Source organism: Pinus tabuliformis, chromosome 1_2, assembly GCF_031772625.1.
Source record: "Pinus tabuliformis cultivar Carrire ecotype Pingquan chromosome 1_2, CPIR1, whole genome shotgun sequence".
NCBI classification, from domain to species: Eukaryota; Viridiplantae; Streptophyta; class Pinopsida; order Pinales; family Pinaceae; genus Pinus; species Pinus tabuliformis.
In genome coordinates, this window is record NC_142298.1 from 497,750,046 (window position 1) to 497,894,224 (window position 144,179).

At 37.2% G+C, this 144,179-nt stretch overlaps 1 protein-coding gene, 1 long non-coding RNA gene and 6 pseudogenes across 5 annotated transcripts; all 8 read left to right on the forward strand.

Moving 5' to 3' along the window:
• Positions 1 to 12,000: 12,000 nt before the first annotated feature.
• Positions 12,001 to 14,113, forward strand: LOC149206512 (transcription factor GTE8-like). 3 transcript variants are annotated; one of them, XM_089393734.1, is made up of 5 exons: positions 12,001 to 12,230; positions 12,515 to 12,991; positions 13,111 to 13,284; positions 13,373 to 13,503; positions 13,650 to 14,113. In XM_089393734.1, exons 2-5 carry the CDS (start codon positions 12,922 to 12,924, stop codon positions 13,944 to 13,946), a joined length of 672 nt encoding a protein of 223 aa, XP_089249860.1. In that variant the 5' UTR covers positions 12,001 to 12,230; positions 12,515 to 12,921; the 3' UTR covers positions 13,947 to 14,113. The 3 variants fall into 3 exon arrangements, with proteins under 3 accessions (XP_089249860.1, XP_089249859.1, XP_089249861.1); XM_089393733.1 differs by lacking the exon at positions 12,001 to 12,230 and having other exon boundaries at positions 12,305 to 12,991; XM_089393735.1 differs by lacking the exon at positions 12,001 to 12,230 and having other exon boundaries at positions 12,309 to 12,991; positions 13,160 to 13,284.
• Positions 14,114 to 15,008: 895 nt separating this feature from the next.
• LOC149206513 (callose synthase 10 pseudogene) lies at positions 15,009 to 49,232 on the forward strand (annotated as a pseudogene).
• Positions 49,233 to 50,301: 1,069 nt separating this feature from the next.
• LOC149206514 (callose synthase 10 pseudogene) lies at positions 50,302 to 54,571 on the forward strand (annotated as a pseudogene).
• Positions 54,572 to 54,696: 125 nt separating this feature from the next.
• Positions 54,697 to 55,629, forward strand: LOC149206515 (putative phospholipid-transporting ATPase 7 pseudogene; annotated as a pseudogene).
• A 12-nt stretch (positions 55,630 to 55,641) lies between these two features.
• Positions 55,642 to 59,784, forward strand: LOC149206516 (callose synthase 10 pseudogene; annotated as a pseudogene).
• Positions 59,785 to 60,818: 1,034 nt separating this feature from the next.
• LOC149206517 (callose synthase 10 pseudogene) lies at positions 60,819 to 65,094 on the forward strand (annotated as a pseudogene).
• Positions 65,095 to 66,139: 1,045 nt separating this feature from the next.
• Positions 66,140 to 72,388, forward strand: LOC149206518 (sister chromatid cohesion protein PDS5 homolog C pseudogene; annotated as a pseudogene).
• A 6,605-nt stretch (positions 72,389 to 78,993) lies between these two features.
• Positions 78,994 to 79,808, forward strand: LOC149206519 (uncharacterized). 2 transcript variants are annotated; one of them, XR_016251930.1, is made up of 4 exons: positions 78,994 to 79,121; positions 79,229 to 79,298; positions 79,397 to 79,428; positions 79,570 to 79,808. It is a non-coding gene; the product is annotated as an uncharacterized LOC149206519 (long non-coding RNA). The 2 variants fall into 2 exon arrangements; XR_016251929.1 differs by having other exon boundaries at positions 79,397 to 79,808.
• Positions 79,809 to 144,179: the final 64,371 nt, after the last annotated feature.

Consider the following 144,179-nt stretch of genomic DNA (forward strand, 5'->3'; position numbering starts at 1 on the left):
GTTTAATTATTAACGTTACAACATTTCTACCATACATGGGCTAGAGAATTTTGTGTTTATTTTATTTATTGTTATTATTATTTTATTTCATAAGGCTTCCTATTTAAACTTAAGGTCGATGAGGATCTGCTGACTTTTTTTTTTAAATTTGCACCCTAGATTGATTCTCAAGAGAATATGCTCAGCATATGCTATGCTTATCAACGGCTATAGAGTGTTACAAAGTTTTTATTTATTTATTAAGCTTGGTAGTACCTCTTTTTTCTATTGATTTAACAACAAGTTACTCTAAAGATAGTTAGGTGGCCTGAACTTGTCCTGTGGGAAACCAAGTTTGTTGGTCACCTAACGACATGGTATTCCATCCAAAAATGATAAGTCTTGAGTCTTTCTAACCAAGCAATATATGATTGTATGTCTATTTTCATTCCGCTATCTACTTACCTATTGGCATGGCTGTATTTACAAGCAAAAGTAAAAGTTATCTGCATCAAAAACTACAAAAAAAGACATCATTTTCACTCTTCTCCTTCCTTAGCTGAAGCAGATTCCACTCGAGCCATGTCTTTTGCATTCGACCTCGGGAGTTCAGTTGATGACAAAATGCAAGGCAAGTAATTTTCAATGCGCTGGAGGCACCCATCCTACTTCTGCATTTGGAACAGGAGCTTCTGGAAGTCCTACTTGTAGTCCAGGAATACCTGCACTATAGTGGCCATATTCAGAGCAAATTTTTCCAGGGACTTGCTGAGAATTCCTTTCATTGACCAGTAGAGGAACATCGTATGTTTGAATTGGGTCACTCAACCTCGAGTATGCCCTGGATTGGGCACTAAGACCTGCTAATCATCTGCTTCCATCTCCATGGATCCTGCATGACAGTTCAGATCTACCTCCCATTCCTCTATCAATTTCCAAATGTCTTCATCTATGCCCTCGTGATAAGCTTTTGCGACTTCATTGATGATGTTGAGAGTCGGTTTGTGGTCCCTCGGCTTGCCGCCAGGGTTGCTGAATTTCCCTTCTTCCTGTCTTCCTTTTTTTTTTTCCAGTCGTGACCATGCAGAGTAGGCCTTCGATTTTGAGTCGCTGCATGGACCATGGTGACCATGTCACTATTTGATGAGATATAACGTTGGGTGCTCGCGGGTGGTAGAGGCCCCCAGCCACTCAAATGGCGAGTTTCATTACCTTCCTGTTCACCTGTCCAGAGACCAATAGACATTCGTAAAACCAAAAAATGGTTCGTTCTGGCTTCCCGAGTTTCATAACAAATTTTAACACGATCCTGGGAAACAAACAAAGGTTCTAACCAGTGTTCAGAATTATAGGCCTAATGCCACATAGATCATTTCGATTTGGTGTGACTCAAAGGTTTTCCCTCCCAAGGCTGCCAGGAAATCACAACCAAAGCATAACCCCCCCACCCCCAATTACATTTCACCCCCTCATCCCAATTCCAATTAGGATTCCAGCAACCAACAATCCAAAACTTTCTAAACTTGCCCAGTTCCCAATTGGGTCAACCCCACTTAGATGTGAAGCCATGCGCACAGTTTTCGTGAGCAGGCCAAGCATTATGAATGCATAAGTTTTCCCAAACCCATTATCATATAGATCCATTCATATAATAGCCAGGCATGCAACATGCCTTCTAATCCCCAACCTTGCAGACCCACCTTGCCCACTTCTTGCATCTCGCAGCCTTTCTTCCTACTGGAAGAGTAAAGGTGACGGGCTATGATTATCCTTAGTTGGGACAACCAAATATCGAATTGCACTGAAGCAAAAACACTTCCAGGCCATTACCTATAATTTAACCCCGACACAACGCAAGCACTAACAGGGCAGGATCCGGACCCTGAAAACCCCAAAATTTCATACCAGGACAACCCAAATCACATGTCCAACAGACTCTCATCATGGAGAAAATGGGAAAGGAACAAAACACATACCAAATAAACAATGCTATGGGCGGACTAGTGCGCACCAATTCCTGCCTTTGTCCACGACTATTACCTCTGTCCACCACCTTCCTTTGAGCCAGGTCTAACGTTTGAGTTTCCGACTCCTGCATGCAATCACCCGATAACTTACATTAAGACTGATTTCCCCTACCGCCACCCACGTACATATTACCCACCCATCTGCCTGAGGTGACCCTGTCATCCATGCCACGCATGTGGAGGGTGGCGGGTTTCGCCTTCGAGAGGACCCCCATTAATTGCCTTGATTGCACAAAGGGTCTCGTACACACCCCAATCATGGAGTGTTACAGAATTTATTAGGTTGCATTGAATTTTAATAAATTTAAAAAATTATATTTGTTCTAGGTGGCTCCCTGCTCACCAATATCCTAGGGATTTGAGATTATTCCAATTCTAATAAGTTCATATTCTAATTAGATGGGGAAATTAAGATATAAGGAAATTTTATTTAGCAAAATGTTCCATTTTACAATAAGATGTGTAATTCCTTTTTTTCTCAACTTAAATTATATTAGTGCCACATGGATGCCCCCACCAATTTCTTAGGGATTTGAGATTATTCCAATTCTAATAAGTTGATATTCTAATTAGATGGGGAAATTAATATATAAGCAAATTTTATTTAGCAAAAATGGTCAATTCTACAATAAGATGTGTAGTTGACCCATAATTTTTGTATACATGGTTAATTAGGTAAATGTGGGCATTGATAAGGCATTCTTCATGTTGCAATAGTTTTTTTTGTTATATTTATGAAACCTTAAACATTATCGATTCAAAATGTTAAACATTACAACATCTCTACCATGATAGGGTGGAGATCATCATTTTATGCAATTATCAATAATTATAAGGCCGATGATAGGGTTTTAACCTCCATAAAATATTATAGAATTTTCATAATAGTATACACAAATCAAAACTTGAGATTTATCTTCAAAATAGTTAAGTGTTTTTTGTTGTTTTGATTCAATTAATTAATTAAAAAAAATGTGATATGAATAAGTGTCACATGAAATGACTTGTTTTTTGGGATCTATTATTGATAATCCATGGTATTAGCCCATGTACTGAGATAAAGTCTATTTACAAATTAAAAATCTTCATGGTAAAGTGAAGATAAATCTCCATGGATAAGAATTTTGCCTATGTCTTTCCAAATTTATATATGTTTAACTTTTAGATTAATTATTTTACAAGTAATAATAATAATAACAAAATTATAATTAGTTGGTTTTTTTATTTTTTTAATTTTAATAATGTGAGATGCATTATGAAATGTATTTTGACATTTTGTATGGATTAATGCTAATAAGTATTTATAGCCATTTAATTTATATTATTGCCATAGTTTTAAATAAAATTATAATTTAGAAATTTTATGATTTTTTAAATTTTAGCCACCTAAAACGTATAATAAAATAAGTGTTTTGATACTTATTATGAATTTATATATGTAAATATTTATCAACAATTAATTTATATGATATACTAATCTTAATAATTTTTACAAATAAATTATTTATCTTTATTTTAAAAATAATTATATATATATATATATATCAATTTAATTTTTAAAAATGTTATAAAATTAAACTAAATTGAAATATATAAATGTTATAAAATTAAACTAAATTGAAATATATAAAATATTGTAATTATGAAAATTTTTTTATAAAATTAAAATATATAAAAATATTTTAATTGTAAAATGAATTATAAGATTTTGAGAATGAGTTCATAACCAACTATCCTGTTTATCGACAATAGAAAATGAAATGAAATGAAATGGTTTTTAATAACGACCTTGCGGTATAAACAACCACCCACTATCACTTAGTCCATATTCAGATTTTTGTTAGGCTGATTCTGCTGTTTTGTAAAATAATGCAGGCCTCGCTTAAAAAAATTGCGCCATCACGCACTCGAGTTAACTTCCTGCCAACTGAGAACCGACCAGAAAGGAGCTACAGTACCACGTATTTGCTTTCCCAATACGATAAACCCCTGTCTAATTGCCACGTATTAAAAGAAGAAATCGCTCGCGTGTTTTCGACATGACCTGTCTCACTGCAGATATTTTATTTTTGTATATTTCCGCGTAGAGGCCACCTCCTTTACTTGCGGGCGACTCCTCTCATTTCCGTTTATGTTTTATGATGTTTGTTTATTAAAAGATCTAAATTTTAGCAGTAGCAGTTTTTGAATCAATTTTTAATGATGGAAATGGATTTAGTAATATCAAAGATTTTTGGGGCACACATGATAACATGGATGTGTTATCACGATATTCTTCAAAATTTCCAAAGGGCGTCTGGCTTTCAGATTAACAGTTCGAAGTCGGTTATTTATCACAGCGAGATTAACCAAGAAGAGCTGGACTGGTTAATAAATCTGTTTGGTTATGAAGTGCAATCCATCAGCGGGGGAATCAAGTACTTGGGTTATAGATTAAAATCAAATGGTTACTCAAAATCTGATTGGTTGTGGTTAACTGAGAGATATTTCAAGAAGATTTCAGCATGGGAGAACAGAAGCCTCTCTCTGGCCGGGAGAGTTGTTTTGGCCCAATCGGTTTTAAACCAGCTGGCGGTTTACTGGGCGCACCTGTTTTTTCTCCCAGCAAGCATCATTCAATCTATGAACAGACTCACCGCCAACTTCATCTGGGGTGGTCAGGCAGGGAAAAGAAAGTTTCACCTCTCGAAGCTTTCACATATATCTGCTCCGAAATCTATGGGTGGCTGGGGTCTGTTAGACCTGAAGTCCTTTGGAAAAGCTCTCCTTTGTAAAACGTTATGGCGGGGGATCTTCGAGAAAGGTATTTGGAGTAACATTATTCAGGAGAAGTATCTGCGCAGTAAGAGTTTATCCTTTTGGTTCAGAAGAGGTAGCATAGGCCTTTCACGCGGATCTCCAATTTGGCTGAGCCTGAGAAAAATTGAAAATATGTTCCGGAAGAATCTCTTATGGCGTTTTCAAACGGGGGAGCAGATTCTGGTGGGAAAAGACTCTTTTTTATGTGGCAGTGAGGAGATCTGCGTCCCTGTTCCCCTGTTAAAGTTCTTTCATAGGAAGGGTATCTTTTTTTGGGATGGGCTGATTGAGAGATGGCATGGCCCTATCCCAATCTGGCGGGAAGCTGAGAGTATGGATATGCCGCAAGACATTGGTGGCTTGTGGATGCAGATCTTAACAATACTCAGAAATGGTGGCATCTTCCGCTCTGATGAACAGGACTGTCTCATCTGGGGAAACTCTCATGGAATGGACAGCATCAGGGTAAAGGACATATACCGTAACATGATTAGTGGTAGACAGCATCAAAATGACTGTTCCTTCCCGAGTATTTTCTGGAAAGCAGGGTGTCAATTAAAAATGGTCTTTTTTTCATGGCTATCATTCCACAACAAAAATCTAACGTGGGACAATTTAAAAAAGCGTGGTTGGCAGGGTCCTAGTATATGCCCCATATGCAGATCGGTCGAGGAAGACAATTCTCATTTATTCCTGAATTGCAAGGGCTCCCGCCAAATTTGGACGCTCCTGGAGATCTGATATGATTTTAAATTCATGTCTCAGTTGTCGATCATGGATGCTTTTACTTGGTATAGTAAACAAAACGCCAAATGGAGATCCATCTTTATCATTAGTTTCTGGTGTATTTGGAGGTGGCGGAATAATTTCATCTTCAATGACAAAAAGTCTCCGATGCTGGAAATTTTTTCCTCCATTTGTGATCTCTATGAGGAATTTCAGCCCTCCTCACCCATGCTGGGAATGCCTCCTGTTTCAAATTTTCCTCTGGCGTCCTCATCTCTGCCTAGAGCGTTTTTTGACGGTGCTGCACAGAATGGGGTTTGTGGCTGTGGTTTCCATATTCTAGCAGATGAAGACTGTCTTTTCTTCGCTCACTGGAATGGGGGGAGGGGTTCTAATATGATGGCTGAGGCGATGGCCCTTGCTGGTCTCATGAGTTTCTGCCTTTTCCTAAATCTTCAAGACATTCCCATTTATGGTGACTCAAAAGTTCTAGTGGATTATATGGCTGGGAAAATCTCCATTTCCAGGCCTCATCTTGAGGGCTGGCTTAATCGCATCAGATTCTACTGGTCATCCTTTAAAGGTGCCTCAGTCAATTTCATTCACAGGGAACAAAATCAGACGGCAGACTCCTTATCAAAAAAAGGCCTTCAATCTGCTCCGGGAGCGTGGCATCTACAGGTTACCTCTGATGGGAAATGTTACTCCATCCAGGACTTTTACCCTCCCAATTTCTAGTTTTTTCTTGCAAGTTTCTCTATGTTTTGCTTCTGTGATTAAAGATGCTAGCTGATTCGATCAATATGCTATGGGCTTTCCGTTTTTTGAACAGGTCTACTTCAGAATGTAGTTTTGTTTTCTGTACAGGTTATTCTCTGGATGGTTTCTCCTTGCCTTCAGGCGAATTTTTGTTCCGAATCTGGTCTATGCATCGGTCCTTGTGGATGGATACCTGATATATTTTTCTTCTTCTTTGGATCTGGCCTTCTGGCCTCTTTTCACCAGCTCATGGCTTCTCTGTTGTCACAGATCATTGGAACATTTCCTTTATTGTATATTTGGACTCTTTTATATTTCTGATATAAAAATATTATGCTTTTTCTATTGAAAAAAAAAAATATGGATTTACAAAAAAATCCATACCAGATTTTGTCAAAATCATAAGGGGGTTTGAACCTCAAACCTCCTCACACATAACACTTAATTTTCACTACCATGACCAATTAAAGAGTCTATGTATGTGCCTTCCACAAGTAAGGGGTTTGAACTTCAAACCTCTTCACACATAACACTTGATTTTCACTGCCATAACCAATTAAATTAACCTTACATTTGTCATAATAATCAAATATTAGTTATCCTTTACATTAAAATATTTTTTAAAAGTAAAAAAATATTATACTTTTTATTACACTAAAATTAATAAATATTTCATTTATTTTTGTTTTTATTACTGATAATATTATTTTTTATTTAATGGATATTTCTTTTTTATTTAAAAAAAAAAAGGTCATTTCTACTTTGAACATTGAAAAATTTACGGATCTCCATAAAATACACTTCCCAATAAAGTAAAAAATATAAAAAATTAAAATATGCAAATCTTTTCAATAAATTATCATATCGCATGATTATATTTAAGCCCGTAGAAAAATATATCAATATATTACAAAATTAAAAGATATGTAATTTCTCATTCAAATAAATCATAGGCTATGTGTTCTAGTTCTAGGTTTTAGAGGGTTTTGCGATCTACAAAGAGTATTCAAGTTTCTATGATTTGGGTTTTGCGATCTACAAAGAGTATTCAAGTTTCTATGATTTGGGTTGTTTAATTATATAAGAAGATTCACATATAAAAATATTTAAAAAAATAAAATATGCAATTTTTTCTCAATAAATTATTATATAGCATTTTTATATTTAAGCCCGTTAAAAAATATGTAATTTCTCATTCAAATAAATCATCGCCTATGTATTCTAGTTCTAGATTTTAGAAGGTTTTGCGATCTACAATCGAGTATTAAGTTTCAATGATTCGGGTTGTTTAATGATATAAGAAGATTCGCGTATATGAGTTTTGTTGTAATGTTTCTCGGTTTATTGTTTATGATGATTTGGGTTGTTTAATGATTAAGAAGATTCGCATATATGAGTTTTGTTGTGATGTTTTTTATGTATTGTGCAGGGTTGTTTGTCTATATTTTTATTTGAAATTATAAATTTAAGTTGTAAATTTTTCACAATCTTAATGTTTTAGGATTTTTGGTTAGTGTGTTGAATATATATATTTAAATATCAAAAATTAAGGTTTAGCTAAAATTGGCAGAATCGAAACCAAAAAATCTAAAATGTAACTTATTTAAACAATATCATATTCATTTTATTAATTTTATTAATTAAACTTGCAGTAAAACTACCACAATTTGATATGAAACAAGTAAAACTTTTAGTAGAGTAAGATTTTAATCAAAGTAATATATCAATTTTAAAAAATGGATTAAAATTTCAAACACATCCAAATTAACTTTAGAGTAAATGTAATCAATTTAATTGACGTTATTGAATAATGAAAATTAGAGCAGTCAAATCATTTTTTTCTTAAATGAGGCACTCTCCAGCTTAATTAGGCCGATAGGCCTTTCCTTTGAAAGAGACTTTCGTCGTCCTTTTCTCTCCACGGTTGACACGTGTCATCAACATTCAGCGACAAACAGTTTTCGTATTAGGGTTCTTTTTACTATTTTCCAGCGGGCATTCAGCGTCTCCTTCAATTACTTGTGGTGGTCTCAACTGAGAATAATTGCAGCGGCGCGAGTTCTATTGCCGGGATGGCGGTCTCGAATCTTCGCCCACTACATGAAACCCGCAGAAATATCCCCAAATTTGTTACAAATTCCTGTAATCCCTGAACAAAACGTTACAAATTACTGAGAAGGCAGTTTAAAGTTAGCAGCGATTCTCCAAGTGCCTTCAATGGCGTCCACTGTGATAGAGAAGGGCACGTTGTGAGACTAGAATTTGAATGGCTCTGAGTCTGTGACCCTTTGGCCCAATAGTTCATAAATCAAATTGCAGTCCTATGGGAAAATGTGGTCTTGGTATCCGATGCACAATCTTCCAGAACTGTGTTACAGTTAGCGAGCATGTAGGAGCTGATGATAGGCATTGTTTAGAAACGTTTGACAGTTCTGTGTTCCTTTTGAGCTTATGGTTTGATCTATAATATTATTTATGTGTTGTCAGGAACATCAATTGGAGTGTCATATGATTCAAAGGACAGTACCCTGCCATCTCCTAAGAAGCTTGTAGAACTGCTGATGAAACATGATCTACTCCATGTTAGGCTCTTGGTTGCCAATCCCATTGTTTTGGAAGCTTTATCTGGGACAGGGATTGAGGTGGCTGTGACTATGAAGTATGAGCAAACGAAGGACATTGGAAAATCGAAGTCACGAGCAGCATTATGGCTGAAGAAAAACGTCATGGGTTTCATGCCTGATACCCTCATAACCAGTATCATTGTTAACCATCAAGGGATATCAGAAGAAGCAGTATCGACATTGGTATCTACTATGAAAGCCATTTATTATGCTCTTGTGGATGCAAATCTAGATAAGCGTATCAAGGTCACAACCACACTTTCATCCACTTTGATTCAAGATGCATCATGTGTGCCTCCATCCTCTTCCACCAAGGATTTGAGGTGGGTTCTTCACCCTCTGCTGGTGTTTGTCTCAAAGACAGGTTCTTTTCTGATACTGAACACTGACTTTAACAGAGATGGATTTGAGGTGGGTTCTTCACCCTCTGCTGGCGTTTGTCTCAAAGACAGGTTCTTTTCTGATACTGAACACTGACTTTAACAGAGATTTTGCACATAGTGAAGAAGATCTCATTAACTCTGTAGTCGTTGCTGCCAGAAATGCTATGGCATTTCTTCACTATCCTGATATTCCCATAGTTATTAATGATCAAGGTCTGCTTTCCGAAACAATGAAGACCTTTTTAATGACCAAAAATCTCAGGGATCAAGTTCTTTCCCAAAGCATGAATAGGGCTCGGATATGGACAATAATAGTGAAAATGAGTTCTTTGGACGTTTCTATGCTGAAGGAGTTGAGCAGAGAAGGGGAAGAACTGTTCCGCTCAAACTCTAGGGAGCTTTTGGACAATAAAGCTAACTCTACCAGGAACAAGACAAGTGAGTTGGGATCTCAGCTTGATACTTTTCCAACTACACCTATTACAACAACTCCTCCAACTCCGATCACGACCACACCCACAACACCAATAGGAATAACTCCTCCTCCAACAACAATCACACCAACAACCCCTACTACCCCTACCACCCCAACAGTTACCCCTTACACCCCTCCCTCAACACCTACCACAACAACACCGAAAACCAGCTCAAGCCAAAGTTGGTGTGTAGCAAAGCCTGGTACCCTTGATTCAAGCTTGCAGGTTGCTCTGGACTATGCTTGCGGGCTTGGAGGTGCAGACTGTACAGCAATTCAACAAAGTGGCACGTGCTATAATCCAGATACTATTTTTTTTCATGCTTGCTATGCTTTTGACAGCTACTACAAGAAGAATGGCATGGCCCCTGGTACTTGTGACTTTGCTGGCAATGCAATTGTGACTACTCAAGATCCAAGTAAGCTATATGCCCTTATGCGAAGTTTGTTTTTTGCCCCCTGTTTTTCTTTTCATTGAATTTCTCAGTTTATATGGATTCCTATGGTCCTGTGGTGACGATAAACGTTTTATCCACTTTTACATAGTTTGTTGTCTGCTTGTTTTGTTTCACTGCGTCAACTTCTTGGATACCTTCCGCTGAGTCTCATCTTTACATTGTGTTAGATGATAGTTGAGTTGCATGCTTATGATTCATCTACCCACTTCCATGCCTGGTTGAGCTCATCTGAATGCAAAGACATCCTCCGCTGATATACATTTTCCCATTGTAGGTTCCACCATGATAAGTAAGTGACATGATTATAGACCCATTTCCTGCCTGTTGTCTGTCTTAAAACTGCATGCAACCTTCAAATGTAAACACTCGTTATGGATAACTTGTATTGTTCAGGATATTTCCTTTTGGTTTAATGATGGAACTGTGTGATGTATTAAGAGAGAGTTATATTTGTAGGCAATCTGCTCTTCTGCATACAACATAACTTTCATTTATGCCTGGATATATTGCATATTATTTTTTTCTTTATTGATTTTGTTATGAGAAGCTAAGGGTATGCATACTAAGTTTCCTTTATACCCACTCTGTCTTCTGCAAATTTTACTGTTCCAGTTTATATGAATATAAAAGAGGTTTTTGTTTTTTGTGCACCGTTTTGGTTCTGCTAGATTCAAGATATTTGACTGTGATTAATATGCTTGACATTATACATTTTCGAAAATCTTCCCTTCATGGGTTAACATGATATACAAATTGAGGCTTGAAATTGTGTGAGACTGGAGAATGCATTGCACTCATGCAAATCTTCCTTTACGGATTTTGTGATGACAGGTACTGGGACATGCACATTTCCACAAAGGTATATACTAAGGAACCGCATTCCTCCTTCTATCTTTTGTTCATTTTTCTGTTCTACAATAAGTACTTTTTCAAGTTTTCATACAGAATTGAGAATCAAGATTTACTGGATTTTTGATATATTTTATGTTATATCTCAGCTTATAGTTTTGTAGCATTCTGATTTTTCCAAATTACTTGCAGCAGTAGCAGTTCATCACTTCTTAATACAAGCATACCTACATCTGGTGGCTTGGGTGGTACTAGTATTCCACCAACATCGGGCAATAATGGTGATGCAACATCCATATTCTTCTGTGTTCCTGTTTTCTTTGATTGTATCTATGATGGTCGGAAAACAGCTTTAGATGATATCGATCTCTATTGGGTGAATCGAGGAGAAACATCAAGATGTTTTAGTTGGAATAGCTAGTGTAGACAGAGAGCTAGAGGATGTACAGGAAAAACTCTCCAGAGTTCGATCCCATTTGTCCCAACATTTTTTTTGATGTAATGGGGGGAACGCTAGGAGAGACTTTGAAAATGGGTACACCAGTGCAGTTCAGGTAATTCTTTCACTTTGTAGGAAAGAGAGGTTAAATATAGTTGGTATGCAGGTTTCACTGGGACAAATTGGTGCCACATTTTTTAGTTCACTATCAAGTAAAAGCTTTACAAGAGCAAACAATTGTCCATTTTCTGCAGCGTCCTGATTTCATGCTATACTCCATAGTTTTCGGAATTAAGAATTTAATTAACAAACTTTGGCAACAGAATAGCTCTGCAGTTGTCCTGCCTCAGGAGTGTCTGAGGTGTGAGCACTATGTGGCAACAACTACTTATTTCAGTTGCATCTTCCTGTGTGTTGGAACATTGTTGGTAGAAGCAAAAATGCTAGCAACAGCCAGTTCTAAAGATCTAAATGCCTGTATCAATTAAAATCCAATAAATGATATAGTGTAGCAGATTTCTTCTAGGAGCTTCTTGGTATTCAAGCAAACAAAGTATATCATTATCACTGTTATTAAAATCCATCTTGTATTCAAAGCCATGCTCATCTTCTGGGGTCTGGATGTTGTTTTTTGGATGGATCAATCATCAAACAGTGTAATTGACAACTATGGAGATGTGGGCCTTGATAATAAAACTGTTTTAAAAGAATGGTATCTCATTCTCATCTTCTTGCTAACCTTCATTCAAATATTTATTTTAGCTGTCTTTTGCATTTTCTTGTGCGTTATTGGTGGGGATGTATTTTTCACCGGAACCAACAGCTATATCTAAATACCCAATTGCCTGGTCATATGTTGTTAACACAACATATTGGTAATAGTGCAGTAGTTTTTTCTTAATAGATATTGGCATTTAAGCAAAGAGTGTGGACTGGACACCATTTAGAAGCAGGCATGCATGCAATGGAGTGTTAATATGTAAATTGTGTGTGCAGGGGAGTGCCATTAAATTTCTGTTATGAACTCGTTGCAGTGGGAGATATTTTTATAAGAAAAATTGCAGCCTTGTTGGACAGTTCTTGCTTTATTGTTTCATTGCTTATACATGGATATTCAGCTCATACAAAAGGTTGTATCGATCTGGTTGGTATTGAGAGTACTTGGTCTCAGGTTGTATCGATCTGGTTGGTTTTCAGAGTACTGGGTCTCAGGCCTTTTGCAGTTTGGTTTGCCTTTCATAATTTTTATGATGTAGAACTTTCATTCTGTATCACGTAGAACTATCACTCTGCAAGTACAGTTTTACTATTAGCTTTGTAAATATTTTTCCTTAGCAATAGCTTATGGCTTGGACAAGAAGGGTGGAGAGGAAAATATTGTTGTTTTTGATCTTGGCGGTGGCATGTTTGATGTCAGTGTTCTGACTATTGACAACAGAGCTTTTGAGGTTTTGGCTACAAACGGTGATAGAGGTACTCTGTCTGAACTCTGTCTGGCAGTTTTACATTATGAATTTGAATATGTGCACAGTTTTACATTTTCATTCTCCTATTGACATCTGGCATGGTTTCCTATTGACATCTGTGCACAGATTTTAAGTCGCCTTTCTACTCTCCCCACTTGACATCTGTGCACACCAGTTTTATGCCGGAGTCTTTTACGTCGGAGTTCCAGGACAATCCGTTTCAATGCTCCGTGGATGACAGGGGAGATCCAGAGAAGCTGCGGCGTGAACGGGAGGAATTAGAAAGGCGTCAAAGAGAAGGTTGAAATTTAGAAGCTTTGAATTTATAAGCTTTGATTGATTTTTACCTGGCCTGGTGTTGATTTTTACATTGATTAATGTTTATCAGAGCAAGCAAGGCTTCAAGAAGAGGCAAAAGCAGCAGAATTTGCTCGTAAGCAAGCTGAAGCAGAAGCTGCGGCTGAAGCTAAACGGAAGTTGGAGATTGAGCGTGAAGCTGCACGCTTGGAATTACAGCATGTTTTGAGTCCTTTCTGTTTTATTTAGTATTCTCTCTTCTTGTTATCACAATTTTTGCCTTGCAAGCTTCAGGTAGCAAGAGCCCAATAAACAAGAGAAGTCAGTATTGATGAGTTTATTAACCTTGCATTATAAACACACGGCAGATGGAGAAAACTGTTGAGCTCGATGAAAACACTCAACTGCTCAAGGATCTGGAGATGCTGAGATCTTCTCAACCTGATCACGTTCCCAGTTCAGTGGATGAGACATGTTCTGTTCATTCTCAAGATGGACTGGCACCCCTTGCGTTGCAGGGCAGGAATTGTTTGGAGCAATTCGGTTTGTTCATGAGAAATGAAAATGAAGAGGAGGAAGAGGCTACTGCTGGTGGAATAGCTACTGGAAATGCTGGTGGAATAGCTGCTGGAAATGGTGATGCAGAGGAAGGCGAAATAGATTAGCATAGCAGGCTGTATATTATTTTATTGCTTTATTCTTTTGTGAGAGGGTGAAGTGATTTGGACCTGAAGTCCCTTGTTCTGAGGCTCAAAAATATTGTGAAAGAGTTGGCGGTGGGTACAGAGAGTGTGATATGTTCGGGTGTGAGGCCTAAACTCTGTTTTATTAACAGGTTACCTTTTCTGCTCGATTGGGGATGTAAGAGAAATGGGCATTCCACTCTTGCCTTAGATTTCCTGGGCATGAGAAGGTCATTTAGCTGAAGCCGCTCATGGTAACATCGAAATTTTGTTTAGATGGGATAGTGAAAAAGAAAAATTTCACATTCTATGGGTGAATTCATATATTTGTCTGATATTTGCCCATCAATGTTGCATTTGTACCTGTTTTTAGTGCTCATGTTCAGAATATATACACCTTGAAACCCACATTAAAGATATTTAAGCTAAAACGCAAAAATCATATATAGTCCAATTCCTTAGACACGACTAAATGCGTAAAACTTTCACCTGGCATTTTACATTGCATTCGCGTGTTTTAAAGAGAAACTGAATGATCAGGTAGGAAAGAATGCGCAAAGGAATATATGTTTTAATGAAATAAGTGGCATTAAAAATATAATAAGTTGAATAGTATTTTCTGGAATGTATGGGTCTATCAAGCAATACAGAGAGGTATGGTTTCAATGAAGAATTTCTTGAAGCCTTTGTATTCTTTGAGGATACATACCGAGAGGGTTGACATGGCTTTTAGGCCTTTGTAAGTTTAAGATCACTGTTTAAACTATTTGGGAGCGAATTATGGGGAGAAGGCATGCTCTATGTTACTGCGATTTCAGTGAGAACTAAAGAAGTGGTTATAAAATGGTATTTATAGTTTTGGGATGGCTACCTATGATGACAAGTTGGTAGATTCAGGGGAGAGAGCCAAACTTAATGAGATGTCGATAGGGCAAACAAAATGGCAACCGTCAAAGTACTCTGAGAAATGACCTTAGAAATTTATCAGGGCTAAAAAGTGGTGGTACAGAGGGTGAAACAAATACAAATACAGGAACTGATACTATGGCTCCATCTGCATCTAAAAAGGCTACTCAATTTCACGTTAAAACAAATATGGCTCCATTTGCATCTAAAAAGGCTACTCAATTTCAGGTTAAAACAAATACAGGAAGTGATGCTATGGCTCCATCTGCATCTAAAAAGGGTACTCAATTTCACGTTAAAGCTATTGAAATGATCATAGTAACAAATCTCACCCAGGAGATTAATACAAAGTATCTCCATTCCTAATTTTATATGCATATTCCACGTCACCATGCCTTGTGTTAACATGTTGAGGCATAAACCACAGTTCATGTGTATTCTCGTCTCCACTTCGGTAAACACATTCAACATATACATCTTCAATTATATAATCTAATCATTATTTTGATTGAATTTAAATAGTGGTTTTGAATCACACTTATTTTCTATTTTTAGTGTTTTATTAGAAATATATCAAATTAATCTAATCATTATTTTAATTGAATTTAAATAGTGGTTTCCAATCACAATTATTTTCTATTTTCAGTGTTTTATTAGAAATATATTACATTAATGTTTTTAGTGTTTTTAGTTTGAGCTAATCCATAAAACTAAAATATCATCTTTTACAATATCTATATAGAATTTAAATTTGCCAATACATATGACATATGGCATATATATCTACAAATGTGTTTCTCTTACTATTTTTCCAATTTAAAAAACTTATCGGCCTCTCTTTGCACCTTTTGGGGCAATTGCTAGTATGGTAGATATGTTATTGAACAATGAAAATTAGAAGCAGCGAAATCATTTCTTTTTTAAATGAGGCACTCTCCAATCTAATATGATAGATATGTTAACTAGGTCAATAAAATAAAATAAAAATAACCGTATATTAAAAAAAATAAAATTATTTTATTAATTTTATTGATTTTTGTTAGATATTTAAGATAAATTTAATCTGTTTAATCCGAAATTTGTAGTTCGAAATTTATACAGAAAATTAACTCAATCTAAATTCATCTTAATTTCATATCCGCTAAGCATTAAAATCTACATCTCAAAAAATTTGATGCATCTTGGTACTAAATCTCAAAGAAAATTTATCACTCCCAATACTAAAATTAAAATGAATACATATTGATTGTCAATATTTAGAGTTTCCATACTTTTGAACCCGTGGAGGTTTCCACATCAGAACAGCATAATCCAACCTTAGTGCAATTAAGAGGTCCGTAACCAGCTATCGTGTCTATCCTGCCGTATTCCCCGATGGAAGCGTAGAATAAAGATGCCACGCTGGCAAAATATTTGCCACGTCACGCACTCAAGTTAACTTCCCGGTAACTCAGAACCGACCAGAAAGGAACTACTCTACCGCGTCTTTGCTTTTTCCCCACTACGGTATTCTCCTGCTAATCGCCACGTGTTAAAAGAAAAAATCGCTCTCGTGTTTTCGACGTGACCTGTCTACTGCACATATTTTATTTTGTATGTTTCCAGCAGGAGGGCGGCTCCTTTCTTTGTGGGCGGCTCTCATTCGATTTCTCTTCCACTTGCATCTACATTTCTGTATGTTTGATTATATGTCAGTCTGTCACGATATTTAAATTTTAAATACGATAATGGCGATCTGTTAAATTGGGTAGTTATCAATTGTATTTTGGGGAAAGCTCCAAAAAGTTGTTAGGAATCGGTCTGCGATCGTATCTGTTCGTTGTCTCTATTAATCAGTGCGGCGTTTTTCAAATTATACTGCGCACGATGATTTCATTGCCCTGATTTGCACTTATCAAGACATACTAAATTCTTCTCTTTCTATTGGCGTGCCCACCTATAAGATAAGATCCTTGGCTTATAACAGGATTGTGAGATGTTTACTAGTTTTTTTTGGGAAAGGTTTCCATTGCTGCTATTGGTGAATCTCAGGAAGTAGCACAAGGAAAAGGTCATAATTGAACTATTCAATCATATAAATCATCTTTAAGGTTGGTAAATCCGTATAGAAGATAATTAAACATGGCTGCCAATACCATACACTACAAACCCAAGACATGAAATGCTACGACATGAGCTAAAAAAACACATCATCAATAACCTATATTGTGTAATAATAACAATATAACCTATAACCATTAACACAATTAACATTAGTTCATAACACCTACTAGTCATAGCCATTTAACTTGTATGCTTATCCCGTAATTGTGAACCCATATAACCCTTGACATATATATAATCCCCATAACATCTAATCACTATGAAAGGTAAACCAAAAGCATATAAAAGTTGATCAATATAACTCAAATTTCTAGAACTCAAAGCATTGACCTGTGACGATTGTAACACCTAATCTGTACACCCTTATTCCCTATTAACCATACCCCTTGAAAATTCTAACCTTTACAAGCACTAAAGGTTATAACCACTAATTAGTAACTCCTAATATAATACATAAATTCTATAAACCTAATCTTATAACCTATATAATCTCTTGCACCAATCAACCTAAATTCATATCCAACAAAATTTTTAGGAGGAAATTTCACCAATTAGCCATTTTTTTGGACATTTTCTAAAAAAATGAAAAAAAACATTCATTCATTTAGTTAAAAATTGCTTCTTTTTACACATAAATGATTAAATTGATAACATTCACCAAACAATTACCAATTTTAATAGTAAATTACATATTTTTTAATTAAATATTCCCCTACATTCTATATCTATAATTTTTAAAACCAAAATAATCATCTATAATACTATGCATAAGCATAATATATGAATCCTTAAAAAATTCCCTATTCCTATCATCAATAAACTCTAAGCTCTAATATTTAAGCCCTAACTATGATAGCCATAACCCACTCTGTTTAAGCCCTAACTATAATACCCATAACCCACAACCCATGTTCACAGAATCATAAAAATTGTAAACCTTAAGTGGTAACCTTTATAACCATAACAATTTTAAAACTTAACATCTTTCACTCCTAACACCTAAACCATAAAACCTAATTCCCATGAAGCCTAACCTACCTAACCCTTAATCCTAAAACTTGGACTACTATCAACATTATAACTAGTACATCTTTCTCACCCATAACTTATAATTTTATCACTCATGATCTCTATTATTCTTTGTTCAATGTAACCCTTACTCGCTAACCCCTCACACCTATAGTCCCTTACCCCTAATCCTAATTGTTGTTAGTATATCAACCTTATTCAATTAAATCTACGACCTCTATATCTCTTAACCATCAATCGCCAAAATGTCTAATCCTCTACACCCTAAATTTCCTGAATCCTTAACATGTATGACCCCTAACCCAATAATATCCTTTAATTATTATATCCCTAATCCCTTACAATTATAAAGCCTCACTTATTTAACAACCCTATTTTATTATTACCAATAACCTGAATTTCATAAATGTCTCACATATTTCATTTTTCATAAATGTGATGCAGGAGCATCAAGACCATTTTTTCATTTGTAAATATGTGATTATAGGGGGTGTGACAAAATTTTATATTTTGTTAATTAATTTGTTATTTTTAATAAAATAGGAGAAAGTGAGGATTTTGTAAATATTCTTTTAATATGAGAGAAAATAGAGTTAGATAGAAATTCTAGGAAGTGGAAATGCTATGTACGGGACTTAGTTGAGTCCACACCTAAAATCTATTTAAATTAGATTTAGTTGCAAAACTTTAGGGATAGATCTAGATTTTAGGGATGTTGAGTTATTTAAGGAGATTTGAGTCTAAATTGATTTAATTAATTTGTATAAATTATCAAGCCTCAAAAGCATGGGGAGAAGGTGAGCGTGAGGAGTGAGCAAGGGTTCTCCTTGGGAGCCTTCGGGCAGTTTGTAAAAGGGCCATAGATTTACATACCTGGCCAGGAAGAACAAGTTTGTAAGTAGTCTCTTTTGTTTTTATGTAACCAATGTTTCAGATGTACATATATATTATTGATTGCATGAGAAAGACGTGGAATTGGTATTAATTTGGAATGCTCCTTGAGTCCACTGGTTCTATATATTGATTGAGATCAGTTGAATCCGAATGAATGGCTTATTCAAGAAGCAATGAATAATTACGCTTTTGTATTCCAACGTTTATCTGTTAATCTGCCTTGCCTAGATTGAAGTTGCAGATGTGAAACCTCTGATCAATTTCAAGGAGGATGAATTGTGTTGAATAGCGCTCTGCGTTCTATTATTAATCGGACCTCTGTAATACGCACGCGCATTTACTATATATATAATGATACTTGCGGTTAGATTTTAATTGATAGCAGAGGCGTATATTAGCTCTTGCAGCGCTGCGCCCCTACCAAAGTAAATTTAGATTGCGGATGAGAGTAATTGTCGCTCGATTATTATTACAGTTGTTGTGCGAATTAAGAGCGCTGCCGTTCTATCATCAAGAGAGCCATCGATGCTTATGAGGGAGCCATCGATGCTTGATTTGAGCTACCCAAACAGCGTGACTGGCGCCTCATTTGAAGGTTGCATTTAATTGTATAGGGCCGTTGGTTGCCTGGCAATTACAATTATATATCCATTGACTGAAAGCCGCATAGGGACAGAGATATGTATGCTGGAGGTAAGCGTATGTGTATGCTGTATGCATATTGAGGGCGTATGGTTAATAACCAATTGAAGAATTGCTATTTCTATGCCTGTCGTTTATTTACTTGCGCCGGAAGGTCGATTGGTATAAAATATAATTCTGTTGATACGCTGGTATTTTACATCCTGTTATTACTATGAGTTCGGGCAAAAAGGAGAGTTCTGTAACAGGGGCCGAGGTCCGGAAAGTGGAAGCGGCCTTATAATTACCGAGACTGTATGGAGGAACAGAAGTGTATATGCGCCTATTCTATGGTAAGCCGATACCTGTAGTCCAGTGCTCCATCTTTTGTTTAAAATAAAGGCGATATAAATTTCCAAGAGATTTTGTTTAGAATAACAATAGCCAGCCTATAACCAGCACCGATAGGAAAGAAAGGGGAGGATTTGGTGTGGATGTGCGTAGTGAATACATGTATAGATATATTGAATGCGCATAGCCATTCCTAAATTGTGCGTAAGTCCATTTTCAATATGTTTTCTTTTAAGAGTTTGATGAAGAGCGCTATGAGTTAAACACGCATGGTTGTAAATCATGATATTATAACATCTTGAAACCAGATTTTATATGCATACATGGAGGATCCTGGTGGAAGCGGCCTGGGCTTCATCAATTTTTGGTATCAGAGCTATAAATTTCCAAGAGATTTTGTTTAGAATAACAATAGCCATCCTATAACCAGCACCGGTAGGAAAGAAAGGGGAGGATTTGGTGTGGATGTGCGTAGTGAATACATGTATAGATATATTGAATGCGCATAGCCATTCCTAAATTGTGCGTAAGTCCATTTTCAATATGTTTTCTTTTAAGAGTTTGATGAAGAGCGTTATGAGTTAAACACGCATGGTTGTAAATCATGAGATTATAACATCTTGAAACCAGCTTTTATATGCATACATGGAGGATCCTGGTGGAAGCGGCCTGGGCTTCATCAATTTTTGGTATCAGAGCTTGGCTCTGTTGAAATGAGGAATGTTTGTTTGAAGTCAGAAGGTTTGTTGAACTGGAATATATTTCTGAATGTGTGATGAATGATCAGATTTTAAATCTGATATGCAGCATATACAATTGCAAGTAAACAGAATGCAGGTAAAGAAGATCAGATTCTAATTGAAAGTCAAGCAACCAGAATACAGCTGAAGGAATGAAAGATCATGCAGGTATTGTGTTTGGTTAATTTTGATTTGAATTTTACTGACAAGAAATGGAATGAGAATTGATGGTTGCAGCAAAGAAGAAACTTAGCAAAGAGGGAATTGTTGCTGATAGCTGAAGTTGCCAGAAGATTGGAAGAGAGAATCAGATTTTAAAATCTGATTGACAGTAAAATTTTGTAGAGGAAGCATAAAAATTTGCTGGAAGTGGTGAGATTATGAAGGTAAATGAAGTGCAGGCGAATGGAAGGACAAGATCTTGGCGATAAGATGATATGTTTTTTAAGAATAGAGTATTGTAGTCTTTGCATTTAAATATTATTGCAACTCCCAAAAGGAAATGTGATTAGAATTGCTAACAGATAAAGGAAGCTAGTGAAAGTTTCTAGGTGAAAACATAGAGGTGGCAGAACCTTGAGGAAATCCAATAGAGATTGGATAAGGAAGATAGTTGTGAACATGCAGATGAGTTGAAGCCAGGAAGAGCAAAGAGAAGTGCTCAAAGGAGGTTCCAGAGATAGAACCAATTGCTTGCCAAAAGACTGAGTGAGCAGAGCTTGGTGAGGTAAGTGGCGGCAGGACAGGACTTGCTACTGAAGAGGCTTAGTGCAACTCATAGTAAAGTGAGTGAGGGATTCATAGAGATGGAAAGGAAGATGACTAGTGACAGTCATAACAGAGGTTCTGAAATCAACCACAGCAGAGGACAAAAGGAGAAGGATGCCAAAGCAGTTGGCATACAGAGACAGTTAAGCAAAGAGGAATATGAAAGGGAGAAGGCTGAGATAGAAGTTCAGCTTGAGGTGTTAATGGAGATGTTGCAAAGAAATGAGAAAGACCAGAAGCATGGTTATGTCATAAGAAAGAAGCTGAGGTGGCAGAGACTACAAGAGAAGTGGAATCATCAGGTAAATTTGCAGTTGATAAAGGAAATAAGGGAACTTGAACAGGTTATAGATGCCAGACAGAGGGTAGATAAGCTCGAAAGAGTTGAGCTACAACAAAATGAAGATGCTGAAGAAGATGTTGAAGTTTTGTTATGTTACCTAGAGAGTGGACCATTACTTTTTGAAAGTGATGAAGAGCTAGAGGAGTTGAATCATATGAATGATTCAAAGCAGCCCGAAGATTTGATGACTGAAGCATCAAACAAGACCGTAAGGTCTTGTGATTTTAAAACTAATGATTTGTGTATGATTGCAGGTTTGGAAGAAGTTGCAGGTGATGAGCAAAGGAATGTTGCAGAGGGAAAGGAAGATTGGGAGGCCGCAACATTCATATTGACAGCTAGAGCAACATGTGAGGCGACATTTATAGTAGCAGCAGCAGAAAAGGTGCAAAACAGCAGTAAGGATGAAAATGAAGCAATCAAAACAAGTGAAGAACAAGCAAGAATGAGAGTTCAGCAATCAAGAGATGGAAACAATCAGCAGACAGAGGACATACTGGACAGAGAAATTGAGTTGATAAGAAGGTTGATGATAAAGACATCCCAGAGAAAGACAGCTGAAAGAAAGAAAAGGAGCGACAACAAGGGAATGACAGTGAAAGATTGCAAGAGCAGAGCAAGTGGAGCATTACAGCACAAAATATGGAAACCTGGAAGACAACAGCAGATAGCAACAATAGTAAAGCAATCGACAAACATGGGAAGATTACAAAATAAAATTTGGGATCCAGGAGGAGATATCCAGACTTATGACCAGGTGGTCATGAATTTTCTTACATGGGGAGTCTGATGCAGGAGCATCAAGACCATTTTTTCATTTGTAAATATGTGATTATAGGGGGTGTGACAATTTTTTATATTTTGTTAATTAATTTGTTATTTTTAATAAAATAGGAGAAAGTGAGGATTTTGTAAATATTCTTTTAATATGAGAGAAAATAGAGTTAGATAGAAATTCTAGGAAGTGGAAATGCTATGTACGGGACTTAGTTGAGTCCACACCTAAAATCTATTTAAATTAGATTTAGTTGCAAAACTTTAGGGATAGATCTAGATTTTAGGGATGTTGAGTTATTTAAGGAGATTTGAGTCTAAATTGATTTAATTAATTTGTATAAATTATCAAGCCTCAAAAGCATGGGGAGAAGGTGAGCGTGAGGATTGAGCAAGGGTTCTCCTTGGGAGCCTTCGGGCAGTTTGTAAAAGGGCCATAGATTTACATACCTGGCCAGGAAGAACAAGTTTGTAAGTAGTCTCTTTTGTTTTTATGTAACCAATGTTTCAGATGTACATATATATTATTGATTGCATGAGAAAGATGTGGAATTGGTATTAATTTGGAATGCTCCTTGAGTCCACTGGTTCTATATATTGATTGAGATCAGTTGAATCCGAATGAATGGCTTATTCAAGAAGCAATGAATAATTACGCTTTTGTATTCCAGCGTTTATCTGTTAATCTGCCTTGCCTAGATTGAAGTTGCAGATGTGAAACCTCTGATCAATTTCAAGGAGGATGAATTGTGTTGAATAGCGCTCTGCGTTCTATTATTAATCGGACCTCTGTAATACTGATGAGCCCCAATTTTTGGTATAATTTGGGCTCATTTGGCCTACTTGCTTTGCTCAAACCATTCACTTTTTATTGCTTATGCATGCATTTCTTAGTTTATTCGTGTTGTTTGTAGGAAGAAGGGTAGACATTTTATCTACGTGACTAATGCATTATGATTTCAGGTTTTTGGCATTAAAAGGGAGAAAAAGACAACGAAAAAGGAGACAAGGAGACAATGAGGTGGCACTGCTGGTTTTTAGGAGACGATGTCCACAGTCTTGGGACCCTCCTCGTGATTCCCACCTTAGCTCCGAGCTCCAATCCATCTCCCCACTGAGCTTAGAAGCATCCAGCTGTTCTACAGGAACAACAGTTATAACTGTTCTACAGGAACAGCAATTATGACTGTCCTACAGGATCAGCAGTTTAAACTTCAGTTGGACAGCCGAGCTCCTAAAATCAAGGACACCTGTTGGATGATCGTTTTTGCATAAGTATGGAGGCCGTAGCCTTTGATAGGTTGTTGAAACTTTCGCATTACTATTGTAATTTTTGAGCACAGCTCGGTCTTTGTTCCTTTTTGTAAGCCAATTTGGCATGACATCAGATTATGAATAAAGAAGGCAGATTTTGATCTAGTTCTGAGTTTTCTCAAGGAGCTATAGCTCTCAGGTTAGGGCCCAACCTAAGAGCAATAGATCTCCTCAGTGTTGTAATGTGTTTGCATTTCGTTCCAGCACCTTAGTTCATTGATTTACCATGCAATTCGAAATTACAGGTTTGCTGAGTTAGGTTTTATGAGATTGAATGAGTTTAGCTTATGGTTGAAATGCTTTCGATTGTTTAGTTAGATTAGCAGGTTGATAATACATTGGAGCTCCAGCAAAAAAAGGTTGAGAAAGTCACCACTGCCATCTCTGTTTGGAGATTGGAGTGCAGCCTATACCAACCACAAAAATACGCAGTTCTTCACTTTATACATGCTGCAACATAGTCTCGTTTATGATAGATCTTTCCATGCACTTCACTCTTGCACCATACACCTTCATCACCGCTTCATGCACATTCCTCTACACGCTTTATCTTGTTGTTCATTGAGTTCAGGTAGCTTAGGTTAATGAATTTTCATCTTGGTGACAGTCATAAGCCATTTGTTTCATTTACACTGCTTTTCATCGTTCTATTACCTTCTTCTTCGTCTTGATCATGCATACAACCACATCCTTGACCACTGCTCCGCTCTGTTATCTCCCAAACTCCTCCACTCCTCAAGTAACTTCATTCGTTGGACATTTCGTTGTTATAACCTTCCATCCATCAACCCACTTCATACACTCTTTCTCCATCCTACTTCTCCACTCCTGAGCCATCACCAGCCTTATTCCTACCTTACACATCTCCCCCTACCATTCCATCACTCCTCCATCACTTCAAACACCCACGGTAGGTCATCCTGTAGCAATTTGTAGACTTCCTGTAGAAACCCCTGCGGTTCCTGTAGAATCCCCTGCAGACATCCTGTAGGAGGCCACTCACTCGGTTGCTGAGCCTCTGAACGTGAGGAACCTCTGTGGACTAATGCTAAGGATCTCTGGGGACCTCTCCTAGCCTCCCCAACCTTTCCCAAGCTTTCCTTCCTTCGGCATCACATCTGCACAACCAAACCCTAATAAGCACAAAATCACAATCACTCCATCCACTTAAAGAAAAAATACAAAAACATGTCTTTTAAGATGCAAGTAGATTAGATTCATGCATTTTCACTTATTAGAAGTAATGGCATCATTGGTAGAAGTTTCCTTCACATTCTTTGCATCATAGAGGTTAGACTAGTTAAATTAGGGTTTCCTAGGGTTTCCATGTTTTGATTTGCTTTCAGTTCATTCTTGCCAACTAGATTAGTCTTCTTTGAGCTAGCTTTCGTCCATCATTGATAAAGCTTCTTCTGTGAGCCTATAGAAGTTGGCTTGAGCCCTAGCGGACTTGTGCCAGCTGACCAAGTGACAGTTGCGACAAGAGCTAGTACTTGTGCATACAGCACCGTCGCTTCCAAGTTTGTACGAACTACCGGGTTGATAAAATTAAGAGACAGGAAGCCCCAGGAGTTGTAGCATTATTGCTACAATACTGGAGCTCACCATCTTTTTGGCGTCGTTGCCGGGGAAGCGGCAGAGTATTGGTGATTGTTGCTATTCTTCTATCTTCTACTACAACTTTCTTCTAAGTAGTTTATTTCATTTCCATTATGCAATTTCATTTATGCAAAAGTAGATTAGCATTTCTTGCTTTCATAGATTAGCATTTCTTGCTTTCATAGATTAGCCTTTCAATTCCGCAATTTCAATTTTGCAAGCGTAGATGAGCATTTCAATTCCGCAATTTCATTTCTGCAAGCGTAGATTAGCATTTCAATTTCGCAAGCGTAGCCTAGCATTTCATTCCTGCAATTTCATTTGAGCAAAATAGATTAGTCATTTCCTGCTTTCATTTCAATTCCGCATTTTCATTTTAGCAAGATAGTTAGTTGCAGTTCAATCTATTTTAGTTTTGCAGGTAGAAGTAGAAAAAAACAAAAAAATCAACCAAAAAGATTTCATTTCATGCTTTGTAGGAGTAGAGATAAGTTAGAAAAATGATTGCACAACACCCCCACTGCTTCACACAGCCAACGTTCTTCTTCGATGGCTGTGATGAAAGAACCCCTGGGTGGACATCAAGACATATCTGAAGAACCTCTAGGGGAGAAGAAGAAGAAACATTCCTCTGAAGCAAATGGCTACAAGCAGAGATGTTGGGAGCAGTCCCTTGTCCAAAGATGAATTTGCAAATCAGATCGAAGATTTCAAGAGTGATATGAGGTAGTTTCTTGCCATGCAACTGGATACCTTGCGGATCCAAAAGAAGCAAGAAGAAGCCAAGAGGGCTTTGGCCATTTTTTGTCCTAGGTGCACTAGAAAGCATCCTAGGAACGAATGTCCAATGCACCCTCTAGAAGTGTGTTTCATCTGTGAAGAATACCATCCTACAGATCAGTGCCCTTCCTTGCCCAGAATCAAAGCTACATATCAAAGAGCCAAGGGAACCACTGAATCACTCTGTTATATGAACCGAAGGAGGCCATATGGACCTAGATCTTACCAACAAGAACTGCAAGGGACACCCGAGACCTATTATGACCCCTATCAAGCCACTTTCATGCCTTCTTGGGGTCCCCCTGCTCATCCTTCCTGGTCTACACCTCCTTCTTGGTCATATTCTCCTTGTTCCTTCACAGATCCATATTATGCCCAACCAGTTGCTCATTCATTTCACTCTTATGCTCAGCCACAGCCTCAGTGGAATGCACCTTATCAGGAGTGGAGACCCCAGTACAACTCTCATCCCGCTCATTTTCCTCCACCACCTGCTCATCCACAACCATCGCCTCCTCCTCCACCAAGGCAACCCCAAATGCCTACCCTACCACAATGCCATCCATCTCCATCTCAATTTCATACCTCCACTCAACTACCTGTAGCACCATTTCCAAAACCATGCAATGGAGCAGCTCAACCAAATTGCAAATCTGAGGCACAACATGTGCAAATGACTCCTCTTGAGCTCAATGATGTTCACCAAAGCTCAGGAAGAGTGTTGCAAAACAAAGATTCTATTGAAGGACCAAAGGCAAAAGAAGATTCAAAAGAGGAGATCAAAGAACCATGGGTTTCACTTGATGAAGAGAAGAGATTAGAATCAGAGATCGAGAGAGTTCCCTCATGGTTACCATCAAATCCTCCATGTGTTCAAGAGAAAGATCAGCAAAAAGAGGAAGATCAGAAGGTCACAATAGAAGGTGACATGAAGAATGATCCAAATCAGCAAGATGACCAAGGATATCAAAGCTATATTGAGATATGGTTTCAGAAGGTCACTAAGTTGCAGCAGCACTCTCCTCCTCAGCTATGTTTTGTACTCTCAAAGTCAGATCATTTTGTCTCTGAAAGTTGGATAGTTGTCCAAGCATGCATTTCGAGCCTGCACATCATTTTTTCTCTAATCTCGATGTGCACATGGCTCCATTGGAAGTATTCTTATACTTGAAAATGATTTTGTCTTTCAAGTAGGGTAGGGTAGGAAAAAAGAAAAAAAAAAGAAAAAAGAGAAAAAAAAAGAAAAAGAAAAAAATGAAAAAAAGAGGAAAATAGAAATCTGAGGTGAAAACCTCCTCGGAGGCGCCTTAGATTGGCTCATTGATTGAAAACCTCCATGAGGCGGTCAATGGGTTGAAAAAAAAAAGAGAAAAGAGAATAAGATCTTTGGGTGAAAACCTCCCTTGGAGGCGCCCAAGGCAGGCAATTAGGGTGAAAACCTCCATGAGGCGCCCTAGTTGTTTTTCAAAAAAAAGAGAAAAAAGAAAAAGAACAAATAAAACTAATTTCCATTGGCTAATTGCAGGTTGCAAGAAGGACATTGTAGGTCAGGTGGATCACTCAAAACAAAGACAAAGAAGTTTTTGTGCCTTCTACAGGAAGTTTCGTATCTTCTACAAGAAGCTTACAAAAAAGCCAAATTGATCTCCGAGGAGGACCTGAAGGCTTGGAATATGTCCATGAGGCCTACCCACATCCATGTTTCCATTCCTCACCCCTTTTCCATCATTTTTTTCATGTCATTATGCTTCTTTCCTCAAAACTGTGTCTTCTACAGGAAGCTGTTGTCTTTCTACAGGAAGGCGCAGTCTTTCTACAGGAAGGCGCGGATTTTCTACAGGAAAGTGCAGACTTTCTACAGGAAGGCCGAACTTTCTACAGGAAGCTCTGTGTCTACAGGAAACTTCCTGTAGAAGTTTGGGACGGCCAAAAATTTGTTTCAAACGGAGATCTAGTGGCTGAGGAATGGGTTGGATGCATGCATGCCACTGTTGGCACCCCTGAACATTGTTGTTACCTTGCTCCACCATCCTCGTCGCCATGCAACCAAGATCCCTGCACCAGTAAACCAGATCAATGAGTTCTCGTGGTAAAGCCATTTGTCAAAGAAAAACAAGCACCGAGAGCTCATACCACATCCATGTCGAGCATCAGAAGCTCCGGGAGCGTGATCAGAAGATTCTATCCATCGTCGTGCAGCATGCACCCAAGGAGGCGAGACTGTTACAAGGCACCCCGCGGGAATCCTGTAACAGTCAAACCTGCATGAGTGGATACCATTCACAGCACCGCCCTCTGCAAGAAACACACGGGCGCAGGCAACCAGAGCATCCACTCCATCGCCAGCATCCTGTAACCATGAGCCTCCGGGACTGTGTAAGCCGCATGCAGCAGGTAGATCCGCTCCCCGTCGTCCAAAAACCGAAAAATCGTGTGCAGCCGCGCGCAGGTAAGTGTCTCAACCCTTCCTTCCACCAAATCGCATGAGTATTACTTTGATTTGTTTGCATGGCGTAGAAATGAATGGTTGAGTGGCCGTATGGCCAGTTGACTGGCCACGTCGGCTAGTTATGGTATAGTCGGATGCTTGGGTGACAGCCACGACAAAGAAAATACGCAGCACACACGTGAGGATAGTCCCATCAACCGAGAAACGAGTTTAACCGAAAAGGGCGGCGGAAGATCTGTGGGAATGAATGCGGTAGCGAGTGAATATGCAGGCGAATGATGGGTGACGTCGCCCAACGGTCCGGCGGGGACAGCTCACCCCCCGCGCCACGAGCTGCGTCGATTCAAAATCTAATCGGCTAGATTATGCGCATGTATTCATCAACCTCCACTTCAAAACTCGAGTGGCTCTTCTGATTTCCTCTGCACGTTGATACGCCGAGCTTTCGGCTACCAGAATGCCGGTGAAGCACATCTCGACCGCTGGCCAACTACAGTCCTCCCCGAAGTTTGCACACTGCTCCTACAGGAACAGTTTCTACAGGAACACAGTCCTACAGGAAGCAGTGTCTACAGGAACGCAGTTCTACAGGAAGGTGAATTCCTCACGTAAGAAAAGGTGGCAGAAAAAAAGGTAACCCTGAAACTCCTTCTGCAATTGGATTTCAAAGGTGGCAAGATCATTATTCACAGTCTGGTCATAAAAATATCGGATTGCTGTGCCTATACTATCGCTTCTACAGGATAGCAGTATAATTAGACTGTGTTTTGTGAATTGTATCCATGCTTTGCCCAAAATAGATCGAATCTCCTTTGAATTTGTCACCTTTAGTCAAAACCCCCGTGTTCATCATGCCGGGTGGGTTTATAAGACGAGAGCCCACTGATTCAATTAACTTAAGGAGAAACCCAGCAGTGGTAGAGCTCTTTACCAGAGCACAATGGATGCCTTTTTGTGATAAGCTACAGGGCTACGATGATGAAGTAGCCGAGGAATTCTTGCAGGCTTTGAAGCCTAAATCCCAGACACTGGCTACAGTAAACTTCAGAGGTCTAAGCCTCAAACTCACCCCAGAACATATCAGTCGGATCACAGAACTTCCCATGGGTCTGCCGTGGGATAAAGAAGAGAGAAAGCTGAGTCAGCAGGCAAAGAAGGAATTCTTTCCACCTGAGGAAGAATTCTCGGAGGATAAAACGGGGTGAGAAGAACGAGTTTATCACCACCTTGGAATGAAGTCAGTTTGCAAATCATGAAATATATTACTTGTGAAGGCCGGTTCAGCATCGTGTATGCATATCACTTTCGGCTACTCACTGAGTTGAGGTACCGAATTGACCTTCCTGTAGAGCAAAAACTGAGCATCCCTGATTATCTCCTGCAATCCCTAACGGAGTGTGCTACAAAGCTAAGAGAGGGCATACCTGATCGTATAGCCCACCATGGGTTAATAAAGCTGCTTGTGGAAGATGCACTGCACTCATATAAGGTCCCCCTCTCATGGGAATCCTTCCGCAATTTGACCAAAGATGGGGATATTAAAATGTTGATCGAAGAAACGGGTTCCTCTAGCAGTGAGGAACACGAAGCAGTGGCCGAAGAACAAAGAAAGAAGCATGAGGAAAAGAAGGACCAAGAAAAAGGTGGCACACCTATCCTGTCAACAAGGGAAAAGAGGATGAAGAGCAGAATGGACAAAGCAGAGGTGGCCCACGTCAGCCCAAGTACCTCAACAGCACCTGCACCCAAAGCAAAAATCAAAACTCAAGCAGGCAAGCAAGCAGAAGTGGAGACACCTGTGTCTACAGGAAAGCAAAAACAGGCTTCTACAGGAAGCCCAAAAACAAAAACAAAGGCTTCTACAGGAAGCCCGAGGATCAGTGAGAAGCAGGCTTCTACAGGAAGCCCAAAAGCAAAGACCAAGGCTTCTACAGGAAGCCCGAAAATCGTTGGAGAACAGGCTTCTACAGGAAGCCCAAAAACGGAGACAAAGGCTTCTACAGGAAGCCCGAAAGTGCAACCAAGGGCTTCTACAGGAAGCCCGAAATTGGAAAAAGGGGCTTCTACAAGAGGCCCGAAAGTCATTGAGAAACAACCTCCTACAGAGAGTCTGAAGACAAAGAAAGAATCTTCTACAGGAGGCCCGGAAGTGGGCAAAGCAGGGTCTTCCACAGGAAGCCCGAAATCTGAAAAGGAGGGGCCCTCTACAAGGAGCTCTGAGAGAGCAAAACGCAAGAAAGAGAAAGCTGGTATTCTCGAAAAGGAGGTAGCAGCGGCGCTGGCTGCCCTCAGCACACCTCCAAAACCGAAGGAGAAAAGGGAGAGGGAGACCCCTCTACCATCTGAAGCCAGGAGAAGCAAGAGGATGACCACAGGCAAGCCACAACCTCCACCCAGCAGCCAAACCACTTCAGGGGACGTCCCTACTTCACCCAGTGCAAGAACCCCCTCTAAAACATCAGCCACCCCCGAAAAGGGGAGCCCAAAAATAACTTCCTGGACACGAAAAATAGGCCAGTCGCCTTCCGAAGCCCGGCTCAAGGAAATAGGAAAGGGGAAGGATGCATCACCCTCGTCACCACCAGGGGCAACAAAGGCAGGGCCGCCAAAAACGGGAAAGGAAGAAGAGCCACCCTCGGCAGAAAAGGCAGAACCACCAAAATCAGGGGAGGAAAAACGTGCTCCAGGCTCTAGTTCTCGGCCAAAGACGAGGAGCCAGGGCAAAGTTGCTCAAGGATGAGCAAATAGTTTAGCTGGGGGGTGATGATGAGCCCCAATTTTTGGTATAATTTGGGCTCATTTGGCCTACTTGCTTTGCTCAAACCATTCACATTTTATTGCTTATGCATGCATTTCTTAGTTTATTCGTGTTGTTTGTAGGAAGAAGGGTAGACATTTTATCTACGTGACTAATGCATTATGATTTCAGGTTTTTGGCATTAAAAGGGAGAAAAAGACAACGAAAAAGGAGACAAGGAGACAATGAGGTGGCACTGCTGGTTTTTAGGAGAGGATGTCCACAGTCTTGGGACCCTCCTCGTGATTCCCACCTTAGCTCCGAGCTCCAATCCATCTCCCCACCGAGCTTAGAAGCATCCAGCTGTTCTACAGGAACAACAGTTATAACTGTTCTACAGGAACAACAATTATGACTGTCCTACAAGATCAGCAGTTTAAACTTCAGTTGGACAGCCGAGCTCCTAAAATCAATGACACCTGTTGGATGATCGTTTTTGCATAAGTATGGAGGCCGTAGCCTTTGATAGGTTGTTGAAACTTTCGCATTACTATTGTAATTTTTTAGCACAGCTCGGTCTTTGTTCCTTTTTGTAAGCCAATTTGGCATGACATCAGATTATGAATAAAGAAGGCAGATTTTGATCTAGTTCTGAGTTTTCTCAAGGAGCTATAGCTCTCAGGTTAGGGCCCAACCTAAGAGCAATAGATCTCCTCAGTGTTGTAATGTGTTTGCATTTCGTTCCAGCACCTTAGTTCATTGCTTTACCATGCAATTCGAAATTACAGGTTTGCTGAGTTAGGTTTTATGAGATTGAATGAGTTTAGCTTATGGTTGAAATGCTTTCGATTGTTTAGTTAGATTAGCAGGTTGATAATACATTGGAGCTCCAGCAAAAAAGGTTGAGAAAGTCACCACTGCCATCTCTGTTTAGAGATTGGAGTGCAGCCTATACCAACCACAAAAATACGCAGTTCTTCACTTTATACATGCTGCAACATAGTCTCGTTTATGATAGATCTTTCCATGCACTTCACTCTTGCACCATACACCTTCATCACCGCTTCATGCACATTCCTCTACACGCTTTATCTTGCTGTTCATTGAGTTCAGGTAGCTTAGGTTAATGAATTTTCATCTTGGTGACAGTCATAAGCCATTTGTTTCATTTACACTGCTTTTCATCGTTCTATTACCTTCTTCTTCGTCTTGATCATGCATATAACCACATCCTTGACCACTTCTCCGCTCTGTTATCTCCCAAACTCCTCCACTCCTCACGTAACTTCATTCGTTGGACATTTCGTTGTTATAACCTTCCATCCATCAACCCACTTCATACACTCTTTCTCCATCCTACTTCTCCACTCCTGAGCCATCACCAGCCTTATTCCTACCTTACACATCTCCCCCTACCATTCCATCACTCCTCCATCACTTCAAACACCCACGATAGGTCATCCTGTAGCAATTTGTAGACTTCCTGTAGAAACCCCTGCGGTTCCTGTAGAATCCCCTGCAGACATCCTGTAGGAGGCCACTCACTCGGTTGCTGAGCCTCTAAACGTGAGGAACCTCTGTGGACTGATGCTAAGGATCTCTGGGGACCTCTCCTAGCCTCCCCAACCTTTCCCAAGCTTTCCTTCCTTCGGCATCACATCTGCACAACCAAACCCTAATAAGCACAAAATCACAATCACTCCATCCACTTAAAGAAAAAATACAAAAACATGTCTTTTAAGATGAAAGTAGATTAGATTCATGCATTTTCACTTATTAGAAGTAATGGCATCATTGGTAGAAGTTTCCTTCACATTCTTTGCATCATAGAGGTTAGACTAGTTAAATTAGGGTTTCCTAGGGTTTCCATGTTTTGATTTGCTTTCAGTTCATTCTTGCCAACTAGATTAGTCTTCTTTGAGCTAGCTTTCGTCCATCATTGATAAAGCTTCTTCTGTGAGCCTATAGAAGTTGGCTTGAGCCCTAGCGGACTTGTGCCAGCTGACCAAGTGACAGCTGCGACAAGAGCTAGTACTTGTGCATACAGCACCGTCGCTTCCAAGTTTGTACAAAGTACCGGGTTGATAAAATTAAGAGACAGGAAGCCCCAGGAGTTGTAGCATTATTGCTACAATAATGGAGCTCACCAAATATGCACGCGCATTTACCTTATATATAATGATACTTGCGGTTAGATTTTAATTGATAGCAGAGGGGTATATTAGCTCTTGCAGCGCTACGCCCCTACCAAAGTAAATTTAGATTGCGGATGAGAGTAATTGTCGCTCGATTATTATTACAGTTGCTATGCGAATTAAGAGTGTTGTCGTTCTATCATCAAGAGAGCCATCGATGCTTGATTTGAGCTACCCAAACAGCGTGACTGGCGCCTCATTTGAAGGCTGCATTTAATTGTATAGGGCCGTTGGTTGCCTGGAAATTACAATTATATATCCATTGACTGAAAGCCGCATAGGGACAGAGATATGTATGCTGGAGGTAAGCGTATGTGTATGATGTATGCATATTGAGGGCGTATGGTTAATAACCAATTGAAGAATTGCTATTTCTATGCCTGTCGTTTATTTACTTGCGCCGGAAGGTCGATTGGTATAAAATATAATTCTGTTGATACGCTCGTATTTTACATCCTGTTATTACTATGAGTTCGAGCAAAAAGAAGAGTTCTGTAACAGGGGCCGAGGTTCGGAAAGTGGAAGCGGCCTTATAATTACCGAGACTGTATGGAGGAACAGAAGTGTAAATGCGCCTATTCTATGGTAAGCCGATACCTGTAGTCCAGTGCTCCATCTTTTGTTTAAAATAAAGGCGATATAAATTTCCAAGAGATTTTGTTTAGAATAACAATAGCCAGCCTATAACCAGCACTTGTAGGAAAGAAAGGGGAGGATTTGGTGTGGATGTGCGTAGTGAATACATGTATAGATATATTGAATGCGCATAGCCATTCCTAAATTGTGCGTAAGTCCATTTTCAATATGTTTTCTTTTAAGAGTTTGATGAAGAGCGCTATGAGTTAAACACGCATGGTTGTAAATCATGAGATTATAACATCTTGAAACCAGCTTTTATATGCATACATGGAGGATCCTGGTGGAAGCGGCCTGGAAGCGGCCTGGGCTTCATCAAAATGTCTCGCATATTTCATTAGAATGCTTTGGGTTTGCACTCAAATATATTTCCTTTATATTGCTTCTTGTGTAAGCGATACATACAAGTTATATTTTAACATCAAATGGTCTCTTCCTCCAATATGAGATCAAAGTAATATACTAGTTCATCTTTTGGTTAAGATGTATGTTCATTATTATAATAGTATCCTAGGTCATATTTTTCTTAGGATGTATGTTCATTATTATATTAGTTAGGTTAGACATAACACATGCATATTTAATTCTTATGCTTATTATGTATAAATTCAAACTCTAGTTTCAAGGATTTCCTTTAATAATTTAATGCCACACTTTAATGCCCCATGTTAGAAGTAATGCATGTAAATTTGTAAATTAAGGAATGTAAAATTTATAACAAGATGGGTTGTCAAGCAACAAGTCCCTTCCCAACAAAGCTTGTTACAATTGCGACAGCAGTTGGTGAAGCAGTTCCATATGCTAATGATAGGAAGGAGGGATACTCCAACGTGTGGCTTTGAAGTGATGACTCGTGTTAGAGAAATAGCGTAAAGAGAAAAACTCCTTGGGTTTGAGGGGAAGAAATACATTCGCTCTGTATATACAAAGTAGGACAGACTCACTCAAATGCTTTTGATAACTAGAGATAACGTAAAGATTAAAGATTCTAGTATTTGATAACTTTGAAGGCAAGCCACCTTAGAGGCTCGTATGCATATATTATTATGCGAAAAAAAAGAAGGAAAAGACTTGACTTGTCACGGGGAGCTTGCATTGCATGCACTTCACATGTCCCTTGGGTGCTCCATTAGTTACCACACTTTGGATCATCTACCTCGTTTACTCATACAACCTTACGCTACCAACCTTACATTTCCTTCCATTACATGCCCTCTTTTCCCAAGCAAGAAATCCTCAAAAATCGAAATCCAGTTTCTGCGTTCAACATTGAGTTGTGCGTATGTTTTAATGGTGAATGCCAAATGATGTTGATCGTCTGCATTGACGTTGTGCATGGAGCTCCTTGTGAAGATCAATTAATGTGTTGGTTGGCTGCTGGTTGTGCACAAAGAACCTGGCCGTGACCGCTTAGCAAGTCCTTTAGCAAATTATTGAAAGCCAGTAAGCAAGTTAGGCAAGCAATAGGTAAGCTTGGCAAGTGAACTATGGATCCTAGGCTCTTAGGCAAGCCATTAAGGAAGGAAGTCGGAATTTGTGCAAACTATTTCTATTACAAGTCTAAGGATGGTTATTTGAATTCTCTTGGTCATTCCATCCAGCCAAGGAGATAAGAGCCTGGTGTACTCTTCATTACAATAAAGCGCATTCTTCATGTGAGAGGCCATTTAAGGACACCTCCTTCCCCTGATTTTGGTCTTTTCCGGCATTCTTAAACTACGATACTTATTGAAGATTTGGCTTTTGCAGGATGCATAAGCAGGCTCAGGATTCTGGTCTTTTTATTAAGCATATTTCTTACAGTTAGATAGTTATGAAATGGTCTAAAGTAGAGTCTCTCTTCATGAAAGAGGCTAGAATGCACTATGATACATTATCCTATATTGGCTTGACTAATAGAACAAGCTGGTTTCCAATTTGATAGTTTTCGTGTGCATTGAATAAGTTCATTTCGTAACTTCTTAAAGTCTTTCCATGGCACTCTGTTCCAGGGAGGCAGGGCCCACTCCTCATAGTAGGTGCTAAATTTTTCAGTTTAGGTCATTTTGTAATTGTTGTTTTTTTTCTCATTTTCAATTGTAGTTGAAATTGCAGATTTGCTATTACTATTATTTCTGTTAATTGGTTAAGATTGCTTGAGTTTACAATTCAACAGAGTACATAGCTTTATTGTGAAATCTTTAGATGCAAATTGAGCTTTTATTCTGTGTCGATTAATTTGTCATAGAAAGCAGAAAGCATAAATACCCTTGCAAATAGAAATAGAAACAGTCTCTTCAAGATTGCAAGAAGAAATAGAATCATTTTTTCAAGTTTGTCTGCAAACATCTCTCAGTAATTGAGCAATTGAAGCAGAGAAAGAGAATAATTAACTTCAATAGTTAATTTCAATATTGCAAGGAAAAATGAAGCCAATTTCGATATTGCAAGGAAAAATAAAGGTAGCAAAAGAAAAATAGACTGTACAGGTGCTTGCAGCTTTGTTCAGACTTCAGAAGAAGCAACTTTCTTCAGACTTCTGAAGAAGCCAAGCTAATGCCTCCTGCAGCAAAAGGAAAAAGGAAAATAGACAGAAGATGGAAAATGTTGCGGGAAGATAGGTATTACTCTTCATGAATCATTAACGTATGTCTTTCTCTTAATATTTGCAGTGTGGCTTCAACATCCTGCCATGAGAATCAAAGCATTAGAGAAAATTCTTGTTTGAGAAATCTGCAAATTGAGAATCAAAGCATTAGAGCAAATTGTTGTTTGAGAAATCTACAAAAAGGTTGGTTGCGATAGAGTCTTTGGAAGGTCGGATGCCATATAGTCTTTATAATTGAAGAAGAACTGAAGACAAGTGGCCACAGTCTTCAGAACTGAAGACAAGTGGCTACTGCCATGCAAAATTTCAACATATTTCAACATGTGTTACTGCCATGCAAAGTTTTCAATATGTCTACAATCTTGTAACCTTTTAATTTTTCCAAACATGAAATGTCTTCAAAACTAATGTTAGCATTAAATATTTGAGACTGAAACTATCGAGATCAATTTGCATTTATCCTAACTTTTAAGTACATTTTTCCTCGATATGAGGCAAAATAAGATGTTTAAATCACAGATTCGTCAGATTGGTCAAAATATGTGGAAATTTTGAATAATAAACACTTATTCACAAAGATTATCCCGATTATACACTATTGCGGAATACATGCACAATACATAATCTCCTCTACGTTGATCATCAATTTAGTAGCATCAAAAATCATGAAACATCAATCACATGCATACATTAACACAGTATGTAACCAGGGGAAAGCTTATAGTTGAAAACCCCACACTATCTGTATATTAATGATTGAGAACATGTAACAATACATAGTATAATACTCCTCACAAGTACTCAGTACTATCTCCACCTGTTACACACAAAACTAGCTCAGATCCGAACAAGTCACAGGTTCAAATCTCCTCCGCTGCTTTGCCTGCCTCCACTGCACAATACTAGGTGAAAATCACATGAGCACAGGCTATAATTCCTTGGTATTGGCCCACACTGCGCAGTTCTCATTGGCATTACTCAATCCCACTGATTGTGGAAGATCTCATGCACAACTATAGTCACAATTGATAGCAATCTCAACCTCTAACACATGTCTCCACTGAACTGTACATGCACTGAGTTAACTGATGTATTCTTCAGTTGCTTTATGAGTTAATAATTAGTGAATTAATTAATATTTAATTCACACAACTCATCACTAGTGTATTCTTTAGTTAGACTAAAATACAACTAGTTCAACCAAGTCAAACTGAACACAACTCCATCAACTCCACAATCAACTCCACCAAACTCAACTGCTTGAGTTCTAACTGAAGTCCTGCATGCAATAGCTCAATTGACCCACAAAGAAAGCATCTTTCCTTCTGACAGCTGCATGTGCCACATTTGTAGCTCAAACTGAAGTGCTCCAAGAGGATAAGATAATGTTTATAGTCCAAATATTATTATGAGACAATAATATTCGACTGTTCTATTTTTAGCCTGGCAGTCTAAAAATAGAAACCCGCCCATATGTCTAAAAATAGAAGTCCATCTATTTTTACCAACATGACCAATCATCCAAAAATAACATACTGCAACTCATAGACCATGATCCATATGTCTAAAAATAGACATAGTCTAAAAATAGACTTTGCACCAAAAATAGCCTATGGGCCCACTTAGTGAAGGCGACTTCTTTCCACTAAGCTCCATCATCTTGTTGCATTCTCAACACTCCCTCTCAACAAGATATGGATTATCAGCAACCCCTATCCTTCCTTGGTTGTATTCGAATTTGCTCCTAGTGAGCGCCTTCGTCAAGATATCAGCATCCTGATCCTCCGTTGGAATGTATGAAAGTAACATGATTCTCTGTTGCACACAATATCTGATATGATGGTACCTAATGTCAATGTGCTTAGATCTATCATGAAATACAGGATTAGCCGAGAGTTTAATGCAACTCTAGTTATCACAGTAAATCACAGTAGGCTCCAAGTAAGAACCGAACAAACCGACCAGGATCTTCCTCATCCATATAGCCTCGCATGCAGCCAAACTTGTTGCCATATACTCGGAATCTGCTGAACTGAGTGCCACGTATCTCTGCTTCTTGCTGTACCAAGAAACTACTGTCGACCCGATACTGAAGACCCATCCTGATGTGCTCTTTCTATCCGTTGGGCTCCCTGCCCAATCTGCATCCGTGAAGCCACATAGCTTCACCTCATCCTCCTGTCTGTACCACAATCCATATCCTAATGTGCCTCTCAAATAACGCAATACATGCTTGCCTGCCTTCCAGAAGAGCTTGGTTGGATTAACCATAACTTGTGAAAGCTGGTTAACAGCATAGCATATATCGGGTCGTGTATTGACTAGATACATAAGCGACCCCACCAACTGTCGATAAACAGTGGCATCCACTTCTTCTGTTGAAGTGGCGTCCTCCTTCCTCCAACCTCCAGGAAGAGGAGTATCAACAGGTTTGCAGCCATGCATGTTGAACTTCTCCAGTATCTCCCGAGCATACTTACCCTGAGAAACAAATAGTACATCACTGCGCTGCCAGATTTCCAATCCCAGGAAATAATGAAGGAGGCCCAAGTCCTTCATCTCAAAATCCTTAGCATGATCATACTTGCATGAAAGTATCAACAGCTCATCACCCGTTAGAATCAAATCATCTACATAAAGTACAAGGATAAGCAACTTACCCTCCACCACAATCTGGTATAGGTTAGGATCCGCCTCACTCTTGGAGAATCCAAGTCCAGTGAAATAACTATCTATTCATGTGTACCAAGCACGTGGTGCTTGTTTCAACCCATACAGTGCTCTCTTGAGCCTGCACACATGCAACTCGCTGCTGAAGATCTTAAAACCTTCGGGCTACTCAATTTACACCTCCTCCTCAATGACTTCGTTGAGGAACACAATCTTCACATCCATCTGATGAATGTGCCACCCCATCTGCGCTGAGAGAGCAAGAATAGTCCGTATGGAAGAATACCTTGTGACAGGTGCAAAGGTCTCCTCATAATCGATCCCCTCTATCTGTGAAAAGCCTCGGGCAACAAATATTGCCTTGTACTTCTCCACACTCCCGTCAGCTGCCTACTTAACTTTGTAGATCCATCTCGAACTCACCACTGATTCCCCTTCCGGTCTAGGAACAATCTGCCATGCACTGTTTCTGACAATCGAATCATACTCTTCCACCATGGCATCTACCCATGTGGGATCCTCCATAGCTTCCTCGAAAGAGGATGGTTCAGTCACAACACATTTGCTCATAAGAGCCATGTATCCAGTGTACCGATCAGGTGATTGTCTCTGCCTGCGTTGGGCTGTAGGTGGTCCTACAACTTTCTCTGCATCTTGAGCCAGTCGCTCAGCTTCTGTCAAGCGCTTTCGCCCCCTGATGGTTGGCGCTACATGAGTGGTCGCTTCCACTCCATGAACCTTGTCCTATGGCTGATCCACATCCTGAAGCTCATCCTTAGGAACTAATAGCTCCTCATCTGCATGCAAGTGTGGCTCCCTCTCAAGCGAACACTTCATGGCTTTCTCCTCCTGAAATTTTATATCCCATCGTACAACAGTCTTACCACTGTCTAGCAAATACACACGATAGTTGTGGGGCGTATCAGTGTACCCCACAAATATCCCAGCCTCTATGGTTTCCTCCAACTTCTTCCTGACATCCTTCGTCACATGCATGTAAACGTTAGCACCAAAAATCCTCAAATGACAAAGATCAGGCTTCTTACCAGAATAAGCCTCCTCGGGTGTACTCATGCCAAGTATCCTGTGAGGACAACGGTTCTACACATATACTGCAGTATTGCATGCTTCCGCCCACAAGTGAAGGGGTAGACCCTGATCATGCAACATCGCCCGTGTAGCACCCACGATCATTCCGTTCTTCCACTCAGCAACCCCGTTCTGCTGTGGGTTATGGGGAGCTATGAGCTCTCTTCGAATCCCTTTTGCACTGCAGAAATCCTTGAACTCGCCAGAGATGTATTCACCACCATTATCGCTCCTAAGAGCCTTCACCTTCTTCCCCGAATCCTTCTCAACCAGTTCTTTGAACTCACAAAACTTTGAGTATGTCTCACTCTTCTTCTGCATGAAGAAGATCCAGCACTTACGAGAGAAATCATCAACAAAGATCACATAATACCTATGTTTTGCTGTCGAAGCTACTGAGAAAGTTCCACACACGTCTGTGTGAATTCTCTCAAGGATCGTCGTGGCGTGACTATCCTTCTCGTGAAAGGTGGCTTTCACAAACTTTCCCAAAGTACACCCCTTGCACTGATCTGACTGCGCAAGAGTGCCTTTAGGAAGCCCTGTAGTGATTTGCTGCAGTATCTTCAAGGCTCCATGGTGAAGGTGACCCAATCTCCTGTGCCACAGCTCGCCATCATCCTGGCTCACCAATCCTTCTGCCTTGCATGCCATTGCTGCGCATCCATCTACATGCAACTGATAAAGGTTCCTCACTCAAACCCCTATCTTCTGGGTTTCTCCAGTTGTCTTGCTACGCAGGAAAGCCTTTCCCTCGCTGAAAACAACATCATATCCCTTGTCTTCTAACATCGCCATAGAGATAAGATTCTTCTTCAATCCTGGAACATGCATCACTTCCTTCAATACGAAGGGTTTACCAGACTCCCTCTCAAAGGAAATGGTACCGATACCGGTCGCACTGTATCTACCATCATCACCCATCTCGATGTGCACTCCAAGATCTTTGTCCTCCAGATCAGAAAACAAATCTCGATCTCCTGTCATGTGAAAAGACGCACCACTGTCCAAGAACCACACCGATCCCATCACACTTGAAACCAAGCATGCGATCAATGAAAAATCAAGCTCAAATTGCGAGGCTAGAGCCTCTCCTGCTGCAGATCCAGCAGCTTGCTTGTTCTTCTTCTTCTGTGGACAATTAGTGGCATAGTGTCCGTGCTGGTGACAGTGAAAGCACTTCACCTTGGACATGTCCTGCTTCTTGCCTTTCGCACCAGACTGAGAAGCTTTCTTTCTCTTCCCCTTCTTTGCTTTGGCAGCCAAAGCACAATTTTCTTCATCAGGTCCCTTTGATGAAGATCCGTCCCTGGTATTCTGCCTGATCTCCTCCTACACAAGATCTGACCAAAGTCTCTCCCATCCTGGCAATTTCTCCTGGCCATTGACAGAGTCCTAATAGGAATTCCAACTCTTCGGAAGACCAAGGAGAACCAAGCTCACCAAGTCCTCATCATCAACAGCCACCCCCACACTTCGCAGCTCATCTCTGCACTGAGTGAACTTCGTGAGATACTTGGGCATACTGTCTCCCTTCTCGCATTTGATGTTTCTGAGTTTATCCTTGAGTGCCAGCTTCCTCTGATCGCTTTTGCTTCGGAATAGATCTATCAACACTTTCAACATCAAGTATGGAGAAGCCTTACCATGCAGGCTAGACATAATGTGATCCTTCACGCCCTCCAACAGAATCCTTTGACACTTTGCTGTCTTCTTTTGCCAAGCATCAACCTGCGTAGTATCAGTAGGCTTTGGGACACCAGCCTCTATGAACTCCTTCAGCCCGTTATCATCCAACACTGCCTCCATCCTATCCTTCCATGCAATATAGTTCAAGCTGCCCTCAAGAGCATACTTCAATCGCAATCCGTTGAAAGACATTGCCACGTTGATACCAAGAAAACACTGCTGCAAATTCGAATTCCACTAGCTCCAAACTCAACCGCCTCTGATCTAGAATTCGTGAGAACAAAGTATTTCTCATACAGAGATTGACTGTATGGGATTTTACCGGATATCTCACCTTCCAAAGGAAGGATGAATCCAGAGGCTACCTAGCCCGATTACAGACTCTACCTGAAGAAATAAGATGTAAACACTTTCTGAATAATAGATCTGATGATCAACAACTCTGATACCATGTAGAAATTTTGAATAATAAACACTTATTCACAGAGATTATCCCGATTATACACTATTGTGGAATACATGCACAATACATAATCTCCTCTATGTTGATCATCAATTTAGCAGCATCAAAAATCATGAAACATCAATCGCATGCGTACATTAACACAGTATGTAACCCGGGGAAAGCTTACAGCTGAAAACCCCACACTATCTGTATATTAATGATTGAGAACATGTAACAATACATAGTACAATACTCCTCACAAGTACTCAGTACTATCTCCACCTGTTACACACAAAACTAGCTCAGATCCGAACAAGTCACAGGTTCAAATCTCCTCCGCTGCTTTTCCTACCTCCACTGCACAATACTAGGTGAAAATCACGTGAGCATAGGCTATAATTCCTTGGTATTGGCCCACATTGCGCAGTTCTCATTGGCATTACTCAATCCCACTGATTGTGCAAGATCTCATGCACAACTATAGTCACAACTGATAGCAATCTCAACCTCTAACACCTGTCTCCACTGAACTGTACATGCACTGAGTTAACTAATGTATTCTTCAGTTGCTTTATGATTTAATAATTAGTAAATTAATTAATATTTAATTCACACAACTCATCACTAGTGTATTCTTTAGTTAGACTAAAATACAACTAGTTCAACCAAGTCAAACTGAACACAACTCCATCAACTCCACAATCAACTCCACCAAATTCAATTGCTTGAGTTCTAACTGAAGTCCTGCATGCAATAGCTCAACTGAACCATAAAGAAAGCGTATTTCCTTCTGACAGCTGCATGTGCCACATCTGTAGCTCAAACTGAAGTGCTCCAAGAGGATAAGATAATGTTTATAGTCCAAATATTATTATGAGACAATAATATTCGACTGTTCTATTTTTAGCCTGGCAGTCTAAAAATAGAAACCTGCCCATATGTCTAAAAATAGAAGTCCATCTATTTTTACCAACATGACCAATCATCCACAAATAACATACTGCAACTCATAGACCATGATCCATATGTCTAAAAATAGACTTTGCGCCAAAAATAGCCTGCGGGCCCACTTAGTGAAGGTGACTTCTTTCCACTAAGCTCCATCATCTTGTTGCATTCTCAACAAAATAACGGTGAGAAGAAACCTATAGGTTGATGAAAAGGTGTTTAAAAATACTGTATAAAATATAAATTAAAAACATTAGGTTTATGTGAATTAAGTAACTTGGTTCTTGTGCCAAACTAATGAAACAACTGAAAACTGATTACAATAGTCCCTGCAGCCTTGAAGGGGCAGGGGCTAATAAGAATTTCATGAAGAACAATATTGTGATTAATATCTCCATGTATATGTACATATGAATTGTAGACAACTACTAATAATTTCTTAACTTTTAATCCTAATACAATTTATCATTGGATTGGAATCAAGTGTTGAAAGATATTAAAGGAAAATTAGAATCAAGTGTTGAAGGACATTAAAGGAAAATTATATGTGCAAAAACCCCAATCATAGCCAAATGCATTTCATGATTAACTTTTTGTGATAAATTATAATAATACAATTTATCATTGGATTGGAAGGATATTAAAGGAAAATTATATGTGCAAAAAACCCCAATCATAGCCAAATGCATTTCATGATCAACTTTTTGTGATAAATTAGAATGTGTTATTTTCTAGTTAAACAACAAATTTAGAGGTAAATAGAAATGATAGTTTAGAAATTTATATAAATTATTAATGGTGTGCATTAGTTACATTTATAAAGGATTTAAAAACCATATACTATTGCATATTAATGGCACATTATGGATGTAATGGACTCCCGGGGCTTATTGGATTTTTATTACTTCTTATGGTTTCAAAAGCCACATAAAGTTGTAGAATCATTAAAGAAAATATGCATACTAAGACAACTATTCAAAGATTCTTCAAATTCTAAGGATTTCTTAGATTTCCTAGTGTCACTTGGAGAAAAATATCTAAAATGTTGACACTTAATCATAGGGATTGGGTGAACAATTGTAAATATTGTAAATAATAAATAAGGGAAAATGAAGAGTCATCAGGAGATGAAACTCAAGAGTCACTCCCTCATGTATATAACTATGAACAACTCAAATGAATAGACATATTCTTATTTGAGGAGTTACCACTTGGCCTAACATGGTATCAGAGCCAACTCCATTTTTAGTTGTTCTGCCCTGAATAGTTGTAACTCCCTCCTGTTCTGCCTATTTTGCAGAATTGTCACCTTCTTTGCATTCTATACACCTGTGATGTTGTTTCTCATAATGTTATCCTTGCATTATTGATCTTCGTCTGCATTTGGTGTTTAACATTGCATTTTCTCTGGTTCAACGAAGTCGTTTGTTTAATGCTGCATTTGCTCTGGTTCATACGTGACCCCCCTCTCCACTGTGTTGTGACAGATTTCAAGCCAGCCTCAGCCTCTACGTCTTCATCGATGGGGAAGGCAGGTGGGTTGCATTATCACGTTGTCCACAACCTCGCTGTAGCAAATGTATTACCGCACAAGTCTCAGGTATCGGTGTTGTGGTAACATTATGGCGCTGAGTCGCACTGTGGCAGTCTCATATACATAGAACGTCGAATATAAAGTTGTTTTCATATACATAGAATGTTGTTTTCAACTGTTGGTATTATTTCAATTGTTTCATTATCGACTCCCAGTTTTCGTGCAACGGAATCATGGTCCACAACACGTTGTCTCTATGCCCTCTTCCGTTGCTCCTTCCCTCATGCTTCCTACTATCCACTGCCTACTATCTGGTTGCACCCTCCCTCGCGTTGTCTAGTATTCTGATTTGTGCAGTCATATAATACAACATCGCCGCCCCTTCTCCATATATGTTCATCTTCCATATATGCACTCACACCCCTCATCGCTCTTGGTTTTGAACATTGTATACACCACTCTTGGCCCTCTCCCATGGTATGTAACACTCCCTTCTTGCATTACCATGGGTCTCCATACGTAGATTAACGCTGCCATACCTCGTTGGTATACTGTCAACCCTCCCCACACAGGTTAATCCCTCAGCCTTCATACGTATCCCCTTTTCCCATATAATACCCTTCCCATATCAACCTTCGCCAAGTAACCACTACCCTAAATATTACTCCCATAAATATCAGATTACATTTTTTTTGCATTCTAACCACCACAACTGCATTTTTTGCCACAAGAAGTATTTTTTACAGTAAACAGATTTTACAATGCATTCATTAATATCTATTGTGGGAGTGGTTATCAATGGGAAGGAGAATTATCTTGAGTGGTCTCAGAAAATCAAATACACCCTCATTTTTAATGAGATGTGGAAAGGAGTGTGTGTTGGAGAAGGAGACAAAGAACCACAACAGCCTACCTCAAACAAGGAATTTGCCATTTGGGAAAATAAGAACAGCAATGCTTATGCCTTGATTGCAACATTAGTAAATGAAGAGGTGAGTCGCCATATTTCACCATTTTCAAATGCTTTCGAAGCCTTACAAAAACTGAAGGAACTCTATGACTCACACTCTACACATGAAGTTGTTCAACTCATGATTAAATTATTCAGCCTTGAATTACAAAATGATGATCCTCTTTCTCTTGCATCATAAGTAAAATCTATTATGCATGATATCAAAGTCACTAATGTTGAACTGAACATTCCTCTTATATCTTTTTTCAAGGCACTTTATCCCACTTACTGAAATTATCTTGAGTCATTGCAAGCAAATGGAAACCTCAAAGAAATTACCTTTGACTCCCTTGTGAATAAATTTGTTGAAAGAGAGAAAGATTTTGGGAAGAAGACATCTCCTCAGTCTTCTGAAGAGGATGTGTGTCTTGCACATAGAGAGAAGAATCTTGCTCAAAATTCTTCCAGAGGAAGAGGTGGTCGAAGAGTAAGAGGAAAAAGAAATTTTAGAGGCGAGGGGGTAGACACTCTCAAGTAGAAAATTCAGATTTGCATTGCATGCATTGCAGTAGATATGGGTCACATGATGCATCCACAAGCAAGTTGCCTTGGGACAAATTTGAGCAAGAAATAAATCAACCTAAAGGTAAAACCAATGACATCGAGAAAGGTAAAGCCCCTGAATTTGCTCACTATGTTGTGGCACACTGTAATATTGGAGTAAATGAAGAGTTATTTAATGGTTCACTTGCTTCTTGGAAAAATGATTGGTTGCTTGATTCAGGAGCAACTTGCCCCATGACTTTTAGAAGAGAATTTTTTGAAGAATTTACTGACAATGTTGATGGAGCAGTATACTTTGTAGACAAACCAAAACTCAAGCCAGTAGGGCTTGGCACAATCAGGCTTAAATTGCCTGGTCTTCCATACTTTCTTCTGCATGATGTTTTATATCTCCCACAACTAAGGAGAAACTTGTTGTCCTTGGTCCACATCCGCTAGTAAGGACACTCCATTCATATGTTTGATGGCAAGGTTGAGGTTAGAAAAGCATTAGATCACTCACTTGTCATGACGGGGATAGAAGAAGAAATGCTTCTCAAGATGCAAGGTAACACTTCTCGTGCACAAAATTTCTCATACAATTCTCATTATGATGAAGGTACATTTCCATCAAGTTTATTATGGCATGCTATATTTGGACACTTGAACTATGACAACCTCTGCTTGTTGAAGAAAAATGGTGTTAATGGTTTTCCTACAATTCCTAGGAAACTTAAGCAATGTGATGCTTGCATTCAAGGAAAGCACAGAAAACAGTCTTTTCATGATTCACATTCCAGAGCACATATAAAACTTAAACTCATTCATTCATATTTATGTGGTCCAATGCATGTTCCTTCTGCAAATGGAAATAAATATATGATGACATATAATGATGACTACACCAGAATGTGTTGGGTTTATTTATTGAATAACAAATCTGATGCTTTTCAAACATTCAAGAACTTTCATACATGGATTGAAAATGATGCACAATCTCATATTGGCTCTATTCGCACTGATAACGGAAAAGAATACACTTCAAATGAATTTGAAAACTATCTTCGCCAACATGGGATCAAACATCAAACAATTGTGCCTTATAATCCCCAACAGAACGAAGTAGTTGAAAGAATGAATAGAACAATCTTAGATATGATGCGCTCTGTTATCACTCAAGAAAAATAGTTTAAATTCTGAACATCAATTTTTTAAATTTATCAAAGGGTTGATGTCAGTTTTGGGCCTAGTCTTTTCATCTTGTTTTAGTGTCTGGTTAAGAGTCTTGCTAGTGTGTCAAAAGGGGTCAATTCTCTGTTTTAGTCCATCAATGGTCTCACACCACACCTAAGCTCCATATGTCAATCCTATTTCAAAGTTCACAGCGCAGAAACCTCCGTCTAGGTGATTTCGTAGCTCAAAGCACCGATTTTGCACTAACTGCGCTATGAAATCGGGAATTCGTGCTGATCCATAGCAAATCTCACCCCTGTTGTCATATTTTCTGCAAGAAGTCTACGGGGATAGCATGTGCAAGGTCTTACAGGTCGGTCTTGACGCGTGTTCTGTAACCTTCAAATTTGATTCTTGCCTGTACCATTCAAATCAGGACTTCCATCCAAAACTAAATCTGAAAATTCTCTATTAAGACCGAAACTTCTGATTCTGGTTTCGATTTGTGATCAATCTGGCAGTATCCCTTCTGAGAAGAACGGGCTCTTGCCACCTTCCTTTGTTTCTAATTTGCAAAATGTCTTGAAGAACAGAAAGTGTAGAATGCTTTTACACTTTGGAAAATGTATTGAAAACAATACTGGATGACGAGGGAAAATTATGGGTGGAAAGGATCTTTTCTGACATAACAAACAGTCTACACAGAGCGACTATTCTTGTTGATTTTCAACTGAGCAAGCTACATCTTGTCCTCTTAAGAGTCACTGCACTGACTGGACTTTTGATACATGATGAGACGCCTGATTTGGCAAAGGGTGCTGTGAAAGCTGTCCAAGATCTTTATGATGTTGTAACCCATGATATTCTGTCGTATAATATAAGAGAGCACTATGACACCTAGAAGACCCTGGCAAAAGCAAGGAATAAAGGGCGACTGTTCTCTAAGCTGGAATGGCCCCAAGATCCAGAACTGAGACAACAAATCAATGGTTTCATTTACTCGTGAATATCAAGGATTCTGCTGCCAATATTCCAAGGAATCTAGAGGCAAGACGCCGACTAGAATTTTTCACAAATTCTTTGTTCATGAAAATGGCACCAGAAAAACCTGTGCGAGAAATGCTTTCATTCAGTGTGTTTACGCCATATTACAAGGAAACTGTTATGTATAGTATAACAGAATTAGAAAATGAAAATGTAGATGGAATTTCTACAGTGTTTTATCTTCAAAAAATCTTTCCAGATGAATGGAAAAAATTTTCTGGAGCGTATCGGACGAGATAAACATACACTTGTGTCAGAGCTCAAGGAAAATCCAAATGACCTTTTGGAGCTGCGTTTATGGGCTTCTTATAGAGGGAAGACAGAGAAGCATTACTGGAAGTTGCGTCTGATTTGATTGAAAAGGATCTGATTCTTGTGGGTGCTACAACTATAGAAGAAAAACTACAGAAAGGGGTTCCCAGGTGTATAGACAAACTTGCACAAGCAGGTCTAAAGATTTGGGTGTTGACTGGTGATAAGATGGAGACTGCAATCAATATAGGATTTGCATGCAGCCTTCTTCGGCAAGGCATGAAACAAATTTGTCTGACTATAAAAGGCATTGAATTTGGTAACCAAGATACCTCCACCAAGGCTGCAAAAGAAAGCATTATATTGCAAATTACGAATGATTACCAGACAATAAGTCTGGAGATGAATCCCGATGCTGCTTTTGCTTTGATCATTGAGGGAAAAGATTTGCCATATGCCTTAGAGGCCGACCTAAAAGATCAGTTTTCGCAGCTGGCAATACTCTGTGCATCTGTAATCTGCTGTCGAGTTTCTCCCAAGCAAAAAGCCTTGGTCACAAGGCTGGTTAAAGAAGGCACTCGTAAAACTACTCTGGCTATTGGTGATGGGGCTAATAATGTGGGCATGATTCAAGAAGCAGATATCGGTGTTGGTATTAGTGGTGTGGAAGGAATGCAGGCAGTCATGGCTAGTGATTTCTCTATTGCACAATTTCGATTTTGGAGCGCTTGCTCATGGTTCATGGACATTGGTGCTATAAGAGGATTGCACAGATGATCTGCTATTTCTTTTACAAAAATATATCTTTTGGGCTTACACTCTTCTATTTTGAAGCATATACAAGTTTCTCTGGACAACCCATATATGATGATTGGTATATGCTGCTTTTCAATGTTATTTTGACATCAATGCCAGTCATATCTTTGGGGGTTTTTGAGCAGGATGTTTCATCTGAAGTATGTTTGCAGTTCCCTGCTCTCTATCAGCAGGGCCCAAGAAATATATTTTTTAACTGGTACTGTGTACTTGAATGGTTGGAAAACCATGAGATTATTTATGATATTTGTCAACAACCACTTCAGTTGCCTCTACCAAATGTTTCAAGTACAGTTCAGGAATTTCAGAAAGTGGAGGACTATTTATCTATGGTGGAACAGTAACCTTCTGAGATAATGCAGGATGCAGTGATTCCATCCATGAGTGCGTTGGTAAAGCCAGAGCTTCTAAGGCACCAAGACAAAGATGTCAGGCTCATTGTTGTTACTTGCATTAGTGAAATCACTAGAATAACGACACCTGAAGCACCATATAATGATGATTTAATGAGGGAAATACTTCAGTTGATTGTTGGAAGCCTTCAGGGACTAGATCAAATGAATAGTCCCACATTTGGAAGGAGGGTAACAATTTTAGAAACTGTCGCAAAAGTCAGGTCATGCGTTGTCATGCTGAACCTTCAGTGTGATAATCTCATCCTTGACATGTTTCAACATTTCCTTGCCAGTGCTAGTGAGAATCACACTGAAAACGTATCTGCTTCAATGCAAACAATTATGAGTTTGGTTTGAATGAAAGGAAGACTGTGCTTTTGAAATTACTCAGCAGTTTCGTAGCGCGCTACGAAACTGCTGTAGCTGCATGTTACAATTCAGTTGATCAACTATGATTGACAAAGCGGCAAATCTTTTTGAAAGGTTTTGTCATCACACAGGTACATGAAAACGGTGGACAGCACATCAAGGACGTGGCAGTCTGCTCCAGTTTGGGAAATTAAAGGATAAAGGACATGTTTCTTTGGATTCGAATATTTTAAGGAAACCAAAAGCATAGTACCGGGGCAGTTTCCTGTTTCTCAGCAGAGGTAAAAGGATACGACATTAAAGGCCAGCAAGCAGCTACAGACACCTATCACAGCCAAACTAAAAAAGACCACTTGTCAGGGAATAAATCTTGATTGTAATAAATGCTACGTTCAGCATGATGTAGAATTAGAATCCTAATTGTTTTAGGTTTTTAAAGCTGTCAATTAGTAGTCAGTTGTATTTATTAGTTAGTTAAAGGGTTAATAGGTGTCATTAGAAGTAGACTTCGACTTCCCCTCATGCTTGAGGAGGAATCTCAGTCAGGTAGAAGAAAGCTATATATAGCTGAAACAGCAATGTAATCGGGGTTTGGAAATTTTATAACAGAGTACTGTTTTGGCTTATGTAAAGACAGAGTTTCAGTAATATAATTTGGCTGCTTTTCTTCTCAGGATTCATGAAGGATTTCCATGTTCAGAATGTGTGATTTTATTCTTTCCTTAATGTCTTTTACAGTTGCATAGATGTGTAATCACTCAGAATTCACTGATTGTGCTCTGATTTCCTGTATGCATTTATGAACTGTGGTTTTATATGAGTTGTGTTCTGAACATCCAAATGCTAAATGCCCTGACTTCTATGTAAAGGCAGTATCATTGTTTATTGAGGTGTTATTGACTCCATAGGCCCAATGGAAACTTGTTTAATGTATTTCCAGCATTCATTTTTATCACTGTTATTTTACAAGAGTTAGCCATCTTATTCCTAATCAAAATCAATAACCCTATGAGAGAGCCCTCTCAGGCTAAGGAGGCTAAGCCTTAGTCAAAAGATTGGTTTGAAACAGTTACTTGAAGTCTTCCTAGTCTGCAGCCTTCCAGGGTCTGATTTTGAGATAACATTTTGGTGCGTCTGCCGGGAGTCTGAAGATTATTCTTTCCCGAAATCAAGAGATTGAACTTCTGAAGGTAACAGGAGCTCATAAGGTTTTCGAGGCTGCAAATCTACCTTGGCGACTCCATTGTTGAAGAATTTGAAATTCATAGATTCATGGTGATTCCACTGGAGTTATGAAGGACCCAAATGCTACCATTGTTATTTCAAGGTGTGCATGCATAGATTTTTCAGGAATTCATGGTTTCCCAAATCATTTTCCAAAGGATGCATATTTTCTAAGGAATGGTCCAAAATTCAATGGAGAAGATTTGAGTTTAACTTTGAAGCATATATCAGATTTCTGTGATTTTACTGAGCTTCTTAGAGTTAAACATGAGGATGTTTGCATTATGTTGTTCTATGATTCATTTCAAGGGAAATGTAAACGGTGGATTGAAAGCTTTCCTGCCAAATCCATCAAGTCATTTGAAGACTTTTGGATTATGTTTTTGGAGGAATGGATAGATAGATCAGATGTGGTGGCAAACTCTCCTTCAATTCAAGGTTTCAAACAATGGAATAATGATCATAGTAATGGAGAAACAAATGAAAAATTTTCTTTGTCCTTGTCCTCGTATCTAAAATCATTTGAGTGTAAGGCAGAGGATAAGATGAAATTTTTGGATGAAGTTGCTGAGGACATTGAGGAAGACATTGAAGGTTTAGAAGGTCAAATTCAATCATATAGTCTTCATGGTCATGATCATTCTTTTCAGAAGCTTTCTATGGCAGAACACAGGGAGAGAGTGTTGCTTCCTTTCTCTTTCACGATTGAGGAACTGTACACTGTTGTTGAAGATCAGTTTGCACAACCAGAAAGTTACAAGAATCATCAAGCTGATCATGTATTCTGGGATCCTATAGCTAAATACATGGAAGAGTTTTACTCTCCAGTGTTTCAGCTTTTCTATGAAGATCAGAGGCAATTTCAGTGGCAGTGGTCATCACAATATCATTGTGGCGCTGAACTCCAATGCAGTCAAAAAACTCAAATATCAGATAAGACAAATGATTGGCTACATTGGAAATTTCACATTGATTGAGCTGAAAGAAGTTTGAATTGATAGGGTAGGTAGGTAGGAAAATGCAAATAAGCTCAAGGTCAACTGAGCATTTTTCAGTAGATGTAGATTTCTTTCTCCTACAGTCATCATCAAGCTTAAGCCCGAGGTGAAGGCCCAAGAAGCTTGAAGGGGATGTTTGTCAAACAAATCTATGTTTTTCATAAAATGGACAAAGCACTGGACCTGCGAGTTCTTAGTGTACTACAGGAGCACACTATCCCAAGTGGAGCCACTGTTATCACTCAAGAAAAATAGTTTAAATTCTGAACATCAATTTTTTAAATTTGTCAAAGGGTTGATGTCAGTTTTGGGCCTAGTCTTTTCATCTTGTTTTAGTGTCTGGTTAAGAGTCTTGCTAGTGTGTCAAAAGGGGTCAATTCTCTGTTTTAGTCCATCAATGGTCTCACACCACACCTAAGCTCCATATGTCAATCCTATTTCAAAGTTCACAGCGCAGAAACCTCCGTCTAGGTGATTTCGTAGCACAAAGCACCGATTTTGCACTAACTGCGCTATGAAATCGGGAATTCGTGCTGATCCATAGCAAATCTCACCCCAGCTGTCATATTTTCTGCAAGAAGTCTACGGGGATAGCATGTGCAAGGTCTTACAGGTCGGTCTTGATGCGTGTTTTGTAACTTTCAAATTTGATTCTTTCCTGTACCATTCAAATCAGGACTTCCATCCAAAACTAAATCTGAAAATTCTCTATTAAGACCGAAACTTCTGATTCTGGTTTCGATTTGTGATCAATCTGGCAGTATCCCTTCTGAGAAGAACGAGCTCTTGCCACCTTCCTTTGTTTCTAATTTGCAAAATGTCTTGAAGAACAGAAAGTGTAGAATGCTTTTAGACTTTGGAAAATGTATTGAAAACAATACTGGATGACGAGGGAAAATTATGGGTGGAAAGGATCTTTTCTGACATAACAAACAGTCTACACAGAGCGACTATTCTTGTTGATTTTCAACTGAGCAAGCTACATCTTGTCCTCTTAAGAGTCACTGCACTGACTGGACTTTTGATACATGATGAGACGCCTGATTTGGCAAAGGGTGCTGTGAAAGCTGTCCAAGATCTTTATGATGTTGTAACCCATGATATTCTGTCATATAATATAAGAGAGCACTATGACACCTGGAAGACCCTGGCAAAAGCAAGGAATGAAGGGCGACTGTTCTCTAAGCTGGAATGGCCCAAAGATCCAGAACTGAGACAACAAATCAAGCGGTTTCATTTACTCGTGACTATCAAGGATTCTGCTGCCAATATTCCAAGGAATCTAGAGGCAAGACGCCGATTAGAATTTTTCACAAATTCTTTGTTCATGAAAATGGCACCAGCAAAACCTGTGCGAGAAATGCTTTCATTCAGTGTGTTTATGCCATATTACAAGGAAACTGTTATGTACAGTATAACGGAATTAGAAAATGAAAATGTAGATGGAATTTCTACAGTGTTTTATCTTCAAAAAATCTTTCTAGATGAATGGAAAAAATTTTCTGGAGCGTATCGAACGAGATAAACATACACTTGTGTCAGAGCTCAAGGAAAATCCAAATGACCTTTTGGAGCTGCGTTTATGGGCTTCTTATAGAGGGCAGACAGAGAAGCATTACTGGAAGTTGCGTCTGATTTGATTGAAAAGGATCTGATTCTTGTGGGTGCTACAACTATAGAAGACAAACTACAGAAAGGGGTTCCTAGGTGTATAGACAAACTTGCACAAGCAGGTCTAAAGATTTGGGTGTTGACTGGTGATAAGATGGAGACTGCAATCAATATAGGATTTGCATGCAGCCTTCTTCGGCAAGGCATGAAACAAATTTGTCTGACTATAAAAGGCATTGAATTTGGTAACCAAGATACCTCCACCAAGGCTGCAAAAGAAAGCATTATATTGCAAATTACGAATGCTTACCAGACAATAAGTCTGGAGATGAATCCCGATGTTGCTTTTGCTTTGATCATTGAGGGAAAAGATTTGGCATATGCCTTAGAGGCCGACCTAAAAGATCAATTTTCGCAGATGGCAATACTCTGTGCATCTGTAATCTGCTGTCGAGTTTCTCCCAAGCAAAAAGCCTTGGTCACAAGGCTGGTTAAAGAAGGCACTCGTAAAACTACTCTGGCTATTGGTGATGGGGCTAATAATGTGGGCATGATTCAAGAAGCAGATATCGGTGTTGGTATTAGTGGTGTGGAAGGCATGCAGGCAGTCATGGCTAGTGATTTCTCTATTGCACAATTTCGATTTTTGGAGCGCTTGCTCGTGGTTCATGGACATTGGTGCTATAAGAGGATTGCACAGATGATCTGCTATTTCTTTTACAAAAATATATCTTTTGGGCTTACACTCTTCTATTTTGAAGCATATACAAGTTTCTCTGGACAGCCCATATATGATGATTGGTATATGCTGCTTTTCAATGTTATTTTGACATCACTGCCAGTCATATCTTTGGGGGTTTTTGAGCAGGATGTTTCATCTGAAGTATGTTTGCAGTTCCCTGCTCTCTATCAGCAGGGCCCAAGGAATATATTTTTTAACTGGTACCGTGTACTTGGATGGTTGGCAAACCATGAGATTATTTATGATATTTGTCAACAACCACTTCAGTTGCCTCTGCCAAATGTTTCAAGTACAGTTCAGGAATTTCAGAAAGTGGAGGACTATTTATCTATGGTGGAACAGTAACCTTCTGAGATAATGCAGGATGCAGTGATTCCATCCATGAGTGCGTTGGTAAAGCCAGAGCTTCTAAGGCACCAAGACAAAGATGTCAGGCTCATTGTTGTTACTTGCATTAGTGAAATCACTAGAATAACGACACCTGAAGCACCATATAATGATGATTTAATGAGGGAAATATTTCAGTTGATTGTTGGAAGCCTTCAGGGACTAGATCAAATGAATAGTCCCACATTTGGAAGGAGGGTAACAATTTTAGAAACTGTCGCAAAAGTCAGGTCATGCGTTGTCATGCTGAACCTTCAGTGTGATAATCTCATCCTTGACATGTTTCAACATTTCCTTGCCAGTGCTAGTGAGAATCACACTGAAAACGTATCTGCTTCAATGCAAACAATTATGGGTTTGGTTTGAATGAAAGGAAGACTGTGCTCTTGAAATTACTCAGCAGTTTCGTAGCGCGCTACGAAACTGCTGTAGCTGCATGTTACAATTCAGTTGATCAACTATGATTGACAAAGCGACAAATCTTTTTGAAAGGTTTTGTCATCACACAGGTACATGAAAACGGTGGACAGCACATCAAGGACGTGGCAGTCTGCTCCAATTTGGGTAATTAAAGGATAAAGGACATGTTTCTTTGGATTCGAATATTTTAAGGAAACCAAAAGCATTGTAATAAATGCTACGTTCAGCATGATGTAGAATTAGAATCCTAATTGTTTTAGGTTTCTAAAGCTGTCAATTAGTAGTCAGTTGTATTTATTAGTTAGTTAAAGGGTTAATAGGTGTCATTAGAAGTAGACTTCGACTTCCCCTCATGCTTGAGGAGGAATCTCAGTCAGGTAGAAGAAAGCTATATATAGCTGAAACAACAATGTAATCGGGGTTTGGAAATTTTATAACAGAGTACTGTTTTGGCTTATGTAAAGACAGAGTTTCAGTAATATAATTTGGCTGCTTTTCTTCTCAGGATTCATGAAGGATTTCCATGTTCAGAATGTGTGATTTTATTCTTTCCTTAATGTCTTTTACAGTTGCATAGATGTGTAATCACTCAGAATTCACTGATTGTGCTCTGATTTCCTGTATGCATTTATGAACTGTGGTTTTATATGAGTTGTGTTCTGAATATCCAAATGCTAAATGCCCTGACTTCTATGTAAAGGCAGTATCATTGTTTATTGAGGTGTTATTGACTCCATAGGCCCAATGGAAACTTGTTTAATGTATTTCCAACATTCATTTTTATCACTGTTATTTCACAAGAGTTAGCCATCTTATTCCTAATCAAAATCAATAACCCTATGAGAGAGCCCTCTCAGGCTAAGGAGGCTAAGCCTTAGTCAAAAGATTGGTTTGAAACAGTTACTTGAAGTCTTCCTGGTCTGCAGCCTTCCAAGGTCTGATTTTGAGATAACATTTTGGTGCGTCTGCCGGGAGTCTGAAGATTATTCTTTCCCGAAATCAAGAGATTGAACTTCTGAAGGTAGCAGGAGCTCAGAAGGTTTTCGAGGCTGCAAATATACCTTGGCGACTCCATTGTTGAAGAATTCGAAATTCATAGATTCATGGTGATTCCACTGGAGTTATGAAGGACCCAGATGCTACCATTCTTATTTCAAGGTATGGATGCATAAATTTTTCAGGAATTCATGGTTTCCCAAATCATTTTCCAAAGGATGCATATTTTCTAAGGAATGGTCCAAAATTCATTGGAGAAGATTTGAGTTTAACTTTGAAGCATATATCAGATTTCTGTGATTTTACTGAGCTTCTTAGAGTTAAACATGAGGATGTTTGCATTATGTTGTTCTATGATTCATTTCAAGGGAAATGTAAACGGTGGATTGAAAGCTTTCCTGCCAAATCCATCAAGTCATTTGAAGACTTTTGGATTATGTTTTTGGAGGAATGTATAGATAGATCAGATGTGGTGGCAAACTCTCCTTCAATTCAAGGTTTCAAACAATGGAATAATGATCATAGTAATGGAGAAACAAATGAAAATTTTTCTTTGTCCTTGTCCTCGTATCTAAAATCATTTGAGTGTAAGGCAGAGGATAAGATGAAATTTTTGGATGAAGTTGCTGAGGACATTGAGGAAGACACTGAAGGTTTAGAAGGTCAAATTCAATCATATAGTCTTCATGGTCATGATCATTCTTTTCAGAAGCTTTCTATGGCAGAACACAGGGAGAGAGTGTTGCTTCCTTTCTCTTTCACGATTGAGGAACTGTACACTGTTGTTGAAGATCAGTTTGCACAACCAGAAAGTTACAAGAATCATCAAGCTGATCATGTATTCTGGGATCCTATAGCTAAATACATGGAAGAGTTTTACTCTCCAGTGTTTCAGCTTTTCTATGAAGATCAGAGGCAATTTCAGTGGCAGTGGTCATCACAATATCATTGTGGCTCTGAACTCCAATGCAGTCAAAAAACTCAAATATCAGATAAGACAAATGATTGGCTACATTGGAAATTTCACATTGATTGAGCTGAAAGAAGTTTGAATTGATAGGGTAGTTAGGTAGGAAAATGAAAACAAGCTCAAGTTCAACTGAGCATTTTTCAGTAGATGTAGATTTCGTTCTCCTACAGTCATCATCAAGCTTAAGCCCGAGGTGAAGGCCCAAGAAGCTTGAAGGGGATGTTTGTCAAACAAATCTATGTTTTTCATAAAATGGACAAAGCACTGGACCTGCGAGTTCTTAGTGTACTACAGGAGCACACTATCCCAAGTGGAGCCACTATTATCACTCAAGAAAAATAGTTTAAATTCTGAACATCAATTTTTTAAATTTGTCAAAGGGTTGATGTCAGTTTTGGGCCTAGTCTTTTCATCTTGTTTTAGTGTCTAGTTAAGAGTCTTGCTAGTGTGTCAAAAGGGGTCAATTCTCTGTTTTAGTCCATCAATGGTCTCACACCACACCTAAGCTCCATATGTCAATCCTATTTCAAAGTTCACAGCGCAGAAACCTCCGTCTAGGTGATTTCGTAGCACAAAGCACCGATTTTGCACTAACTGCGCTATGAAATCGGGAATTCGTGCTGATCCATAGCAAATCTCACCCCAGCTGTCATATTTTCTGCAAGAAGTCTACGGGGATAGCATGTGCAAGGTCTTACAGGTCGGTCTTGATGCGTGTTTTGTAACTTTCAAATTTGATTCTTTCCTGTACCATTCAAATCAGGACTTCCATCCAAAACTAAATCTGAAAATTCTCTATTAAGACCGAAACTTCTGATTCTGGTTTCGATTTGTGATCAATCTGGCAGTATCCCTTCTGAGAAGAACGAGCTCTTGCCACCTTCCTTTGTTTCTAATTTGCAAAATGTCTTGAAGAACAGAAAGTGTAGAATGCTTTTAGACTTTGGAAAATGTATTGAAAACAATACTGGATGACGAGGGAAAATTATGGGTGGAAAGGATCTTTTCTGACATAACAAACAGTCTACACAGAGCGACTATTCTTGTTGATTTTCAACTGAGCAAGCTACATCTTGTCCTCTTAAGAGTCACTGCACTGACTGGACTTTTGATACATGATGAGACGCCTGATTTGGCAAAGGGTGCTGTGAAAGCTGTCCAAGATCTTTATGATGTTGTAACCCATGATATTCTGTCGTATAATATAAGAGAGCACTATGACACCTGGAAGACCCTGGCAAAAGCAAGGAATGAAGGGCGACTGTTCTCTAAGCTGGAATGGCCCCAAGATCCAGAACTGAGACAACAAATCAAACGGTTTCATTTACTCGTGACTATCATGGATTCTGCTGCCATTATTCCAAGGAATCTAGAGGCAAGACGCCGACTAGAATTTTTCACAAATTCTTTGTTCATGAAAATGGCACCAGCAAAACCTGTGCGAGAAATGCTTTCATTCAGTGTGTTTACGCCATATTACAAGGAAACTGTTATGTACAGTATAACGGAATTAGAAAATGAAAATGTAGATGGAATTTCTACAGTGTTTTATCTTCAAAAAATCTTTCCAGATGAATGGAAAAAAATTTCTGGAGCGTATCGGACGAGATAAACATACACTTGTGTCAGAGCTCAAGGAAAATCCAAATGACCTTTTGGAGCTGCGTTTATGGGCTTCTTATAGAGGGCAGACAGAGAAGCATTACTGGAAGTTGCGTCTGATTTGATTGAAAAGGATCTGATTCTTGTGGGTGCTACAACTATAGAAGACAAACTACAGAAAGGGGTTCCCAGGTGTATAGACAAACTTGCACAAGCAGGTCCAAAGATTTGGGTGTTGACTGGTGATAAGATGGAGACTGCAATCAATATAGGATTTGCATGCAGCCTTCTTCGGCAAGGCATGAAACAAATTTGTCTGACTCTAAAAGGCATTGAATTTGGTAACCAAGATACCTCCACCAAGGCTGCAAAAGAAAGCATTATATTGCAAATTACGAATGCTTACCAGACAATAAGTCTGGAGATGAATCCCGATGCTGCTTTTGCTTTGATCATTGAGGGAAAAGCTTTGGCATATGCCTTAGAGGCCGACCTAAAAGATCAGTTTTCGCAGCTGGCAATACTCTGTGCATCTGTAATCTGCTGTCGAGTTTCTCCCAAGCAAAAAGCCTTGGTCACAAGGCTGGTTAAAGAAGGCACTCGTAAAACTACTCTGGCTATTGGTGATGGGGCTAATAATGTGGGCATGATTCAAGAAGCAGATATCGGTGTTGGTATTAGTGGTGTGGAAGGCATGCAGGCAGTCATGGCTAGTGATTTCTCTATTGCACAATTTCGATTTTTGGAGCGCTTGCTCGTGGTTCATGGACATTGGTGCTATAAGAGGATTGCACAGATGATCTGCTATTTCTTTTACAAAAATATATCTTTTGGGCTTACACTCTTCTATTTTGATGATTGGTATATGCTGCTTTTCAATGTTATTTTGACATCACTGCCAGTCATATCTTTGGGGGTTTTTGAGCAGGATGTTTCATCTGAAGTATGTTTGCAGTTCCCTGCTCTCTATCAGCAGGGCCCAAGAAATATATTTTTTAACTGGTACCGTGTACTTGAATGGTTGGCAAACCATGAGATTATTTATGATATTTGTCAACAACCACTTCAGTTGCCTCTACCAAATGTTTCAAGTACAGTTCAGGAATTTCAGAAAGTGGAGGACTATTTATCTATGGTGGAACAGTAACCTTCTGAGATAATGCAGGATGCAGTGATTCCATCCATGAATGCGTTGGTAAAGCCAGAGCTTCTAAGGCACCAAGACAAAGATGTCAGGCTCATTGTTGTTACTTACATTAGTGAAATCACTAGAATAACGGCACCTGAAGCACCATATAATGATGATTTAATGAGGGAAATACTTCAGTTGATTGTTGGAAGCCTTCAGGGACTAGATCAAATGAATAGTCCCACATTTGGAAGGAGGGTAACAATTTTAGAAACTATCGCAAAAGTCAGGTCATGCGTATGCGTTGTCATGCTGAACCTTCAGTGTGATAATCTCATCCTTGACATGTTTCAACATTTCCTTGCCAGTGCTAGTGATAATCACACTGAAAACGTATCTGCTTCAATGCAAACAATTATGGGTTTGGTTTGAATGAAAGGAAGACTGTGCTTTTGAAATTACTCAGCAGTTTCGTAGCGCGCTACGAAACTGCTGTAGCTGCATGTTACAATTTAGTTGATCAACTATGATTGACAAAGCGGGAAATCTTTTTGAAAGGTTTTGTCATCACACAGGTACATGAAAACGGTGGACAACACATCAAGGACGTGGCAGTTTGCTCCAATTTGGGTAATTAAAGGATAAAGGACATGTTTCTTTGGATTCGAATATTTTAAGGAAACCAAAAGCATAGTACCGGGGCAGTTTCCTGTTTCTCAGCAGAGGTAAAAGGATACGACATTAAAGGCCAGCAAGCAGCTACAGACACCTATCACAGCCAAACTAAAAAAGACCACTTGTCAGGGAATAAATCTTGATTGTAATAAATGCTACGTTCAGCATGATGTAGAATTAGAATCCTAATTGTTTTAGGTTTCTAAAGCTGTCGATTAGTAGTCAGTTGTATTTATTAGTTAGTTAAAGGGTTAATAGGTGTCATTAGAAGTAGACTTCGACTTCCCCTCATGATTGAGGAGGAATCTCAGTCAGGTAGAAGAAAGCTATATATAGATGAATCAACAATGTAATAGGGGTTTGGAAATTTTATAACAGAGTACTGTTTTGGCTTATGTAAAGACAGAGTTTCAGTAATATAATTTGGCTGCTTTTCTTCTCAGGATTCATGAAGGATTTCCATGTTCAGAATGTGTGATTTTATTCTTTCCTTAATGTCTTTTACAGTTGCATAGATGTGTAATCACTCAGAATTCACTGATTGTGCTCTGATTTCCTGTATGCATTTATGAACTGTGGTTTTATATGAGTTGTGTTCTGAATATCCAAATGCTAAATGCCCTGACTTCTATGTAAAGGTAGTATCATTGTTTATTGAGGTGTTATTGACTCCATAGGCCCAATGGAAACTTGTTTAATGTATTTCCAGCATTCATTTTTATCACTGTTATTTCACAAGAGTTAGCCATCTTATTCCTAATCAAAATCAATAACCCTATGAGAGAGCCCTCTCAGGCTAAGGAGGCTAAGCCTTAGTCAAAAGATTGGTTTGAAACAGTTACTTGAAGTCTTCCTAGTCTGCAGCCTTCCAGGGTCTAATTTTGAGATAACATTTTGGTGCGTCTGCCGGGAGTCTGAAGATTATTCTTTCCCGAAATCAAGAGATTGAACTTCTGAAGGTAGCAGGAGCTCAGAAGGTTTTCGAGGCTGCAAATATACCTTGGCGACTCCATTGTTGAAGAATTCGAAATTCATAGATTCATGGTGATTCCACTGGAGTTATGAAGGACCCAGATGCTACCATTCTTATTTCAAGGTATGCATGCATAAATTTTTCAGGAATTCATGGTTTCCCAAATCATTTTCCAAAGGATGCATATTTTCTAAGGAATGGTCCAAAATTCAATGGAGAAGATTTGAGTTTAACTTTGAAGCATATATCAGATTTCTGTGATTTTACTGAGCTTCTTAGAGTTAAACATGAGGATGTTTGCATTATGTTGTTCTATGATTCATTTCAAGGGAAATGTAAACGGTGGATTGAAAGCTTTCCTGCCAAATCCATCAAGTCATTTGAAGACTTTTGGATTATGTTTTTGGAGGAATGTATAGATAGATCAGATGTGGTGGCAAACTCTCCTTCAATTCAAGGTTTCAAACAATGGAATAATGATCATAGTAATGGAGAAACAAATGAAAATTTTTCTTTGTCCTTGTCCTCGTATCTAAAATCATTTGAGTGTAAGGCAGAGGATAAGATGAAATTTTTGGATGAAGTTGCTGAGGACATTGAGAAAGACATTGAAGGTTTAGAAGGTCAAATTCAATCATATAGTCTTCATGGTCATGATCATTCTTTTCAGAAGCTTTCTATGGCAGAACACAAGGAGAGAGTGTTGCTTCCTTTCTCTTTCACGATTGAGGAACTGTACACTGTTGTTGAAGATCAGTTTGCACAACCAGAAAGTTACAAGAATCATCAAGCTGATCATGTATTCTGGGATCCTATAGCTAAATACATGGAAGAGTTTTACTCTCCAGTGTTTCAGCTTTTCTATGAAGATCAGAGGCAATTTCAGTGGCAGTGGTCATCACAATATCATTGTGGCTCTGAACTCCAATGCAGTCAAAAAACTCAAATATCAGATAAGACAAATGATTGGCTACATTGGAAATTTCACATTGATTGAGCTGAAAGAAGTTTGAATTGATAGGGTAGGTAGGTAGGAAAATGCAAACAAGCTCAAGGTCAACTGAGCATTTTTCAGTAGATGTAGATTTCTTTCTCCTACAGTCATCATCAAGCTTAAGCCCGAGGTGAAGGCCCAAGAAGCTTGAAGGGGATGTTTGTCAAACAAATCTATGTTTTTCATAAAATGGTCAAAGCACTGGACCTGCGAGTTCTTAGTGTACTACAGGAGCACAATATCCCAAGTGGAGCCACTGTTATCACTCAAGAAAAATAGTTTAAATTCTGAACATCAATTTTTTAAATTTGTCAAAGGGTTGATGTCAGTTTTGGGCCTAGTCTTTTCATCTTGTTTTAGTGTCTGGTTAAGAGTCTTGCTAGTGTGTCAAAAGGGGTCAATTCTCTGTTTTAGTCCATCAATGGTCTCACACCACACCTAAGCTCCATATGTCAATCCTATTTCAAAGTTCACAGCGCAGAAACCTCCGTCTAGGTGATTTCGTAGCGCAAAGCACCGATTTTGCACTAACTGCGCTATGAAATCGGGAATTCGTGCTGATCCATAGCAAATCTCACCCCAACTGTCATATTTTCTGCAAGAAGTCTACGGGGATAGCATGTGCAAGGTCTTACAGGTCGGTCTTGACGCATGTTCTGTAACCTTCAAATTTGATTCTTTCCTGTACCATTCAAATCAGGACTTCCATCCAAAACTAAATCTGAAAATTCTCTATTAAGACCGAAACTTCTGATTCTGGTTTCGATTTGTGATCAATCTGGCAGTATCCCTTCTGAGAAGAACGGGCTCTTGGCACCTTCCTTTGTTTCTAATTTGCAAAATGTCTTGAAGAACAGAAAGTGTAGAATGCTTTTACACTTTGGAAAATGTATTGAAAACAATACTGGATGACGAGGGAAAATTATGGGTGGAAAGGATCTTTTCTGACATAACAAACAGTCTACACAGAGCGACTATTCTTGTTGATTTTCAACTGAGCAAGCTACATCTTGTCCTCTTAAGAGTCACTGCATTGACTGGACTTTTGATACATGATGAGACGCCTGATTTGGCAAAGGGTGCTGTGAAAGCTGTCCAAGATCTTTATGATGTTGTAACCCATGATATTCTGTCGTATAATATAAGAGAGCACTATGACACCTGGAAGACCCTGGCAAAAGTAAGGAATGAAGGGCGACTATTCTCTAAGCTGGCATGGCCCCAAGATCCAGAACTGAGACAACAAATCAAACGGTTTCATTTACTCGTGACTATCAAGGATTCTGCTGCCAATATTCCAAGGAATCTAGAGGCAAGACGCCGACTAGAATTTTTCACAAATTCTTTGTTCATGAAAATGGCACCAGCAAAACCTGTGCGAGAAATGATTTCATTCAGTGTGTTTACGCCATATTACAAGGAAACTGTTATGTACAGTATAACGGAATTAGAAAATGAAAATGTAGATGGAATTTCTACAGTGTTTTATCTTCAAAAAATCTTTCCAGATGAATGGAAAAAATTTTCTGGAGCATATCAGACGAGATAAACATACACTTGTGTTAGAGCTCAAGGAAAATCCAAATGACCTTTTGGAGCTGCGTTTATGGGCTTCTTATAGAGGGCAGACAGAGAAGCATTACTGGAAGTTGCGTCTGATTTGATTGAAAAGGATCTGATTCTTGTGGGTGCTACAACTATAGAAGACAAACTACAGAAAGGGGTTCCCAGGTGTATAGACAAACTTGCACAAGTAGGTCTAAAGATTTGGGTGTTGACTGGTGATAAGATGGAGACTGCAATCAATATAGGATTTGCATGCAGCCTTCTTCGGCAAGGCATGAAACAAATTTGTCTGACTATAAAAGGCATTGAAATTGGTAACCAAGATACCTCCACCAAGGCTGCAAAAGAAAGCATTATATTGAAAATTACGAATGCTTACCAGACAATAAGTCTGGAGATGAATCCCGATGCTGCTTTTTCTTTGATCATTGAGGGAAAAGATTTGGCATATGCCTTAGAGGCCGACCTAAAAGATCAGTTTTCGCAGCTGGCAATACTCTGTGCATCTGTAATCTGCTGTCGAGTTTCTCCCAAGCAAAAAGCCTTGGTCACAAGGCTGGTTAAAGAAGGCACTCGTAAAACTACTCTGGCTATTGGTGATGGGGCTAATAATGTGGGCATGATTCAAGAAGCAGCTATCGGCATGCAGGCAGTCATGGCTAGTGATTTCTCTATTGCACAATTTCGATTTTGGAGCGCTTGCTCGTGGTTCATGGACATTGGTGCTATAAGAGGATTGCACAGATGATCTGCTATTTCTTTTACAAAAATATATCTTTTGGGCTTACACTCTTCTATTTTGAAGCATATACAAGTTTCTCTGGACAGCCCATATATGATGATTGGTATATACTGCTTTTCAATGTTATTTTGACATCAATGCCAGTCATATCTTTGGGGGTTTTTGAGCAGGATGTTTCATCTGAAGTATGTTTGCAGTTCCCTGCTCTCTATCAGCAGGGCCCAAGAAATATATTTTTTAACTGGTACCGTGTACTTGAATGGTTGGCAAACCATGAGATTATTTATGATATTTGTCAACAACCACTTCAGTTGCCTCTGCCAAATGTTTCAAGTACAGTTCAGGAATTTCAGAAAGTGGAGGACTATTTATCTATGGTGGAACAGTAACCTTCTGAGATAATGCAGGATGTAGTGATTCCATCCATGAATGCGTTGGGAAAGCCAGAGCTTCTAAGGCACCAAGACAAAGATGTCAGGCTCATTGTTGTTACTTGCATTAGTGAAATCACTAGAATAACGGCACCTGAAGCACCATATAATGATGATTTAATGAGGGAAATACTTCAGTTGATTGTTGGAAGCCTTCAAGGACTAGATCAAATGAATAGTCCCGCATTTGGAAGGAGGGTAACAATTTTAGAAACTGTCGCAAAAGTCAGGTCATACGTATGCGTTGTCATGCTGAACCTTCAGTGTGATAATCTCATCCTTGACATGTTTCAACATTTCCTTGCCAGTGCTAGTGAGAATCACACTGAAAACGTATCTGCTTCAATGCAAACAATTATGAGTTTGGTTTGAATGAAAGGAAGACTGTGCTTTTGAAATTACTCAGCAGTTTCGTAGCGCGCTATGAAACTGTTGTAGCTGCATGTTACAATTCAGTTGATCAACTATGATTGACAAAGCGGCAAATCTTTTTGAAAGGTTTTGTCATCACACAGGTACATGAAAACGGTGGACAGCACATCAAGGACGTGGCAGTCTGCTCCAATTTGGGTAATTAAAGGATAAAGGACATGTTTCTTTGGATTCGAATATTTTAAGGAAACCAAAAGCATAGTACCGGGGCAGTTTCCTGTTTCTCAGCAGAGGTAAAAGGATACGACATTAAAGGCCAGCAAGCAGCTACAGACACCTATCACAGCCAAACTAAAAAAGACCACTTGTCAGGGAATAAATCTTGATTGTAATAAATGCTACATTCAGCATGATGTAGAATTAGAATCCTAATTGTTTTAGGTTTCTAAAGCTGTCAATTAGTAGTCAGTTGTATTTATTAGTTAGTTAAAGGGTTAATAGGTGTCATTAGAAGTAGACTTCGACTTCCCCTCATGCTTGAGGAGGAATCTCAGTCAGGTAGAAGAAAGCTATATATAACTGAAACAACAATGTAATCGGGGTTTGGAAATTTTATAACAGAGTACTGTTTTGGCTTATGTAAAGACAGAGTTTCAGTAATATAATTTGGTTGCTTTTCTTCTCAGGATTCATGAAGGATTTCCATGTTCAGAATGTGTGATTTTATTCTTTCCTTAATGTCTTTTACAGTTGCATAGATGTGTAATCACTCAGAATTCACTGATTGTGCTCTGATTTCCTGTATGCATTTATGAACTGTGGTTTTATATGAGTTGTGTTCTGAACATCCAAATGCTAAATGCCCTGACTTCTATGTAAAGGTAGTATCATTTTTTATTGAGGTGTTATTGACTCCATAGGCCCAATGGAAACTTGTTTAATGTATTTCCAGCATTCATTTTTATCACTGTTATTTCACAAGAGTTAGCCATCTTATTCCTAATCAAAATCAATAACCCTATGAGAGAGCCCTCTCAGGCTAAGGAGGCTAAGCCTTAGTCAAAATATTGGTTTGAAACAGTTACTTGAAGTCTTCCTGGTCTGCAGCCTTCCAGGGTCTGATTTTGAGATAACACGCTCCATGATGTTTTTCAAGAATGTAAAATTGATGTTTTGGGCAGATGCAATTCTATGTGATGTATATGTAAAGAAAATATGACCATCTAATGCTATTAGAAACAAGACTCCTTATGAAATGTGGTATGGGCACATTCCTTCAGTAAAGCATCTTAGGGTCTTTGATTCCACCTGTTATGCCTTAATACCAAAGGTACATAGAAACAAACTTGGTGCAAGGAGTTGTAAGTGTATCTTCTTGGGGTATTCCAACACCTCCAAAGCATATTGTCTCTATGATGAAGTTAATAAAAAGTTTGTTGTATCTAGAGATGTAATCTTTCTTGAATCATCCAAAGCTAACAATGTTGTTGAGCGGAAGCTTGATTGATTGGATAGATTCGCAAATGCAAAATCATTTCAAGAATTTGATAATCAGATTCCACATCTTGAAGGGGGGATTCCTATACTAGATCAACCTATGGAATCTTCTTCTGAAGCACTCTCTCCTTCGCATGAAACTTCAACCATTGATGATACTTTTAGTGATGTGATTGACAAAATTGGGAGACTCAACCTTGATTTAGTCCCAACTCAATCAACTGAGCAGCTTGGAACATCTCAGAAAGGTCCCCCAAAGTGGCTGACAAAGACACTTGAAAGTGTTCATCCTGATGAGGTTGGAAAGACAGGAACAAGAAGTTCAACCCCAAAAAATGGAGGTGATTTAGATGACTCTGATTCACCTGTTGATATGGATGTTTCTTATGATTGTGAATTGAATTTGTCTACAAATTCTGAACCAACTTCCTTCAAAGAAGTTGCTTTTACAAATTTTGAACCAACTTCCTTTGAAAGAAGCGATGCAAAAGGAGTATGATGCCTTGATAAAAAATGGCACTTGGAAGCTGGTTGATCCTCCATCGGGAACCAAACCAATTGGCTGCAAGTGGGTCTACAAGAACAAGTATAAAGTTAATGGCTCACTTGACAAGCATAAAGCCAGGCTTGTGGCAAAAGGTTTTGCACAGAAGGAAGGGGTTGATTATGAGGAGACTTTTGCCCCCATAGAAAAATGGGCTACCATCCGGACACTCTTGGTGCTAGCAGTTAAAAATAGTTGGAAATTCCATCAACTGGATGTAAAAAATGCTTTCTTGAATGGAGATCTAAAAGAAAATGTTTTTATGTCCCAGCTTGAAGGATTTGCTGTGAAAGGACATGAACATAAAGTATGCAAACTTGTGAAATCCTTGTATGGCCTCAGGTAAGCACCGCAAGCCTCGTCTGAAAAATTAACTGAGCATCTTCTGAAACTCAATTTCAAACATTATGATCTTGATGATGCAACTTTGTTTGTCAAGAAAGTTGGCAAAACAATTGTATATCTTGTGGTATATGTAGATGATATTTTGATGACAGGGAACAATGAGAGCTACATTGCATCCATAAAGAAGGAATTGAGGAAAGGTTTTGAAATGACAAATTTGGGCTATGTTCATTACTATCTTGGTATTGAAGTAACTCAACATCCGAAGTCCATATTCCTTTCTCAAAAGAAGTACATTGGAGATCTGTTGAACAAGTTTGGCATGGTTGAATGCAATCCTCTAACTACTCCAATGGAACAAAACTTAAAGCTCACATCCATTGAAGGAAAATAATTTGAGGATGCAACAAAGTATAGACAACTTGTAGGAAGTCTCAATTACCTAACTACTACAAGAATAGACATTTTGTTTGTTTTTGGAATCCTCTCCAGGTTTATGCAAAAGCCTTGTGAGGGGCATTGGTCTGTTGCAAAAATAGTTCTAAAGTACTTGAAGGGAACTCAAGACTTTGGAATCAAGTATACACAGGTGGGTGACTTCAGCTTGATTGGATACTCTGATTCAGAATTCTATGGAGACAAAGAAACTGGGGTATCTACTTATGGTTATGCTATGAGTCTTTGATTTGGAGATCACGCAAACAATCAGTTCCCATAGATTCCACAACAGAGGCAAAATATGTGGCAGTACTTGAGGCAACAAAATAAATTGTGCGGCTCAGGAAAATTATGGAAGATTAGCAGGTAAAACAAGTACTTTCGACTCCACTCATGATTGAAAACACCTCTGCAATAAAGTTTTCCAAGAACCCAAAGTTCCATGATCGAATGAAACACATCAATACAAAATATTATCTGATTCGACATCATGTTGAGGCCAAAACAATCCATCTCCGTCATTGTTCCACTAATGAGCAGATTGCAAACATCTTCACCAAAGCACTTGGAAGAGAAAAACTTGAAGGATTCAAAACAATGCTTGGACTCACCAACATCCCTTAAGATTAAGGGGGGTAATGTTGACGCCTAATCATAGGGATTGGATGAACAATTGTAAATACTGTAAATAATAAATAAAGGAAAATGAAGAATCATCTGGAATGAAACTCAAGAGTCACTCCCTCATATATATAACTATGAAAAACTCAAATAAATAAACAGATTCTCATTTGAGGAGTTACCTCCTAGCTTCACATAAAAAAAAGAAAAAAGAACAAAGAAAAAAAGTATTTTTGTTAATCAAAACCTCAAACAACCTAATGCCAATATATAAAGTATGATACAATAATACAATAATTTCACATCAAAACCCGAAAACATCCTAATCCCAATATATAAAGTTTCATACAATAATCCCGCATATGGTGTTTGGCTAGTATCTTCTAAACATATGGTGGCTACCTTCTATAATTACCCTTTCTAAAATTAATTAAACAAACTTAAACTTTTATATCATATTAAATGTGTACATTGCTCATTAATATATTTTGTGTAAACTTCATTATTTAAGCCAAATCGACATTATTCATATTTTTTTATATTTAAATGTAATATCTTCCTAAATTTATAAAATAAAAATAAAAATTATACACACACACACACACACACGATATCCACAAACATATATAAAAAATTGGTAAAATTTAATAATTAAAAAAACACAACTATAAGGACATGGTATAGACTTAATGTCGATATAGTCTAATTAATAGACAAAATGACTTTTTGGCCATAATCTCACAATACAATTTTTAGTAACATTATGATTTCTTATTGTTAAAATGCACTTTGAATGCATAACTATATTAAATACCCTAAACAATTTCAAGACACTCAATCTTTGCCGATTAAACAACTTAAAATTATGATTTTAAAAAATCTCTATGGAATTTTAGACAAAACTGCTCAGAAAAATGTTCCAAAAAGGACCATTTCGTCTATTACACATTTTTTTTCATTATACATTTCATGATTAATATATACAAAGATTACATTCAATGAACCTCGTGGGTTCAGATCCACTAAGTTAAGATCTATTGGACTTGTATAAGGGAAAAATTGACAAAGCTAGATTTTTATGACATTCCATATTTCCAAAACTAATCCTATCCTAACTACCATGTTTTTCTAGAGCTTTTATATAATTTAGAAATCCTATTTTTCCAGCTTTTATAAGTTCTAGACTTTTTTGGAGGACTTTCTGAAATTTCATATACACCTAGATGCTCCTACATCACTTGAGATTTATCTCCAAAGAAGTTAAGTGTTTTTCGCTCTTTTAATTCAATTAATTAATTACAAAAATGCTATATGAATAAGTGTCACATGAAATGACTTGTTTTTTGGGATGTGTGATTGATAATCCATGGTATTAGCCCATGTATTGCAATAAAGTCTATTTACAAATTAAAATCTCCATGGTAAAGTAGAGATAAATCTCTATGAATAAGAATGTGGCTCTATGTTTTTTCAAATTTATATATGTTTAACTTATAGATTAACTACTACTAGTAGTAATAATAATAAAGTTATAATTTAGCTAGTTTTATAATTATGAAATATGTGTTTGTTACTTCTTATGGATTATTTCTTATAAATATCTATAGCCATTTAATTTATATTGTTGCATTAGTTTTAAGTAAAATTATAATTTATAATTTTTTAAATTTTAGCAACTTGAGATGTATAATAAAATAAATGTTTTGATACTTATTATAAATTAATGTCTATAAACATTTATCAACAATTTAATTTATATAATACATTAATTTTAATAATTCTCACAAATAAATTAACGACATTTATTTTAAAGATGATTATATTTTTTTTTACTTTCCAATTTATTTAAAAAAAAAAGTTAAAAAATTAAACTAAATTAAAATATATAAAATATTTTAATTGTGAAAAAATATTATAAAATTAAATTAATATATCTATATATATATATATATATATATATAGTAATTGAAGGTTATAAATTAAACTAAATTAAAATATATAAAATGGCGTAATTATGACAAAAAATATTATAAAATTAAGTAAGCATGTCTTTCAGATTAATCACATCAAATATTATTTGGTCGAGGTTTTGAACCAGCTAATGTGGTTCATCCTTAGGATAAAGGTGGAAAAATTCTATAGATCCTAATGAATAAATAGCAAGGGAGCATCAGAGTCCATAATTAGTGGCTATTAGGAAATTAGTTATTTAATTAATAAATTAATGTATTTTACCCGGATGTGGGTGACACGATGCAGCATTAATGGTTTTTATGCAGAATGGCGGTGAGGGGATGGGCCACTTGTCCGATGGCGCCCCTCCCCATTTCACCCTGAAGCGCCTTCATTACCATCTGCAGGCAGCATTCAATACAGGTTTAGTTCGGCTAAAAGCTTGTTAGTGTTGGGTTATGGAGATACCTCACTTCAGTTCTTCACTGTCTCCCCTGCTCTGCAGCATCTGCCCGCCTCAGGCCTTTGAGCCCTGCCTTCGCACTGTAACTGGCCGACGCTGCTGGATTGTTTGCTGTGCGGATTTTGACAATGGCTTCCATCATTCGCATTCGCCTCTCTGCTTTATAATTTCTGCCCGGTTCAGTACTGTGTTGCCTCTTATCCCCACTGCTACTGCCCTCTCTGCCTTAGTCCCTCTGGTTTCTACTCCTTTTGAGTGCCCTGCCAGCGATTTCAATATGGTTAGGCACCGTATGCATAGTCGTAGGGGAGGAACTAGGGGAGGAAGCTCTCGCCCTCCGGTGGAGCGCTCCACCTCCTCTCCTTCCCCTGAACTGCATCACCCTCATTCTTCTGGAGATGGTAGACATCCTATTACCAGGCGAGGAAGAGGTCAGGCTCGCTCTTTTGGTGTTATTCTTGATGATTTTGCTGTCCATTCTAACAATTCTCCTCCGCCCCTTCATACCGCTCCTCACTCTACTCATTTCAGATTCAGTAGCTCTTTGATTCGGCCAGTCATTACTGCTTCTATTTCCATTTCCTTCTTTGAAGAAATGGCTCACTCAACCTCTTAGGTTGATATCTCTAACGCGCAGCACGAAGGCACTCTCAGGTGCAACAATTGCAGGGATTCTGGTAACAATGTGATGGCTGACAGTCTCCTTACCTCCCCTGGTCCGAACTTGGGTGGTATGCTGCATGGTGAAGGGAGCCGCTCTGTTGCCGCGTGCCCCTTTGTTGATTCGTGCCATGACGGTCCTGCTTTGCAGGATGCTTCTGGCGTCGAAGGAGAGCCTCACGGTGGTGGGGGAATGCTTCATGGTAGCACTTCCACGGACATGGCTGATGACTAGGCTTGCCCAATCATCGAGGAACCCCCCCTAGATGACCTGTGCTAAGATGTTGTGGCATCCAGGTAGCAGAAAGCAGTACACTGAGTTTCGACAGAGCCTCACGGAGGTTAGAACGTGGCAGGCTAAGGCCGTCTTGATGTCTTCTATCTGGTTCTTTTTGGTTTTCGATAATCTTTGTGTGGATGTTAGTTTCCTTTCGGGACCAAATGTCAGAGTTTTGTCTCACTATCTCATAGTGAGGTTTGGTCTCAAATCTGTTACCATTTTTGAAGGTTATGACCTTACTAGACTGGTTTCCCCAATGTTGGGGTAGTCCAGATTTTGATGTCACTTTGATAAACTTTTTTGAGGCTTCATCCTCTTTGTATATTTTCTACTAATTTTACTTAGAAAAAAAAAATTAATGTATTTTTAATTTTTAAATTCCAAATAAAAACTAGTTGTTACAAACTAGCCATTATAAACTAGTCGTTAATTGTTTATATAAATATTTATTTATAACATTAAAATTATTATGCATATATTAATTATTATAATATCAAATAAGAACTTATTTATTAATAGTATTAAATTATTATATATGTACTATCGATTATATTAACCAATTTATTATTTATTATAATTAGCAGATAAGAAATGATATTAAATTATTTATTAATAATATTAAATAATTATATAAGAATTATTGATTTTAATAACCATTTTTATTTATAAAATGATTAGAGACAACTCCAAAAGGAATTAATAATGTAGACTAATTCTATTTCTATTCCATAAATAAGTAAATATAGAATAATAAAAATATAATATAATATTGACTTATTATTTCAAAAAAGAAAAAGAAAAAGGGAATAATCACTTACTTAATTTCCACCCATCACTTGCAGAACATGCAGAGACATATAAACACCATGTTTGCATTGAGGATGTGAAGGTCATTGCAAGAGTTGACCATTTCCACCGTAAGAAGCTGAGAGAGACTATTAAGATTGAGAAACATGTTATCAATCTCAATAGGGATGATGGGTGGAAATTAAGTAAGAATTGGATTCCAGTGCTTTTATCTTGATTATTCAAATTCCTTTTTTTTTTTTGGAAATAATGAGTAAATATTATATTATATTTTTATTATTCTATTTATTGATTTACTTATTTATGGAATATAAATAAGGTTAGTCTACATTTTTAATTCGTTTTGGAGTTGTTTCTGGTCATTTTATAGATAAAAATGGTTATTAAAACCAATAATTCTTATATAATTATATAATATTATCAATAAATTATTCTATTTTATTAATCTATTTAATTATTTATGAAATAAAAATTGAGTTATAAATAAAAATTGGTTAATATAATCAATAGTACATATATAATAATTTTATACTATTAATAAATAAGTTCTTATTTTATATTATAATAATTAATATATGTATAATAATTTTAATATTATAAATAAATAATTAAAATTTATATAAACAATTACCGGTTAGTTTATAATCCCTAGATTTTAATTGAAATTTAAAAATTTAAAAATACATTAATTTATTAATTAAATAACTAATTTTCTAAGGGCTAATTTTGGAGTCATGCTTCCATGTTATTTATTCATTAATTCATTAAAATCTATAAAATTTTTTCATCTTTATCTTGAGGATGAACCACATTATTTTTATGTTTATCTTGAAAATGAATCACATTAGTCAACCACATAATATTGATATAATTAATCCAAAAAACATACTTACCAAATTAAAAATCACAAAAGCCTAAAATCTAACATTGTAAAATTAAATTACTCTAAAATAAATAAATAAATATATATATATATATATATATATATATATATTTTAATCGTAGAATGAATTATAGGATTTTGGGAATGTGTCTTGAACACCGACGAGATTTATGGTTATCCTTGCAATTTTCCACATTTTGAACTCGTGATAACAGTCCACGTCGTCGGACACATCCATAATTCACCCTCAGTGGAATTAGGAGGTCGGTAACCAGCTATCAGGTTTATCCATCCGTATTCGACGATGGACGCGTAGAACAATGGACGCCTCGCCCCAAGAAAAACACACAAAACTGCCACGTCACTCACTCAAGTTAACTTCAGTACCACGTATTTGCTACGTATTAAAAGAAGAAATTGCTCCCGTGTTTTCGACGTGACTTGTCTTACTGCAGATATATTTTTTTTTTTGTCTTACTGCTTATGTTTTATTATGTCGGTCTGTCACGAGATCTAAATTTTAGACCAGCGACGATCCATTCGATTGGGTAATGTCAACTGTATTTTGGTGAAACCTCCAAAAATTTGTAGGGATTCGGTCCATGATTTTATTTCTTCTGTGTCATTATTAAGCGGTGCACCGTCTTAACTTGTTACTCGCCATTTTTTTTCAGACAGTTATCTTAATATAAAGATCACAATACATTGTAATATGACAGTGGGAACTGCCAGGATATAACAATATATAGTACAGAATTGAAAGATCCCCAAGGGATCAGAACCAAAACTCAAAGTTATACACAAGTATTCAAAAGTTTGAGCAGCTACACATCATGGACAGATATTAAAAAAAACTAAAATGCAAGTCATATGAATCAGATTGAAAGAAGTCACAATCTCGTGATGCTGAAGATCTATATAAGAACTGCATAAGCCGAAAATTGAAAGAAATCACATTCGTTTGATACTGAAATCCTGAATAAGAAAGGAAGATCCATCATGAAGAACTCTCAATCGCCAAGATCCCGGCTCCATCGCAAGGCCTTCCTTGGAGAAAAGGTCACCCTGGACATTCCTGGAACCAGGGATATGCTGAATTGAACACTGCTTCATAGAGTTTCAAAAGTGCATAATTCTGCTTAGCCATCTGAGAAGATGAGGACTCCCCATTCCCTTACTAATTCTGCAATATTTCTGTTAACTGAACATTCTCTTTCCTTTATTAATTCTGCAATATTTTCTGTTAACTGAACATTTTTTCCTGGGGAGGGACGGGTGGCGGTCTCTGGTTAGGTTTAAAATCTTTGACATTGTTAGCATTAAAACATTTTATGCTAATATATTTTTTTCATTTGAAAACTTGAATTATTTTTTTTAGATATCATTTTGGGATTCAACTGCGTTAAATAAGTCATTAACATATGACCATTTCCATGAGAGGTAGTCGTAACTGACTAATTTCTCATGATTTTTGAATTGTTCATTTAGCACTCATTGCATCGGGTGATGCTCACAGGGGTGAAGAAGTGGGATTGAAACTAGTGAAATGAATCACATAGCGTCAATCATCACTTCCGGGGCTTGCACCCGGTAACCAGGACTTCCTGGAAGGTCACCCATCCCAGATCTCCTCTGGCTCAAGCGCGCTTAACTGTGGAGTTTTCCCCACAATCAAGCCCACTTAGCTTGCTACCCCATTTGCAAAACCTTACCAAGTATTGTGCCTCATGAACCATTCAAGTAGAGATCCCTTCACTCTTTTTGAATTTAAGTATTAGGGGTTTACGCAGTGCATTATATTAGATATCATTTTGGGATTCAACTGCGTTAAGTAAGTCATTAACGTATGACCATTTAGCAGTTGAATCCCAAAATGATATGTAATATAATGCACTGCGTAAACCCCTAATACTTAAATTATTTTTTTTTCTTTAATTTCGTTGGTGCGGATTGTACAATTAAATGTTGAACCGGTTTATAATATTTGGTTAATTTTAGGATATTTGATTATATTTGATTGATCCGGATGATATATTAGATATGGTGGAGATGCAATCTTATTAAATTTAAAAAAAATTGCAATTTAATTAAAATAAAATATATATATATACTAAAATTTTCATGTTAAACTAAATTTATAAAAATTATATATATACTAAATTTATCAGGTTAAACTAAATTTAAAAAAAATATATATATAACATGATAAAATTATTAACCATTACAAATTTATGCCAACTTGTAATTTATTACTACATGTAATTTTTGGAATAAATTTAACTATCATATATTTTCATATTTTAATGGCAATAGGGTAATAAAAATTATTATTGTTATTATTAAAAATGTATTTTTAATATATAATGAATTCAGTTTCGATGTTCCTAAAACGCCATGGATGGAAAGGATCTGCCATATATGTGAGAATAGGAACATCGAAGATGAAAACCACTTCCTCTTAGAGTGCCCCGCGTACAACCACATTAGATCTCAGTTTCACAATCTTTGTTACAATACTGACCTTCCTAGCCTTTTACAATGTCAAAATTATAGTGAGCTTGGGAGGCTTCTCTCCGAGCTTTTTGAGCATAGGAATAAAATCTTAAATCAAAATAAATAATTTGTTTCTTTAGGTCCGATAGACCAATGTTTGATCTCAACGGATCATCATAAAAAAATCTAAAAATATTAAAATTATATAAATTATAAAGTTAAAACTTATCATTTAATTTTTTTATCACATTTACTAAAATATAACTATTCCAAAAAAAATAAAAATATTTTCATAATTAAAGTAATAAATAAAGTAGTGTTGTGATATTGTAGTCTAAAATGGAGAGAAAGCAGGTAGAGCCAGAGAGCACAGAATTCATATCAGCTCTCGCAACGGGCATGAACGCAACGCTTACTAAAGAGGCATGTTCAAACGCAACACAAACATGTACCATAGGTCTAGCAGCGGGAACTCAGCGGATTGGTCGCTGCCTTGTCTGCATTCTACCTGAAAAGGCGCACGATAACACCATGTCAGAGACCATCAAGGATCTGGGGTTGGAACATACAATAATGCCATGAATCAAGGATGCCATGGAGTTGCTTCCCGAGTACAAGAATGTGTATTTCGCTGTCATTAATAACAGGCTCACTCAAGATTACAAAGCTTTGTTTATGCTTTTGAATCTAAATCCCTCTCGAGCGTTGGTGGTTGCCAACCATCTATTTTATTTTTATAAATAATATTAATTATGGTAAGCTAGAAAGGATGGGAAAGAGTACTAAATGAGAGTTTTACTTAACAGACAGTTAGAACATAGAAAGGATGGGAAAGAGTACTAAATGAGAGTTTTACTTAACAGACAGTTAGAACATAGTTATTTTATCTTTAGAGTTAAATAACCTTGTAACAGGCATTTCAAGGCAAATCATTTACCCAATCATAAAAATAAAAAGTAAAAAAATAAAGGAGTTGTCTATAATGCGACTTTTTGAGATTCCGGTGACGGAATCCGGCGGAAGAAATTGAGATGAAATCATGATTTGTTGCAGTTAAAATGGTTTTTTAACTGCATATTCGGATTCAGCACCCTGAAAAACCCCTGGGACAGTTTCATTGTGCAGAAATTAGCTATCAAACTTGGATTCCAATAAATTACTGCCGGATTTTCACCGGAAAAAATCGCCGGAAAAGCTTTCAAAAAGTCGCGTTAAAGACTACTCCAAAAATAAATATCACTAGATTTTTACCACCACGTAATTTGTGTCATCTGCAGAATTTATGGTTGATATGACATTGTAACATTGGCTTTATGGCACGCGTTAAGCAAATTTCGAGATACGCATTCCCTGTAGTCGCCCAAAAAGGTCCGAGGACCCAGGACACTTGGCATCTCTAGATCCAATGGTCCTCGGTAGCCAGGGTTTGTTGTGGTAACCAACTCCTTTACTCTGTTCCGCAATCAAGGTCTTTTGGCTTTTTTGTGTTTCCATTTGATTGCTCTGCAACATAGTATGCGTTTCTTCATGGCGATGAGGGTTTCTGCGTACAAGAACCCCACTCACCGGCAAGCTACAACATGCATTATCCCTTTGGTAAACAATGCACTGGTTTCCTTGAGATTCTGGTTAATATTGATAATGTTTTTCTTTTCCCAAAGGCACAAGTAAGAGTTCTAAGTAGATTTTCTTGAACCGTGCAGGTGGTTCCTGCTAAAGCCGGCTCCTTACCCTCGGATGGAGATGATTCTGGAAACAAATGTCCTCACCCAGGTAAAGACTGTGTTACTAACAGGGTTTCGGGTTCTATCTCTTTCATCAGAGAGAAAGGGGCTATGAATCTAACCTTAGGTTCATGGTTAATAGTGCAGGTCAGTATCGCAGCTCCAAAACTATCTCACGGGTGAGTTATTTGCTCGGGTTCTCTTTCACCATTCAGTATTACCGCTCGGTGAGGTTTCTACTAACTCGGTTTTGATTCTGGTTGCATGTACACATTCTCCTCGAACCTCCTCATATCTCTTTTCCCTCTGCTGCCATCCAGGTTGGTTTATCACTAAACCCTCGAAGGATTTTATCATTCAACAAGCCCTCTGATTGCCTAACTACTTAGCATGAGGATGTCTGGATGTAGTGTTGCCCTGGTTTCCTGGGTTGTAGAGTTTTAGTGGCCTTCTTGCCTAGGACCTAGATGGGTGACCCAATCTTTGTTTTTAATGTTAAGCTTTGAACACCAACTGTGCTTATAATTTATTGATTCCTCCTGTTATAAATATTGGTGTAAACGGAAGTCTTTTATCAATCCCTATGGGAATAGGTCATTACTCGGTTGTTCAGATAGCCCAACTGAGGGTTTTGTTTATTCTTTCAAATTCTAAAGATTTCCTGCATATAAAAACTTGTTGTGTAATTTCCTTCAAGAAATGGTCTTTGCATCAATGGTAAGGGTTTTGAATGTAACATTTTATGGTGTTGCTTTTGTTAACTAGTAATATTGTTTCTTTGTTTCAAGTACCCTGTTCGAACTACTATATTCTATATGTTCGACTATCTCAAAATGGGCCTTTTCTAGCTCAGGTTCGCTTAGGTAAGGTGAGAAGGTAAGTCGGTTTACCCGCTTGTCCGCATCGGGCAAGGTCATCCCCTATTATGAAAAGTGAGGAAGATCAGGCATAACCGGAAGAATTGTGTGAAATAAGTGGATTTATCCGGTTGGGGCATCATTTCTCTGGTTCTATTTATTCCCTTTCCTATATTATTTCTATAAGGTCTGGGTATTGTTTATTTTAATTAGGTTATAAATACTTTTGATGCTACAATCATATTTCCATCGTTGTTTATATATGCATATCCAGTTCATTGATTTTACAGTCTGTGCTAATAATTATGGAGAATAACTAGGTTTGCTCTTGACTCTAAGGTTCAAGGCTCATCGATTTTCGACTCTGTTTTCAATTATGCAGTTGCTTTGTTCTTGTGCGACTATTCAAGATATTTCTGAGTTTTTGATTCATGCTTTCCATTCATTATTTGAGTTGTATCTCGTCCAGATTGTAACCATTGCACACACAGTGTAGTAGTTAATCTTTATTCAAGTACACAGTCTTATTAGTTTTAATCTAAGACACAAAAGAAATAATTGTTTGTTGCCTAACACAAAACGAATTAACAGTGATCTTTGTAGTACTCATTTCATCTGTTTATAGTAATCTAACAACACTAAAAGTACCAATTCTTATTAATCATTGAGACATAAAAGTTTAGGTACTTATCTCTTCACTATCTTGTAGCCAATAGTTCCTCTTCGAGAAGATCTCACCACCCAGCCGTGAGTCTGGAAATTACGTCCAGACTCTCCCTCGAGCTCTTCCTCCTCCCAACAGTAGTTATGAGGTCTGTCTTAGTCTGGGTATCTTGAAGCATCAGGACTAACTTTCCAGCATCAAGTCACATACCCTTATGAATGTATTCCAGATTTCCCACTGGTTTATTCCACCCAACTCTAGGAACTTTTGATGGGAGCACCCTGCCCTTTTTGACCAATCTTATCTTTTCCTCTCCTCAATTCTCTAGCCCCCTAGGCCTTCCTCAAATTCTCCTTTTGGAGAGACAGGTGAGTAACCACCTTAGCTGTCTTAGGAGGTTAACAACTGTTTCTTTCAGTTCTTGCAAAAAAAAAATGTTTTAACTCTTATTATGCATTACTTGTAAAAATGTTTTGGCCACCCAATCATAATTATTTAATGTTCTTTATCGAGCATTTGATGACAAAATCATAATAGTAAATAAAAGTAAGTAAAAACAATAACACAAGTTAAATGTCCATATAACGTGGAGTGTTACATCTTCCCCCCCTTATTAGGAACACCATCCCTAATGTTCTCTTTGATTTACGAACATAGTGTAGGATAAGCTTTCTGCATGAAATCCTCTTCTTCCTAGGTGGCTTCTTCTGGGCCAAAGTGCTTCCACTACACTTTAACCTAGGTGATGGCTTGTTTCTCCAAGGTTGTTTCTCTCCGTTCGAGATTACAAAGAGGTTATGCCATAAATTCTCCTTCCGGTTCAACTTGCACATTTTCACATACTGTCGTCAAAAACTTTCAAAGAACAAATTATACACTACTTATTTCATTAACTGGTTTGCTAGTACACTTTCCCATTTAATTATACACTAATGGTTGTACACATATCTTTTAACAAGGAGACATGGGAAACATTGTGAACCAGGATATGGCTTGGTAATGCGAGCTTGTACGCTACAGGTCCAATCCCTTCCAATACTTGAAAAGGACCACAATACCAAGGTGCTAACTTAGCACAACCCCTCCACTGCAAGGTACTTTTCCTTGGCTTGACTCGCAAATACACGTGATCCCCCACCTGGAATTCCCTGTAAGTTCTTCTTTTGTCTGCATAAAATTTTTGTCTATCCTGGATGGATTTTACGTTCTAACGGTTTTTTTTAACTGTCTACTCCATCTCGGCTAGCATATCAGGACCCAATGTTAGTCTATTGATAGGATTGTTCCAATCTATGGGTACCCTACATCTTCTTCCATACAACGCTTCGAAGGGACTCATTCCCAATGACTCGTGGTGTCCTTATTATAAGCAAACTCCATTAAGTGGAGGTAGTCTTCCCATTTATGCAGCTATTACATCACAAACATTCTTAACATATCTTCTAAAACTTGATTCACCCGTTCATTCTGACCATCCGTCTTGGGGTGGTAAGCGGTACTGAATTGGATCTATGTGCCTAATCCAGAGAAAAGGGTCTTCTAGAATGTGGATGTAAATTTTACATCTGTGTTAGAGATTACTACCTTGGGTATTCCGTGCAATCTAAAAATTTATCACATAAAAATATCTTAAGTGGATTTTACCGGTATAAAATGAGCAGTTTTTCTTAGCTTATCAACCACCACCATAATTGAGTCATGCTGCTTTTTGGTTCAGGGCAAACCTGTGATGAAATCCAAGGTAATTATCTCCCATTTCCACTCAGGAATGGGCAGTGGTTGCAATAGTCCGGCGGGATGTTGATGTTCTGCTTTCACTAACTGACACTCCAAACATTTAGCTAAATATTCAGTAATATATTTTCTTAAACCTGGCCAGAAATAACCTTTCTTGATAGCTGAAAGTAGTTTCTGGTACCCTGGGTGGGCAACATATGGTTTCCTGTGAAATTCATCTAATACCAATTGTTTAACAGAATTTTGATTAGGAATATAAATTCGATTTCTGAAAGTTAACAATTTATCCAGATTTATGCCATATTCAGATTTCTCCCCCTTATTCTGGGCATTAATTGTCTACTGCCAAAGAAAGGCATATTCTGGGTCTTTAAGAGATGCTTCTTTAATCATATCAGGGAGGTTTGACTTCACTTGACTGAATTGTATTTCATAAAGACAATGCAACTTTCTGCTTAATGCATCGACAACCCGATTTTCTTTCCCCTTAAGGTGCCTTATTTCAAAGTTGAATTCACTTAAGAAGGCTGTCCACCTAGCTTGACAGGCGTTTAAACTGGATTGGTTAAAGAAATTTGTAAGACTACTATGATTTGTTAATAGCAGAAATTTCTTCCCCAGCAAGTAGTGTCACCACTTTTTTAGCGCATGCACTACTATTGTTAATTCAAGATCATAAGCAGAGTATCATTACTCATATTCCTTCAATTTGCGGGATTCATAAGCTATAACCTTCCCCTCTTGCGTTAATACTACGCCAATTCCTTCCTTACTTGCATCTGTGCAAACAACAAAATATTTCTCTGGGTCTGCCACCTTTAATACGGGTGTCGTAGTAAGTAGATGTTTTAATTTCTCAAAGCTTTGCTGGAATTCAACTGTCCTCCGGAAATTTAGCCCCTTCTTTTGCAACAAGGTCATGGGGAAAGAAATTTTTAAAAATCCTTCAATGAATCGATGGTAGTACCCAACTAGGCCCAAGAAGGACCTAATATCAACAACATTCTTCGGGGTGGCCCACTCAATAATAGTCTAAATATTCTCGGGTCTACCGCTATACATTCTGTTGATATGACCACGGGGGATTCACTCAATAAACCTCTGACCTAGCACGTGCATTTGTGACGTACTAAACAATACCCTTAATTTGACTACATATTGGAAAATATCTCTAAAAATAACATCGTTTAACCCCCTAACAATACGAACCCAATACGCCTTCACAATTTAAAAAACCCTCACTTTCACTAGATATTGTAGGTATCCATTATTTCATTAACAATTTTTATACCCTTTTATATTTTTTCATTAACTTTGAGCTCCATTTTTTATTCGTGTCAATATAAACCCCTTACCCCTATTATATGCTCAATATATTATGTCATTTTTCCCTCTATATATATCCCCCAATATGTATGCACGTGGTATGGTATTGCTTCCCCAGTGAATCCCCCGTGGATATGACATGACTAAGATATTATACTAAGATACTGTATTTGACTTTTGTAAAAGTCACACTTGCTATGCTTAGCGTACATTTGATTGTCCTGCAAAGTTTGCAATACAATTCTCAAATTCTTTTCATGTTCCACCTGATTCTTAGAGTAAATCAATATATCATCAATGAAAATCACCACAAACTTATCTAAATATGGCTGAAAAATACCATTCGTCATACTCATAAAAGTTGTCAAGGCATTCCTAAGACCAAAAGGTAACACCACAAACTCGTAATGACCATAACGAGTTCGAAAAGAAATTTTACAAATGTCTTCTTCCTTAATCCTTATTTGATGATAGCCGGATCTTAGATCAATTTTGGAGAACACACTTGCCCCCGAACTTGATCGAATAAATCATCAATTCGAGGTAAAGGGTATTTATTTTTGATAGTTAGTTTATTCAACTGATGATAATCAATACATAATCTTAGAGTTTCGTCCTTCTTCCATACGAACAATATGGGGGCTCCCTAGGGGGACACACTGGGGTAGATATATCCTTTATCAAGCAGTTCTTGCAACTGCATTTTGAGTTCTGTTAATTCGGGTATACTCATACGGTAAGGAGTTCTAGAAACAAGAGCTGCACCTGGAACTAGTTCAATCGTAAAATCGATATCCCGCTTAGGTGGTAACCCGGGTATGGATTCAGGAAACACATCAACAAAGTCTTGAATGACAGGAATATCTTCCAGGGAAGTCATTTTTCTCTTGGAATTTGTGTATCCTACTTGTACAACATAAATTTGACAACCTTTCCTAATGCATTTTCCCAGTTGGTTAGCAGTAATAGGACGTAACTTAATATTTTTCTTAATTCCTTGAATTTCCTTCCTCTATCCTGATTTAGTAAGGTAAATAACAAATTTTCCCTTGTAATCTACTAAGGACCAATGTCCTTCCAACCAATATATCCCTATTAGCACATCATATGAATTGAAAGGGAGTATATTTAAATTAACATAAATCTGTTGTCCCAAAATATCCATAGGACAATGCTCTATTTTTGCAACTACCCCTTCTCTTCACCCCTCTGGCTAGTTGGACTAACTAGGGTTTTTGAAAAAACTTCTTTGTAGTTGGCATCCCTCTACAAGCTTAGGACTAACATAACTTAAGCTAGCACCCAGATAAAAAAAAATAGAGACAGGTTGATTAGTGATCATACCTTCACACTCAATCATGGTGAGTTGGTATTCTTCTTGATGGTCGTCAAGTGCAACATTAATTCTGGGCATGCTCCTCGCCACCTCCCCAACTGTGGAAGCTTCTTGCATGTTTGAAAGTTGCTTCGTTCTTGCTCTATGTGGATAATTTTTGTAATAATGGGGTTCTCCACACCCCCAACACTGCAGAGGTTGTTTTTGCTGCTGGTCATTAACAGGCTTATTAACTCCCTTAGTCTACCTATTTTTAGTAGATGCTGGGACCTTTGGTTGATTCCTTGCTGGAAATTTACTAAAGGGTCTTTGTTGTACATTCCTTCCACTGGCAATTTTTGTATGTCTATTTGGGGGCAAATTTCTTCCCCTTCGGTTCAAACCTCCTTTTGAACCCTCACTTTTTTATTTCATTTCGTGATAATAGATGCAAGCTTTTCGCATAGCATCGTCCATCATATTTGGGTAATCAAATTCCAGCTTCTCCTTCATGAAGTTAGGTAGACTACTAATAAAACGTTGAATCTTGGCCTTTTCTTCCTACATATATGGTACATACCGTAATAAAGAGGTAAATCGTTTCACATATTCATCCATAGTTAAGGCTCCCAGCCTTAAATCATGGAACTCCTTCGCTTTTTCATCATAATAGCGTTCTGTTAAATATTTATCCTTGAAATGCTTTTGAAATTCTTTCCATGTGACCTGCTCTTCATCAATTTTCCTTACAATTTTTATTTCTTCCCACCAAAGGGTGGCCTTACTTCTTAATTGATAAACTTCTAGCCGCACCTTAAGTTTATCATTGTAGTCATAGATCATGGAAATATTTATTCATATTGATTAACCATGCTTCTATCACTTCCGCTGAGTCACCTTCAAAGATTGAGGGTTTTATCTTTTTGAATTCCCCTTGTAATTCAACTTTCTGTCTTTTTTATTTTCACTGATCAGAAACATTATCAAAACGTCCTTCTTCATCCTCATGTCTTTCCCCTGACTTAGCATTACTTTCCCTTGATGGGCAGTCACAGTTTTGCCTCCGTTACCAGCACTAGGGTCTGGCCCTCATTGATTTTTTCAACCGGACAGGATTTTTAGAATTATTTCATGCTCTTGTCATAATCTCTCACTATCCGTCCTCAAATTAGTCATCTCGACACGTAATTGTTGAACGGTTTCAAGTAGGGCCACATTGGCCTGTTGAGATTCTTCTCCCAACTATATCCACATATCAAGGTTGGACCCTACATAAGCCGCTCCTAGCTGGTTTGGTGGTCTAGAACCCCTCCGCATTCTATTCTTTTTGTCTTTATCTCTGTGTTCAACCATTCACATCCGCTTGGTATGTTATATATATATATATATATATATATATATATATATATATATATATATATATATATATATATATCTATATATATATATATATATATATATATATATATATATATATATATATAGATATATATATATATATATATATATATATATATATATATATATATATATATCCCAGAAGCCTCAATGTTGTAAACCGAGATCTGATACCAATTATAAAAAACATTTCAAAGCAAATCATTTACCTGATCATAAAAAAAAAATAAAAAAAATATATCATTAGATTTTTACCACCACGCAATCTATGCCATTTGCGGAATTTATGGTTGATATGACATTGTTACATTGGTTTTACATTGGTTTTATGGCATGCATTAGGAAAATATCGAGATATGCATCCCCTGCAGTGCACAGTATGCATAAATCAAAATAATTTAAACCTTTTGGTACACAACTCCAAAAAATTCCAATGAACTGGTACACTTGGCATCTCCTCCGCTATATGATAAAGGCTTGGGGATCCAATGGTCCTCGACAGCAAGGGTTTGTTGTGGTAACCAACTCCCCTACTATGTGCCGCGATTGAGGTCATTTTGGATTTTTGCGTTCCAGTTTGATTTCTCTGCAACAAATTATGTTTTTCTTCATGGCAATGAGGGTTTCTGCTTCCCAGAACCCCACTCACCGGAAAACTACAACATGTGCTATCCCTTGGGAAAACTATGCATTGCTTTCCTTGAGATTCTGGTTAATATTTATAATGTTTTTCTTTTCCCAAAGGTACAAGTAGGAGTTCTAAATAGATTTTCTTGAACCATGCAGGTGGTTCCTGCTAAAGTCAGCTCCTTACCCTCGGATGGAGATGATTCTGGAAACAAATGTCCTCACCCAGGTAAAGACTGTGTTACTAGCAGAGTTTTGGGTTCTATCTCTTTCGTCAGAGAGAAAGGGGTTGTGAATCTAACCCTAGGTTCTTGGTTAACGGTGTAGGTGAGTATCACAACTCCAAAACTATCTCACAGGTGAGTTATTTTCTCTGGTTCTCTTTCAAAATTCAGTTTTACTACTCAGTGAGGTTCCTCCTAACTTGGTTCCAATTCTGGTTGTAGGTACACATTCTCCCTGAACCTTCCTTCTTAGCAATTCGGCCTCTAGAGCAGTGTTCTCATATCTCTTTTCTCTCTGTTGCCATCCAGGTTGGTTTAACACTAAACCCTTGAGGGATTTTATCATTCAACAAGCCCTCTGGTTGCCTCACTACTTAGCATGAGGATGTCTGGCTGTAGCGTTGCCCTGGTTTCCTGGGTTGTAGTGTTTTGGTGGCCTTCTCACCTGGGACCCGGATGGGTGACCCAATCTATGTTTTTAATGTTAAGCTTTTAACACCTAATGTGCTTATAATTTATTGATTCCTCTTGTTATAAATATTGTCATAATACTCTTATATATTGGTGTAAACAAAAGCCTTCTATCGTTCCCTACGGGAAGAGATCGTTACTCGGTTGTTCAGATAGCCCAGTTGAGGGTTTTGTTTGTTCTTTCAAATTCTAAATATTTCTTGCAAATACAAACTTGCTGTGTAATTTCCTTCAAGAAATGGTCTTTGCATCAATGGAAAGTGTTTTGAATGTAACAATTTATGGTGCTAGTTTGGTTAATAAGCAATATCGTTTCTTTATTTCAACTACCCTGTTCGAACTGCTATATTCTATATGTTCGACTATCTCAAAATGGGCCTTTTCTATGTAAGGTTTGTGTATTGTATGTTTTAATTAGGTTATAAATACTTTAAATGTTGCAACTGGTTTTCCGCCGTTGTTTACATATGCATATCCAGTCCATTGATTTTACAATGATGTCTGTGCTAATAATTATGGAGAATAACTAGGTTCACTCTTGACTTTAATGTTCAAGGCTCACCAGTTTTTGACTTTGTTTTCAATTATGTAGTTGCTTTGTTCTTGTGCGACTATTCAAGATATTTCTAAGTTTTTGATTCGTTCTCTCCATTCATTATTTGAGTTGTATCTCGTCTGGACTGTAACCATTGCACACACCGTGTAGTAGTTAATCTTTATTCAAGTACACATTCTTATCAGTTTTAATCTAAGACATAAAAGAAATAACTCTTTGTTGCCTAACATAGAATGAATTAATAGTGATCTTTGTAGTACTCATTTCATCTGTTTATAGTAATCTAAAAACACTAAAAGTACCAATTCTTATTAATCATTGAGACATAAAATTTTAGGTACTTATCTGTTCACTGTCTTGTAGCCAATAGTTCCTTTTCGGGAAGATCTCACCACCCAGCCACGAGTCTGGAAATTACATCCAGAATCTCCCCCGAGACATTCCCCCTCCCAATAGTAGTTGTGAGGTATGTCTCAGTCTGGGTATCTTGAAGCATCAAGACTGAATTCCCAGCATCAAGACTGAATTCCCAGCATCAAGTCACATACCCTTATGAATGTATTCCATATCTCCCACTAATTTATTCCACCCAACTCTAGGAACTTTTGATGGTAGCACCCTACCCTTTTTGACCAATCTAATCTTTTCCTCTCCTCAATTCTCTAGCCCCCTAGGCCTTCCTCGAATTCTCCTTTTGAGGAGATAGGTGAGTAACCACCTTAACTATCTCAGGAGGTTAACAACTGTTTCTTTCATTTCTTGCAAAAAAAATGTTTTAATTCTTATTATGCATTACTTGTAAAAATGTTCTGGCCACCCAACCATAATTCTTTAATGTTCTTTATCGAACATTTGATGACAAAATCATAACAGTAAATAAAAGTAATAAGTAAAAAGAGTAACACAAGTTAAATGTACATAAATGTGGGGTGTTACACCTCATTTGGGACAAGGAATCCAAGAGGGTGAGAGGGAAGGAAACTTGAGGCAACCTTGAAGACTTGGTACCTAGTTGGAGGAGGTCCAAGTGAGGAGAATGAAGTTGTAAGCTTGTGAACCTACAACAAGACGTTGTTGAAGGTAGGCAGGACGCTTGCAAAAAAAGGATTCTTGAGGTGGTTTGCTAGTGGAATCCAAACTGACACTTGCGTGCTCAGTTTAGCCCTAAGATCGGAGCTAGTGGGGTCAGAGCATGTCAAGGGTTGGACATGTTACAGTCACTAGTCAGATAACTATTTAGAAGAGAAACTAGCTCTGGGGGAGTTCCAGTAATGGATACTATAATTATTGGTTGGGTGGAGCACTCTCTTCCATGGTGACTTTGTGGATGGTTCCAAAAATTAATAAAAGATAAGTGTTAATTTTATCGTTTGTGATTTATTATATTCTTGTAAAATATGTGAATGTTCTTGTTGGTGTTATAGAATGTATTCCCTGAATGAATTCTATGGTATGGGTGCCAATTGGAATTGTACTTAACTTCTTCCATATTGTGTGTATCAGTACAACAGGGTTGGTTCTAGGCCATAACTAGTTGGGACTAGTTAGCCTAGAACATTCCCTGGTTCTAATATGAATCAATAAAGAATTTTTATCAATGAGTAATTGAAGAATACAAACAAAGTATGAATAGTTCAAGGTATAATATCATTGCCTCAATAACTTTATAACCTTCACACGAGGGCTAGTTTCTATATCACGAAAGGAAATGTTATTATCATAACAAAATAAATGGAGACCAGTAAGAAACTGGATGTAAGATTTAAATAACCTGAAATGAAATTAAATTAAATTTCATCTGGAACCTCTTAAAATACAAAAAAACTGATGTAACAACCCTAGTTAAAAATCGATGTAAAAATATATAAGGCCACGGTGATGGAACATGTATTCCAAGCTAAATTGTGGGGGAACATCCTAGTGGGTGTTGATTCGGTTAATATGGCTAAGGAAATTGGCAAAGGCAATGACTAAGGCTTTGGAAAGGCAAAATGACATGTTTGGCACATTTATTTATGAAAATAAGGAAATTGGGAGAAAATGAAGGTGAACAGTCACAGGTTGCATGTGAGGAGTAAAATGAAGGAAAATATAGGCCTCATTAATAAAAAGGCTTTTGAGGATCAGTTGAAAAACTCTTAATGAGTTCAAGCTCTTGGCTCAAGCTTGGTCAGTTTGGTTTTGGAGCTCTCTCATTATTCCCTCTCTCCCTCTCACTCTTGGACACTTAGAGTTTCTTGGAGCACTTTGGCATTGGAGAAAGAAATGCAAAGAAGGCAAGAGGAAGAAAATATCGAGCAAGGAAAGGCAGGATCAAGTAGGTACAATAGGCTTCATTGCAGGTATCGACTTGCGGGTGTATTTTCCTTGCTATATTTTGCATGCTTGGTATTGCATGTGGTTCGTTTTTTCCATGGCATGGGTTTTGCTAGGTGTGACAGTATTCTTCAGCCTAGCCTTGCCATTTCCTAATAGCTTTGATGAGATGGGTTCTTAGACTTTGGTTAATGTGGGATGGACGGATGGATTCGAAGTTCAGTGGGGTGGATCTCCAAAATGACAAACACATGGCCCTGTGGTCCCTGAACCAAACTTCGGATCATGGTAAATCCACTAGCTTAGTAACCCCTGAGCTAGAATGTGGGTTGCATTAAAGCCAGGATTGTGTTCCTTGGTGGGCCTAGGAATCCTTGCCTGTGAATGGCAGGATATACAATAAAGCCAAGAGGTGGATTTCTCTCTATTGGGCCTAGTAGTCCCAAGAAATGATGTACAATAAATCTTGGAGAGTGTGTCTCAGTGTAGGGCCTAGTGAACCCTGGATTAGACTGTGGATTACGGTAAATCCTGAGAGACTAGGATGCACTCAAATTCCTCACGGTGTAGGTGGAGAACTCCAGTGGCCTCCATGATTTTTGGTGTTTTTGGTGTGTTTTATGAATCCCATATCCATGCTTGGAATATGGCACAGGGGTGAATGGATAAAGAGAGATTTGGCTCATCCATTCTACGGTCGGGTGGAACGTGGTAGCCCCATCTCCGGGTGGTTTATTGCCTTCGCTAATGAGACATTCATTCCCTTGGTTTTCATGTGTAAATGTACTAATGTATATGTGGATTTTATGGCTGATATGTTTATGATATTTATGATATTTATGTCCCTATTATATTGGTTATATGTATGTTCTATGACAGCAACTATGTATGGTTATCAATGTGTTATTACTTGCAAGTGAATGGATAATGTATCTACAACCTAATAGATGAAAATGCATCAAATGACATGAGGGAACAATGGTTCTTAGTGATTCTTAGATAAGTACGAGATCCTTATGTTTAATTTTGTTGGTTACACCTGTGAATTACATGTTTGCAATATGTTTGACGAAATTCTTGTCATGGCTAGTAGGGGTCTGATTAAGGTCTTGTTTAACTTATTTCTTTTGCATCATTGTTTCCCTATTCTTTTATTGCTCCTAAGTTATCATTCCATTCTAGGCAGTGACTTGGGCTCTGGGCCTGAAAAAGTGGCTCAAATCCCAAGGACACTGGCACAAAACTGGAAAAATGAGTCTTTGGATGCTGGCAAGCAAGCCTGTGAGAGTGACTATAGGTTTCTGGATGTTGTCATGCCTATAGCATGAGATCGACTGAGGTTAAGCTGTGTGTTGATCATACTTTCATGTTGGTTGCATATGTGTCCCTTATGCATGTAGTCCATGTGCTTATTGCATTGCATGGTGTTGATTATGGTTGTAGTGATGTCGCCATGTGAAGGTTGAATATTTTGTCGTGGAGTATGTCTTTATGTCTGCATGGTTGATTATGCATTGTTACGCATGCCAGTGTTCACATGTTATCAAGTGAGCATGATATGGTTGTTTTTGTCATGCATGAGGTCATGGTTTGTGTAGTTGATATGGTCATGCATTGATGACTAGACTAGATAGAATGATGTGTATATGGTTTTGTACTCATGCGTTATATTTCTATATGCAGTCATTATTCATGTATGGTCTTGGTTATAGTTATGCATGTATAGTAGGTCAAACATGCCTTGTGAAATTATGGTATGCAATTTAGGTCATCATGGTGCTATTGGTTGTTATCATGCTAATGTGTTGGCTAAGATAGAGAAGGAGATGCAGATAATCATAATGAGGTTGTAGCATTAGACTTTGGGGTAAGAGCGGATCGTCATACAGGTGTTTTATTGTTTGGCATGCAGGTATGTAAGTCAAGGATTGTTATATGCATTAGGTTTATATACATTAGGTTTATGTACATGTCTTTTGATGTTATGGTTACATTTATGATGGATGTTAGTTTATTAGTGTAGTTATATGAACATGTGTCAGATTTTCAAGAATGATAGTAACATGTTGTTGTATGCATTGGTATTGTTATTTTACATTAGATAACCTGATGATTATGTTATATGTTATTGGTGAAGTATCTTATAGGTTAACTTGTTGTTAAATGATAGTTAACTTGATGATTAGGGTTAAATAATTAATATCTTGATGTTATATGTATTGTATTAACCTGGATTGGCCTATGTAGATGGTTATGGTTACCATACTCAGGTATGAGTCGACTTACTATGACACAGTGTTGTACTAGTCTAGACTGATCATACATATGTGATTTGTATGCATGAACGAAAAATGTTTATGAGCGTATGATGTGAACATGTTAGATAGTGACTATTATGGATATCATGATCTTATTTGGGGTTGAGTTGATATGTTGTGGAGTTATATCAAGCTAACTAGATGATTGTGCAGACAAGATAGCCTCCCCTGAGATACATTAAGACATGAACTTGATTATGTCGTCTACCTTGTGCTTGACTGTCTGAGTATGATGTCTATTTGGTGTTTGAGTGTTTGATGTTGGCATTATGACGCATGTGTTGTCCTTGATGGAAACTCACTCAGATGATAGATCACAGTACAACAGGTTAACAACACAGAGTATGGAGAGCCCGAGCCATACGGAGTTGTAAAAGTTGGACGAAAGGAATGGGGTTTACATAATTCAGCACTGTAAATTAAGTCACAGAAAATGGAGAGAAATCTTGGAGCAGAGATTGTTCTTCACAATATTCAAAATAACTAAATAAATTATATGAAAAATATAAAAAATAAATGACTGCAATGAAACTCGATTAAACTGAAGTAAAACCAATTGTCTATGACACCTAGGAGACCATAGAATCAAATGTGATAGTGATTACAGCTTACATATCACAAAGGTTACGTATGTCGTGTTAGTACTGTAGTCATAGCTTGTTTAGCTTACAGGAATTGAACCTTAGCTTACAGGAATTGAGCGATTATTATGGCTTGGGTTCTATGCATAATGAGTTAAAACATAGAACAAAAATGAATTGTAACTTTAATGACACTGATAAACTTAGTAATTTTTCACATATTTTCAGAGCTTGACAATCATCATTGAGACATCACATTGAAACATAATCGAAAGACATGTATTTTCAGAAGCATGAAGCTATTGAGAAAGAAAAATTTTTGATATTGAGTCGAAAGAATGCAAATAAGTGAATTTCTACTACTGATGAATGGACCATAGAACTGAGGAATGGTTTCTTAGAATGGAAGCCCGAGCGGATGACCATTTCTCTTTATTGGATTAGATGACTGTAAGATTTTAGATAATGAGAAAACACAATTATAAGTAACATAGCAGATGACAGTCTTATTGGCCTTCATATCTTTTCACCTCGTTGAGCTCGAGACCTTAGGGTATGGAGAGCCCGAGCCATACGGAGTTGTAAAAGTTGGACCAAAGGAATGGGGATTTACATAATTCAGCACTGTAAATTAAGTCACAGAAAATGGAGAGAAATCTTGGAGCAGAGATTGTTCTTCACAATATTCAAAATATCTAAATAAATTATATGAAAAATATAAAAAATAAATGACTGCAATGAAACTCGATTAAACTGAAGTAAAACCAATTGTCTATGACACCTAGGAGACCACAAAATCAAATGCGATAGTGATTACAGCTTACATATCACAGAGGTTACGTATGTCGTGTTAGTACTGTAGTCATAGCTTGTTTAGCTTACAGGAATTGAACCTTAGCTTACAGGAATTGAGCGATTATTATGGCTTGGGTTCTATGCAGAATGAGTTAAAACATAAAACAAAAACGAATTGTAACTTTAATGACTTTGATAAACTTAGTAATTTTTCACATATTTTCAGAGCTTGACAATCATCATTGAGACATCACATTGAAACATAATCGAAAGACATGTATTTTCAGAAGCATGAAGCTATTGAGAAAGCAAAAATTTTGATATTGAGTCGAAAGAATGCAAATAAGTGAATTTCTACCACTGATGGATGGACCATAGAACTGAGGAATGGTTTCTTAGAATGGAAGCCCGAGCGGATGACCATTTCTCTTTATTGGATTAGATGACTGTAAGATTTTAGATAATGAGAAAACACAATTATAAGTAACATAGCAGATGACAGTCTTATTGGCCTTCATATCTTTTCACCTCGTTGAGCTCGAGACCTTAGGGTATGGAGAGCCTGAGCCATACAGAGTTGTAAAAGTTGGACCAAAGGAATGGGGATTTACATAATTCAGCACTATAAATTAAGTCACAGAAAACGGAGAGAAATCTTGGAGCAGAGATTGTTCTTCACAATATTCAAAATAACTAAATAAATTATATGAAAAATATAAAAAATAAATGACTGCAATGAAACTCGATTAAACTGAAGTAAAACCAATTGTCTATGACACCTAGGAGACCATAGAATCAAATGTGATAGTGATTACAGCTTACATATCACAGAGGTTACGTATGTCGTGTTAGTACTGTAGTCATAGCTTGTTTAGCTTACAGGAATTGAACCTTAGCTTACAGGAATTGAGCGATTATTATGGCTTGGGTTCTATGCAGAATGAGTTAAAACATAAAACAAAAACGAATTGTAACTTTAATGACTCTGATAAACTTAGTAATTTTTCACATATTTTCAGAGCTTGACAATCATCATTGAGACATCACATTGAAACATAATCGAAAGACATGTATTTTCAGAAGCATGAAGCTATTGAGAAAGCAAAAATTTTGATATTGAGTCGAAAGAATGCAAATAAGTGAATTTCTACCACTGATGGATGGACCATAGAACTGAGGAATGGTTTCTTAGAATGGAAGCCCGAGCGGATGACCATTTCTCTTTATTGGATTAGATGACTGTAAGATTTTAGATAATGAGAAAACACAATTATAAGTAACATAGCAGATGACAGTCTTATTGGCCTTCATATCTTTTCACCTCGTTGAGCTCGAGACCTTAGGGTATGGAGAGCCTGAGCCATACGGAGTTGTAAAAGTTGGACCAAAGGAATGGGGATTTACATAATTCAGCACTATAAATTAAGTCACAGAAAACGGAGAGAAATCTTGGAGCAGAGATTGTTCTTCACAATATTCAAAATAACTAAATAAATTATATGAAAAATATAAAAAATAAATGACTGCAATGAAACTCGATTAAACTGAAGTAAAACCAATTGTCTATGACACCTAGGAGACCATAGAATCAAATGTGATAGTGATTACAGCTTACATATCACAGAGGTTACGTATGTCGTGTTAGTACTGTAGTCATAGCTTGTTTAGCTTACAGGAATTGAACCTTAGTTTACAGGAATTGAACCTATTGAATACATCTCATTCATCTTATCACTAGTAAGCTTTATACACTAAAAAGCTCGTATTAGTATCTGAGCATGGTTTCAGTTCACCCTTATCTATGAGTGAGCTAGAACAAAGCTCTCTATAATTACATATGTTATATGTATATTAAAGCTGAATCCAGTCTATTAGGGAGATAACCAACTTGTGATACAGGTACTTTATCATATCTATACATGTATTTCTTAGGTTAGCACTGATAGGTCAACCTTTAGATGATGTTACTTGTAAAATATCTGTGCTATTACTTATGCCGAGTGTAATGAGAATGAGACAAGCAAGTGATTAGGTAAACAAGCATGGTTAGAAAGAGTCATGTGTAACTATTGTGTTCTAATTGCATAGCTTGTCATAAGCTTAGATAAGATACAAAGGTGACAAGTTAATCAGTATACAACATGATATCCCGGGGTTCTCACTCTTAGTCTTTCCTATTATATAAATACCTTTTTTCTTATTGGTATATAGAGTACCGTTCTCTCCATAATCAATACATATGGATAGACTGTAATCACTGTATACACATATCCTAATGTAATACATAATCAATACATATGAATAGACTGTAATCACTGTATACGCATATCCTAATGTAATACATAATCAATACATATGGATAGACTGTAATCACTGTATACGCATTTCCTAATGTAATACATATGGATAGACTGTAATCACTGTATACGCATATCCTAATGTAACAAGCTCTGTATCCTAATGTATACGCATATCCTGACACTGCCCTATGAAAGTGAAACATTTGCTCTCATTATGAAATCAGTGACATACATGTTGACAATTTCCTGTAATAGAGGAAAAGTATTTTTGCAGAAGTAATAAAGCATAATTTGACATATATTCTAATGTCTAAATGCAACATACATGTTGATAATTTCCTGTAATAGAGGAAAAGTAATTTTTGCAGAAGTAATAAAGCATAATTTGACATATATTCTAATGTCTAAATGCATGCAATAATTTTACAGGTTGTTGCATCTATGGCAAAAGGAAGTTACTCTGCTCATACAAGGAGAAGTGGCAGGAGACTGACAAGGGGTGCGCAGCTGCGATGTACATCGTCTGATGATGACAGGCCAGCTGATGTCGATGCCAGTAATGCACCAGGGAACATTGTTGAAGATGAGCATGTGACCGCCGCTAATGTTAACACACCATCAGCCATAGAACCACCATCAACAACAGTCCAAGGGGCAAGTTCAAATAAAAATATCAGTGCTATAAGAGGATGGACAAAAGAAAAAATGTTAGTTGCAATTGACGGCATAGAGTTTAATGGATACTCAGTTCGGGCATCTGCAAAAAAACATGGTATTCCTCCCTCATCAATACATTATTGGATAAATGGACTGACTCATACAAAACGTAGAGGGCCTCTTACAATTATGACTGAGGATGAGGAGGCCGAGGTGGTTGAGTGGTGTAAAGAGATGGCCCAACTGGGACATGGGCTAGAGTTGATACAACTCAAATCAACAGTTGCTCAAATCTGTCAAGGGAGGCCAAACCCATTCAAATATGGGTTTCCTGGTAAATCATGGTGGTTTGGGTTTAAAAAAAGGCATCCAGAACTTGTATTGCATACTGCTGAGGGCCTTGACAGAGACAGAGCATTAAATTTGCGCCCTGCAGTTGTGCAAAAATTCTATGACACACTTTCTAGTGCTTATGATAAACATTCTTATGGAGCAGACCATATATGGAACTGTGATGAAACAGGTTTACAGGCAGGGAGGAATTGTGGCATGCCGGTAATTGCCAAGAGAGGGAGCCGAAATGTGCCAAAGATTTTGCCCAAGAGCAGGGAGTGGATAACTATTTTATGTTGTGTTAATGCAATTGGTACTTCAATCCCAGGATTTTATCTATTCAAAGGTAAAAATCAACTGAAAAACTATATACAAAACTGTGAACCAGGTGCATGCATGGCTGCACATCCCCATGCATGGATGACTAAAGAACTGTTTCTAAGTTGGCTTTTTCACTTTGTTGCATCGGTACCAGGTGGCGTCTCGCCTAATAACAGACACCTTTTGATATTAGATGGCCATGGGAGCCACATGGCTGTACAAACAATTGAGGAAGCAAACAATTTAGGCATCAACCTGTTGACATTGCCCGCTCATACCACTCATAGGCTGCAACCCCTTGATGTTAGTGTGTTTGGCCCTTTCAAGGACTATTTCAGGTCGGAGCATGTTGCATGGATGGCAAAGAATCCAAGGGTTGAGGTGAAAAGGTTTGAGCTAGCAAAGCTTGCAAGTAAAGCTTTTAAAAGGGCTTTGACACCATCAAATATCAAGGCTGGCTTTAGGAGGACAGGAATCTGGCCACTAAACTATGATGCTCTTATGCATGATACTGGTTGTAGCCAAGCGTTTCATGTGGATTGTCAGGAAGAAGGGAATGTCCAAACATGTGTTGAAGTGCAAGAAGTAGATGACCAAGATGATGTTGTTGCAGCTGGTAATATGATTTCCCTGTCTCAAGGACAGTTATATGCTGAAGATGATGAAACTGTATGTGAAACACAATATAACAATGAACAAATTCCTAGTAACATGGATATTGTTCCACCAACTCAAGAACATCAAATTCCTGTTGCTGATATTGCTAATGATATTGTTGAACATGCAGTTGACAATGACCAATTGACATTGCCAAGCCAAGTAACCCCACCTTCATGGCTAGCAGAAGCAATGATCAATATGAATGCACATAGTGTCTCAGCAACCAATGAAGAAAGGATGAACATGCCCTCACAACCAGTAGAATTGAACAATGAAATTGTTCATTTTGTTGTGGACAATAGATCAATGGAAGAAGATGAAGGACATAATGAGGCATCAAATGAAGATAATGATATGGTTCAATCAGTTCCAACAGATACTGAAAGGGAAGTACCAAGCAATGACATGCAGGTGGGAGGGGTGGAGAAGACACTTGGACGGTTCCTAAAGCTACCAGTAGAGAGAGTATCAATGAGAAAAAAGAAAGGTGCACTGGGTAGTCTTTGTCTGGGCCGAAGCTCACAGTTACTCACCTCAGAGGACTATATAAACATGTTAGTTGAGTCAGAAAAAAAGAAATTTGAAATGCAAGAATTAAAACAGAAAAAGAAGGATATGGTCAAGGAGAAGAAGGCAGCAAGGATTGTTGCAGCACAACATCGAGCAGAAGAAAGGATTGAAAGAGATAAAGCAAGGCAAGTTAAGGACCAACAAAAGCAAATGGCAAGAAAGGAAAAGGAAAAACGAAAGGCACAACAAATGCTTGAAAAGGAACAAGGGATGATCAACGATACAAGAATAGCTGATGAAACCAGGATTATTTCAAACTCATTGGACTCCATTGCAGATAATACACCATTATTCCAAGATCTCATAAACATTCAAGTGCCCCACTATCAAACCGAGGGTTTACCCACTTTCCTTGTTCCTACCAGAGCTGGTGTCAATTCTCTGTATGCTCATTACACACCTCCACTTAATGCAAGGGTCAGTAGTGCAAATGTGAGGTATGGGTAGTCAATACCTCCATGGTTGGAAGCTGCAAATTGGAATCAATCATATGGCATCAATCAACCATTTCCTAATCAGCCCTTGATTGGTAGGCCAACCTACCTGGCTCAAGAAGGTAACTCGGGGAGTTTTGGCACTCAAGATTCTCAGGGCCATAAAGAATAGGGGTGTCCTATGTTTTTGGTTCTAACCACATTATGATGTGGATTTTGGATGGATTGTATCTTTTTCTTGGCACAGAAACATTTTGGCTTACAACCTAGTAGTGATTTCTTATGGCAACCTAACTGTGTGTTGATAAGAAATTTTCAATGGAATATGTCTTTCTGTAAAATATTAATTATGATAAAACTATTTCTATAATTTATTCTGTGCGCACTGTACAAAGCTCTAAACTCACATATGGCTCCAATAAGTGGACCGTTATCTAAAGGAACACCATACAACTTATAAAAAATAAGTGCCATTGTAAATCTCTTCTAATGGGTCTACATTCACTACACCACTATACTGTCCTGATTTAGATCGAACATATTTACCATATAAATTTTATTAGAAACAAAAACAGTTATAATGTGATGACAGTGCTGGGCAAGTTTACAATCACTTAACACTGAATAGAAGTCTACACTCACAATTAGAAACACCTCCTGCTCGCTTCTAATGTACGAGGCACTAGTAGTAAGGAACTCTATACTTAGCATGTTATTGATTGAATTAGAATGAATAAGAACTTTACATTGCTGGAAACTAGAAATACAATAAAGAACATAGTTATGATTTTTATCAATCACCTAGCTAGCCTATTTTTTTACTACTGCCCAACTTAAAGAGAGCATGTGTTTTTATATGTGTTTGTATAAATGATGGAAGTATCTAAATTAATCAAATCAGTTGATGAACAACTATGAGAATCATATTGTTCCATCTTGTTACATCAACTTTCCAAAAGATAGAGAAATTTGGGTGCACAGTAACCTAATCATCTATATGACGAATTGTGGCTTAGTCATTAATTCTTTTCTAAGCACCTATTCACCTTTTTCATTTTCCTTCATGAGTAGATCAATTGTTTGACTATATGAGTGATTCACATATGACAATTGTTTGGTTAACTAATGAATTGTTATAATTGACGCAAAGTTACAACACCCTTCTTAGAGTTGCAACAACAGTATTGAGCAAGTTGTAGCAATAACCATGTGCTATAAGTCACAACAATGGTGAGAGTCACACCAAGTAAGCAGAGGTGAGAGTCATAACAATAAGGGGTTAGATCGAACATATTTAGCATATAAATTTTATTAGAAACAAAAACAGTTATCATGTGATGACAGTGCTGGGCAAGTCCACAATCACTTAACACTGAATAGAGGTCTACACTCGCAATTAGAAACACCTCCTGCTCGCTTCAAATGTACAAACCATAAAAACACAAACGTTAACATGCAAGAATAACTCAGCATGTTGCGACAAGAAGGCAGTTAAGGAGTTGACAATTTTAAAGTTGCAATAGCTATTGTTCAAATGCGTAGATTATCTTGCAGTTCTGTCTTGACTTTGTTTATGTTAGCAAAAGTTTCATGGTCAGGTTATGATGCTAGAGCCAACCAAACCAGAGAAACAGTTCAAAAACTATTAGAGTTAGAACAATTGATCTTGAAAGTTGCAGTAAAGGAAATATAACAGTTGCAGTTAAGTGCGAGAAGAATTGCTGGAAATAAAGTATGATACTACAACTACTCTATAAAGTACAAACAATACCTTGCTAAGGAAGGGGTCCTACCTCCTTATACGAGGCACTAGTAGTAAGGAACTCTATACTTAGCATGTTATTGATTGAATTAGAATGAATAAGAACTTTACATTGCTGGAAACTAGAAATACAATAAAGAACATAGTTATGATTTTTATCAATCACCTAGCTAGCCTATTTTTTTACTACTGCCCAACTTAAAGAGAGCATGTGTTTTTATATGTGTTTGTATAAATGATGGAAGTATCTAAATTAATCAAATCAGTTGATGAACAACTATGAGAATCATATTGTTCCATCTTGTTGCATCAACTTTCCAAAAGATAGAGAAATTTGGGTGCACAGTAACCTAATCAGCTATATGACGAATTGTGGCTTAGTCATTAATTCTTTTCTAAGCACCTATTCACCTTTTTCATTTTCCTTCATGAGTAGATCAATTGTTTGACTATATGAGTGATTCACATATGACAATTGTTTGGTTAACTAATGAATTGTTATAATTGACGCAAAGTTACAACACCCTTCTTAGAGTTGCAACAATAGTATTGAGCAAGTTGTAGCAATAACCATGTGCTATAAGTCACAACAATGGTGAGAGTCACACCAAGTGAGCATAGGCGAGAGTCATAACAATAAGGGGTTAGATCGAACATATTTAGCATATAAATTTTATTAGAAACAAAAACAGTTATCATGTGATGAAAGTGCTGGGCAAGTCCACAATCACTTAACACTGAATAGAGGTCTACACTCGCAATTAGAAACACCTCCTGCTCGCTTCAAATGTACAAACCATAAAAACACAAACGTTAACATGCAAGAATAACTCAGCATGTTGCGACAAGAAGGCAGTTAAGGAGTTGACAATATTAAAGTTGCAATAGCTATTGTTCAAATGCGTAGATTATCTTGCAGTTCTGTCTTGACTCTGTTTATGTTAGCAAAAGTTTCCTGGTCAGGTTATGATGCTAGAGCCAACCAAACCAGAGAAACAGTTCAAAAACTAAACTTGCTAAAATGAACAAAAGTAGTCATATCTACATGGAATGAAATCCCGAATTCAATGAAAAAAATACTATAGCAGGGACAATAAAAATGCAGCGTTTTTATCTATAAAGCAAACACAGTAACAAGGGGCTACTCTGACAGGCATGTCAAAGTGCCAAGCCAAGTCCACTCGAAATTTACATGAATTTACAAGTTATGCAAGTCAATTAAGAGCAGCGACAGAGAGTTTCAAGGGTTTGTCTGGGCTCATTTATGCGATGTTCCATTTTCCCTTTGTCTTTCTGCTTGGGGCCGGCTGTGGGCGAAGCCCTCTGCCGAGGATGGCACGGGATGGCCGAGGGCACGGGATGGCCGAGGGCATGGGACGACAAATTTAACAGCGAAAACATCAAATAACTCACACAACACATATGTAGCAGGCAGAGCGCACACAGAGTGCACGAATAGGTCACACCGCCGAGGATGGCACAGGACGGCTGAGGGCACGGGATGGCCGAGGGCACGGGACGACAAATTTAACAGTGAAAACAACAAATAACTCACACAGCACATATGTAGCAGGCAGAGCGCACACAGAGTGCACAAATAGGTCACACCGCCGAGGATGGCACGGGACAGCCGAGGGCACGGGATGGCCGAGGGCACGGGGCGGCAAAAATAACAGCTAAAACAGCAAAAATAACATAGAAAACAATGAAATTTTCACAAAAACCCTAAACCCTCAACAACAAACAGCATCAAAATATCCAAAAACCCTAAACCCTCAAAAAAATGCCATAAAATGCCATAGAAAGTTTACAAAATATCCAAATAGAGTTGCTTGTGTTGAAAAACACAGAGAAATTGCTGGTAGGATTAAAATCCTACCGGATACAGGCCATGGATGGTCGCCGACCTCCCCCACCTTCCCCGGAGCTCGCCAGACCTTCTCCACACCTGCAACGACCTTTTCCACGCCTGCAAAAAGAAGAAAAAGCCATTAGGGAACAGAAAACCACCAAAAACACTAGCGCAAAACAGCAAAATCTTATTTTACCTCGAGCTCAGTAAAACTGCGACCGACTCCTCCCCAAACAACAAAATCGCCGAATAAGACCACCACCAGAGAAATGATAAACAACCGGCATTCCATGCTAAACAACTGGCATTCCAGAACGACCAAGAAATCCAGGCGGAAAAGCACAAGAAAAGCAGAACCGCTGTCCCAACCACAAACCCTGAAACTCCAGCAAACATTCGCACCAGCACACGAATAAACGACTCTGCGCGCAGGTACACAAACCCTGTCAACCGAACAAACAATTCCCCCAGCACAGGAATAAACCACCATGCGCGCAGGTTATAGGGCCGTCCCGCGCCATCTTCGGCGGGGGGCTTCGCCCAACAACCGGCCCCGAGCAGAAAGACAAAGGGAAAATGGAACATCGCAGAAATGAGCCCAGACAAACCGGTGAAATGGCGCGAACCCGAAATTTTATGCAGTGAGGTGATAGCCAACACATGGAGCTCCACGGTGGACAGGTGTCGTACCGGCTCCATGTGTCCTAACGCGTGGTAATGTGACGTGGCGGGGAGGGCGCACACACGTGGTAATGTGGTAACGGGAGCGATTTTTTCTTCTAACACGTGACGATTAGCAGGGGTTCACATTACCACGTGTTTGCTTTTTCCCAATACGGTGAACCCCTGCTAATCGTCATGTGTTAGAAGAAAAAATCGCTCCCGTTGTTTCGACGTGACCTGTCTACTGCACATATTTTATTTTGTATATTTCCAGTTGGAGGGCGGCTCCTTTCTTTGTGGGCACCTCTCATCGGATTTATATTTACTTGCATCTATGGGAGTTGTCTATTTAGGTGGAAGAATGGTCTGGATTATTAAAAAGATTGGAATTTGGATTAAAAAAAATCAAAATTTTTTAGAGATACAGTATTTGAATCATGTTTTTATGGTTGAAATAGATTTAGCATTATCAAAAATCTCTAAAGCATTTAAATTTATGAAATATGACAATTTTTAATTAAATTTACAAAATTCCTTACTAAATTTTTTAAAAAATATGACTAGAATTTCCATAACTATCAAAAATATGACTAGAATTTCCATAACTTTCAGAGAAAAAAACATAATGGTTACACTACAACTTTTTGCATGTTTGATTATGTCAGTTTGTCACGATATTTAAATTTTAAATACGATAATGATGATCCATTAAAGTGGGTAGTTATTAATTGTATTTTGGGGAAAGCTCCAAAAAATTGTTAGGAATCCGTCCGCGATCTTATCTGTTCGTTGTCTTTATTAATCAGTGCGGCATTTTTCAAATTATCCTGCGCACAATTATTTCATTGCCCTTATCAGGACATACTAAATTCTTCTCTTTTCACCATTTTTGTTTCGGTAATTCATTCTATGGATCATAGATAAATCCATTGACGTGCCCACCTATAAGATAAGACCCTTGGCTTATAACAGGGATTGTGAGCTGTTTACTGGTTTTTTTTTCTGTAAAGGTTTCCATTGCTGCCATTGGGTCGAAGCCTCCATTGCAAGAAGAATACATATTAGAGTTTGCCATTTGGATTCATATTCCAATATCTACTTATATTACCAACTTGGGTTAATATTTCTTGACTTCAAAGTATCGTTTAGGCTTGAGACTAATATTTCTTTTAACTTCAAACGATCGTTTAGTTTTGAGATTAATAGAAAGCATCGTAGTCACCACCATGGGATGGTCTCCGGAAGTGCATGTTGGGGATTTTTCTGAGAAAATCCCAAAAACAAACAAAATAAACTCCACAGAGGCAATGCTCTGTTTCCTCTCCACAGGATCTTTTGTGCACAGGGAAGCCTTTTAATAAAAATTCTCAGAAAAGAGTATTACACAACCATAAAAATCCTTGGATTCATTAAAATATAAAATGCCTGAAACAACATTCATCCTCTTTTACTGAGAGGGATTCACCAAAATTACATTCAGCAAAACTCTGTCTCCACCTGAGAATTTACTGTGCTGGGTTTACTGCTGTAAAACCCCTTTTACATTTACTGGTGTAAAACTATTTTTACACATACTGTTGTAAAATAAATTTACATATGTAGCTCAAAAACATTATGTCTGCTTCACTTCGTTTGGACAACATCAAAAACAATTTACATTTCAACCTGATTTATTTTTGGTTTCGCACTGCTGTGCGTTTTATAAGATACAAAATCATTGACCAAACAAAACTCCTGTGCATCTTCTCTTATGCACTGCTGTGCAATATTTACCTTGATTCACGCTGGTTAAAAAAAACACGCACATATGCGCTCCCCCTGTTTCACATACTGGTCTTCATTCTATTTCATTAACCCTTCGCACTCTCTTGCACTGCTGTGCAACACCAACACACACTTATGCACTGTTGTGCATCACCATAGTTTTCTTGCAAGTCAACATGTTTTTTTTCGCTGCAGTAAAACTATATATTTTTCTGTTTCTTGGTTATGTGATATACAAACCCAAAACAAAAACATGTATATCAAAACAACGACTCCCAAAGCAAATACATTAAGTTTTACATGCCGTAAAAAACTTAAGAATTCTACCTACCACTATGACATTTTTATTAATTGCCTTAATAACAAAATGTGCGGTCAACCAGATTTAATTTTTCACTCCACGCAATGCATTTAATTGCTGGCTCGAATGCAGGTTTGGTTGATGGACGGCGGAGGATGAAGAAACAGATCGGACGGTGGACGGAGATATCGGGAGGCCTCTTCCGGCTGAACGATAGCACCCGAGAAGTTAGACTTGCTTGCGTATGCTGAGAGCCACGCGTCTGCACAATATTGTATCGAGCTCTTGTGTACGGAAACCACTTTCTGCTGGAAGGCGGTCCGATATTGATAGGTGGTTTTGGAGGAGCGGTTTCGTTCTGCCATCGTTCGTGCTTGCTGAGTCAGCATCGCTGTCCATGTTGCCTGCACGGTGTCTGCAGCCTGCAGTTGGAATTAACATTCCAACACTCCCCTTTAATTTCAACTGCTGGGCATTCAGTCATACCCAAACACTTCCTCACATAGAGGGATTCACCAACACTGCTTCTGATGCAGTTCCACAACCAATTAAAATAGTCTTCCTCTTAACAGAGGGATTCACCTGAGATTGTGCTGAAGAGCACCTTCCTCTTGACAGAGGGATTCACCACACTATGCTGAAAAGCATCTTCCTCTTGACAGAGGGATTCACCATAACACTGTGCTGAAAAGCACCTTCCTCTTTAACAGAGGGATTCACCAAGAACTTCACTTCCTCTCATGGAGGAATTACAACCAGACACTGCTTTAGATGCAGTTCCAAAACAACCGAAAATATTACTCTGTTTTCCTCATGAGATTTTACATTGCTGTTGTGTAAAAATCTCATTTACATTAACTGCTGTAAAACAGAGTTTTGCTTATATTGCTGTAATAAAAATATTTACTTACATTTACTGCTGTAAATAAAAATCCTCTTGCTTCATTCACCTTTCCACTGATGTGTAAAAACACATTTCTTCATTCTCACTTCTCTGGTTTCATTTTCTTTGCACTGCTGTGCTTCTCCTTCTTGCCATCACACTGCTCCCTTTTCTTATGCACTGCTGTCCATACCCATAACCATAGACTCTGTCTCCCCTGGGTTTTTATTCGCTGCTGCGTTGCCTCTGCAATTTCCACTGCTGTGCGATTCCTTTCGTTTTTTCTGCTGCCACACACATTCTCATTCATCCCATGTGCATTAAAAATATACGCTGCCCATTACATTTCGTTTTTTTTTTTAACAAAAAAAATCTTCATGCTGCTGCATTTTTCATATTCAACGCTGCCCCTTTTTCTTCTCCGCACTTCTGTGCATATTGCATTGCATATGTAAAAAAAAAATTACATTTTTCAACATTGCTGCATATTACATTTCAGAGGGATTAACAAAAGGACTTCATTTGCACTCTGCTGCGCTGCAATACATCCTCCACGCAGTCTCCATGCCCTACAGACTTTTCTTCTCTTCTTTTATGGAAGATTTAATTCCATATCTCTCCCCTATAACAAGATCTTCATCAAAGAATGACTGTTAAAACAGTTAAGCAATTATGATAAAAAAATTACAAGCTCCCCTTAACTGTATGCATTGTCTTTTTTCAGCAAAGTTTTCTCAAAAGAAACTTAGATGAGCTGAAAAGCTCAAGGGACTTTCAGGCTGTATTTCCTTCCTTCTCCATACTTGTGTAACTTTCTTCTTTTGTGTGGGTCTAGCTTGCATAGGAGCCCATCTTAAGTTACAGTCACGTGCCATATGCCCAATGTTATGACACTTGAAACATTCTACATTTTTCATGAATAAGAATTCATGATTTCTTCTTGCAAAATTGTTTCTTGGAGGTTGTCGGGGACAATAACATCTATCTCTATGAAATGCTCTACAGTCTTTTGCCATATGACCAAAGTTTGAACAAGAGTAACAATAACCATAAAATGAACTTTGGTACCTGGGAGATGGAGGTTTCCTTGATGTGCTTCTGAAGCTTTGTTGCCTTCAGTTCCTTTGATGATAACCATTACCTCTTACCTCTTTAACATCAGCTACATTTCTTCTTGGAGCTGGTTTTCTACTTGGAGCAGGATTTCTTCTATTGCAGCCTTCATTTTTCTCCTTGCCTTTGCTGAAACTAGGAGCATCACAATTTGTTTCTGGCTTCTTCGCATCTCCTTTGCTTAAAGCATTTTCATTCTTGTTTGAGGGTTCACCTACATACCCAAGTCCTGATTTATCAGATGGAGATCTGTGATAGCTGAGCATGTCATCCAAGGCTTGAGAGCTCTTCATGATTTTTTTCATCCCTTCAACCTTTTTCCTGAGGAGGACAATCTCTTCTTCCAATCTTTCACACTCATTATTCTTCTTTGTAAGTTGTTCCTCAGTTTCTTCCTTGCTACAAGTAGCTGCAACTGCTGCTATTTTAAGAGAGATAATATCAGACTTCATTTTGGAGATTTCTGCTTGACTGCTCTCCATTCTCTTTTCAGCTTCTTGTGCCTGCTTCCTAGCTTCTTGTAGTTCAGACTTAAGGGAGGAGACCTCTACCTTGTACTGTCCAATCTCTTCTACAAGCTTGTTCACTCTCTTGTGCCTTTGTTCAAGTTGACTTGACAAGGCGTCTTCCTGCTTCTTTGCTTCATTCAGCTGATTTGTCATGGATATGACTTCTTCATGATGTTTCCTCTTGCATTGATCAAGCTCCTTCTTAAGCTTGACGAGCTCTTCATCCCTTTCTTTTACTTGAAGCTTGATGAGGTCAACCTTCTCATTTTCAGCTTCTATGATGGGTTCAGAATTTTCTTCTTCACTGATGGTCATGGTCAGTGCTCCCTTTGCATGAAGGTCATGAAGTCTGTCCCATATATCCTTTGCTGATGAATATTTTCCTAGATTCTTCTTTACAGAATCAGGTAGTCCATCCAAGATAGTCTTTGCTGCCTTTGCATTGTACTCCTTGGATTCTTTATCCTTCTTGCTATCATCCATCACTGATTCCCAGATTTCAATCCCTTGAGACTGTAAGACAGCCCTCATTTTTATTTCCCACATATCAAAATTTCCATTAAACTTTGAAGCCTCAAATAGAATGCTTTCAAGTAGATTGTCTTCTATTTTAATAGAAGTGGGAGACACAACCTTAGGAGGATTGGAGGCTTTCTTCTTTGACCTTGCCATTCTTAACTATTTTTAAAATCCCTGACTGTGTTTTTAAAATGACTCACTGTTTCTTCAACAGTAACACAAAAAAAACTTTGAGGAATACCTGGGTTCTTTTGCCTGAGACTTCACTTTGTTGGAGAAGCTTTCTCTGCTGCAACAAGAATCTTTCCTTCAGCTTCTTTGACGCCTTCAAAGAGCCTAAGCCTGCTCTGATACCACTGTTGGGGATTTTTCTGAGAAAATCCCAAAAACAGACAAAATAAACTCCACAAAGGCAATGCTCTGTTTCCTCTCCACAGGATCTTTTGTGCATAGGGAAGCCTTTTAATAAAAATTCTCAGAACAGAGTATTACACAGCCATAAAAATCCTTGGATTCATTAAAATATAAAATGCCTGAAACAACATTCATCCTCTTTTACTGAGAGGGATTCACCAAAATTACATTCAGCAAAACTCTGTCTCCACCTGAGAATTTACTGTGCTGGGTTTACTGCTGTAAAACCCCTTTTATATTTACTGGTGTAAAACTATTTTTACACATACTGCTGTAAAATAAATTTACATATGCAGCTCAAAAACATTATATGTCTGCTTCACTTCGTTTGGACAACATCAAAAACAATTTACATTTCAACCTGATTTATTTTTGGTTTCACACTGCTGTGCGTTTTATAAGATACAAAATCATTGACCAAACAAAACTCCTGTGCATCTTCTCTTATGCACTGCTGTGCAATATTTACCTTGATTCACGCTGGTTAAAGAAAACACGCACATATGCGCTCCCCCTGTTTCACATACTGGTCTTCATTCTATTTCATTAACCCTTCGCACTCTCTTGCACTGCTGTGCAACACCAACACACACTTATGCACTGTTGTGCATCACCATAGTTTTCTTGCAAGTCAACATGTTTTTTTTCGCTGCAGCAAAACTATATATTTTTTCTGTTTCTTGGTTATGTGATATACAAACCCAAAACAAAAACATGTATATCAAAACAACGACTCCCAAAGCAAATACATTAAGTTTTACATGCCGTAAAAAACTTAAGAATTCTACCTACCACTATGACATTTTTATTAATTGCCTTAATAACAAAATGTGCGGTCAACCAGATTTAATTTTTCACTCCACGCAATGCATTTAATTGCTGGCTCGAATGCAGGTTTGGTTGATGGACGGCGGAGGATGAAGAAACAGATCGGACGGTGGACGGAGATATCGGGAGGCCTCTTCCGGCTGAACGATAGCACCCGAGAAGTCAGACTTGCTTGCGTATGCTGAGAGCCACGCGTCTGCACAATATTGTATCGGGCTCTTGTGTACGGAAACCACTTTCTGCTGGAAGGCGGTCCGATATTGATAGGTGGTTTTGGAGGAGCAGTTTCATTCTGCCGTCGTTCGTGCTTGCTGAGTCGGCATCGCTGTCCATGTTGCCTGCACGGTGTCTGCAGCCTGCAGTTGGAATTAACATTCCAACAGTGCAGTGAGCGCATTTTTAGACACTGTAAATGTGGTAAGTTCCTGCATTTCTCTGGCTGAATATGAAACAAACAAATTCCTTTATTAGCCCCTGCAATATTATCTGTTACTCTAAACATATTTCTTTGGCTTTGGTGAGGATTAAAATCTTGATATTGCTATAATTAAATCAGGTTTTCTGTACAAAAATTTGATTTTGGGTTTTTTTTTTTGTTTCTCTAATTATGTTTGTCAGGGGATTGTGGAAGTAAATGCTGATTAATTTCGCAATATTTGCTTAATCCTGGGGTAAATATGATCCCTGACTTGATTAGGGCTATTTATTGCTTTTTTTTTTTTTTTTCGGATTTCTATGAATTTTTTTGAGGTTTCTGTGAATTATTTTATGTTACCGAAAAAGCACATCGAATTGAGTTGAGAGCATTGGTTAAGTACCTCTAAAATGAAGCTTTTCTATGATTTTTGTTTTAGGTTCTGTGAATTATTTTTACGTTACTAAAAAGGCGCATCGAATTGAGTTTAGAACATTGGATAAGTCTCTAAAATGAAGCTATTAAAGATATAAAGCTTTTGATATTTCTCTCTATTTCTTCATTCTTCTTTAGGCATACTTTTTTGGGGTCTATCCCACTTGACACGAGTAGATGAAGGGTTTAATTTGGGTCGTTCAGAATTGTTTTTGAATTGTGGTAAATATGACAGGAGTGTAAAGTACTTAATTTTTCAGACACATTTTACTAAATGGCCTCGTGTTGTGACATTGCAGAGCAAATTGGAGGAGCAAAGAAAGCAGGCAGAACCAGAGAGTACCGAATTCATATCAGCTCTCGCTGCAGGCATGAATGCACAGCTTATTGTAGAGGTATGTTCAAGCGAAGCACCAACGTGTATGATAGGCCTAGGAGTGGCAGCTCGGCAGACTGGTGGCCGCCTCGTCTACATTCTGCCGGAGAAGGCACGGAATGACACCGTGGCGGAGACTATCAAGGATCTAGGGTTGGAACATACAACTGACTTCGTCATTGGCAATGCCATGGAGTTGCTTCCCGAGTACAAGAATGTAGATTTCGCTCTCATTGATAGCAGGCTCACTCAAGATTACCAGGATTTGTTTAGGGTTTTGAATCTAAATCCCTCTCGAGCGGTGGTGGTTTCCAACAATGTGTTTGATAGGAAGCCCACAAATGCGTATGCCAAGACGTTGAAGAAGAAGGCCGGTGCCAAAATTGTTACTCTCCCGATTGGCAAAGGCATTGAGGTGACCAGAATCGGTATGGGTTATAACAATCACTCCTCGCCTCATACACAACAGGGAGTCGACATGGACGCCATGGGTATGATTTCCAAGAGGAGATGCTGTGATTATTATAAAAATGTGAAAAGTACAACTTCCAGAGGCCACAAGAGCGGATGGATTGTGCATGTAGACGAACAAACTGGTGAAGAACATGTATTCAGGGTATGCAAACACAGACCCTGTAACCCTTACAAGAAACCTGCAATGAACCTTTCAAATGTTAATCCGAACTAAACCTCCAAAGTTGACCTGACTTGCATTTGTGTTTGAATACTGGTAAGGTTGTGGATGATAATGTATTATTGTTCGAAGCCCGGATTTGTTAATACAAATAATTTTGTAGTCAACCATCAATTTGTAGAACTTGATGGATGCAGAATCTATACTGCAAAGTTATGGGTAATAAAAGAACCTCGCGCTTTCTTTTCTTTTTGTGGAATTTAAAGCAGCAAGGAGGTTTCATTGAATCTGAATCAAATACAGAAGCCGCTCGTCAATTCGCAATTGAAAGTATTAGTGTTTACTGATGGTGAAGTTTCTATTTATAATCTAAAATTTTACACACAATATTATTCTAAAAATCATTTTAAAATTAAAAGTTTTAATCTAAATAGATTAAAATACTAACACAACCACATTAAAAATATTAATGTGGTGGTTGATATAGCACAAGATTTCATTTATATCTATTATTAATAAAAAAAATAAGAAACACCAAAATAACATAAAACCTAAAAAAATTACTAAAACATATAATTTTTTTGAATAATTACATAAATTAATAAAAACTAAATTTCACTTTATTAACCACCCTAGATCCATCTTAACGCTGGATCTATTAAGCACCGAGAGGGATCAAATCTCTCATGATGCAAGCCTATTTTTTGAGTGAAAACTTGAGGAAAGACTTGCAACTGGAGAGATTTGATCCCTCTCGGCCCTTGATATATCCGGTGTTAAGATGGATAGGCTGGTTTTAGTCATGTGCGGTCATACAAAATTTGCTAAACATCTAATTATTTTGATCATTTTAAATATGCTAAATATGTCTAAGATTAATTTGGTCAATTTAATTTAAAATTTGCTTAGTTACCTCAGTTTGTTGAGATGAGAGAGATTGTTAGTAAGTTGAATGTTCAAAAATGATACAAATTTTGAGTGCAAAGTTTCAATGTGACAATTTTGATAGATAGAAAATGCGAATACTAAGAATATAGTCTATTACAAACAATCTTCATTGCAATCAATCTGAAACTATTTTCTTCTACTGTTTATATTATCACACCTATTAATTTTTCCATTTTCTCGTATCGATCATATGAAAAGAGTAGTTGGAAGTAGAGACCATTCAAATATTTAACTCGATCTACTGTAGTAAAAAACATACCTTGTCTTTGTTGCTCTCCAATATTAATAGTAGTTTTCTCCAAAGTTAATTATTCTGAATTATGGATTGTTAAACCCAAAATAATTTTCAATGGTAGTTACTTTGTATTGTTGCGTTGGAAATCAAAGTAATTAACAATGTTGAATGATGGAAAATGGCAATAATAAGAATGTAGCCAATTATAAATAGTTTATAGTTTCAAGAAGCAAACATTTGGGGTAAGAAAACATTTTATATAGGGTGAAAATTCAAGTATTGTATCTAATGTTGAATAATTTTTATGTGCTTGAGAGAGAGTGTGTGTGTTTTGGGGGTGAGAAGGAGAGACAAGAGGAGATAGAGATATAGATAAGGAGGAGAGGGAAGAAGAGATAGCAAAGGCAAGGAGGGAGGAAGAGATATATATATGGAGAGAGAAATGTTAGAGAGAGAGAGAGAGAAGAGGAATAGAGAGAGATTGAGGGGAAAGGGAGCAGGGAGAGATAGATAGATAGGTAGAGAGAGAGTGTGTGTATGTTTAGGGGCTAAGATAGAGAGATAGAGAAGGAGAGACAATGGGAGATAGAGATATAGATGGAGGAGGTAGAGATGTGCTTACACTGAAATCAATGCACATTATTAATCTAATTACTTTGAAATTAATGTACATCATACATCTTGTTGCATCAAATCAGAAATCAACCTCTACACTAAAATCAATGCATGTAGTGCAAACAATCAAATAGGATTAGAAATCAACATCTATACTAAAATCAATGCATCTAGTGAAAGAAATCAAATAGGATTAGAAATCAATATCTACACTGAAACCAATGCATCTAATGCAAGCAATCAAATATGAGTAGAAATCAACATCTATGTTGAAATCAATGCATCTAGTGTAAAGCATTAAATATGATTAGAAATCGACATCTACGCTAAAATCAATGCATCTAGTGCAAACGATTAAATAGGATTAGAAATTAATATCTACACTGAAACCAATGCATCATGTGTAAGCAATCAAATAGGATTAGAAATTAATATCTACACTGAAACAAATGCATCTAATTTAAGCAATCAAATATGAGTAGAAATCAACATGTACGCTGAAATCAATGCATTTAGTGTAAGGTATTAAATATGATTAGAAATCGACATTTACACTTAAATCAATGCATCTAGTGCAAGTGATCAAATAGGATTAGAAATCAATATCTACATTGAAACCAATGCATCATGTGCAAGCAATCAAATAGGAGTAGAAATCAACATCGACACTGAAATCAATGCATCTAGTGTAAGGTATTAAATAGAATTATAAATCGACATCTACACTAAAATTAATGCATATAGTGAATGTGATCAAATATGATTAGAAATCAACAACTACATTGAAATCAATACATCTATTTAAGTGAAAATATAAAATATTCATTACCTTCTAGATCTAACTTCTATGTCTATATTGTCTCTGTGAGACTCTTTCTTCTTCCCTCTCCCTCCACCTTCCATTCTGTGTATACCTCCCTCCTCCTCTCCTTCTCTCTCTTCCCCTCCCTCTCTCCCCCTTCCATCTATATTTATACCTCCCTCCATCTCTCCTTATTTGTCTCTCTATCTCAACCCACTAAACACATGCCACTCTCTCTCTCTCTCTCTCTCTCTCTCTCTCTCTCTCTCTCCCCATATTATATATCTATCTATCTCTCCCTCTTCATTTCCCTCTCTATCTCTTCCCCTTCTCTCTCTCTCTCATTCTCGTAAAAAAAAACTAGAGTTGAATCTGTTGTCTTGGCGACTACATGCAACGTGTCATTTGGTTCCGTCACTTCCATCTCTAGGGAATTAATGGGCGGGAATGACCACAAATCTTGCTCGTCTACCTTAAATTTTTTAAGTTTATTAAAATTCAAGGGAATTGGTGGATGGGAGTGACCACAAATCTTGCTCTTCTACCTTAAATTTTTTAAATTTATTAAAATTCAAAAAAACCCAATAGACTCTCTAACACACTACAGTCCTTGACATACATTTAGAAGAAACATATGCTGAACATATTCTTTAGAAAATTAATATAAGTTCTCAATTAAAAAACAAAAAACAAAAAATCAATAAACTCTCCACCTTAAATTAAAATACTAATCCTTAGCCTAAATATTATGACCAAAAGAAATCAAAATCATTAAAATAATTAAAATGAAAAAACTTTAAATAAATAATATACATTAATTAATTAATAAATGATCTGAAATCACTCGTGAATGATCTTAGTTATTTAATGAAGGTATTATAGACTCGTGTGCTGGGGTGTGTCTATGTTATTTTAAGTAAGGATCGATAAGATTGCAAAATACACAGACACTTGAAATAGTAAGAGAAACATGGTAAATAAATACAAAAACACAACAAATTTAATAAGGAGTTTACCCAATCCTCCTGGGCTACGTCTCCTGGTCCAACCTTCAGTGGTGGCCTTTTCTATTGTGTCTTAAAGCAGAGATTTTAAAATAAGGAGCTCAATTTGAGTCTCACTTAACAGATGATGATCAGTAGGGTGGTACTTGGATTCCCCTAGCCTTTAGAGTACACAAAATCCGCCTTACTGGATCTCGACCTCAACTGGTCTCAATGGTATGAGCCCAATTTGGTACTCAATACCGGACATGTATACACAGAGGAGTTGCTTGAACCTCTCAAGCCCTCTCTGGAGTTCACAGACTCTCGGACTCTCTCTGTCTCTGTCTGCTCGATGCTGCCTTTACTTTGCAGGTTAGCTTGGCTTCTCTGTTCTCTGCAATTCGCTTCTTTCTCTACTTCTGTTTTTTCCCTGTTCTTTGTCTGTTCATGGCTTAAAGCCAATATGCTCCCTAACTGTTCGTTTCCTCTTCCCAGCTCTCTGGATCACCTGCCTTTGTCCGCTAGAATTCCCCTGCTCTGCGTCGTCATCGCTGTGTAATGCTACACAGAGAGGTGGCCACTTGTCACCTTACGGACTGAGTGTCAGTTTTCTTTTGAACGGTCGTTATTTCCATTACTCCAGGATTTTCCCGCGAAACTGATCCTCCTGCCAGCTCATCGGTCATGCCGAACCTCAATTCTTTATGTGCCTCAGTCTATTTTCCCATTGAATCCGGTCATCCATCGGGTTAATTCTCCGCCGTTGATCTAGAGCCTCCATATCCTACAGTCTCCGTCTATATCGCACGGGTAAGTTTCTCGATCATTACTCACATGATGTAAGCAATTTTCTCTCTCATCTGTTGGACACGCGTCTCCCGCTGTAAGGCACTGCGCTGAACTCGGCCAAACCCACTTACCACTCTAAGTGCACGCGATATCCTGCCGGTTTTGTGTGCGAGACCCGCCTTCTGGCGTTTTCCGCATGGTTTCCTATTTTCCCTCGTGACTGAGCGCTCGGAGCTTTCCTTCTCTAAGGGTTTCGTCCTGCGATATGCGATTAGCGCTAATTGTGTATCAGAAACTGCCTCTGTTTCTAGATCTGGGCTTCCAATTGCCAATTTGCATCCATGCGCGGTCTCCATGGGCCAACGGTCAGTGTGCTTTGACCAAGGGTCCTCATTGTTCTGTGCAGGCCACAATTGCCATTGTCCAAAGGTCATTTATGATACTTGTTATTCATAAGATTTGATCTGACATAATTTTGAAACAGTCATGAGAAATGTTTAAGGATCCAATTCAGATCACGACCTTCCCACTGAAAAAGCTTTTGGACCACCAAAAGTTGGTTTTCAAGCATTGACTAAGTGAGGATATAACTGTCTCACTTGTCTAATCTCTATCCATTTTTCACTGCTTGGCTTGGAACCCTTGAGTCCAATCCTCAAGTACTCAACATCTCCCCTATGCGTCGTCCTCACCTTCCTGTCCAGAACTGTGTCTTCCTGCAATTCATTGAGATATTCAAGTAACAGATCATCAATAGAAGGCAATTGACTTTGCTCTTCGGGATCTTCAATTAATGAAGGTTCAAATAGTCTCAAGTTGTCTGCATTAACGACTAAGTAAATGTGCATGTAAGCTGGTAAATCAAGGCGAAAATCATTCTCACCAATTTTCTCAAGTATCTTGAAAGGTCTATACCTTATTGGATTTAGCTTTTTACCTTCACCTTGGATTCTGTTTTTGCTGATATACAGCCAGACTTGATCACCAACTTGGAAATGATGCTCCATTCGATGCTTATCATGCCTTGCCTTGTATTTGGCTTGGCTCTTTTCCAGCTGTTCCTGTACTCCCTGGTGAATCTCTTGGATTTGTTCAATGAACTTGGTTGCCTTGTCGACATCACTGTGTTCATCAACTACTATGTCTTTACCAAAGACAAAATCCAAGGGAGACCTTGGTCTGAAACCAAAACAGGTCTCAGAAGGAGATCTCTGTGTAGAAGAATGTTTTGCTCGGTTGTAAGCATGCTGCACATAACACAAATGTTCAACCCAAAGTTTGGGATGCTTGCTGCAATAGCCTCTAAGCAACTGGATCACTGTCCTGTTGACCACTTCTGTCTGGCCATCTGCCTGTGGATGAAAGGTTGTGCTTTTCTTCAGTCTGGTGTCCATTAGTTCCCACAGACTCGACCAAAACTTCCGAACAAATCGGGTGTCTCGATTAGATACAATGGAAGTGGGTAATCCAAAATGAACCCATACATGCTGAAAGAACAACTTTGCAATTTGTTCAGCTGTAATCTGTTTATTACAAGGTATCAAAATACACATTTTGCCGAACCTATCCACAACAACATATAAATAGTCATGACCTTTCCTAGATTTAGGCAGTCTTCCAACAAAGTCCATGGAAATACTTTCCCAAGGATGAGAAGGAACTGGCAGTGGAGTGTACAAGCCTAGTTTTATGTTGTTGGGCTTGCTTTTAGCACACATGCTACACCCTCTTACATATCTAGAAACTGTCTCATTCATTTTTTGCCAATAACAAAATCTTTGCAGTTGTGCAACTATTTTACTTACCCCAAAGTGACCTGATATTAGAGAAGTGTGTGCTTCTCGAATTATCTTTACTCTTTCAGTTTACAGAATGCATAGCTTCCCACAATGATACAAGAGTTGGTCCTTAATGTGATAATCCAATTCTCCTACTCGTTTGCCTTGACTTAAAGTTGCATATACATCTTTGAAATCTATATCTTGAGAATATTTTTCAATGTAGCTCTCATGCAGTACTGAATTATGCTTAAGTATAGTGGATGCATTTATAATAGGTCTAGATAGCATATCTGCAACTTTATTGTGTATTCCCTTTTTATATCTGATGACTAAATGAAACTGTTGTAGAAAACCCATCCACCTATAATGTCTTGATTGCTGCAACTTAGTTTGGGAGTGTAGATATTGAAGTGGTTGATGATCAGTATGTATGACTGTCTCTTTGCCCATTAAGTAATGTTTCCACTTTTTCACACTCTGTACTAATGCATACAATTCTTTATCATATGTTGGATAGTTAACTACTGCAGAATTAAATGTCTCAGAATGATAACATATGGGTTTACCGTGTTGTATCAACACTGCTCCCATGGCATAGTCACTGGCATCTGTTTGGATCTCAAATGGTCTTTGAAGATCTGGCAGTGCTAGTATTGGTGTTGTACTAATCTTTTCTTTCAAGGTGTCGAAGGCTTTCTGCTATTTGCATCCCCACTGAAACACCTTGTTCAATCCTGTCAAAGCATGTAAGGGAGCTGTAATTAAGGAAAAGTTAGAAATGAACTTTCTCCAATATTGTGCTACTCCTAAGAAGCTTCTCACTTCTGTAGCAGATTTGGGTTTAGGCCAGTTTACAATGACTTCCACTTTAGAGGGATCTATCTTCAATTCACCACCCCCTACTATATGTCCCAAATAATTCAAAGATGTTTTGCCAAATTCACATTTTGAGAGTTTAACATAAAGTTTTTCTCTTTTCAAAACATCTAGTGTCTGCTTAACATGCTTTAAATGTTCTTCCCACATTTTGCTAAATATAAGAATGTCATCTAGATATATAATAACAAAATCATCAAGAAAAGGCCTGAGTACATCATTCATTATTCTCATGAAAGCAGCAGGAGCATTAGTTAAGCCAAAGGGCATAACCAGCCACTCATACAATCCGTGCTTTGTTTTGAAAGCAGTCTTCCATGCATCTTGTTCTGCAACTCTAACCTGATGATATCCACTATGCAAGTCTAACTTGGAAAAATAAACAACTTCTTTTAACTGATCTAGTAGATCATCTATGCGAGGAAGGGGATAACGATTTTTTATCGTTATCTTATTCAGTGCTCGATAATCAATGCACATTCTCCACGAGCCATCTTTCTTTCTCACCAAAACGATTGGTGATCCACATGGTGATGTGCTAGGTCTGATGAACCCCTTCTCGAGCAACTCCTGCACCTACTTCTTGATTTCTCCATTCTCTAAAGCGGACAACCTGTATATCCCAATGTTAGGCAATGCAGCATCTTGCTGCAAATTAATATCATGCACTATTTCCTTTTTGGGTGGTAGACCTTTAGGTTCTTGAAACAAGATATCATACTCTGAAACAACTTTTTCTAAATCAGCTTGCGTTTTAGCATCACAACCCTCAAATACGTTGGTTTTATCAGGTTTATTTTCCTTTACAACCATCAACAAAAATTGTTTGCATGAATTTACAATTCGTTTCATCTACCCTGAGTTTATTAGAGTATAATTATTCTTGAGCTTATGAGCTCTTACAAAGTATTCGATTCCATCTTTAATGAGTAGATACTTGTTCTCCGCTCTATAGAAAATAGCTTTTCTATCATACAAGTAAGGAATTCCTAAAACAATTCCACATATATCTAGAGGAATTATATCTAACTCAACCTCATCTACAAATGTTGACCCAAAAGAAAACTTAAGTTTACATTTTCTAGTCACTTGTAGTTGTGCTTTATCACTTAACCAACCTAATGGGTATGGTTTCTTATGAGGTGTAGTAAGTAATCCCAACTTCTTTACAATTGCTTTAGAAATTAAATTTACCTCTTATACCTATGGCTGCAATGGTTGTTTCATCTCCTGAGTCCGACCCCAAATATTTCTGAATAGCTGCAGCAGTGTTCTTCTTCTCGCCCTTGAACTTCTTAGGTATCAGCTCTAGATGCAGAATCCAACAGTGCTCATCATCATGCCCATCCTTTTTATAGCGAGTGCATGAAGAAAAAGGGTTTGCCCTCCAACCTCTAGTCAGGACCAACCCCCCACCTAATCTGGTGGGACCCATGTCACTTATATATTCACTTAGTCGAGGCAAACCCCTACCTACTCCGGTGGGACCCATGTCACTTATATATATATATATATATATATATATATATATATATATATATATATATATATATATATATATATATATATATATATATATATATATTTATATGGGATTATGTCATGGTTTTCAAAAGGAAGAAGGTATGCAGCTGAGAAGGGGAAATAGGCATATGAGCATGGATTCTTCTGAGGAATTTTGTGCAGAGATTTTAGTTGGATTTGTGGGATGTGAGAAGAAAACCACTACTTCAATTGCATCATAAGCACTTACCCGTCCTAGAAGCAGAGTATTAAATAATAAAGGTTGTTTTTGGTGAGTAGGACGACCAATTGACATCGTTCCTCGAAAACTAAAGCCTTGGTGGTGGTGGCGGGCCACATCAACCGTAAAAAAAAAAAAAGGAAGCAAAATCAAAGTTTAAATTTACAAATACAAAAAAAAAAAAAAAAATTGGCATATGGACGAAACTGTGATCCATCTTAATTATGAATTTACCAAAAGTCAAAAGGAATTTTTTATTTTTGTATTTTTTATTTAGAGGAATCAACAATTGGGTCGGTCTCGTACTCACCTGACATGGATCGATTCCAATCGCTATCAATATAACCTTTCTAGGTGCCTATGTATGCGTCTTCCATAGACAGGGAGGGTTTGAACCTCAAACCTCCTCACACATAACACTTCATTTTCACTACCAATTAAACTGCCATTACAAATATCATTGATATTTGAATATTAATTATGTCTTACATTAAAATAATTTTTAAAAACAAAAATATTATAACTTTTATCACACTAAAATGTAAAAATATATATTTATTTTTGTATTTTATTACAAGTAATATTATTTTTTATTTAATGAATATTTCACTTTTATTTTGAAAAAAACAAGTCATTTTGACCTTAAACATAAAAAGATTTACTCGTCTCCTTCATAAAATAGACTTATCAATAGAGTAAAAAAAAATTAAAAATATGCAATTTTTTCTAGATAAATTATCATATAGCATTGTTTTATTTAAGCAAATAAAAAAATATATCAATAAATAACAAAATAAAAAATATATAAATTCCTCATTCAAACAAATCATAGTCTATTGGTTCCAGTGCTATGTTTGAGAGGGTTTCACTGTCTATAATCAAGTATTCAAGTTTCTATGACTTTGTTGTTTAATGATATAAGAAGATTTAAAGATATGAGTTTTGTTGTAGATGTTTGTGAGTTTATTGTCTATAATTTTTCAATGATTTTTTGGAATCACAATTTTGAGTTATAAGTTCTCTATAATTTGAGTGCCTTATAATTTATTAGAGCGTTGAATATATATATGTATGTGTGTGCGTGCGCAAAACCCCATTTTAAACAATAAAAATTAAGATTTAGTTAAAAAAAGGTTTGACAAAATTGAAGCCAAAAAAATCAAAACTTAGCCTATTTAGACAATGTCATATGAATTAAAATTGTAGTAAAACTACCACAATTCAATATGAAACAAGTAAAATTTTTAGTATAGTAACATTTTAATCAAATTCATATATCAATTTTAAAAAATGGATTAAAATTTCAAACACATTGAAACTAACCTTGGAGTAAATGTAACTGACTTGATTCACAATATTGAACAATGAAAACTAGAGGCAGCCAAATCATTTTTATTAGCTCCAATTTTATGAGAACCCATCTTATTGACCTATGGTATTCATGTGAAATGCAACCTATTTTAAATGGGGAATTAAACCAATCTAGATCCATCTTAACTTCATAGCTACCAAGCAAATATCAAGAGATTTACATCTCAAAGAAAAAATTTAAACGGGGAATTAAACCAATCTAGATCCATCTTAACTTCATATCTCCCAAGCAAATCTCAAGAGATTTACCTCTCAAATAAAAATTATCCCTCTCGGTACTACAGTTAACTCGGTATTAAGATGGATTCAAGTTGATTGATTTGCATCTCAAAGAAAATTGACCCCCCTCAGTACTAAAGTTAAGATGGATCTGAATTGATTGTTAATATTTAAAGTTTAAATCAGATTCACTGATTTGCATCTCAAAAAATTTATCCTTCTCAGTACTAAAGTTAAAATGGCTCCAAGTTGATTATGAAATGAAATGAAATGATATTTTAAGGTCTACTAGACTAAAAAATAGTTTATGAGACCATTGGTTCCCTGTTTTTTGCAATTCAATCATTTTCTGATTCAAATCGATGATGAGCTAACCCAACTTTCCAACAATCCCCTCGCTAAAAAGACAATGCCAAGTAACTGATGCTAACATGCTCTCATAACTTTCTCTGATGACTTTGAATGCATTACATTCCAAAATGAAATTTTCCAATTCCACAACCCCCAAACATGCAAAATGTACACACTCGTTCTTCCCAAGTTTCTTTAGGCCTTTTCCACCTTGTTTCATACTGAAGTTGATGTGAGTTGGTCCTTAATTGAGCAATAAGAACCTTTGCCCTCCACGAAAATCTAGCTCCAATAAACTCTTTTATTGTAAATCACAGATAGGGTTGAATTCCTCAATATAATATTTCTTCTTTTTATCTAAATTAATTATTAATATTTAAAACTTCTATATTATTAAAGATCCCATTACTGAAAAGAGGTCCTACTCATATCTATATATATATATATATATATATATATATATATATATATATATATATATATATATATATATATATATATATATATTCAATCGATTGAAATTGTTGGGACCTTGTAGATGGTCGCTCATTAATTTCCCCAGTACAAGCAATGAATATATGAAAATACACACGCCTTCTACAATTGGATCTAGTCTTTGTCTGGTATGAATAGTTATATATACGTAGAGGGAATGAATCTTTGAAAGGGTGAGCTTAATTGTTTTCACCAAACATTGTCGTCAAATTAGTTTATATGTGGTGCTTAATAAATATTTCAAGATAATCGTACCTTGGTTATTCTACGGAATAAACAAAAAAGAAGATCCGTCCAAGACTCAATCCGTAAGGGTTCATGGGATCACTAGCACCTAAAATGTGTCTTTTCTGTGTTTTCTCGGCAAAAACTGGTTCAAAATAAAGGAGAAGAGAGTAAATCACTCTGAAACCACAATGTCACCATGTGAAAACCACAATTTTAGTATACATCATTAAAGAAATTTTGAGGTCTAAAATGAGCCTCCTAATCAATATTATAAAAGAATAGTAAATAATAAAATAATACTAGATGACATAATCAAATTTTAGAGGAAAAAAAGAAAAAACTACTTTTTCAACTCATATTTTCAACTTATCTCCCTACAGTTTTACTCAAATTTTGAGTGGGAGAATTCGTTAGATGGAAAATTTAATTCCTCATCTGACGAATACCTATGTTGCATACGTTGAAATGTTTTCCATGTATTTTTCATTTTTCGTGTAGCAGCATCCATCGAAAGTATGCAACATGGTTACTCCTTGGATGATGAATTAAATTCCACATCCAATGAGTGCTCCTGCTCAAAATTTGAGTTAAACCGTAGGGTGATAAGTTGAAAATACAAGTTGAAAAATTAGTTTTTTTTTTTTACTCAAAAAATGTTGAATCATCCCCCGTGATTGACATCATCATCTTGAATCATATTGGTTCTTATAAAGTTAATTTTGGTTGTACATTTTTGTTTTGAGGCCCAATTTAGACCTCAAAATTTCTCTAATGAAAACCCCAAAATTGCAACAACTATAGTTTTGGAACCCACAAAAGCATGTCAAGGGCAGAAGTTGATTGGGTCTAGAACATAGTGAATGTCAATCAAGTTGAGTCTCAGTAGTCTCAAATTAAGGTCATAACAATTCTCGGTTGGAACAAGCTAGTAGTTAACGATGTCAAGTGAGTGAAGCTCTCGATGAGAACCTTGACCCTAACCGAGGGTGGGGATCGCCATCCAAAGTTCAAATCGGCGAGTCGGGGTCAACCTCCAGTCGATGCAGTTAGGTTCAGAGGATCCAGTGTCAACAGATTGCAAGAAAAAGGGTTTGTCCTCCAACCTCTAGTCGAGGCCAACCCCCTACCTAATCCGGTGGGACCCATGTCACATATATATTCACTTAGTTGGGGCCAACCCCCTTCAGAGGATCCAAAATCGATGGATTAAAAGAAAAAGGTCTGAACTCCAACCTCTAGTTGAGGCCAACCCTCTACCTACTCTGGTGGGACCCATGTCACTTATATATATATATATATATATATATATATATATATATATATATATATATATATATATATATATATATATATATATATATATATATATATATATATATATATATATAGATATGGGATTGTGTCATGGGTTTCAAAAGGAAGAAGGTATGCAACTAAGAAGGGGAAATAGGCATATGAGCATGGATTTTGAGGAATTTTGTGCAGAGATTTTAGTTGAATTAGATTTGTGGGTTGTGAGAAGAAAACCACTACTTCAATTGCATCATAAGAACTTACTCATCCTAAAAGCAGAATATTAAATATTAAAGGTTGTTTTTGGTGAGTAGGATGACCAACTGACGTTGGTCCTCAAAAACTAAAGCCTTGGTGGTGGTGGCGGGCCACATCAATTGAGAAAAAAAAAAAAGGAAGCAAAATCAAAGTTTAAATTTACAAATACAAAAAAAAAGAAGGTCGTATGAACGAAATTGTTGCAAAATCACCAATGTTATGTGTCACTAGTAATGACAGAAAAAGTGAAAGGACAAGAAAAGGATTAAAAGGGGAAATTTGAGTAGAAAAAAGGGAGAAAGGGTGGAAAGAAGAATGAGGGGATGGGGGGAAGATAAAACTACCACAAAGAGAAAACATAAGTTAATATCCATTTGACCATATAAATTAAGATATTGATTCATTAAAAAAAAAAATTGACCCTGGTCCTAAAGTCAAAATTAGCTGTTGGAGACTCTACTCAGACTATTTAACATGCTAAGCTGGATTTGTTTCTTCAAGTTGTCCTGATGATGAACCACACTAGTTGGTTCGAAACGCGTTGACAAATGAAATTTTATGTGATTTACACTAAAGAATCTCTCATAAATATTGATTCATATTTGTAACCATTTGAATTTCATATTTAAATTTAATTAAGCATATACAAATTCAATATTTTGAATATTTTTTTCTAAGTTATTTATCTATCTGTATCATCAATGCTAATGCATATCATATAAAAAATTAAATTATAAAAATTATAACAGATGTTAATGAAATTTTTTCTTCTATATGTCATTATAGGTATTATTAGATCTTTAATAAAATAAAAAATAAGAATATGAATGTGAAATGTATATAAATATAAATAATATTATTAAGAAGTAGAATAGATCCATCTTAATTCTGAATCTACCAAAAGTCGAAAGGAATTTTTTATTTTTGTATTTTTTATCTAGAGGAATCAATAACTGGTTCGGTCTCGTACTCACCTGAAATGGGGTCGATTCCAACTTCTATCAATATAACCTCTCTAGGTGCCTATGTATGCGCCTTCCATAGACAGGGGGTTTCAACCTCAAACCTTCTCACACATAACACTTCATTTTCACTACCAATTAAACTACCCTTGCAAGTGTCATTAATATTTGAATATTAATGTCTTACATTAAAACAATAATTAAAAACAAAATTATTATAACTTTTGTCACACTAAAATGTAAAAATATATATTTATTTTTATTTTTTATTGCAAGTAATATTATTTTTTATTTAATGAATATTTCATTTTTATTTTGAAAAAAACAACTCATTTCCACCTTAAACATAGAAAGACGTACTCGTCTCCTTCATAAAATACAATAGAGTAAAAAAAAATTAAAAATTTGCAATTTTTCTCGATAAATTATCATATAGCATGCTTATATTTAAGCAAATAAAAATATATATCAATAAATTACAAAATTAAAGAATATATAAATTCCTCATTCAAACAAATCATAGTCTATGGGTTCTAGTTCTATGTTTTAGAGGGCTTTGCTGTCTGCAATCAAGTATTCAAGTTTCTATGATTTTGTTGTTTAATGCTATAAGAAGATTTATAGATATGAGTTTTGTTGTAGATGTTTGTGAGATCATTGTTTATAATTTTTCAAAGATTTTTTGGAATCACAATTGAGTTATAAGTTTTCTAGAATTTGAGTATCTTATAATTTATTAGGGTGTTGAATATAAAATACCATTTTAAGAAATAAAAATTAAGATTTGGTTAAAAAAGGTTTGACAAAATTGAAGCCAAAAAACCCAAAACTTAGCATATTTAGACAATGTCATATTAATTTTATTAATTAAAATTGTAGTAAAACTACCACAATTCAATATGAAACAAGTAAATTTTTAGTATAGTAACATTTTAATCAAATTAATATATCAATTTTAAAAAATGGATCAAAATTTCAAACACATTGAAACTAACCTTGGAGTAAATATAACCCACTTGATTCACAATATTGAACAATGAAAACCAGAGGCAGCCAAATCATTTTTATTAGCCCCAAGTTTATGAGAACCCATATTATTGACCTATGGTATTCATGTGAAATACAACCTATTTTAAATGGGGAATTAAATCAATCTAGATCCATCTTAACTTCATATCTACCAAGAAAATCTCAAGAGATTTACATATCAAAGAAAATTTTTAAATGGGGAATTAAACCAATCTAGATCCATCTTAACTTCATATCTCCCAAGAAAATCTCAAGAGATTTACATCTCAAAGAAAATTGATCCCTCTTGCTACTGAAGTTAAGATGGATTCAAGTTGATTGATTTGCATCTCAAAGAAAATTGACCCCCCTCAGTACTAAAGTTAAGATGGATCCGAATTGATTGTTAATATTTAAAGTTTAAATCTGATTCACTGATTTGCATCTCAAAAAATTGATCCCTCTCACTACTAAAGTTAAGATGGATTCAAGTTGATTGATTTGCATCTCAAAGAAAATTGACCCCCCTCAATACTAAAGTTAAGATGGATCCGAATTGATTGTTAATATTTAAAGTTTAAATCAGATTCACTGATTTGCATCTCAAAAAATTGATCCCTCTCACTACTAAAGTTAAGATGGATTCAAGTTGATTGATTTGCATCTCAAAGAAAATTGACCCCCCTCAGTACTAAAGTTAAGATGGATCCGAATTGATTGTTAATATTTAAAGTTTAAATCAGATTCACTGATTTGCATCTCAAAAAATTGATCCCTCTTAGTACTAAAGTTAAAATGGATCCAAGTTGATTATGAGATGATATTTTAAGGTCTACCAGACTAAAAAAATAGTTTATGAGAGCATTAGTTCCCTGTTTTTCGCTTTTTGCAATTCAATCATTTTCTTATTCAAATTGATGATGCGCTGGCCCAACCATCCAACAATCCCTTTGCTAAAAAGAACATGCCAAGACACTGATGCTAACATGCTCTCATAACATTCTCTGATGACTTTGAATGCATTACATTCTAAAATTAAATGTTTATCCGATTCCACAACCCCCAAACTTGCAAAATGTACACACTCGTTCTTCCCAAGTTTCTTTAGGCTTTTTCCACCCTATTTCACAGTGAAATTGATGTGAGTTGGTCCTTAATTGAGCAATAAGAACCTTTGCTCTCCATAAAAAGCTAGCTCCAATAAACTCTTTTGTTGTAAATCACAAATAGGGTTGAATTCCTCAATATAATATTTCTTTTTTTATCTAAATTAATTATTAATATTTAAAACTTCGCTACTTTGAAAACTTAGTAACTCTCCACATGAGACAAACATAATCCATACTTAGTGCAATTAGGAGACCCTAACCAGCTATCGTGTTTATCCTTCCGGATTAACCGATGAACACGTAGAATCAAGATGTCACGCCGGCAACGTAATTGCCACGTCACGCACTCCAGTTAACTTCCTCGTAACTCAGAACCGGCCAGAAAGGAAACTACTCTACCGCGTGTTTGCTTTTTCCCAATACGGTAAACCCCTGCTAATCGTCACGTGTTAGAAGAAAAAATCGCTCCCGTTTTTTCGACGTGACCTGTCTACTGCACATATTTTATTTTGTATATTTCCAGCTGGAGGGCGGCTCCTTTCTTTGTGGGCACCTCTCATCCGATTTCTCTTTACTTGCATCTATGGGAGTGGTCTAGTTAAGTGGAGGAATTGCATGGATTATTAAAAAAATTAAAATTTGAATTAAAAAAATTAATCTTTTTATAGGTATAGTATTTGAATCATGTTTTTATAATTAAAATAGATTTAACATTATCAAATATTTTTGAAATATTATTTAAATTTATAAAATTTGACAATTTTTAATTAGATTTACAAAAATATGACTATTACTAAAATGGAAAAAAAGTTGTAGCCTATGACTATTACTAGAATGGAAAAAAACATAGCCGTTAGGCTACAACTTTTTGCATGTTTGATTATGTAAGTTTGTCCCGATATTTAAATTTTAAATACGATAATGACAGATTCATTAAATTGGGTAGTTATTAATTGTATTTTGGGGAAAGCTCCAAAAAATTGTTAGGAATCGGTCCGCGATCTTATCTGTTCGTTGTCTTTATTAATCAGTGCGGCGTTTTTCAAATTATCCTGCCCACAATTATTTCATTGCCCTGATTTGCACTTATCAGGACCTACTGCACCTTTTTTGTTTCGGTAATTCATTCTATGGATCATAGATAAATCCTTTGACGTGCCCACCTATAAGATAAGACCCTTGGCTTATAACTGGTTTTTTTTTTTTTTTAAAGGTTTCCATTGCTGCCATTAGTTCGAAGCGTCCATAGCAAGAAGAATACATATTAGAGTTTGCCATTTGGATTCATATTCCTTGACTTCAAAGTATCGTTTAGGCTTGAGATTAATATTTCTTTTAACTTCAAACTAGTTTTGAGATTAATAGAAAGCATCGCAGTCACCACCATGGGATGGTCTCCGGCGAGTGCAGTGAGCGCATTTTTAGACACTGTAAATCTGGTAAGTTGGTGCATTTCTCTGGCTGAATATGAAACAAACAAATTCCTTTATTAGCCCCTGCAATATTATCTGTTACTCTAAACATATTTTCTTTGGCTTTGGTGAGGATTAAAAACTTGATATTGCTATAATTAAATCAGGTTTTCTGTACCAGAACTTGATTTTGGGTTTTTTTGTTGTTTCTCTAATTATGTTTGTCAGGAGATTGTGGAAGTTAATGCTGATTAATTTCGCAATATTTGCTTAATCCTGGGGTATATATGATCCCTGACTTGATTAGGGCTATTTATTGCATTTTTTTTCTCGGATTTCTATGAATTTTTTTGAGGTTTCTGTGAATTATTTTATGTTACCAAAAAAGCACATCGAATTCAGTTGATAGCATTGGTTAAGTACCTCTAAAATGAAGCTTTTCTATGATTTTTGTTTTAGGTTTCTGTGAATTATTTTTACGTTACTAAAAAAGCGCATTGAATTGAGTTTAGAGCATTGGATAAGTCTCTAAAATGAGGCTATTAAAGATATAAAGCTTTTGATATTTCTCTCGATTTCTTCATTCTTCTTTAGGCATAATTTTTTGGGGTCTATCCCACTTGACACGAGTAGATGAAGGGTTTAATTTGGGTCGTTCAGAATTGTTTTTGAATTGTGGTAAATATGACAGGAGTGTAAAGTATTTAATTTTTCAGACACATTTTACTAAATGGCCTCCTGTTGTGACATTGCAGAGCAAATTGGAGGAGCAAAGAAAGCAGGCAGAACCAGAGAGTACCGAATTCATATCAGCTCTCGCTGCAGGCATGAACGCACAGCTCATTGTAGAGGTATGTTCAAGCGAAGCACCAACGTGTACGATAGGCCTAGCAGTGGCAGCTCGGCAGACTGGTGGCCGCCTCGTCTGCATTCTGCCGGAGAAGGCGCGGAATGACACCGTGGCGGAGACTATCAAGGATCTAGGGTTGGAACATACAACCAACTTCGTCATTGGCAATGCCATGGAGTTGCTTCCCGAGTACAAGAATGTAGATTTCGCTTACATTGATAGCAGGCTCACTCAAGATTACCAGGCTTTGTTTAGGGTTTTGAATCTAAATCCCTCTCGAGCGGTGGTGGTTGCCAACAATGTGTTTGATAGGAAGCCCACAAATGCGTATGCCAAGACGTTGAAGAAGAAGGCCGGTGCCAAAACTGTTACTCTCCCGATTGGCAAAGGCATAGAGGTGACCAGAATCGGTATGGGTTATAACAATCACTCCTCGCCTCATACACAACAGGGAGTCGACATGGACGCCATGGGTATGATTTCCAAGAGGAGATGCTGTGATTATTATAAAAATGTGAAAAGTACAACTTCCAGAGGCCACAAGAGCGGATGGATTGTGCATGTAGACGAAGAAACTGGTGAAGAACATGTATTCAGGGTATGCAAACACAGACCCTGTAACCCTTACAAGAAACCTGCAATGAACCTTTCAAATGTTAATCCGAACTAAACCTCCAAAGTTGACATGACTTGCATTTGTGTTTGAATACTTGTAAGGTTGCGGATGATAATGTATTATCGTTCGAAGCCCGGAGTTGTTAATACAAATAATTTTGTAGTCAACCATCAATTTGTAGAACTTGATGGATGCAGAATCTATACTGCAAAGTTATGGGTAATAGAAGATTAACCTCGCGCTTTCTTTTCTTTATGTGGAATTTAAAGCAGCAAGGAGGTTTCATTGAATCTGAATCAAATACAGAAGCCGCTCGTCAATTCGCAATTGAAAGTCTTGTGCCCCTGGTGCTTCATTCTTGATATACAAGATTAACCAATAATCGATCAAATTACTTTTATGATTTGTAATAATAATATTTTTGAGTACGAAAGTTTTTATAATTGGTCATAATTAATATAGGATTTTTTCAATCAAATTACATTATAAATTTTTAAGCGTTTTAAGATTTCAAGTGATATTTATTATGAATTAAAAGAGTGTATATTATAAGTCTAGTCATATAAATAATATTATTTTAGTGTTTAATGATAGGTGAAATGTTTATTTAGAATCTAAGATTTTACACACAATATTATTCTAAACATTATTTTAAAATTAAAAGTTTTAATGTAAATAGATTAAAATACTAACACAATCACATTAAAAATATTAACTTGGTTGATATAGCATAAGATTTCATTTATATCTATTATTAATAAAAAAAAACAAGAAACACCAAAATAACATAAAACCTAAAAAATTACTAAAATATATAATTTTTTTGAATAATTACATAAATTAATAAAAACTAAATTTCACTTTATTAACCACCCTAGATCCATCTTAACAGTGGATCTATCAAGCGGGGAGAGGGATCAAATCTCTAGAGGTGAAAACCTATTTTTTGAGTGCAAACTTGAGGAAAGGCTTGCACCTCAAGAGATTTCATCCCTTTCGGCGCTTAATAGATCAGATCCCTCTCGACGCTTGATAGATCCGGTGTTAAGATGGATCTAGGCTGGTGTTAAGATGGATCTAGGCTGGTTTGTGCGGTCATACAAAATTTGCTAAACATCTAATTATTTTGATCATTTTAAATATGTTAAATATGTCTAAGATTAATTTGGTCAATTTAATTTAAAATTTGCTTAGTTACCTCAGTTTGTTGAGATGAGAGAGACTGTTAGTAACTTGAATGATGAAAAATGATGAAATACAAATTTTGAGTGCAAAGTGTCAATGTAACAATTTTGATAGATAGAAAATGTGAATACTAAGAATATAGTCTATTACAAACAATCTTCATTGCAATTAACCTGAAACTATTTTCTTCTACTGTTTATATTATCACACCTATTAGTTTTTCCATTTTCTCGTATCGATCATATGAAAAGAGTAGTTGGAAGCATAGACCATTCAAATATTTAACTCGATCTATTGTAGTAAACAACATACCTTGTCTTTGTTGCTCTCCAATATTAATAGTAGTTTTCTCCAAAGTCAATCATTCTGACTTATGGACAAGCAATCAAATAGGATTAGAAATTAATATCTACACTGAACAATGCATCTAATGCAAGCAATCAAATATGAGTAGAAATCAACATGTACACTGAAATCAATGCATTTAGTGTCAGGTATTAAATATGATTAGAAATCGACATCTACACTTAAATCAATGCATCTAGTGCAAGTGATCAAATAGGATTAGAAATCAATATCTACACTAAAACCAAGGCATCCTATGCAAGCAATCAAATAGGAGTAGAAATCAATATTGACACTGAAATCAATGCGTCTAGTGTAAGGTATTACATAGAATTATAAATTGACATCTACACTGAAATCAATGCATATAGTGCATGTGATCAAATATGATTAGAAATCAACAACAACATTGAAATCAATACATATATTTTAGTGAAAATATAAAATATTCATGACTTTCTAGATCTAACTTCTATGTCTGTATTTGTCTCTATGAGACTCTTTCTTCTTCCCTCTCCCTCCACCTTCCATTCTGTGTCTATCTCCCTCCTCCTCTCCTTCTCTCTCTTCCCCTCCCTCTCTCCCCCGTCTCACTCTACCTGTCTCTCCCTAACTTTCTTTATCATTCTCTTCTTTCCTCTCTCCCCCTACCATCTATATTTATACCTCCCTCCATCCCCCCTTTTTGTCTCTCTATCTCAACCCCCTAAATACATGCGACGCTCTCTCTCTCTCTCTCCCCCCATATTATATATCTATCTATCTCTCCCTCTTCCTTTCCCTCTTTATCTCTTCCCCTTCACTCTCTCTCATTCTGGTAAAAAAGAACTAGAGTTGAATCTGTTGTCTTGGCGACTACATGCAACATGTCATTTGATTCTGTCACTTCCATCTCTAGGGAATTGATGGGTAGGAGTGACCACAAATCTTGCTCTTCTACCTTAATTTTTTTTAATTTATTAAAATTCAAGGGAATTGGTGGGTGGGAGTGACCACAAATCTTGCTCTTCTACCTACCTTAAATTTTTTAAATTTACTAAATTTCAGCACAATCCAATAGACTCTCTAACACACTATAGTCCTTGACATACATTTAGAAGAAACATATGCTGAGCATATTCTTTAGAAAATTAATATAAGTTCTCAATTAAAAAAAAATCAATAAACTCTCCACCTTAAATTAAAATACTAAGCCTTAGCCTAAATATTATTACCAAAAGAAATCAAAATTATTAAAATAATTAAAATAAAAAAACTTTAAATAAATAATATACATTAATTAATTAATAAAACTTCATTTTTTTCTTTCATAATTTTTTTAGCTTTTTAATGTAATGCATATTTTTTAATAAAAAATATAGAAGTAACTGAGTTGCAATGCATGCATTTCTCATCAAAACTTATTAGGGGACTCACCAGAGGTTATCAGTCATATTTCTTCTTTAAATATTATAAATAATTTTGTTATTATTGCAATTTCTTTGTCCAAATCTCCCGATTAAATCCCCTTTATTAAACAAGAAAATATTCACTATGGGCTTCAAAAAAACTATCCATATTTTCATATTGGTTTTCTTCTTGGAATTCACTAATGTCTTATGGATTAAATAGTTTAAGTCTTTGTAGCTTTGATTGCATATATACAAAAATTTTAGATGCAATTATTGTTTTCTTTGAGGAAACTCTACTTAATGCCATTATTTGGCCTTTTGTTTATCCTAGATCTAGTCTAAGCCTTATATGTTCATATTTTAAATTATTTTTAAGCTAATATTCAACTTGGTGGTTTTGATATGGCGTTGAGTTTTCATATTGTCCAATTACAAACGGAAGAACAATATGCCTGCTAGTGGGATGCTATCACTAGGATTATCCAAAGCTTGGTCTAGCTTGGGGCCTCTTGGGATAGTTTAATTCCTCCAAAGGTGATTCCCATCCTCAACCCCTCCCCATGAGATTTGAACCTATGACATGGTGCGGACTAAACCCCACACAACCAATTGATCTACACCTCATGCATTAAATAAAGCCTAGTGTTGACTGAGGAAAAAAAAAAAAAAATTCCGTGGTGGCTAGACCAAGAAATATATCACCAATATTACCTCCATTTTCCCAAATTACACTACCATATAAATGGAACCAAAATTTTCTATCTTTCTCTAAGTCACCAATACCACAGAACCTAGAAGACTATCAATATGGACTTCTTCCTTAAGTCAAGAAGTAATTTAAATGACAAAATCTCCTAATCTTCAAATATCAATAAACACTTCTACTAATCTCCCATTGGTAACTAAAAGGTCGGCTTCGCATTGACATCAACATGTTCACCAAATTGTTATTGTTATTCTAAAAGGTATGTAATGGGAAAATTTCTAATTGTAAATATTGTTCAACTTCCTCAAATCCTTTTAAAATAAAACTATGCTCTCATACCTTACTTAGAGAGAAAGAAAGGACTACTCCTACTAGATTCTCAAAATAAAGGAATTTAAGTCATGGTAATACCAAGTTGATTTTTCTAGGAAAATAATTCCATGGAGAAGATGAAATTTATGTCATATGAATGGTGTAATGAAGAACTAATATTTTCATAATCAAGCTAAATAAATTAATGCAATTATTAGACAGTGTATCTACATCAAAATGTAGATGACTTGGCCAAAGGTGTGTTACAAGTTAAAAATCATGTATCTTAAATTTCTTAATATTTAAATAATCAGAAAGGATTTTCAAATGAAAAGAAGAGATATAATGCCTTGTTATAAGCAACACTATCTAGTATTGACAAGGTAAAAGAAATTCTTGAAGAAATCAAATTCCTAATAGGTTCAAGGAAATGTATCACTAGAAAAAACAAAAACAAAAACAAAAGAAACAAAAAGAAGGTTTAAAGATGTAAGACCATAAGCTTTGATGATAGTACTCATGAATGTAGTGCTCTTTGGAAAATGTCTTCTAATAGGAAACATTATTCTAGTCTACGTTTTTTGTTTTTTTTCTTCAGTAGTTGTAATCGATATTCCCCAGCTACACAAGTCGTCCAAATTAAAAGAAAGAAGGAAATATTTTATGAGCCCATGTAGGCTCCAAAAACCCATACTAGCCCCACCATGCGAATAGGTGTGACCCTTCGTCAAAGCTCGCCTTGTTTGACCACTATATATACACATTCGACCTCCATCATTTGGATCAGTTTGGATCATCAAAAATCAGAAGTTTCTTTTGTTCACATGTGCAAAGGAGGGAGAGAAGAAGATCAAAATTTGACCAAGGATTTTGACCAGCATCAACCACTATCTGACCATGTTTTCTAGCAATTATCTAACCAAATATTCTAGGCACAATTTGACATAATATTTTGACAGAATATTTTGAGGTAGTTGACCAAATATTCTAAGGCAGTTGATCGAATATCATAAGGTAGTTGATCGAGTTTTCTAGGCAATTTACTGAGCTCTTTTTTGGGCAAATTGACCGAGTTTTGGGAAGAGTTTGATTGAGAGTTTGACTTGGCATTTTGACTGAATCTCTAGGTAGTGTAAGAGAGATTCTTGGGTAGCAGAAAGAGGCCCAAATTCAACATTTTTGACTCAGGGTTGACTGAATTTGTGGCCAACTTTAGGAGGCCAAATTTAGGATTATTTGACTAGGTTTGACCTGTGTGGATTCTATGGTCAACCATGTTTGACTAGAAAAGAATATTGTACTTCTGTTAAATTGAATATTTTTTCCTAGAAAAGATTGTTTGGTTTTGTCTCGAGTTTGGGTTTCCAAGGTGAACAGTTTTGTTGTATACTATGTATGGCCTTTTTATGATGATCTTTATTGTTTTATCATATTTAATGTTGAATTTTCTTAGTGTAATTATTTAATGACGTTTTGAAATATGCTAAAGTAAGATTATATTTCATTGGAAGTAATTATTAGTGGCAAAAAATTGTGATTGTCTAAATTAGCACTAGATAATCAACATGGGATCAAAGATTTGGTGAAGAAAGGTCACTAAAGATCACCCCTTGAACCCACCTATTCTAAAATCTGGTCTGTGACTAGACTCCTTATCAGGTGGCTTCCTCTATCAAGCCCAAAAAAAGGCTATAAGGTGCAACAAATTTTAGGGATTAGAAGACCATAATAGATATCATTCTTGAATAAAATGATGTCATGGAGTATGTGGAAGAAAAGGTTATTGAACCTCAGGATTCTAAAGGAATGTTCAAACACAAGAAGACTGAAATTAAGGCCAAGAGGATTGTTGTTGAATCCATCAAATACCATTTATTTCCATTTGTTTCTAGGATGAAGGCTTCAAAGGAAATGTATGATGCCCTAGTGGGATTGTATGCAGTCAACAACATTGGTAAGAAAATGACCTTGAGGAATAAAAGTTCGTTATATGCAGATGATTGAATCTAATACTATGCCTTTCAACTTCATAAGGATCTCTTAGTTGAGAGATCAACTCAAGGCTATTGGAGAAAATATTGATGAATAAGAATGTGTGACTGTGACTCTTAATGGGTTTCTAGGTTCATGGGATTCATTTGTATCAAGCATTTTTTGCAGAACATAAAATCCAAAGTGTGATCAACTATGGACTTCCTATATTCAAGAGGAGTCTAGGCTAGTATCAAAAGGGAAAATTCAAAGACCTCAAGATGATGAGTCCCAAGCACTTGTGACTCTTACCAATAATCGTAAAGGAAGAATACGTTTTGGAAATTTTCATAAAAGAAATATAGGTAGAAGCATTTCTCCTGTTTAGGATCAAACAAAGAAGATATGTCAAATATTCAGTGTCTCAGTGGTCACAAGTTTGGTCACTATAAAAACAAGTGTCCTAAAAGAAAGAATGATAGAAATAGGAAGGAAAAGTAGCATGCTTCAACTACAAACATTGACGATGATGAACATCCACATCAGAAGACATATATGAATGACATTATAGATGATCTTATTAGCTAAGATAGTATAAATAAATAATTCAAGGCTCGGGATTAAGAGAGATTTGAGAATTCCCTACAATCCTTAGATCAAAAGATAAGTATTTCATATTTTTTTTCTTCTTGATTGTTACTACTATATTTTTGTACGAACTATTGCCTTTGTATCTTTTTCTTGGTTATAACTGTTGGGGCCTTCATTCTGAGATTTTGCAGAGAAAGAAGCCAATGACAGGTGGCGGAGATGACCATTGAGGAGTTGTGGAGTTGAAAGCCAAGGGAAGACTGCAAACTGAAGAATAACTGGCAATCGCGAAGGAATTGCGGGAAGAAGAAGGGAAAACGAGCGAGGAAAGAGAAGAGGCAACCAAGAATGAAGATAGATGAGCAAAAGGAAAGCAAAACTGGCAGTCTAGGTAGATAGCAGGAGATAGAAAGAAGAAGAGTGAAGGAGGGGTTGTTTTTGGTAAGTAGAGCAAGTTTGTAATAGTTTTAGTCTTATTGTGGTGCAGAGTAATGTGAAATACCTCATCATCCTGTTTGTACATGTTTATGTTGGTTGTGCCGTTTCTACTATTAATGATCAAAGCTTTGAGCCTTATGTACTGAAATATGTTATGTTAATAGAGAAGATTGTTCTGAAACCATCTTGTGTCTTTGACCATTGTGTTAACCCTTTAAATTTTTATGGATGCGTTTGGTTAGATAGTCTCTAGATATTGTATGATTAGATCGTTGCGATCTGGTTAGTTTGTATGTTAAGATGCCATATTTTTCTTTCTGTTGGTATCATATTTTTCTCTCTGCTGGTTGATATGGTTCCCCTGGGACCTAATTCCACCCTCGTCTGACTTCAATAGCGAAACGCCTTGGGTGAGACTCCTTACCCTCCCAGGGAATGGTGAAAATATCGGTGTTTCTCTAAACTACAACAGAGCCTTGTTGGCCCCTTATGTCTAAACCCAGGGTCTCAACCCTACTGTTATTTTTGTGCCAACAAATGGTTCCATTATCAGGACTTGAAATTCAAAAGGAGCATTAGAAATATGGTATCATATATTTTTAATAAGGAAATACGGAACTGGTGGGACGAGCAAGTGGATCAGTTTGTTTCTCAGCAAGCTCTACTTCACTGCTGAGTTGCCACAAAACTAAAACATGAGATCCTATACTCGGAAGCTGCAAGTGATCAGTACGAGATCTTCTGGTGTAAGTTCCTAGAAGAAAAGTACAACTGGTTGCAGAGATTGCAGGTGAAGGGGAGGTTGGGAGGACATACATTATCACGTCACGACTGGACTCTGATGGATCTCACTACTCTCCACCGTCTTGACACAGATCTGATGAGTGTTATAGATTTCTAGGTGCAGACTACAATAGAAGGGTATGTTCTTGAGTTTGCGGCACAAATCCACTAGTCTTTTTCAAAATATGAAGTTGTGTTTTGAGCGGGCTTGAGAGGGAAGTTTTTGGAAGAAATAACCCTCTGGATTAAAGTCGTAAGTGTGGAAGAAGGCCTTCTTGTATCCGAAAGTCCAAGCATAGCAGTGTAAACACCTAGTATTGGGGGAAGGATCTAAGGGGAGGGATGCTACCAAGCGAGGGAATTTCACATATGGTGTTTGGCTAGTGTCTTCTAAGAATATGGTGACTACCTTGCTTAATTACCCCTTTTAAAAATAATTAAACAAACATAAACTTGCATATCATATTAAATGTGTACATTTCTCATTAATATCTTTTGTATAAACTTCATTATTCAAGTCAAATTAGCATTATTCACATTTTCTATATTTAAATGTAATATCTTCTTAAATTTATCAAAAGAAATTAAAAATATATATATTTTTTATATATACAGAGATGATATCCGCAAACATATATTAAAACTTGGTAAAATTTAATAACTAAAAAACACAACTTTGAAATAAAGAATGATAGGTGTTTTTATTTTGACATAGGATTTCTAGAATTTAAATTTAATTATTAATAATTAGTAAGGAGATGGTAGAGATTTCATCTCAATATAGTCTAACCAATACACAAAATGATTTTTTGGCCATAATCTCAGAGTACACTTTTTAGTAAGATTGTGATTCTTTATTGTTAAAATGCACTTTTGAATACATAAATGGATTTAGTACTCGAGACACTCAATCTTTGTAGATTAAACAACTTAAACTTACAATTTTAAAAAATCTCTATGGAATTTAACACAAAATTTCTCAGAAAAAATGTTCCAAACATGACCATTTCGTCTATTAGTTAAACTAAGCGCTTAATCTCTATTGAACATTAGTGAAATATTTATGCGGATTAGTTGTATATTTTGCAATAGGGCTTCTATAATTTTAATTTAACAAGCCTACATCCATTTTAACTTGGGATCATATCACTTGAGGTACAAACCTCTTTTAGAGTGAAAATATATTTGGGATCACATCACTTGAGGTACACACCTCTTTTAGAGTGAAATTAGATTTGATCGTTCTGGGCACTTGGTCACTTGATGAATCTGGGCTGGTTTAATTATTAATGTTACAACATTTCTACCATACATGGGCTAGAGAATTTTGTGTTTATTTTATTTTATTTATTGTTATTATTATTTTATTGCCTAAGGCTTCCTATTTAAACTTAAGGTGGATGAGGATCTGCTGACTTTTTTTTTTAAATTTACAGCCTAGATTGATTCTCAAGGGAATATGCTTAGCATATGCTATGCTTATCAACGGCTATAGAGTGTTACAAAGTTTTTATTTATTTATTAAGCTTGGTAGTACCTCTTTTTTTATTGATTTAAAAACAAGTTACAACCAATTCTAAAGATAGTTAGGTGGCTTCAACTTGCCCTGTGGGAAACCAAGTCTGTTGGTCACTTAACAACATGGTATGCCATCCAAAAACGATAAGTCTTGAGTCTTTCTAACCAAGAAATATATGACTGTATGTTTATTTTTAATCCACTATCTACTTACCTATTGGCATGGCTGTATTTACAAGTAAAATTAAAAGTTATATGCACCAAAAACTACAAAAAAAAAGACATCATTTTCACTCTTCTCCTTCCTCAGCTGAAGCAGATTCCACTTGAGCCGTGTCTTTTGCATTCGACCCCAGGAGTTCAGTTGATGACAGAATGCAATCAAGTAATTTTCAATGCGCTGGAGGCACCCATCCTGCTTCTGCATTTGAAACAGGAGATTCTGGAAGTCCTGCTTGTAGTCCGAGAATGCCTGCACTGCAGTTGCCATATTTAGAGCATTTTTGTCTAGGGAATTGCTGAGAATTCCTTTCATTGACCAATAGAGGAACATCGTATGTTTGAATTGGGTCACTCAACCTCAAGTATGCCCTTGATCGAGCACCAAGACCCGCTAATCATCTGCTTCCATCTCCATGGATCTTGCATGAAGGTTAAAATCCACCTCCCATTCCTCTATCAATTTCCAAATGTCTTCATCTATGCCCTCGTGATAAGCTTTTATGACTTCATTGATGATGCTAAGAGTTGGTTTGTGGTCCCTCGGCTTGCCCCTAGGGTTGTTGAATTTCCCTTCTTCCTGTCTTCCTTTGTTTTTCCAGTCGCGACCATTCAAGGTAGGGCTTCGAGTTTGAGTCGTCACATGGACCATGGTGACCGTGTCACTATTTGATGAGATATAGCATTGGGTGCTCGTAGGTGGTATAGGCCCCTAGCCGCTCGAATGGCGAGTTTCATTGCCTTCCTGTTCGCCTGTCCAGAGACCAACAGACATTTGTAAAACCAAAAAATGGTTCATTCCGGCTTCCCAAGTTTCATAACAAATTTTAACACGATCCTTGGAAATAAACAAAGTTTCCAACCAGTGTTTAGAATTATAGGCCTAACGCCACACACACCATTTTTCTTGGGTGTGACTCAAAGGTTTTCCCTCCCAAGGATGCTAGGAAATCACAACCAAAGCATAACCCCCCTGCCCCCAATTAAACTGCACCCCCTCATCCTAATTCCAATTAGGATTATAGTAACCAACAATCCAAAACTTTCCCAGTTCCCATTCGGGTCAACCCCACTTAGATGTAGAGCCATGGGCACAGTTTTCGTGAGCAAGCCAAGCATTGCGAACACATAAGTTTTCCTAGACCCATTATCATATAGATCCATTCATACAATAGCCAGGCAGGCCACATTCCTTCTAATCCCCAACCCTGCATACCCACCTTGCCCACTTCTTACATCTCGCGGCCTTTCTTCCTTCTGGAAGAGTAAAGGTGACAGGCTATGATTATCCTTAGTCGGGACAACAAAATACCGAATTGCACTGAAATAAAGACACTTCCAGGTGATTACCTATAATTTAACCCATGACACGACGCATGCACTAAAAGGGCAGGACCCCGACCCTAAAAACCCCACAGTTTCATACCAGGTCAACCCAAATCACATGTCCAACAGACTCTCATCATGGAGAAAAGGGGAAAGGAACAAAATACATAGCAAATAAACAGTGCTATGGGCGGACGAGTGCGCACTAGTGCTTGCCTTTGTCCACGACTAGTACCTCTGTCCACCACCTTCCTTTGAGCCAGGTCTAATGTCTGAGTTTCTGACCCCTGCATGCAATAACCCAATAACTTACATTAAGGCTGATTTCCCCTACCGCCACCCACATACATATTACTCACCCATCTACCTGAGGTGACCCTGTCATCCATGCCACGCATGTGGAGGATGGTGGGTTTCACTTTCGAGAGGACCCCCATTAATTGCCTTGATTGCGCAAAGGGTCTTGTACACACCCCGATCACAGAGTGTTACAGAATTTATTAGGTTGCATTGAATTTTAATAAATTTAAAAAATTAGATTTGTTCTAGGTGGCTCCCTGCTCACCAATTTCCTAGGGATTTGAGATTATTCAAATTCTAATAAGTTCATATTCTAATTAGATGGAGAAATTAAGATATAAGAAAATTTTATTTAGCAAAATGTTCCATTTTACAATAAGATGTGTAATTCCTTTTTTTCTCAACTTAAATTATATTAGTGCCACATGGATGCCCCCACCAATTTCCCAGGGATTTGAGATTATTCCAATTCTAATAAGTTGATATTCTAATTAGATGGGGAAATTAATATATAAGCAAATTTTATTTAGAAAAATGGTCAATTTTACAATAAGATGTGTGATTCCTTTTTTTTCTCAAGTTACAGTTGACCCGTAATTTTTGTATACATGGTTAATTAGGTAAATGTGTGCATTGATAAGGCATTCTTTGTGTTGCAATAGTTTTTTTTGTTATATTTATGAAGCCTTAAACATTACAATGTTAAACATTATCGAGTCAAAATGTTAAACATTACAACATCTCTACCATGATAGGGTGGAGATCATAATTTTATTCAATTATCAATAATTATAAGGTGGATGATAGGGTTTTAACCTCCACAAAATATTATACAATTTTCATAATAGTATACACAAATCAAAACTTGAGATTTATCTTCAAAGTAGTTTAGTGTTTTTTGTTGTTTTGATTCAATTAATTAATTAAAAAAATGTGATATGAATAAGTGTCACATGAAATGGGGCATCGGAGGGGAGAACTGAGGACGGGCGCTAAGAGGTAAAATCGCGCAGCTAGGGTTTCGAAGAGTTTTAGAGCTTTCTCCTTATGGAGGGCTGCAAAGGAGGGAGCTCCACTCCCTCCTACAAGGAGGCTGTAGCCAGCAGGGGAAAATCCCCACTGGGAAATGTCAAAGGTTCTGGGGAAGAGGAAAAAAATACTAAAGAAAAGGAGACAGATGGGGTCAGGCCCCAGGAAAATGTCAGCACTCAAGACAAGGAGGAAGAAGACAAAAGACAGAGAACAAGAGAAAATAAACAAAAGGGATCATGCAAACCCAAAACAGAGACTACTCCTAGAGTAGTGCTAAACGATCCCGCACCGCAGGCTCACAGGGAACACATGGGGACTTACACGATAATCTGCAAATTCATGGGACTATGGCCCACAGAAAAGGCTTTACAGATGTGGATCAAGTACTAGTGGAAGCCCAAAGGAAGAATTGATCTGCATCTCGGATCAAAGGGATTCTTCATTGTGGTGTTCACAAGTATTGAAGACAAAGACAGAATATTCGAAGGAGAACCCTACTTTTACGCAGCAGCTGGCCTCTATATGCAGCCCTGGATAATGAACTTTGTTCTGGAGCAAGAGACTTTCACTTCGGTTCCTGTCTGGGTAAGGCTCTATTCTCTTCCTCTTGATTACTGGCAAACTGAATCGCTTGCTGCCATAGGCAATAAACTTGGTCATTTTGTTAAAGCTTCGGAAGCCACAAAAAGGGGCAAATACACATCCTATGCAAGAATCTGTGTAGAAATGGATCTATCAGGAGCCCTTCCGGATGAAGTCATCCTGGAAGTTTTTGATGAGGATTGGGTGCAAACAGTGGACTATGAGCATATCCCGTTCAGATGTCGTAAATGCCATGAACATGGGCACTTGTTCAGAGATTTCCCTCTTAGCAAAATAGACAATAGAAGTATACAAAATGCAATGAAGGACACAGAGAGCTTTCAGAAAGTTGCAA

Coding starts and splice junctions, on each gene's coding strand:
- LOC149206512 (XM_089393734.1), top strand. CDS start 12,922: ATGTTTGATGTCAGTGTTCTGACTATTGACAACAGAGCTTTTGAGGTT. Junction 12,992..13,110: donor GGCTACAAACGGTGATAGAG/GTACTCTGTCTG, acceptor ATCTGTGCACAG/ATTTTAAGTCGCCTTTCTAC. Junction 13,285..13,372: donor AGAAAGGCGTCAAAGAGAAG/GTTGAAATTTAG, acceptor AATGTTTATCAG/AGCAAGCAAGGCTTCAAGAA.